The following is a 144179-nucleotide window of genomic DNA, read 5'->3' as shown; positions in this document are numbered from 1 at the left end:
CCTTTCTTTTATTTCCCCTTTTTCCTTTTATCTATTTTCTTTTATTTTTTGAGTTTGAGTTATTACACCTAGGTTTTGAGGATGAGCTCTCTAACTAAATGCACCTTAAATTGAGCTTGGTAATTGATCATTTTAATATAATGAAGAATCTTGGTGAGCTTTTACTGAATCAAGCTTTTGAGCTGCTTGTGAGCGACTTGATTCGTTTGCGGTCCTAATTACATGCTTACTTACTGCTTTCTACTTTGTATTTGATTGATGTTTGTGAATGTTTTCATGTGTTCATGCGATGCATCTAATTTATCGTTAACTTTAGGCTAACTAGTTAATGTTTGTGTGTCATAATTAGTACCTCACAAACTTCACCTGGTGTGAGTCTTCAAGCCATAACACTAAGCGATGAATTTGATGGACACTATATGTTTGAATTTGATGTATGATGAAGCTTGTTGTTCCACTTGAGATAGAGTTGTTAATACATCAATTATGACTTTACTAAGAACTTAGTCAAGAGGTCATCTTTAACAAGCTATGTATTTACTTTCTTTGAGCTACCACTAATTAGTGGGAAAGTTGTCTGTGTAGTCTATTGTTCACAAATGAGGCTATTATAGAGGCGATAAAGGAACATATGCTATTGAAAGGTTTAGTTAGCAATCAAGGTATGAGAAGGGCCATTCATTTGACTCGAATCGTATTTTTAGAGAACAAGCATATTGACGACAAATGTTGTTTTACACGAAATTGTTCCTTATGAGATTATTTTGTTATTGATAATCATGAAAATATAATCAAAATTTAGTTTTCATGATTTTATTTTGTTATTGATAATTATGTAAATATAATGAAAAATTAGTTTCTACTAACAAGTTCAAGCATTTGCTCAGGCCTAGTTACCATTTGTTGTAAATATGTTGTACTCCAAACATGCTTAGTGGATAAGGTGAAGTATACCTTTTTGGATTACGCACCGAGTATCCACGTGTCCGTTTTACGGTTCACGTGACTAATCGTGCGCCTCTTGAAGTTGATCACATGGTGAAGTATACCTTACCATGCTGTTTGGTGGTTTGACACTTTAACAGAATTTAAGATAAAGTATATCTTGAATTCTTATTCCTTACGCTCACTTATATGGTGACCCAACTTTAGGACCGAAATCATTAAAATTCACATATTAAGTTTCCTCTCGGTCCGAAAAGGGGGTGTTAGTGGGTGCACATTCTCCAAAACTAAAATTCCGTAAAATTCTTTTTGTTACGTATATTATTTTTTACCGTACTTCTTAAATTCACTTTACAATCACATTATTTTAAAATAAATCATAAATTTGACCTTCGTATAAAACAAATAAAAAAGATGATTAAATAAGCACACTCTAAATCTCCCAGGGTGCTTGTTGAATACATAATTCGTTCCAATAAACAATTCTATGCACTAGAATTAGTTAATTATGAAATCGATCGACTCACTCAACTGGCATATGCCTATAAAAAAAAGTAATAAGGTTGACAACCCTCTTTCAAGTTTCAGCTCCCTTTGTCCCAATTAAAAGATACGTTCAGTGGTTGGTTATATGCGTTCATTCGTTCTGTATGTCCGAGAAGGTCCAACTCAATGAAATTATGTCAATTTTGACTCTTCTTTTCTTTAAAAATGAAAGGAATTTCTCATTAATTATTGCGAGACATGACACTGAAATATATGATGCGGTCTGACTTGTCTATCCAGACATCTCCACCTCTGAATTTGAAATCAGCAAACTAGCCAGCCACAGTCAATCTAGAAGCCATGATTAAATATATTATCGTTTGCAGCCCTTTGCTTATTATTTAATTTTGACCTCCCTCCCCATTTTGAACAAATGGGTTACAATAACTCACAGGTCAACCATTCTACTCATTCTGCAATCAAAATTTTTATATGAAAGCGTGGGGAAAGAGACTTACCTATTAATAATAATAATCCTTGGGATATTGTCACTTTTTTCCATGTAAATAAGTACAAAAATTAAGTTCATGCCTAATAATAAATATTATTGACAAGTAATGGGGAGCATGAATTTTGAACATTAAATTTGAATTTGGATAAATTTAAATAAATTTTAGTATAATTTTATATTAAATTTTTTCGAAATCCAGGTTTAAGATCTCAAGATTTTAGTTTTTGCCTTTCAAAGCCCTGGCAAAGCCCAGAGCAACAACTGTAACTCATGGGCTGAAGCTCACAGGGTGGGACTGAGAGTGCTGACGCATTGTTGATGTCTCCGGTGACATATCAGTTCAATTTCGTCATGTCCCATTTATCCCTGTGAATTCTAAAACCCTACTGCCAATCATTTTTGGGAGAGAACTCTGTCTGGGAGAAGAGAGACAAACGTGGAACAGAGGAGCTCTGGCTTTGATGCCTGGGGAGGTGATGAAACCTTTTAATGCCGGATGGTTGTTTCACCTTTTCCTTCTTTTACTTTCTCTTTTCCTTTATTAAGATGTCTTTTGTTATTGGTTAGGGGGCAGGCCAAAGAGAGAGTTCGTTTCCTACATGACAACATTGGGAGGCCACACCCCATCTTTCTGTTGCCCTTGCCCACCCTGTTTCTTCCTTGTTATTCCCACTCTTTATGATGGATGGTACCATTGCATCCATTTCAAGACACAAATTTGAACCTCCCAAAGAGATTGGACAATTTGATTACTCTTTGTATGACCAAAAAAAAAAGGTGCACAAAAGTTTATGTTTTGTTTTTTTAATGAGGTTTTTAAAGAAAACAAAAGGGTTTGATTATAGATTTATCAATTACTGTGAAGACACTTATTATGTCAATGATAAAAAATATAAAAAGTCCATCCATAATAAATATAGAATAGAATAATTATAAAATGTTTCGTTAATATTTGAGTTCATATGTTTAAGCAGTGTACTTGGATAAAATTGAAGTCCATACTCAAAAAGTTTAAATGGATTACTTGTTTCTTAACTTGTCTTTGGGTAATGGGTTATTCGAAAAGAAAATTTTAGATGCTACAAAAATATTATGCCTTCTTCTCTAAAACTGTGTCACTTAAAACTTATGCTTAAACTTATGTGAAGATCATATTATTTATGCAAAATAATTTTAGTGTATGGGAGAAAATGTTTCTGCTTTTAGTGTATTGGGAGAAAATGTTTCTGCTTCCTTTCGTGATATGTAAGTCTTTCTTTAGATTATGAGCAAGTGGGGCAGCAGTTTCCCTCTTGCTATTATTGTTTAATTTATCACAATTATTTCAGACAGACCTGTTTCTCCACTCTGCCATTTGCCACTACGGATAATCCAATTAGATTGGGGCAAATTGCATCCCAACCCCATTCCTCAAGCTAGCCACCCACCTACCCACTAGAATAAAAAAAGGTAAAGAAAAGTGACCGAGCCAATCCAAGGTGGATTGCCATGGAATTGGGTACATGCACTATCCCCACAAGTGTTTGAGTGAATGTTTTTTTTTTTGGGTGATGAGAGAATGTTGGAGATGATGAATGGCATAATAAGCAGCCAAACTTTTCTGGGTATGAACTACGGAGTTGAATTATAGATTGTCATCTAATGATGGCAACAATACAATGTATTTAAGGGTTGACTTAAAGGATTCGCCTTTAGGTACTTCTGTGGTGGCATGCAGAATGGGAGAAACCTCTCCCATATAAAGCTTTGGTACTTCCCCTGTGCTTAGTGGCTACCAATCTCCCCCCAACCAACCCACACCCACGTACCTTCTTCTCACTGCACCAGCATTCCACCACTCCACAAAACAATAATAATTATAATTAATATTCTCTCTCTCTCTCTCTCTCTCTCTCTCTCTCTCTCTCTCTCTCTCTCTTATTTGGAAATGCTTTTATTTTGGGTAACAATTTGGGAAAATTAGTAACTCTAGGTCATCTTCAATGCTGTGTAAAAAAAGAAAAAAAAGGAAATAATTCAATTTTTATGACATATCCATTTTCCCCCCATATAGAAATTCCTTGATTTCATTTAATCCTTTTCCTATTCTGAATCTTGTTAATGAGTGTCATTAATCATGATGACCTTGTTAATACTACTATTTTAAAAAGATTATTATTCAATTAAATTGAAATTAAAACATTTAAAGTCAAACAATATAATAATATTTATTAAAATGGTACCTTAACAAGTTCCCTTAAAAGACTTTCTTCACAAAATTCTCCATTCTTTCCCTTTTTTTCTCATGTCCAATTTCTTTTTTATTGCTTTCAAAAATTTCCTCTTCTTTTTCTTAAAGAACTACAGTTCGTAACTCCCAAATACAAACAATAAACTGACGCTTCGCAGAAGCCAGTCCCAATTAAGCACTTAATGCAACACTATTTATGTTCAAAATAAGTCCTTTTGTTTTGGCTTTCTAGAAGTGCTTATGCGCGCAAACGTCAGCGCAACCCCCGCCTCTGTTATCTGTAAAACAGGGGGCATTAACAAAGCGCGTTTTTGAACGAAGAAATCTAGAAAAGGGAAGGTGTACTAAATTAATTAACGAGAGACGCCGAGAAGACGTTAATGCCCCCACTGAGTATTAGCAACGCTACCTTCTTTGCTACTGCTTCACTGTTGTCATCCGCCACGCTTGCCTTTCTTGAACCGGTCTTCAGTCTACGCTTCCCTCTCCTCCGATCTTTTTCTGGTCACAATCTCAGTCTCTTCTCCTTCGATACGCTTTTCTTCGCAGAGAAAAGAAATGTCTTAGACAACCCTTTTCAATTCATCAAAAAACAGAGTCAATAGCATAAACATTGGAGAACGAGGGAGGGAGGGAGAGAGAGTGGCTAATTTGAGGAGAAGGGATGGTTGGATGGATTCATTTTACGGTGGCGGCGGTATGTGTCGGAGTTCTTGTTGCCCTTCTGACTTTGTTTATCCGGCGATGCTGTTGGAAAAAGCACAGAGGAATCGCAGATGCGAACAGGACTGGAGCAGAGAGCTTGGAAGTGGGTATAGCGAAGCTTCAACAACACGCGAGTCTTCGACACCAACTTGATCCAGAGAACAAGAGGAGAGCGAATTATTACGTTTTCCGACGCGGGGTTTCGGGGAAACCTCCTCTGTTCAATTGGGCAGATTACCCCTCTCTGGTCACCGACGCCGTCGAGCATGGATGGTCTCAATTCGCTTTCACTGGCTATTCGTCATCGTCTTCGTCCGCCCGATCGACGCTGTTGGGTTTGTGCGTTGCCGGTGATCCCGGAAGAGATTCGGAGGCGGAGTTAGGGTGGGAAATCTGTCCGGGATCGGCAGATTTCATGCAGAAGGTCGGATTGAAAAGGGTCAACACAATCAATCATTCTACGGCTCCTGTGTCTGTAGTCAGAACGGCTTTGCCTTTGCCGGGTCCTCCCTTGGGGAATTCCGCCTTCCCTCAAGAAGCTTATTTTGAAATTACGGTCTTGTCTCGTGGAGAGAACGATCAGGAGGCAAGAAATAGTTCTGCAGAAGGGGAGAGGACGAAGCTAATCCAGGAGAATTCCAAAGTTAATTCGGAATCTTTAGTTCATTTTTCCGGTAGTCATGGCGAAAAGCAGCTAGAAGAATTGAGGATTAGTAATGTGGAAGACAGCGCGAGTGAGGTTGTGCAGCTTTCGTTGGGGCTAACAGGGGGAGGTTTTCTTCCTTTGAAACTTCCCGGCACCTACCCAGGATCCATTGGATTTAACTCCAATGGTTGTGTCTTCCTTGACGGTAAATTCTCTCTTCTGATTGTCGTCACAATTTTTAACCACTGTGAACAAATTAAGCAAAAACATAGCTCTTGGGACATTTTCAAACAGCAGACAAAATCTGTAGGTGAATTGAAATAGCAGTTTACAGTTAAATATTGTCCACAGTTCATGAGATGGTAAAGTGCGACGTGGGAACCCACCAGTTCCTACACAGATCACAGATGAAAGGTCAATAATTAAGGGTCCACCAATCCTCCTTTTTTCTATTCAAATGGTAGATGCTAGGATTTGAAGCCCGCCATTGATGTATTCCTACACAGCTTCAACCTTAGGCCAATGCACCAGTCAAGTCTAGCGGCACATATACCAGGACGTGACCCTCAAATGATGGGAATCCTTTCCTGTCAGAGGAGATGAGAGCGCACATGTTTTATTGGGCTATTGGTGTTTGGTACCCTTAGGAATAGAATATATATATATATATATTTTCCTTCACTTTTATTAATTTCCTAGTTCTCAGCTTCATTTTCTTTCTGCAACGTTCCCCATGACTCCCCCTCTCTTGCAGGAGTTAAACTTGTGCTAGAATCAGAAAAGGCAGAATGGGGGCAGAGAGACAAGGTGATAGGTTGTGGGTTCAATCCAAGCCAGAAAAAGGTGTTCTTCACTGTGGATTCAGAAGTGGTAAGAGTAATCCATTGCAAGTCTGAGGAATTTGGTGCTCCTCTTTATCCAACTCTTGCATCAAATACCGACATTACGGTTCTGGTTAATTTTGGGCAAAGCAGCTTCAAATACGCTCAAGCAAATGCGCACCGGACACCGAACCCCTGCTTCATTGGCCCTCTTGTGAATTCCCCTGCTGCTGCTGCTGCTCTGGGCTATGAAGACAGCAAAGAGCTTTTCTCCATGGGAAGAATCGACTCGCAGTGGCTCAATCGATCTACAACCAAAACTAGTCTCAGTAATAGCAATAAGAACAACAAAGGAGCGGATTATGACCAGGAGTCTGATACTGAGTTATTTGAAATAGTGTTAGACAGCCGTGGGCAATCCCCCAACACAATATCGTAGAATCGGCGAAAAATTTAATTATCGGCAAGTACAAATCACATAAGCTGTCTTGGTTTATTTTTGGCGTGTTTATGCGAGGACATAGATTTGCCGGAGTTCACAAGTGAAGTTTGGAGATACATCACAAGACCAACTTGATGGAGCTAAGATTGCTCGTCAGTCATCAATGTCATATACAAACCCTCTGCAGTGTGCAGCATTGAGGGGATCACCAAAACTTATGAACGTAAACTTCGATTTTCTAAGGAATACAGGAAAGGCTTTTGAATAGTTACTCTTTCTAACTAAATATTTCATCTAATTTTGCCAGTCTTGAAAAAATTTCTTATCTTTGTATATACAATGATGGGAACATGTTAATTTGTGTTTTCATCTTGATATTTTAATTATTTGATATCTCATTAGAAAATGTCCCATCATGCGATGCTTGAGCCCCGGGACAAGTCCGAAGAGAAACACTTCAATGGGTTTTGATTATTCCGTGTCTTAGTATTACTCGAGGTATTGATCTTATGATAAATTTTGATCAATCGCATCAATTGCTCAAATCGTATACGAAAATTTGCACTAACATTGATGCGCTGCCACTGAATCTCTTCAATTATAATATTTTACCATGTTGAATTGGTTGTGATGCACCTAAGAAGGTGTGTTCAATATGTAGAACATGTCCAATTGCTTTGTGTTGTTGAGTGCCTTTTTGTAGGAGTAATTTGTATTATAATGCTCATCCATTAATAGATATAGTTTAGTAGAGGCTATTAGGCTAACTTAAAATGTTGACCAATTATTCTGATAAAGGAGGGGAAGAGAGGACTAAGACCAGCTACAAAAGCATCCCCATATTAACAGACCTTACAAAGAATACACATACAAGCACAATAGTTAGATGAGGGGAGATGATGAATTTTTAGAAGGAATCTCATGTCTCTAGTTATCTCGAGGTTGCTAAGGGTTGAAAAGTAATATAGGTAGTGTTCATGAATTTTGGACTTTGGATTTGAATTTGGGTGGATTTGAATAAATTTTAATACAATTTTATATTACATTTTATCTAAATTCAATGTCCTTATGGGTAATTAGAAGTTGCTGGGACATTAGATACTCAAGACACATTGGCATTAAATAAGGAGATCTAGTGAGTATGGTTCGAAATCGCGGTAGCGGGTAATGTCGCGGGTGTCATGGGTTGCGGGAGACGCGGGTGTTACGTAACGAGAAGCAGGCGTAACGGTCGTGAATTTTTTTCACGCATGCACAACCATGCCAAAATCGAAAAATAAGCACAAAATCCATTAGTACATGATTTTTAATGAATTTTGAAGGCTTTCATTTAACCTACAAATGCTTTTTAATAGGCATTATGATTTTTATATTAATTTTAGTGCGTTGTTTTAAAAAAAAAAACATATATTTTTTTATAATTTACATTACTTTAATGAGTAAAAAGATGTAGAAATGTAAGAATCAATTAATTAAAGTCAAAAAATTACTAAAAATGAATCAATAGACTCAATACTCAATATACACATTACACATACATGAATTTAAAAAGTGATTAATATCAAATATCAATAAATAGTTGAAAATACATGAATACAATATTACAAATTTATAACATAACACATGTCACCACCAAAAAGAATAATGTGGAGGGTCTTCATAATTTGCATCTGTATCTTGAGATTGGGATAGGAAATTATCTCCCCATCCTTGTGGAAATATATAGTTGAATAAACCCAAGTTTGTGTCATTTCGTTGTTGCTCTTGAAAATGTACTGGTGGTGAAGATTCTCCTGAATAATGTCCATAAGTTGGGGCAGGGGTTGGCTTTGGGTAGTGTGTAGAAGAAGACTCACTAGATCCTGAGATTTCTGATCCACTAGGATAAAAATGTGAGTCACGAGATGCATAATGTGAATATGCTGGATGAGATCCATATGATTGTGATGATGAACCATCTAAACCAAAGTCGCCAAAACTACGAACCACACCATATGAATCTTCAGTAGAATCACTAGGGTCACCACGAGCACTCCTTCTCCTGGGTTGTGAAGATTGGTTCCTTGGAGGAATACTCAAGTCATAATTTTCAGGTATGTCATGTAGTCCATAAGGATCAGAAGTATGTATATCCCTTACAAATGATGTCCCTGTGTCATATCCATAATTATATTCTACACCGCCGCCTCCACCACCACCACCACTGCCACCCCCCCAACCCCAACTCCAGCACCACTATTACCATCATCATCACTTGGTGGGCTTAAACCAAGATTGTCATCACTTTGTGTACGTTCAGGGCTTGAACTTGAATCATCATTCGCGTTCATTGGTGGTTGATCACCTCCTTTTGTAGTACCACCAACTTCTTCATTTAACCAATTTGAATTGTTCTGATCGTCAAGCAGTGGTGTCTCTCTCTCCTCTAACCATTGACTTAAAGGATCATCTTTTTCGAAAATGTAGTCCAAATTGATAGGATTGAAATCCTCTTTAATTTCTCGTTGGCTTCTTCTCATTGTACGTCTTAACTTTAATCTCATGTTGTAATATACGAAAACAAGTTTTTGTAGTCTCATGTACTTTAATCTATTTCTTATTTTCGTATGGATGAGGCTAAATGTGCTCCAATTATGCTCACAGTTTGAAGCTGATGTGGTCTGGCTGAGAACTCTGATTGCTATTCTTTGGAGCTTAGGAGCACACAAGCCATAATGAATCCACCATTCAACTGCATGAATTAAAAAGAGTTTTATGTTAGTATAGCGTATATTTCAAAAGTCAAATTTGAACATAAAGAGAGAAAATAGAGTCATTCATCCATTATTTAGCTATATAGCCATATTTACCAGGATTTGTTTGTTTCACTACCCTTTAAGCCAACAGGGTTCCAAAAGTCTCCTGCCTATCTCGATATAGCAACAACTAAAAAAGGATGATTATGAAATATAATTAATTAATTAGATGTATTAATAATTATTATTGAAAGTATTACAGAATACTAGAACAATTCGTTAAATTAGGTGTTCAGAGGAAAGGAGAAATTCTTCTAGAGACTAGTTTTATTGAGGGTAATTTTCCTTTTACGTATTTGGGTGTGCCAATAGTGAATGGTAAATTGAAAGGCTGTCATTTTGACCCTTTAATCCAAAAAATTAGTAAGAGAGTTGAGAGCTAGAAAAGTAAATTGTTGTCTCAAGGAGGTCGTCTTGTTTTGTTGAGACATGTGCTTTCAAGTACGTCATTGTATTTGTTAGTTGTTCTAAATGTATCGAAACTGGTGGTTAAAAAGATTCAAGATATGTTCGCTTCTTTTTTCTGGAGATTTAAGGATGGAAAAGAAAAAATGAAATAGAGGGCTTGGAAGAAATTGTGTGTTCCTGTGGAGGAGGGGGGCATAGGAGTAAGGGACATTTCGGAAGTGTAACGGTCTTTATTCATGAAGTTTGGTTGGCATTTATTAACGCAAAATTCTTTATGGACTAGATTTTTTAAAACTAAATATGTGAAAGGAGGACATATTGCTCTTTGCAGATCGCATGGATCAGATTCTTCCTTTTGGAGGAAAGTTCTGCAGGGTATGCCTGAACTGTTTAGTAAATATAAGTGGAAGTTTAGAGAAGGAGATGTAAATTTGTGGTATGATAAATTTCTAAATTCGGGATCTTTGTTTGTAGATTGTCCAAATGATGCACAATCTCATATCAAATTAAAAGATTTGGTTATTAATAATGCGTGGGATGTGGAAAATTTGCAGAGGATTCTGGGGTTTAGTAAAGCGGATGAAGTGATGGAAAAGGTGGGAAATTTTAGAAATTCTTCAGACATTCTGTTATGGCTCTCGGAAAAGGATTGTTGTTTTAATACAAAATCCGCATGAGATGTTATTAGAGTCAGAGCTCCAAAATTTGATTGGGTTAAGTGGGTTTGGAACAAATGGTTACCGAAGAAATATCTGTATGTGGAAGGCTGCTTTTGAGTGCCTAAGTGTTGATGAAAAGGTGAGAAAGGTGGGGGTTTCACTTGTTTCGGCGTGTACTTGTTGTGAGATGAGGCAATCAGAAGATTTGAAGCATGTGTTAAATAAGGGAGACCTTGCTTCTGAGGTTTGGAGGAAGGTTTCGGAGGAAGTAGGTGTTCCTTTCCTTAGGCAACAAAGTTGGAAAGAAAGAGTCCAAATGTGGTTTAATAGGGCTTCCAGGTTCTCTCAACTCGGTTCTTTGATGGGTTTGATTCCTTGTTTAGTAGTTTGGAGGCTGTGGAGAAGGAGATGTGTGGCTAGAATGGGAGGAAAATTAGAGAGTAGTAGTGATGTGTGACTCTCCATTAAGTATTGGGTGGGGGTTTTGAGTAGAAACATGATAGAAATGGTTTAGTTAAAGGATGCGGATTTTTGGATATTGCAGAATCTGGAAGTGCAAATTGTGAATGAAAGAATTAAAACTATGCAAAGTGTGAGATGGCTAAAACCGAGGCAATGAAGGTTGAAACTAAATTTGGATGGGAGTAGCCTGGGGAACCCAAGGCCGGCGGGTGGTGGTGACATCCTTAGAGACCATACAGGTTCTTTTTTGATTAGTTTTTCAAAATATTTTGGTACTTGTTCAAATAATAAAGCTGAATTGAGAGCTGTGTTGGAGGGAATAAAGATTTGCAAAAATTTGGGACATACCTGTATCGATATTGAATGTGATTCGAATATTGTAGTTAATTGGATAAGAGCAAGGAAGTGCTCCTTGTGGTATTTGTGGGATTTTCGGGAGCAGTTTATTGGTTTATTGGAGGGAGTAGATTTTTCGATAAATCATTGGTATAAAAAAGGGAACAAAGTGGTAGATGCCTTGGCTAGACAAGGTGTTATGGGAAGGAATAGTTTGTTTACAAATAATAGTCAACTCCCTAGAGTTAGCAATGGTTTGTATAAATTAGAGCAGATGAGTACGACTTATATGAGGTATGTTTAGCTGTTTTCCTTTTGATTTTATCTTATGCTCTATGTTGTTTATCTTTTATTTTGTTTTGTTGCATGAGGTTTGTTTTGTAGGTCCTATTTTGTTTTGTTTTGTTTGGTTTTGTATCCTGATTTTTGGCTGGATGTTGATGTTGTTCTTTGAGAGATTTTTAACGTGTTGTCTTTTGTTATCTCCCATTGATTGTCTTGTAACTACGGTATTCCTCCGCCAAAAGTGAGGGGATATCAATAAATAATGGAGGTGCCGCCCTTCTTAAAAAAAAAAAAAAAAAAAAACTAGAACAATTCATTATTCAATTTAATGGAACCAATACTTACTTGATTAATAGCTCGAATTTGAGTATTTATATCAGGTACCAACTTGGTTATCACTTTTTTAACCCCATCCATGACTTCTCTAGCAACTTCAGGAGAGGGTGGGGCATCATAAAGAAATTGTGGGTTCAAAAAATATTCTACAATTAAATTTAGAAACATATTAATCAATAGTTTTGTAATGCAATTATGCATAATTTAAAAGTTAAAATAATAAGAAATTGTATTTGATTTATACTTACCAGCAGCGTGCAAATCTTGGTGCAACTGAAAACTCCACCGGTTGTCAATAATTTTCCAATAGTCTTTGTAAAACCAGTAATCTTTTTGAATGACCAACTTTGCCCTATCAATTGCCTCATATATGAAGCCTATGGTTGGTTTTTCATCACCATCAACCAATTTAAGAACTTTCACCAAGGGTTTTTACACTTTAATTATATCATAAGCCTTTTGCCAAAACTCTTTGCCTAAGATAATTTTCTTGGAATCATATGTTGGGCTTGATTTTGCCATCCCAAATCTTGAGTTTTTCCAAGCATTAGATGTAAACATTTCCCTTAATGTTTGTTTATGCCTAACAATAGTCTCCAAAGTAATGAAATTTGTAACAAATCGAGTGATGGCAGGGCGAAGTAACTCTCTATTATTTGTGAATTTCTTCATGAAATTCACTGTTCATATGTGGTTGTAAATAAATGAGGTTGTTGTTTTTGCAGCTTCTAAGACCTTCTTCATGTTACTTTTCTTACCAATATCTTCAAGAATAAGGTCTATGCAATGAGCTGCACATGCTATCCAATAAAGATTGGGCCTCTTTTGCATTAATAATTTTTCTCCTGCCTTCATTGTAGCTTCATTATCAGTTACTACTTGGACAACATTCTCCTCTCCAATTTCTTCAACCACCTCGTCCATTAATTTGAAATGAAATTATAGATTCAATAATTATTACTATTTAATTAAAAACATACAAGTCCATAATACTATTTGTATATAAAATTAAAATTAGAAAATTACCTGAAATAATATTCAGCTGTTCTGCTTGGCACATCAGAAGCATAAACTGATTTATGAAACACGGTACCTCTATCGCAATAAACTAAAAAGTTTATAATGTGTTTGCTAGTTGGTCCTGACTAACCATCACACATAAGTGTTACACCTCTCTCCTTCCAAATTCTAGAAAAAAAAGCTATATAATTGTTCATTTCTTGATACTCTTGCTTCAAATAAATTTCAGATATCTTATAGGGCGATGGACCCTTCACCCCCTTTCTAACCTCTGTAGCAATATCAAGCATAGGCTACATAAATGGAAAGTCAGCTACAGGCGCTGGAATCCAATTATAAATTAGGAATTTTCCAACTGCTTTTCCTAATTTACTTCTTAAACCTTTCAGTAACTTAGTGTCGATTTTTGGTTGTTTTGCACTCTTGCTTCTTTCTAAAATAGGATCCATTGCCTTTAGTCTAACTTCAGGGGCATCAGGATTGATCCATTGTCGTCTACTACCTCCAGCTTCTCGACCACTATAAGATCGAGTTCCTGCTCTATTGAAACCACTGGTAGCACCACTGCCAGAGCTACCTCCCTCTTTATAAATATTACCCTTTCCAATTGTTCTTGCTCAAAATCTTTGTCTTTCTTCCCATTGTTGTTGTGATCATATGCTTTCTTGTCAAACAAATCTTATACTTTCTTCTTCCAAGTCTTTTTCATCACTCAAATTCTCAAAATCTCCTCTAATTTGGGTTTCTGCTTCTTCTTGCCTTTTTTGTTTTTCTCTTTTCTTCTCAGCATACTGTTGTAGATGTTTCTTCATTTGTTCTCTTACTTGTGTGGTCACATTTGAGCATCTAGCTACTTGACCCTTTTTATGTGCCAAGTGTTGTTTCAAGCATGTAATGCCCCCCTTTGATTATCTTTCCACATAACTTACACATAATAACATGTCTATTATCGTTCACCGCAGTACCAAAATGCCATCCAATATCCTCACTAGGTAAGTTTTCATTTCCTCTATCACGTGACATATTGATAGACTTAATTTGATGATCTCTACACAAAACATAGAGAAAATACAAAGTTACAACCTTTCTACAATGACAGGAATAATATAATTAGTAATTTAGTAAATATTAAATAATAAGTACTAATTACTAAATAGTCCTAATTTTAAATACTTATTACGTAAAAATAAAATATAATATTTGATTAAAATTAATAAGTAATGTTTATTATTTTTATATTTAAATAAACAAAATTATAAAATATTAGATATTTTATTACAAAAAAAATATATTCCTTTATCTTTAAAAAGATATTTTCATTATTTTTTATAACTTGATTTTATTTTCATTTATAACTATAAGAAATTAATATTGTAATTTTAAAGGTAAAAAAGACTTTTACTCTACTTTCATATACATCACAGCATCACTAATAGAGATACATACATTACAAATTGACTATTTAACTTTTTAAGCATTTTCTCAGTATATAGATCAAAATAAAATTTTTCTACAAATTCCAGTAGTAATTAGTAAAAATTAGAATTATTAATGTATTAACTATTAGGTTAAAATTTTTTTTATTAAGTTATCAATTTTTACTTTATTTGATAACTAAAAACCAAAAATAGATGTAAACATTTATTTTACCTAATTTTAAATTTAAGGTCAAAATGATGTTTTAAAACTTAAAAAATATTAATAAATAGGAAATATGTCATGGAATTAGATTTTCATAATTACCTTTCAAAAAATATAAGACAATTAAAATATTTATAAATTAAGAAAATTTTATTTTACATAATTATTAATGATTTCTAATTTTTTACTCTATTAAATTACTATTTTTTTTTTAATTCAATTTAACAAACATAATTTACAACAAAATATAATTTTTTTAAAAAAAACATAATGATAAGATTTGTGGCTAGTGCTGTGGGTGTTGAGTGTTGAGTGTCTCATACGCTGGGGAGTCGAGTGAGACCAAGAGAGGGGAGGGGACTCGGAGGAGCCTCGAAGGTGTGAAGGTTGCGAAGCACAAACGGTAGCAATGACTCCAAGCTCCGAAGTTGAAATCGAGAGGTTGGCTGGTGGCAATTGCGATGACTCGCGGAGGAAGGTGCTGACGGGCTATCGGCGATTCGCAGAGGCGATGGAGCTATTGCAGACCTGTCGCCGATGAATCGCCAAGCTGCTGCAACTGCAAGTCTGCAATTCCCGAGTCTTGGAAGGCTGCGAAGATGAGTAGATATGCTCGGTGTGCTCACTCTCAGGTTTCGAAGAAGTGAAGCCTTCTTATTGCTTCGGCCAACAAATTTTCAAGGTCAGTTTTTTACTTTCCATTTTACTCTTTGAATGGCAGATGGGTATGGGGACTCGGGAGAGGGGGAAAGCAGTGCTGCAGCCTGCAGCAAAAAGCCTTCAGGGAATCTGCAAGCTGTTGGCCATGTAACGGATCATTACGACATGTAACATTGGGGTATCGACCGTTATGTGCCGTTACGTTTTCGTAACGGCCGTTACAGCTGTGAATTTTTTTTCGAACCGCATTATCGGCCCGTATCGGTTTCGGAGCCTCCGATTTCCGTTACGTATTGGCTGTTATGCTACGTAACGACCGTTATTTAAAACCATGCTAGGGAGTGTCAAAAGAAGCGCAGTGATTGAAATTCACCATCAAAACCAAAAAATTGACAAGCTGTGAAGAAAGAAGGATGGGATTCATGCTTAGCCTCCTTATGCATGAAAAAGGGACTGAGTGTGAAGACCCCACCAGATTCTAACCTCAAACTCATCAATATTCAATTTCCTCTTGGGAGCTAGCCATGGTGAGTAACAATGAAATAGAGGCAAAGAGAGAAGACATAGGAAGGGAGTGAGACATTAAAAAGCTTGAAGAAAGATGGAAGATTGTATACCTAATATGATCAGCTAAACCAATGCAAAAACCAATGAAACTAGAGAAAGTACGATTGATCACAGTGAGAGCCAGAATGCTCTTTAGATTAAAAGAAATAAGACAAGAGGCTGGGGAAAGGTCACCCTAAATAGCATATTTAATTGCAGTTGTAGTTAAAAGAAGAGATTAACCATGTGAATGAACAATTAAAAAAAAAAAAACTTGGCTTATTATTATCTTCCACACATCATGAAATGTGTCAGTCTTTTTTTTTTTTTGTTGATATATCACGAAATTCCTCATCCAAACTCTCACTTATTTCTCTTGCCCACTTTGGCCTCAGTCAAAAAAGTTGTCATAGTAAATGCTTGCCCATTTCTATTGAAGCTTATATATAGTAGCTTCAAGCATTTTATCGTCTAGTAGTTAACACCTAGAAATATTATTTTAACCCAAGTGGTTTTAAATTCCTCAATTAAACCTCTTATAAGAAGATATGTATTAAACAATGATTTGTGCTGACCTAAAGGCAACCCAAGAGGTGGAGGGAGGTGGAGTGAATTGGGTTTAATGAAATTAAAAGTGTTTGATGTAAAAATTAAAGTAATTCAATCAATAAAAAAAAACACACACACAATATAAAAGCAATTAAATCAAAGAGAAGGGAAAAGAAATTTACAAACTTTTTTTTTTAATAGCGACTTAGCAACCAACTTACGTCTATTCTCTTAAGACAAACCACCTTGGGCTCCTCTAACTTTCCTACTTTAGGCAAGGGCACCAATTACACCATTTATTTTTCATGGGGATAAAGAGACCAAAATATCTTTCTTTGATGGAGGCAAAGACACCAATTTACAAGAGAGAATAAAAAATCAAATATTCTCACAAGGAAAGATTTACAATTTAAAGTTAAGGACAAACTTTCAATGAATAATCAAATAAAAGTTCAAGAACTTTCTCTCAAAGATGACCAAATTAAGGCACAAAGAGAATAAAAGAGATTTTCATGGCTAGAGCACTTAGATACTTAGTATGGATAGTTTTCCTCACATTCTCAAGGCTTAGGAAGGCAAATGCATATATAGTTTGGATGAAAAGTAGTCATTTCTACTCGTTGGAGTCTTTTTAGCTTTCATATAAGTTGATTGCTTATAGGGTCCAGTCGACCGCTTACCAGCCATTAGACACAAGAAGAAGATTGTTGTAGGCAAAGCTGCCAGACTAGTTAATTGCTTTCAGGGGCTAGTCAACTACCTATGGTCTCTGCCTAGGCCAATCAACCGCCCCTAGCACAAGGTGAGGGTTCGGTCTCTCATTTATTCCCATTTTTCCAGTTTAAGGTCCATTAGTGTTATGTCTTATGTTTTCTTATGATTTGAAAAATAAAGTACAATAAAAATGAGTGAATAAAAGTGAAAATAAATCAATTAAATACTTCAATTTCTTCTCTCAATTCTTCAATTTTTTTTTTCAAATTTAGTGGCTTTAATCATATTTAACCTAGTTGAAGTACAAAGCCATTAGTTAGCAATAGTTTGTCATTTAAACTAGGTTAATGAAACCTTGAGGCTAATAATATCTCCTTTTTTGATGATGAAAAACTATTCCCAAAAAAATAGGAACAAATAAACAATGAAAGTTCACACATGAGTTCCTATATTTTCTATCCCTTCCTTTTTGATATCATAAAAACCAAAATAAGAGGGGTGAGGTTAAAGAATAAAAAAATGTAAGCACGAAGTTTGAATTTTATCAATAAGTTCATTATAATAATATGTTAATTATGCTCCACATAAAACATTTTAGCATAGTCAAAATTATGACAACTGATGTTACCAAGTTAATGCATGGTCATATATATATATATATATATATATATATATATATATATATATATATATATAAATTGATACTGACTATTACCGATCATAAGTCAATTAAGCGAAAAGTAATACCAATTAATTTTAAAAAACTTTCCATACTTGAAAAAATATTCTCCCCTTTGTCAAAATCAAAAAGAAAAGATGACGGTATGAATTTTTCAAATTATTTCCACAATTTGAAAATCAAGTTTGGATCAAGATGTTCTAATTTCAGCAAGTGCATACATTCATGATTTATGAAATTTCTATCACAATCATTTTTCAAAATGATACAAAATTTTAAACTTCAAGAAAAAATTTCAAAGTCCAATTCTCACAAAGTTCATATCATTTAAGGTTTTCAAAATAATTTATTCACAAACAAGCTCATGTTTTTAAAAAAATTTTTCACGTAAGCTTGCTCCTCCTTGGTAATTATCAAAAGGTTTTTAAGAGGGAAATCTTAAAAATGTAATCCACAAAACCATTTATAATAATGTCAATATACTCAATTTTATCATAATGTTCAGTCAAACTCAATTTCAACAATAAGATGTTTAAGTACCAATAAACTCAATAATCATAAGATATATATTTAAGCTCATCTTTAGCAATTTCAATATGCTCAAAATTCCCAACTCATTATGCTCAAATGTCAAAAATTATCAATCAAGATATTCAATCACACTCAATAATATATTCAATTTTCATAGTAAGATATTCAATGTTTTATAAATTCAATACTCTCAATAATATGCTCATATTCATAACAAGCTCGAAACCTATAACAAAGTATTCAATAATTACAATCATAACAAGATACTCAATGTTATCAATTCATATCAAGATCAATATCCACAACAAAATCAATATGCTTTACTTAATATCCAATATGCTCAAGAAATCATCATTTAAATATTTTCAAAACATTCAGTATGCTTAAACAATATAATACTTATATAAGCATGCCTCCCCTAAATTAATGCATACAACTCAAGATTTAATCATGAATTTCAGAATGAGCATTTCAACAAAAATTTCATTTATCATCAAAACATCAAAATTCACAAATTATTAATCATTATGCTCAAAATTCAACAAAATTTAGATTTATCAAGGCAAATCAATACATAACAAGTTTTTCATCACATCAAAAACTAGCACAAGATTTGCATATAGTCAAACATTTTAAAGGGAAACACAAAATAAAAGTTTAAAAACAATTTTGATCCCTCAATTAAGATGAAATGTTGGGTAAATATAGTTTGTTTTGGAAAACACTAAAAGATTTGAAAAAAGCCAAGTTTCATTTTTAGGAAAAGCATATTCAATTAGGTTCCAAATTTAAGAGTATTATGCAATTCATCTTGAAAATTTTCTTTTAAGGAGAGGGAATATACCTTATCTTCGTCCTCTCAATTGTCATGAGGCAAAGATTTGCCATTTCTTTGTCAAAGTTCGATTCGAAGCCCCTATCTTTCTAAATGACATTGAAAGCTTTCTTTTTGAATCTTATCCTTTCCTTTTTGAGATATGGGCATTCAGTTCAAAGTACCCTGAATTCTTGCATTTATAGCAAGTTATCTTATTTGTTTGCTTGTTTTTTCATTCTTTTCATCCTTCTTCTTCTTGTGGAATCTCTTAAACTTTTCGGTGATGAGCATAATTTCTGCATCACTGTTGACCTGATTGGTCACACCCAATTTTGATCATGACAAATACTCTTAGTACTGATGGTTGCACTAAGGCTTGCATGCAGGTTCATTGTGCACATGTATTCAGACTAAAAGATATACCATGATGGCCTGCGGTGTTCGTGCCAAAGAATAAAGTTTTCTGTGTTATATGTATTTATCTTTCGTTTTCTTCATTCTGGATTTAATATTTATTATGGATTGTACACCCTATGGCTTGTAATATTTTGCATCATGCATGATAGGTAGGTATGCTCAAATCGACCCTAGTTGGACTTTAGGTACCTATACTGACCATAGAAAGACCTTAGGGATCACCCTTCGGTTGACTAACATCGGATTTTTTCGGCGTCCTAAAGAAGGCCTAAAATGACCCAAGGATCCACATGCATGCTTAAATATATATGCTCATATGAACATGGTTAAGGTATAATGGACTTAGAACCGAAATGTATGAAAAATACATGTTCGGTTGACCGAACTTGAAAGCACTATGTCCCCTGGTCGATCGAACTAGGACCAGGTCAACAGGTTGACCACAGCCCGGTCGACCGAACTCACTTAGTTCATTTGACCCCGGTTGACCGAACCCCCTAGGTGTCAACTTTATTGACCTTCTTGTTGACTGAGCATAAATTTCATATCAATGCCTTGGTCGACTGAGTTCCCACGTATGGGAACTCAATGGTCTGGTCGACCGACCGAGATAGTTCAAAATGTCCCCGGTCGACCGAACTACGTAAAAAGGGAAAAATCGCCCTTGGACTTACAAGTACGGTTGACCGAACTTATAGTTCATTTAATGCTTGGTCGACCAAACTTCAAGCACTTCGGTCAACCGAACTCATCTCGGTTGACCGGTGCCCTCGGGTTGCCCAATATTTTTTACCACAGTTAATATTTTTAAATAGGGTTAATTTATTTAAATAATATTAAAACTTTTATAATAATTTCATTTGTGTCCTTAACGGTTATAATCAGGAGGAAGTCTATATATACCCCCTCATTTGGAATAATTAGAACGAGAGATTAGCAAGATCATTAAAGCCAAAATTCCCTCAAATTCAAAAATCATTTTATAGCCTATACTACTCCCATACACTTCTAAACTTCACTTTTCTTGATCATTCAAGTGTTGTGAGTATTTCAAAAGTGCTTGTGTCTAATCTAGCTTGCTCATACTCTCATATGTTATATTGCATGATTGATTTTATTTGAAAGTATAGCCTTAAGTTCTTCCATTGATTTTATTTGATAAATCTTGTGTGGGAAGACTTGGAAGGTTGTGGTTTCTGCATTGTTATTACAAGACACCTAAACCTATATTTTTTGTGTGCAAAATCATTTTCAAAACTTGTATTCAAACACTCCTTGTGTTTAAATCATTGAGAATATCTTGTTGAGTTTGTTTGAATCTTAGTTAGCATATTTGAAACCTTGATTTGATTTTGTGATATTCATATACCGTGTTTCAAATCTTACTTTGATATACACTTTAGATCTGGACTGATAATCTATACTTATTTGAGTGTTTAGCACACATTAGAGCACTGAGCATATTTACATATCATTCGTGCTTGTAATATTGCTTGAGCTATACTGGTGTACATATCTACTTGTGTGGAAGCGTATTTCCATGTACAAATTTTATATACATTGGTTGTATTCCATGTGTGGGCCTAAAAAGGGACACTAGCCCTATTAAATAATCCCAGACTGGCTTAGACCAGATTAGGAAAGCTAGATGCGCCATCCTGGTAATGCGTGTTGGTTAAGGTCAGTCCCTTAATTGACTTGGTTGTAATCGGTGCCACTCCACTCATTTAAGTGAGCCATAGTGGAATCCTTGTGCTAGTGTAGCCAAGGCAGGGAAGTAGGTAATTTGGCCGAACCTCGATAACATATTGCATGTATTATTTACTTTTCGCACTTTATTTTTATTGCACGTGTATGTTTATTTGTTGATTGCATAGACTGACCCTAACCTTGTGTAATACCACTGTTAAACTGATTGATCTAGGCGATAATTTTTAAATACCAATTCACCCCCCTCTTGGGATTGCACCAAAGCTAACAATTGGTATCAGAGCCTCGTAACTTAGACTTAGACGTTATTTAGTTAAAAGATCATGATGGCTCATGTTAGTGCATCCCCTTCATGTTAGGGAAGATTGGTCACACACCCACCAATATTCTGTGGTGAAAACTATGCTATATGGAAATTCAAAATAATTGTGTACGTGAAAGCCTTAAGTTGGAAATTTTGGAAAGTCATTGATCAGGGTAATTGTGTGCTTATGAAATCTATTGGGTGTAGCGATGTTCCTAAATCTGAGTGTGAACTGAATGATCATGATAGGAACTTAGTATAGGTAAATTTTGATGCCATGAATACCTTACTGCATGCTTTAGATTTTAATGTTTTATGTGAGGTTAGGCGTGTAGTAATGCTAAGCAGATCTGGGATGAACTTGAGAGGAGATATGGTGCATCCATGCAAAAGGAAGTCATCTCTCCATGTGACTCAAGCTCCACTGATCTTGAGGGAGGAGGTTATCTCGGTTCCTTCTACTTTAGTAGATAAATATGAAAATGATTCATATGTTGATGTGAATAATGTGTCTGATTGTGAATCATATGATAGTAGTGATAGTGAAAACATGCCAACTTATGATCAATTGCAACGTGAATATGTTAGGACTCATAAGTTACTTGTTAAATCAAATAAGAAATATTCTATGCTGAAAAACAAGTGTGATGCATGCATTAAAGAATGTGAATCAAAAGTTCTTGCGGAAAGAGAAAATAATTTGAAAATTAAAAGATTAGAAAGCAAGAATGAATCATTAGAAAATGAATTAACTGTTTTGAAATCTCAAGTTTCTAATGACAATAAAAAGGACCATTGATTGCAGAACTTGAACAAAAGACAAACAATATGACTAAGGAATTCATGAAGCTTCAAAATGTTTGCAAAGGTCTAGAGAACTTAAAAATTCAAGATCTAGAAAATAAAATTGAAGACCAGTCTAAGATCATCCATACATTCACTAGAAGTAAAGAAAATCTTGACAAACTCTTAGGTTCACAAAAGATGACCTTAGATAAAGAAGGTATAGGTTTTAATGGAATTGAAAATAGGAAAAGGAAGAACCTATACATGAGGTACTTTGTAAAATAATCGAAACATTATTCTAGTACCTCCTCTAGTCCATACAATCACACCACATGTGTCTTATGTAAAAAGAAAGGGCTCATAAAATTTGATTGCCCATTTAAAAGGAAAGGTGTTAAATGCAAACAAGTCTGGAGAGTCAAAGTACCACCTAGTCCTAACCCATCAAAAATCAAAAATAGAAAAATGATATGGATTGTTAAGAAAGAAAACCTCTTGAAATTCAAGGAAGAATTTTTTCAAACAGGAATTACATGATCACATAATTTTTCCTTAACATTTAGGATTAGCCATAGGGGGTAGTGTTGAATAAGGGCTTAGGAAGTGGTTTAGACTGAAAATGTAAAGTCTTACTATATGTCCTCTATTTAAAATTTTACATACTAAGTATTTTGAAAAATCAAGCCAATATGCAAATCCAATTATATAACCAATCTGAACTTAATGCATATTTTCATTGGTTAAATTAAACAATCATTGGCTATTGCTTAATTAAAGTCGGCTTCCAAATGGACAAAAGCATCCGTGTTGGGTATAAAATTCTTAATGCTTAATCCGTGCTTGAACTCTTATGTTAAGCATACTCTTTCCATTGCACAAGTTTTGAGTTGTAGGAAATGAATTCTTCTAGTTTAACATCTTATCCTAAACTCATATTGAAAGCCTAAAATGCCTAATAAATTTATTTTGTCACCACTCTAGGCTTAAGTACTTTTGATCATAACTCCTTATTTATTTGGTACTTATTAATAGACATTCCTCTTGAAATCAAAATTAGAGGCATTCTCTAAAGAATTCAAGTTTAATTGAAAAATCAAGAAATCTTCTTTGAACTTTAATTGTAAAAATCCTCTAATTTTAGTTCATCTCCTCCATTGGAAATCTTTACCTTACCACGATCACATCAGGTAAAGATCCATCCTCTCATTGGTTTGTATCCTTGCTCCAAATCTGTGATCATATCTAAAGGATACGTTCCAACCACCAAAGAGCATCGGTTACTAGTTATTCATATCCTCCACAATGCTCTTTGTCAGAATAAGTTAGGACATATTCTTTAGTATGCTTATCTTGTACAACGTCCTGCTACTACCAAAATACTCTTCCGAACATAATAGATATTAAAACTATAAGAGTATTTATTTTAATTCGCTTTGTAAGCTCTCAAACATTAAATAAAATCCATTAAAGCTTCATCCTCATGAATTAAGTTGAATGGCTAAATTGGTTGCCTAGGTCTCAATTTAGATGAATGTATCCAAATTAAAGTAGACCTATGCACATGTAGTTTAAATCAAAAGTCATTCCAACTTGGGGCCTCTTATGTATTGTAAATCATAAGAAAAGAGACAAATATAGGCTTAAAACTCTTAAAGAAATATACAATTGTGACTTTTTGGTCTGTTAAGCCTAAGAACTCAAAGCCAAGCATATATCATTAAAAATCTAGATCTCTTGGCTAATTGATTTGAAAAATAAGTAAAAGACAGTAAATGAGTCGAGTGCATAATTGAGGGGGAGCATTTATCTTTCATATCTATATTCATTAAAATGCTCTTAATTTTTATTATGCTTATATGTCCATATGCCTTTGTGAGAACAACTCTGCATTAATCTCATAACTATCCATTGTTAGCTATTGCTCATTTCATCTATTGGATAGTTCATTTCTTTTATGAGTTTTTGATTGAACTATTGGAAAGCATACCTGTGTTGAAAGTCTCCTACATTGCGAATGCAGTGATATGATTTGCATGCTAGTTGTTGATATTAGGTTGTTGCTTGCTTTATATGATTTATCTGTTGAAAACAACCCACTATTAGGTACAGGTTTAATGGGAAAATGTCTTATATACAAATAGCATGCTGCCAAAATTTCGCTAGGATTTTCCTATATAAAACCGTGTGATAAAGATGATTATGATAAAATTAACGTTAAAATATTTTTGAAAGGATGAGTGAAAATCAATTAAGCATATTAAACTTCATCCTAGCATAATCCATCAAGTATTTAGAAAGGCTAAGATTCATCCCTAGAAAAGGAGCATAAAAAACTCATTTGCATCATGTTTTGAATTTTAAATATTGAGGCTCTTCTAAGAATCTTGAACATCATATCCAGCTCTTAAAGCTATATATTTAGATATGGATTGTTCTTGGTTATATACCTTATTTCATGCCTTAATATATATTCTCTGATGCGTTTTGAAGATTCTAGGGAGACTATACTGGTTGCTATGTTTGAAATAAATAAGCTAATATCCAGTGTAGTTATGTTAAAAGTTTTAAAATGATGAGTTATACAACTAGGCATAATGAAATAACTCTCTCTTTAGTATAAGCAGCTTATTGCATCTAAGCTATAACTCAAATTGATAGGGGGAGATTTTAAGATTAAAACACCTATCATATTATGCTCACAAAATTTTTAGCTTACATATGGTGTTGAATCAAATGTGGCATGTGCTTAAATGAAATGATCTTTGTGAAAATCTTAAGTTGATTTTTTATTATTTTGCCACAAGTTGTTTGTGTTTGTCATATGATCTCGCATGTGAATTATTAAATCTTTAAGATTATCATGGTTGTGGTTTTCTGGTTATATTCTTCTGTGTGCTTAATTGACAAATCAGAAAATTTGTGCTTGCTTATTTTAAATTAAAGCTTCTGTTTTAGCAAGCAACCCCCCAGTATTTTTTGCAAATATCATAAGGGGGATATATATATATATATACACATATATTGTAATATCTTATGGCAAGAATTATTTTCAAAACTCAAACTTTCTCTCTTGCCTTGTTATTATTATTATATACATATATGGTTTTAAAGTCACATAACTAGTTCGGTAATTTCATACAAAAATGCTTGCAAACTAGGTAGACTGTGTTTATGCTCAAACCTTCTTTTTGGGATCATATGCCTTGTGTTCTTAACTCAAATTTTCCATGGGTCTTATGATATGTTTCAATTGTAATGGTTTGTGTATGTTTATGGTCTAACCTTGTTTTCATGTCATTTAAATCATTTAAATGACCAGTTATATAGTTTGGGTGATCAAATTGTTATACTTCATACTTTGTCATTCATTGTGTATTATATGATTATATTATCTTTTTGGATGCTAAAAGTTATAATTCTTGATCATGCCGTATTGGTTGAGTTGATTGATGAATTTGTGCTATATACTATTGATTGAAACTCAACGCAGGCCACTTAGGTACAAAGTTATGATTATGAATGGTCTATTTTCAAACAGCATGTTGCCAAATTTTTCAAAAATCCTCGCAATATATCTTTTATAACTGAATGACTTCTTTTGCCTTCATGCTATATTTCTTAGCCCTTTTTACTGTTGCCAAAAGGGAGAGAAGAGGGAAAATTGGGTACAACAAAAAATTTAAGTTGAGTACATTGGGCTTTAATTGTCTTTATGCATAAAGTCAGGGGGAGCCTTTCTTGGTTCCCACTTTTGGATAAATGTCATCATCAAAAAGGGGGGAGAATGTTAACCTGATTGGTCACACCCAGTTTTGATAATGACAAATACTCTTGGTACTCATGGTTGCACTAAGGCTTGCATGTAGGTTCACTGTGCACGTGCATTCGGACTAAAAGACATACCATGATGGCGTGATGTTCGTGCCAAAGAATGAAATTTTCTGTGTTATATGTATTTATCTTTCGTTTTCTTCATTCTGGAATGTAATATTTATTATGGACTGTAAACCCTATGGCCTGTAATATTTTACATCATGCATGATAGGTATGTATGCTCAAATCGACCCTAGTTGGAGTTTAGGTACCTACACATACCATAAAAAGACCTTAGGGATCACCCTTCGGTCGACCGACACCGGATTTTTTCGGTGTCCTAAAGAAGACCTAAAATGACCCTAGGATCCATATGCATGGTTAAATATATATGCTCATAAGAATAGGGTTAAGGTATAATGGACTTAGAACCGAAATGTATGAAAACTACATGTTCGGTCGACCAAACTTGAAAGCACTATTTCCCTCAGTTGACCAAACTAGGACTGAGTCAATAGGTTGACCACAGCCCGGTTAACCGAACTTACTTAGTTCGTTTGACCCTGGTCGACCGAACCCCCTATGAGTCAATTGTATTGACCTTCTGGTCGACCGAGCATAAATTGCATATCAACGCCCTAGTTGACCGAGTTCCCACGTGTGGGAACTCAACGGTTTGGTCGACGGACCGAGGTTGTTCAAAATATCTCCTGTCGACTGAATCGTGCAAAAAGGGAAAAATCGCCCTTGGACTTATAAGTCCGATTGACCGAACTTATAGTTCATTTAATGCCCGATCGACCGAACTTCAAGCACTTCGGTCAACCGAACTCATCTCGGTCGACCGGTGCTCTCGGGTTGCTCCATATTTTTTACCGCAGTTAATATTTTTAAATGAGATTAATTTATTTAAACAATATTAAAACTTTTATAATAATTCCATTTGTGTCCTTAACGGTTATAATTAAGAGGAAGTCTATATATACCCCCTCATTTGGAATAATTAGAATGAGAGATTAGCAAGATCATTAAGGCCAAAATTCCCTCAAATTCAAAAATCATTTTATAGCCTATACTACTCCCATACACTTCTAAACTTCACTTTCCTTGACCATTCAAGTGTTGTGAGTATTTCAAAAGTGCTTGTGTCTAATCTAGCTTGCTCATACTCTCATATGCTATATTGAGTGATTGATTTTATTTGAGAGTATAGCCTTAAGTTCTTTCACTGATTTTATTTGATAAATCTTGCGTGGGAAGACTTGGAAGGTTTTGGTTCCTGCATTGTCATTGCAAGACAGCTAAACCTATACTTTTCATGTGCAAAATCATTTTCAAAACTTGTATTCAAACACTCCTTGTGCTAAGATCATTGAGAATATCTTGTTGAGTTTGTTTGAATCAACTAGCTAGCATATTTGAAACCTTGATTTGATTTTGTGATATTCACATACTGTATTTCAAATCTTACTTTGATATACACTTTAGATCTGGACTGATAATCTATACTTATTTGTGTGTTTAGCACACATTAGAGCACTGAGCATATTTACATATCATTCGTGCTTGTAATATTGCTTGAGCTATATTGGTGTACATATTTGCTTATGTAGAAGCATATTTTTGTGTACAAATTTTATACAAATTGGTTGTATTCCAGGCGTGGGCCTGAAGAGGGAGACTAGCCCTATTGAATAGTTTCGGATTGACTTAGACCCGGTTAAGAAAGTTAGGTACGCCATCCTGGTAAGACGTGTTGGTTGAGGTCAGCCCCTTAATTGACCTGGTTGTAATTGGTGCCACTCCACTCATTTAAGTGAGCCGTAGTGGAATCCTTGTTCTGGTGTAGCCAAGGCGGGGACGTAGGTAATTTGGCCGAACCTAAATAACATATTACTTGTATTGTTTACTTCTTGCACTTTACTTTTATTGCACGTGTATGTTTATTTGTTGATTGCATAGACTGAACCTAGGCTTGTGTAATACTATTGTTAAACTAATTGACCTAGATGATAATTTTTAAATACCAATTCACCCCCCCTCTTGGGATTGCACCAAAGCTAAAAATCACAATCTTCTTTTTCTTCCACCATTTTTTTTATTGAGGCAAGTGTAAAAGTTTTCTTCTTGTCTCTTGAGTCCATCATCCACTTCCATTTCATGTGCAAGAAGAGACCTAACCAACTCCCTAAGAAGAAGTTCTTGGATTCAAGGCTCTTGTAGATCCTTTGACTCCATAATTTGCGGTCTTCTTGGCCTCTTATTCTTTTGTTAAACACCTAAGTATTTAAAATTATTATAATTCTTGCCAAAATATTTTAAAGCATTAATGATATTAGTAAACCTTGTAAATAGATAATTAATTTTCTCATTTGGATGCATCTCTTACATTTCATATTTCGTGACAAACATATTTGATGAATGGAAGTGCATCAAATGATGCAATTAAATTATCCATGGTCTAATGCACAATGCAAAATGTTCATGCATTTAGAATTTATTTGATGCATATGTTTTTCGTTTTTATTCCATATGTCTCTAGGTTTAGGTTTGGTCTCACTATTCTTCACAATTATTTAAGGATTGTATCCATTTTGGATAACATCTCAAACTTCAAAATCAAGTGAGTTAAGAAAAATGGTCATCCTATTTTTCCAATAGGTAAAATATTCTCCATTAAAAAATGAAGTTCTAATAGTGGAGAATCCTTTAAAGACAATGTGGCGGTTGCCATGGATCACTCAAAGATTGTTATGTCCAAAAATAAATATTAAAAAAAATGCTAGATCTGATACCAATTGACACCATCATAAGTCATTCCCAATTTATGTCACCCAGCAATGGTACCTATTTGACTAGCAGGAGATCGTCTCCACCAATGCAACCACATCAATGAGTAGAGAGTCTTGCTTCGGTGACACGGTCACAAGCGAGAGTTCCCATTGTTTCTCTACCCTTTTTAGCCCAAAGGCAACCCAAAAGGGGAAGTGGATTGAGTTTAATGAAATTAAAAGTGCTTGATACAAAAATTAAAGCATTTAAAACAATTAAGAAAAGCACACAATATAAAAGCAATTAAATCAAAGAGAAGGGAAGAGAGATTTGTAAACTCTTTTTATAGTAGTTCAACAGTCCACATGCATCCACTCTCTCAAGGAAAACCACCTTGATGTTCTACTAACTTCCCTTACTTTGACTATGGCAAGGATACCAATTACACTCCTTGCTTTTCAAAAAAACAAGAAAATCAAAACACATTACTTTGACAGAGGTAAGGACACCAATTTACAAAAGCGATTACAAATCAAATACTCTCACAAGGAAAGATTTACAACTTAAGACCCAAGAAAAAATCTTAATGAATAATCAAATAAAAGCTCAAGAGTACTCTCTCAAAGATGAGCAAAATAAGGCACACAGAGAATAAAAGAGATATTCAAGGTTAGAGCACTTAGATATTCATTATGGATAGCTTCCCTCACATTCTCAAGGCTTAGGAGGGCATGTATATAAGTTTGGATTAAAACCAGCCATTTTATGCTTGTTGGAGCCTTCTCGACTTTCAAATCGATGAATTGCTTATGGAGTTCGATCGTTCACTTTCTAGCCATTAGAGATAAGAAGAATACTATTGTAGGAAAAAGGTGTCAAACTGGTTTACTGCCAAATCAAGGGCCGATCAACCGCCTTTGGCCTTTGCTTAGGAGGCAGGCTGATCACCCCCTAGGGTTGGTCGACTACCATTAGCATAAGGCTAAGGTTCTGTCTTCCAATTGTTCCCATTTTGCTGGTTAAGGTTCATTAGTGCTATGCCTTATATTTTCTTATTATTTTATAATACAAAGTATGATACAAATGAGAGATTAAAAGTATAAATAAATCAATTAAATTCTTTAATTTCTTCTCTCAATTCTTCAACTTTAATGACTTTAATCCTATAGAACACAACTTAAGCATAAACCCATTAGCCAACAATAGTTTGTTGTCATCGAAACTAGGTTAATGAAACGTTTGGGTTTAGTTTTAGTTTTAGTTTTTAGGTTTTTATTTTTTTATTATTTTTATAATTTTTTTATTTCTCCACTTAGGATTTGAAAAATCCTTGTAACCAACAAAAACATTTATGCAATAGTGACATCCATTTCCATTCTTATTACCTTTTTTGGATTCTTTCAAATACTAGAATCCTATCTCATGTGCATAGTTGTCATAAAACCTATATGCCTCTTCCATGCAATCAACCATCATTCTAGTGGAAGGTTATTGTAACACCCCAACCCTCTAAGTGTGCTTGGAGTGCTACTAATCCATTTATTTACTTGATAATCCACATTCTAATATCATGTACGCAGCGGAAAACATAAATATAATCTCCACAAATATAGTACCAGAGCTTACTATTTCTATCTATAATCCAAAATAACTATTCATCGCCTGTATTCTCATATATACACATATCTCCAAAAACATTCAGTATTCACAAACACCAGTATATTTCATACCCATCCATATCTCAAAAGACCCAAAACATAAAACATAAAGCATAACTTTATATACATTCCAAAAATATCATCAAAATTATACCATTTTCCTTTCTATAACCCAAAAATGCTGTAATAACCTTGACCTCTCTAAGCTCGATCTCGTGGAGGTCTTAAAAAAGCTAGATTTGCATTCGGGTGAGACATATCTTAGTAAGGGAAGAAACAATATATTAAATCCGCATGTGGCCAACATGAGGTTTGTATATAACATATTATTCATCATTTGCAAATCATTAACATAATTTTTGAAATCATTTTATGATCCTATTCAAACACATGCAAGATGTTTTACCCACGAGATTACGTAAGGATAGGGGTGATTACCCGCCCATACAAGTAGCATCCCTTTGCTCTAATACATTAGGCAACCCAAAGGTCACAACTAAAGCATACCAGAACACTTACCTTACTCAGTAAGCCCTCAAGTGATAGATTAATCTCGTACTTACACAGTTCATACAAAAGTTTACCAGCGAAGGTCCCTGAGAATGGGGAAATCTACTTGCCCATATAAATAGTTTCCCTTTGCTCTAGTACGTTACGCAGCCTACTGCCACATATGCTACCTACTAGAGTACTCGCCTTCCTCAGCAAGCCCTCGAGGGAAGAGTTTGCCCCGCCCAAACATAACATGTTTTACTAGTATAAATACTAATAATACCATAGTACATTATTCTTTCTGTCATTATTCTGTAGTTCACATCTGTTTATGTTCTCAACTTTGACATTTCATAGCATTTCACTTTAAATGACTCTTTCCCATTTTGCAACATTCACATATCATATTTCATTTCCATTTCATTCATTTCTATTTCATTCTCATTTTTATTTTAATTCATAAAATACTCGGCATCTTCTCAGCCGTGACTATTTACTCTCGACATCTTTTCAGCTGTGGTTGTTTAGTCTCGACATCTTTTCTGCCATGGTTGTTTAGTCTCGGCATCTTTTTAGTCGTGGTTATTTAGTTTTGGCATCTTTTCAACCATGGTTGTTTCCATAGTTGCATTAACACTCACATGCAACATATTTCATATAACATTTTCATTTCAGTTCATTCCCTGTATATCCTGCATCTCATACATATAACATAATTCCACATAGAATTCTATTTTACTCATGCCACACTATTTAATAGTAAAATTCATATATATATATATATATATATATATATATATATATATATATATTTCCTGTAAAATAAGTCAATCTACATTTAACATTTATATACTAAAAATATACCTTTAATTTCTTACATAATTATCTTGAAAAATATTTCACTTTCATCAGTCCATTTTCGCATATACGTATCGGATAAACAATCCTGAGCTCAAAAAACATAATTTAAATGGTTGACATTTTAAACCCATACTGAAACATGCACACGTATATATAACACAATTCATTTTTCATTAAATTCATAAAAATTCTAGTTTAATATATATTTTTTCCCTTACCTGGTTTCTTGAACTACGCCAACAGGGATCTCGAAAAGATACCTGGTTTCTCTGAAAAATGTTTGTATAAACGAATGCTTTGGAGATCTTAGGTTAGATCTTTGAATATAAAGATAGCTTTGTAGATTGCAAAGATGCCAAACACACTTTGTCAATCAAACAATATTTCTTTAACTATTTCAAACTTAATGTGATCTTGATAATATTGACTTAATGTGTGTGTATATATATATATATATATATATATATATATATGTGTGTGTGTGTGTGTGTGTGTGTGTGTGTGTGTGTGTGTGTGTGTGTGTGTATCTCTAAGATGATAATGCCAAAGATCAACAAACTTTAATGTTTGATTTTCAGAAAATATCCTTCTATATGTATATAGATAGTTATGCACTTCTAAGGATATATGTATATTCAAATAGTTTAGATGTATTAAAAAATATTAGCCTTAAACTAAGAATACACTTGAAGAAAGAAACTTTAATCAATGACCAAATACAAAACTTTCTCAAGTATTGAGTTTGTAAAAAATGATCTTTATATGAATGTGAAAACTCAATATCAAGTTTCTCTAAAATATCAAAACAGATGGTGATATGAGATTCTCTAACAAAATTAAATGTAATAACCAAACCTCAAACTAAGTTGACACAAGATGTATAATAGAAAACCCTTTAGATTTTCTGAGGTGATTTGCCCAAAGATGATGTGTAGAAACTAGAGCATAGGCAAACGTACAACAATCAGCTCAAGTATCTCAGTTTTCTTTTCAACAAGATGTGTTCTTCTCTTTATGTTGATCTTCTTGTGTTTTTCCTACATACTAGGATTTAGATAATCAGTATTTATAGTGTCTTACCCTTAGAATTGATCTCAACCATTGGATCAAAAGATAGCTCGCGTGTTTGCACAATAAAAATTAAATTTTTAATCCTTCTAGCAAGTTCAGACGACCGAGGACAAGGGCCCAGATGATTGAAGTCATTTTTATCCTTCGAAAAAATAGCCTGGACACAGGGTCAGATGACTGAGGTCAAGGGTCCAGACAATCGAAGTGTCGAGTTTAGACGATCGAGGCAAGGTTCAGTCATCTAAGGTGCTTATGCCAGTTTCTATTTTTCCCAAATAATTCTTCAAACAACTGAGCTTATTCTTCAGGCTCCTAAAGAAATTCACCATGCGACTGAGGTTGAGTTCAGTCAACCAAAGTCCCTATTTTCTGAATTTTTCTTTCCTAATTTAAAATTTTGCTTTGCTCTCCTTCTTGGGTCATTTATAAAACATATTTTCCATGATTTTAAAAGTTTTTCCAAGTCCATGAAAGTCCCCTAATAATATACATGAAATGCATGAATCCTAAAGTCATTCTAAGTTATGTTGAGCCTCAAATTAAATCATACGAAAATGTAAATACATGTGGTCTAAGTACCCATTTCCAAGATGTTCTTAAACTTTGCCGCTTACATCTTGATTCTCGTACTCTCTGAGTTCCATGGATCTTGCCAAGATATGTATGCTTTACTTGATGGCTTCCATGACTCATTATTCTTCCATGCATGCTTAATATGGTTCCTGCTCACAAACTCAATGCACAGATCAAATACCAAGTGATTTGTCATTATCAAAATTGGATTGGACTCATAGAGTCAACATCTACAACATAGTCTGAGTAGAATTTCGATTTGAGAAGTTTGGGAACCATTCCAAAATCAAGGTAAGTAGATTATTTAAGGATTATTTGGTTTGTAGGTTTTTTTGAACCCAAATTTAGTAGTAGATGTTGTCATACCGGTGTTTGGGATGATTTATGTGGGTATTGTGAATTCAGGGTGTTAGGGCTAAAAAACTCAGGTGTAGTCCCAAGAGGGGGGTAAATTGGGTTTTTAAAATTTCTTTTAAATTATTTTTTATTTTTAATGAAGTCTTAACCTTTTGTTGATTTGTTTAACACACAACACAATTAAACAATCAATCAACCACACCAAACTTTAAAATCAATTAACCAAATTCAAAATATTCAATCAAGATATTTAGTTTGTTTTCAGCCTTGCGTATATAAATTTGTAAGCCCTGTAGAGAATGTAATTTGTTCCTCAATTTGATATTCAACAAAACATTCACACTCTTCTCAAAATTCAATATTCAAATAAACTCTTAGTTAATTTATCTTTGGGTATTAACTAATCAACGTACTCCCTTTGAGGTTTCTGCAAAGTATTGATCAACTAATGTACTCCCTTTCGGTTTCCGCAACCCAAATCAAAATTAAACTTTAAGTTTACTTGATTTCCAAATTTATGTAGTATATATGATTAAGAAATTAAATCATTTATGCAGTTTATATGTGCTAAAAATAAAGAGTAAGGGAAAGAGAGTGATACCGCGATTTTTACGAGGTGTGGCTTATCTCCAGCCTACGTCCTCGCCTTTGGCAAACCACCAAAGGATTTCACTAAATCAGTTCCTTTCCGAGAGGAACAACACCGTTACAAGAAATACCCCACGCTCAACACTCCTTCAATAGTTTAGAGTAGTCACCTTTCCAAGTGATACCCCACGCTTGGTCCAACAACATTTCAAGAACCTGAACCGTCTACAAAACAAAAACAATATTCAGTGTACAAAGACACTCTCAAACAGAGCAAATCAGTACAACAATTCAGCACTATAATATACTTCAAAGTAAATAACATTATGGAATGAAATTGAAGCTCAATATAAATCTATCATCGGTATAATCTTTGAATGATTGAAAGATTCACATTTGATTGCTCAATTTTGGTGGAAGAAGATAAGCAAAAACTCAGTTGGAAGAGTAGCAAGATGTGAGCAAGATAGCCTTTGAGAATTGAGAGCTTTTGAGAGAATTTAATTGCTGAATAATTTCTTGGTGTATTTGATCCTTGGGTTTAATCATGTATTCTCAAACTATCTTTGAAACTATGTATCAATATATCTCCATCACAAGTAGGGTTTCAAAGTTTTTCTAAGAGCGTAATTAGAATATCTCAAGAATGATTTTCTCAAAATTCTAGCACAAGAAATAATTTTAGTAAAAGCTTGTAAAAAATATTGTGCTTCACAAATCACAATACAAGCTTAGGAATGTTGCAATACGAATGCTAAGATTCTATAGCTACAAAGTTTCCCGACACAATGGATTTAATGATTAAATCGGGGGGGGGGGACTTTAAGCTAAACTCTTAATCAAAAAGCAATCACACAATCACAACAATGAGAGTTTTAGCAAGTTGGAACAATATAGAATCACTCAAGGGCACTCTCACCAAGCTTGATTTAGCAAAGGAATAGCAATGGGTGAGTTTATAGGCTTGGTATTGGAAGAATAAGCTTTCAAAAACTTAGAGAATTTTTCTCTTAATCAGATCACTAATCATAGCTTAATCTTGCAAATGAACTCATATATATAAACATGTCAAATATTTTGACTGTTGGAGACATCAGGGGAATTATTAAAATTGTTTTAAATGAGTTTAATAAAAATAACCCTGATTTACCCTAATTAACTTGTGATAAATTTTGGCCAACCCGAGAGTTTTGGTCAACTAAACCTATGTTTGGTCGCCCGAACAGACACATGAAGAAAAGTGCTTTTTATGTGTTTGGGTGCTCAAAAAATGGTTCGGGTGGCTGAGTCTAAGGTGTTCTCCAACCTGCTCGAGGTTCAGTTTCCTGGGCCTAAGTTCGGTCTGCTGAACTTAAACTTTCGGTTGCCCGAGGTCAAAATGACCGTAAAGTTCGAGCGCCTGAGTTGTTGGAAAAGTTAGGATTAAATGTTTGGTCAACAAAGAACATTCAGTTTATTTCGGTTTGGTCGCTCGAAGTCAGGTCAACATTCTGACTTTTGATACGTTCGATCGACCTCGGCATTTTCAACACCGAGGTTCGGTCGCTTGAAAATTTTACAACTTAAAACCTAAGTCATGTTTTTGAAAATAGATTTACCCTGATAGCATATGTGATAATGGGGACTTATCCTAAGTACTTGTGTAAGAACCTAGGGTTTTCTATGGTCATTTTGAGCTTATGGTTCCTATATGCGTGATATGCATCAATTATTAAAGACCTTGGCTTAAATAGATATTACAGACCCAAATTGAATTGAATATAAATTGCAACAATAAACACTTTGGGTCTTCATTTCCCTTCAAGTCACCATACGCTGCCATATAATTTTGCCAATTAATCCTGCATACAAACTTAGGGCAAACATTAAATATCAAGGTATTTTTCATAATCAAAACGAGATATGACCCATAAGGTCAACAGTACCACCAGTAAGCATTAGTGACAGTTTGAAAATCGTCACTAAAAGTGACACTATTAGTGATGATTTTGCAAACCGTCACTAATTATTGGTCTTTAGTAACAATTTCCAACCGAGAAAATGTAGAATTTAAAGTGATAGTTTTAGGCTTTTAGTGACAAAATAAAACCATCACTAACACTCCATTATTAGTGACAATTTTAAAATTTGTCACTAATACGTAGTAGTCACCGCCATTTCAATGACTACTTTAAAACTGTCACCAATAATGACTAAACTGTCACTAATAAGTATTAGTGATGGTTTTGGATTACTAGTGACGATTTGAAACCGTCACTAATAACCTTATTTTTTTGTAGTGTATAATAGGTGTTTTCGGCTTAAATGAGAAATATTAATAAGGAATTGACTTGATAACTCTAAATGATCGATTTAGTATGTTGTTTTTAATAAAGAAACTAGCTTGGAGTAAGACTTTCAGCTCGGATGACTCAGTTTTGCAAGGAATTGAGTCGGCGGCTCCAAATGATTGGCTTACTAAGCTGTTTTCAACAAAGAAACCATATTGGAGGGCTTTTTTTTTTTTTTTTTTGTTTACTCGGATGAGCTATTTTAGCATAGAACTAGCTCGGATGAGTGTTTCTAGCTTGATGAGTTGTTCATGTAAGGAACCAGCTCGAATTGTTTGAGTCATTAGCTTAAAAAATGCAAAGCGGCTCGGATTGAGTTGTAAATTGAATAATTAGCTCGAGTATAAGCAAGATAGCTTGGATTAAGATGTAAACTGAATAATTGGCTTGGGTAGAAGCAAGGCGGCTTGGATTGAGTCGTAAATTGAATAACCAACTCAGGTAGAAGTAAGATGGCTTAGATTGAGTTATAAGTCGAATATTGACTTAGGTAGAAGCAAAGCGGCTCAGATTGAGTCATAAATTGAGTAACCAACTTGGTGAGATGCAAGGAGACTCGGATTGAGCCGTAAACTGAATAAATCGGCTCAAGTAGAAAGAAGGTGACTCAGATGGATCTTGGAGCTCAAATCAACTTGGATTGAGTCATAGACAAAAAATTGGATTAGTAGAATGAAAATGGCTTGGTTGGAGCCATATATCAAATAACTCGGCTCGGGTGCTCAAACATGACTTGAAATAAGCCATTCTCATGGAAATGGCTCAAATTATGCGAAGGATGGTCCATATTGAGCTATCATTTTAGTACTTCAGCTTGGTTGAGCCGTCTTTACAAAAAATAAGGTTATTAGGGAAGGACAAAACTCACTAATACTATTAGTGACGGTTTTGTGATTATTAATGACGGTTTTGAATTAGTTACTATGACAGTGGTTACTAATACTTATTAGTGACAAATCCTAAAAGCGTCACTAATAACAAAGTATTAGTGACGGATTATAACTGTCACTAAAACTCTAATATCGTCACTATAAATTTTACATTGGCTCGCCCCAAAATCGTTACTAATAGTAGAGTATTAGTGACGAATTTCAAAACCGTCACTAATAGTAGAGTATTAGTGATGAATTTAAAACCATCACTAATAATTTAAAATTAATAATTTTTTAATAATTAATTCCTATAAAAATCTATAATTACATTTTCGCATACATAACATTAAACCATAATTACTAAAAAATTCATAAAGTATTCAAAATTCAAATACAAATACATTATACAAATTCAATTAAAATATAAAAATTCATTTGTTTAGATAATAAAAAAATACAAAAAAAAATTCAAAATTCAAATTCAAATTTAAATACAAATACATTATACAAATTCAAATTAAAATGCAGAAATTCCATCTGTTCAGATAATAGAAAAAAGAAGAAAAAAAAAAAATCATCTGACTATAGTGCATGACATTGTGCTGATGTTGTGACATCTGTGAACCTTACAAATTAAGAATTATAAAAAAAAAGTTAGTATACGATTTTTAAACATATATGTATACGTACCATAAGTGTCAATAATTTGATAGAAAAATAATCAGACATTCAGACACTAATGCGAAAGAAAAAACTAGAAAAAAAAAAATCGAGAGAAGTATAATAATTTAAGTGCGGTTATGGGAAACGTACATTGGAGGAATTATTGATGAGTTCATAAAAAGATTTAGTCATTCAATGCATTATGGATAGTAATCTGCAATGCTGTTCACATAAAGGATGAAGTTAATATTCGTTTAACTTTCATTCATCCTTTCAAAAATATTTTAACATTCATTTTATCATAATTATCTTTGTACATAGTTTTATTTTAGGAAAATTTTAACGAAATTTTAACAGCATGTCGTCTGTAAATTGGATGTTTTCCCATAAAACTTATACCTTAAACTTGGTTTTTTTTTCAGCAAATAAATCATTTCAAGCATGCAACAACCTAAATCCACTACCAGCATGCAATTCACAATATACTGCATTAGTCATGCAGTTGACGTTCAATACAAGCATGTATTCCAAAAAAAACAAAAAAAGTTCTAGGTTTTTTAAATTACTGCCAAGGGTGGTGGGGTTAAGAATTTTTTTAATAAAGCAATAACTGTCAAGGGTTTGAAGGATGAAAACCTGTAGTTCGTAATCTATTAGTTTCAAGAACCAACATCAGCAATGCAAAGAATTCGTCTTCATTGTCCAATACCCTATGCAGGAATGATCCTCTTAATGCCAATACCTAAAAGATCACATTCTTCCTTAATTTCAATAACATAAAGGGAAAGTAGGCAAGATAAAAAATAGGAACAGTCAAACATTAGAATAAGTTAACTGTGTGTGTTTTAGAAGCAATCAGTTCTACATTTTCTTTTTATTTATTATACCCCTAACACACTACATGGAAAAGAACAATAGTGACAATAGAAAAAACAACAAGATTCAGTAACAACATAAGCACTTATCAGAGGCCTAATTAAAATTTAATCAGTTCAGTATATTTCACAATGTATTCGAACAACAAGATGGATCTGTAGTGCAAAGAACTACAGAAAATTATTAAAATTGTAACAATATTAAAATATGATCACGTTCTCAAATCCTCTGCCAATACAGTAATACCAGAAAAACAAATTAACCCAGTTAAAATAAAAAAAAAAAGCACATTTTACTAATGACAAAACAACCAATTTTCGTAGGCTGATAGGCCCTACAAGCACCAAATTATTGTTTTTGCCTTGTTATTATGCTTTCAATGAGAATAAACATTATTCTATAATTATTCAAATGGGTTCACTTCTTCTTGTTACTTCTATACCGTGAAAAACTCACCTTTCTTGGGTCATCAACAATTATCCAACTCAACCAAGATACCATATTCTAGTTAGTGAATAAAGTCCCTTAGCCTAAATTTTGTTTGCCGAAATAAACAGTCTCTTCTACTGTAATAGTGCACATTGGGCAATTAGCATAATGAGGATGCATATTAGTAAGGGTAATACCTTTAGCATGAATCAAGTATTTAAGCACGCACTCAACCTTAGTGAGCGTACAATATACAAAAAATTAAGTAGTAGAGCAAGTAATGTCAGCTAAGTTGGCCAGCAAAAATACATGCCTAAATATTGACCAATGCCATGATATTTTTCCCAATAGGCATCAGAATCACCAGAATTAAGCCATCTCTATAATCCAATATCCAAATCAAGAAGACTATAATATCTACAGAAAATATCTCAAGTTTTAAACAATAATACAAGATGTTGCAATACATTGCCAAATGTCATTGTAGAGACTCGAAAAATTTATTTATGAAAAATAATAAAGGAAAGAGAAAGGAAAAGAATAAGAAAGGGAAAGGAAATTTAAAAAGGGGCATCAACATGGGTTCGTCGACGAACCTAGAGTCTTCATCGACGAATGTCCTCTGGCTCTTATTGATGAAATACACGTGTCTCGTTGATGAGAAGATACTGAGAGTTAGGGAATTTCATAGAATTTAAGGTTCGTCGATGAACTAGCCTCCTCGTTGACGAAGTGTCTTCATCGGCTCATCGACGAATCACTTTAACTCATCGACGAAGCTTGGCCCATAAATAGGCAAATCATCATTTTCAGCAAGATTTTTCTCTTCTCTTTTCTCTCTCTCTCTCTCTCTCTCTCTCTCTCTCTCTCTCTCTCTCTCTCTCTCTCTCTCTCTCTAGGTTCGGCCAACCCACCTTCTCTCTTCATTTCTCATTCCATTTAAGCTCGTTTTGACGATTAGAAGCTACCACGGGGTTTGTGGGAGATTCTCTACAACTTAACCGAAGCGGATTGTTGATTTAGAATCCTTGGACACAACTCCAAAATCATGGTAAGTAAGGTATTTTAGAGTTTAAGTGTTTATTTGGAATACATAGGGCCTAAGAAGTGTTAAATGAGAAATATTCTGGGAAATGAGTGGATTGATTCTGGAAAAGTGTGAATTTTAGAGTTTTGAGTTTTGAACGCCGCGAGTGTAGGATTTGGGTTTTAACGGGCCTTTCAGTAAGTCAGGTAAGGGGAATAAATTATAATAATTATTTTGAGAACTACTGGTTGAATTAATACGTGAAAAATGAGAATATGATATTTTGTCTGAAATTATTATGATACAAATATCAGATAAAATTGTGTGGCATATGATTCATGTTGCATTGTGATGTTTTGGGATTTGAAATATATGAAATGATGAATTATGTTATACCAACGCGTATTTTACTAGGAAGTGATGGAATATGAAATATGAATATAGAAATGTTTTCTTTGATAAATGGGGAAATGTAAAATGTTGATGTGTTTTATTTTGAAATGTTGAAATATGCAAAATGAGATATATACTATTATGAGAATGGAACATGTATTGAAAATATGAGAAAGAAACAGAAAATGATGAGAATATTGAAAAGTGAATTATGAAATGTGAATATTGCAATGTGAATATTGCAGTGTGAATGTTGAAATGTGAATACTGGAATGTGAATATGGAAATGTGAATATTGCAACGTGAATGTTGAAATGTGAATAATGGAATGTGAGTATGGAAATGTGATACTGAAATGTGAATATGAAATGTGAATAATGAAATGTGGAAATGAGAACCCTGATGGACAGTTGTTGATAAAGAGCACGGTATGTTGCTAGCAAGGTGTTAGTGCAACCACACGGTCTCATGGAGAGCGTGGTGTGACAGTCGATCGAGCTAGTGAGAAGGGTAGTTTTGCCCCCTAGAGTCCGGATGAATAGGTGGAGTTCTTATTTTGATCTAACCGGGTAGGCCAACCGTGTCTTAGATCTAGCCTTTGGGCTACACAAACTTGACCATGGGGGGAAGCATGGTGTGGAGAATATCCTCAGGGCAGTCATGAGTTACAGACGACACATGGATTGGCTACTGAGGACACTCTTGAGCTAGATGTGAAATGGAAATGAGAAATGAAAGAGCGTGAGTTTAATAACATAAATAATTAAGGCAAAGTAAAACTCTATGCCTAAGGGCTTACTGAATAAGGTGAGTACCTTGATAAGTATCAATTGTAGTCTCATATGAGTTAATCGAGTAAGGTTACAAATGATGTCAAAGCAGAGGGGAGCTACATGTATGTATGTGTAATCTCCCCTATCCTTGGGAACTTTCGCTGATAAATATCGATTGCATGTGAATGAGTTTAAAAAATGAAATTTAATATTATAAAAAATTATGTTTTGTATCTATATGATTATGAATATAATTGGTATATTTTTCTCAGATGGTTTCATCACTGAAACGAGTATATTATGATATAACAAAACTCATACTGCCACACACTGTAAATAACTTATTCCGTCTTAGTGAGATGTGTCTCACCTAAATATTTAAATATTTCAGGTAACCGTGACAGAGTAGGAGATGGAGCTCCGAGATAGAGGGGAGTTGGTACTCTGATAAACATGGTGAGTGTTTTGAGCTAGGGATGTATGATTCCCCTAGAGTTTTTGGTTGATTATTGGGAATGTGTTAGATATGTATATATATATTGTTAGCTTTGGTGCAATACCAAGAGGGGGGGTGAATTGGTATTTAAAAATTTATTGCCTTAGGTCAATCCACTAACAACAGTATTACAAAAGCCTAAGGTCAATCTAGTGCATGTAAAATAAATCAATGTAAATATACAATAGAATTTAAAGTGCAATAAACGTTTAACCAAGCATGCACAATAAAGCAATAAAGGAGACAACACCTAGAAATGTTATCGATGTTCGGCCAAATTGCCTACGTCCCCGCCCTGGCCAAAAAGCACAAGGATTACCACTATAGGCTCACTTAATGGGTGGAGCAGCACCTAAACAACCAGGTTAATTCAAGGGGCTAACGTCAACCGACACGCCTTAATAGGATGGCACATCTAGCTTTCCTAATCGGGTCTAAGCCAATCCGGGACTATTTCAAAGGGCTAGTCTCCCTCCTCAGACCCGTGCCTGGAAACACAACTGATGTGTATAAAATTTGTACACGAAAATATGCTTCTAAAAAAGCATATGTGCGCACCAATACAGCTCAATCAATAATGCAAGTACGAATGATATGTAGATATGCTCAGTGCTCTAATGTGTGCTAAACACTCAATCAAGTATGATAATCAATCAAGATCTAGAGTGTGTATCTAAGTAAGATTTGAAACACAATATTCGAATATCACAAAATTAGATCAGGGTTTCAAATATGCTAAGCAAGATAAATCAAACAAACTCAATAGGATATTTCAATGTCTAAAGCACAATGGAGTTGTTTGAAAGACTAGCTTTTTGCAAAAGGATTTTTGCCCACAAAATTTAGGTTTAGGTAACTTGCAACTATAATGCGAGAACCACAACCCTCAAAGTCTTCCCACACAAGATTTATCAAATGAAATCCGTGGAAGAACTTTAGGCTATACTCTTAAATAAAATCAATCAAACTTTATACCAAGAGAGAGTATTAGCTAGAAAGATTACGCACTATAGCCTTATAGAAATACTCACAATGCTTAGAGAAATCAAGATTGAAGAGTATGTGAGTGTTTACAAGAAGTATTTGGCAAATATAGGGTTTTAAGAGTTGAGAGAGTTTTTTCCTAATCAAGTTTGCTAATCCTAACTAATCATGAAAAATGAACAAGTATTTATAGGCAAGGAGGATTTTTTTACCATTGGGGACACAATGGGTATAATTAGAAAAGATTAATGACATTTTAATTATTTTAACCCTGTTAAAAATAGTTAACCATGGTAAAAATTATAGGACAACCCAAGAGCACCAGTCGACCAGAATGGGTTTGGTCAACTGAAGTTCATATGGTTCGGTCGACCGGGCCAAAAATGACGTTTAGGGTCAGTCGACCGGACAACTGTGTCCGAGGCGATTTTTCAATTTTGCGCGGTTTGGTCAATCAGGACATTTTGAACTAAGAAGTTCGGTCGACTAGGTAGTTGGGGCATCTCCCGAGGATCCTTAGTTGACCAGAGCGTTGGCGTTCATTTTAGGCTCAGTCGACCAAGAGGTCAACAAGTTGACTCAAAGGGAGTTTGGTCTACCGGGCATAAATGAACTATATCAATTCCATCTACTGAACTGTGGTCAAACTGTTGACCTGGTCCGGGTTCAGTCGACCGACAAGTAATGAACTAAGAAGTTCGGTCGACTGGGCCATGGTCAAACTATTGACCAAACACTGGTTCAGTCGACCGGGCTGAAAATATACTTGATGGGCCGATCGACCGAGTGTGCACATTTTGTGCATTTCGGTCCTATTTCATGCAACAAACACCCTATTCAAAATTCTAACGCATGCATGTGCAATAGTGAGTGTCCTAGGGTCATTTTTGGGTCCTTTTGAAGACACCGAAAAAAATTGGTGTTGGTCGACCGAAGGGTGTTCCCTAAGGTCTTTCTATGGTTCGTGTCGGTACCTAAAGTCCAACTAAGGTCGATTTGAGCATACCTAACTATCATGCATGATGCAAATTATTACAAGTCATATGAGTGTACAGTCCATAATAAAATTACATCCCAGAATGAAGAAACTGAATAATAAATACAAATGCAGCACAAGAGTCACCATTCATCGGCACGAACACCTCACACCATCATGATAATTCTTTTAGTCTGTAAGCGTGCACAAGGTGAACCTCAATGCAATTTTCAGTACAACCATTATTACCAAGAGTATTTGTCATAATCAAAACTGGGTGTGACCAATCAGGTCAACATATATATATATATATATATATATTAATATGAATGGTTAGAACTCTGATTATTTGTATTTTGAATGGTTTATAAATATTGACTTTTGTTGTTAGGGCTAATTGTATGACTGTTTACCCAGCACCCACTTTGGGTTAGGTTATGTTTAAATGGTATCAAAGTTTTTGACATGGCCAATGTTTGATTAATATGTTCTATTTATTGGGAAAAAAATGGTATGAAAATCGGGGCGTCACAGTTTGGTATCAGAACGTAGGTTGTTAGGTTCTGCGGACTTTAGTAAACAGTGGAATACAATACCAGAGTGTAGGAATGGATTTTGATAATAATAGAGGATGGGTAGACTGGGATATGAGTCCATCATTATGGAGGATAAGATTGAAATTTAGGGTTCTATCTTGCGACCTGGAGGTAGGAGTTCCATGGTTGTTTCTGTGATTTTCCTGAGGTGATGACTTCAGGAAAACCATAGCAAACTTGTTTTTGAGTGGTAGGACTGAATCTTAAATTGGGATTGAGGATATTGGAGATGGATGATTGTAGAGGAATATTTTATAAGTTTAGTTTGTTGAATGTATTAGTGATGTTGATATGATAGAGTTCTAAGACTATTTTATACCATTTTAAGGATGGAGGCTGGAAGCAGCAATGCACATGTTGGAGGTGATGATGCAAGGCCTTTCAGTATGGGTGGCGGAGACCTCGATGTAGTGCTACGTAGCGTCACCCAGTAGGTGATGGCAGATGTAGAGACCTGAAAAATTTATTCATGGATAATAATAATAATAATAATAATAATAATAATAATAATAATAATAATAATAATAATAAAGGAAAAAGTAAAGGGAAGGAAATTTAAAAAAGGAGAAAACATGGCTTCGTCGACGAACCCAGGGTATTCATCGACGAATGTCCCGTAGATTTCGGTGACGAGGTACATGTGTCCCGTTGATGAGAGATTACCGAGAGTTTGGGGAATTTCAAGGAATTTCAGGTTCATTAATGAAATAGTCTCCTCGTCGACGAAGTTCCTTCATGGTTTCGTCGACGAACCACTTGAATTCATCGACGAATGCCGAGTTTTAAATATTGAAAAACCTTATTTCAGCGTACATTTTCTCTCCCTCTCATTTTCTCTCTCTAGACCCATGGTTCCCTCTCCTTCTCTCTTCGTTTTTGGCTTCGTTAAAGCCCAGATTGACGATTGGGAACTACCACGAGGTTCCTGAGAAGATTCTCTACAACATAGGCGCAGTAGATTTTCAGTTTGGAGTTTCGGGGCATCATCCCAAAATCAGGGTAAGTTAGAGATTTTAGGGTTTAATAGGTTGTTTGAAGTATTTGAAATCTGAGAAGTATTATACAGAAATTGTTGTGAGAAATAAGTTGACTGATTTGGTAAAAATGTGAATTTTTTAATTTTGAGCTGTGAACGCCGAGGAGCGTCAGATTTAGGGTGTTAGTGGACGTCTCAGTAAGCCACATAAGGGGAATAAACTATTATAGCCAATTTGAGCAATATTGATTGAGTTATCATGTGAAAATGGTATTATGATATTTTACCTAAAATTTATTATGATATAAATATCAGATGAAATTTGTGTGGCATATGATTTATAATGAGATATGTTTAAAACTGGGTTAAATGATTTACCTTGAGAATTATGAGTTTATGAAATGTGTATTTGATATATGGGATTTGAAATGTGGAAAATGACGAAAGTGATATGTACTGAAATATATATCTTCTAAGAAATGATGAAACATGAAATATGTGAATGTTTATTGAGAAATGTGAATATTGTGAAATGAGATACGTATATGCTACTATGAGATGAAATGAGTATTGAAATGATGATATACTATTAAAATGATGAAATGAGTTGAGTGTGAGAAATGTGAATATGAGAAATTATGAATATTGCAATGTTAATTCTGCAATATGAATGTGAAATGAAATTATTGGAAATGTGAAAAATTGCATTATTAAATACTGCAATTGTGAAATATTGAGAATGTGGAAATGTGAACCCTGATGGATGGTTATGGAAACCCTAATGATGGGTTGTGGTTTTGAGCGCGGTACCATTGCTAGTGGAGACAGTGAAACCACACGGACTCATGGAGCTTGTGGCGAGACCGTCGACTGAGCTATTTAGTAAAGTTGTTGTGCCCCCTGAGTTCGGATCAGGGCTATTGGCTGGCCAGTCATACTACAGACATGGGATTTATGTTATGATATTTTGATCTAATTGGGTCGGCCAATCGGGTTAGATCCAGCCTTCGGACCACATAACCTCGACCATGGGGGGAAGCATGGCGTAGAATATGGAGTGAGACCTTGACCATGGAGTGAAGCATGGCGTGTAAAATATCCTCAGGGCAGCCATGAGTTATAGACACCAATGTAATTGAGAACACTCATGAGCTAGACATGAAACGGAAATGAAATGGAAATGAAATAGATATGAAATGGAAATGAAATAGAAATGAAATGGAAATGGAAATGGAAATGAAAATGGGAATGAAAATGGAAATGGGAAATGGAATAGTGTGAGTTATTATATAATTATTTAAATCGAGGTAAGACACCCCGCTTGAGGGTTTATTGAGTAAGGTGAGTTCCCTGATAAGTATCAGTTGTCGCGAACCCGAGTTATTCGGGTAAGAAGACAAATGATATCAAGGTAGAGGGAAGGTGCTTGTATGGGCAGGTAAGCTTCTCTATTCTCAGGAACTTCGATGGTAAACATGGGTTGTATATGATCGGATTTGGAAATGAATTAAAATCTTATGAAAGCTTGTGCTGTATATCTATATGATTGTAAATGTGGAAATGATATATTTTCTCAGAAAATACTATCACTGATGTGTTTTTATATTATGATATAATGAAACTCATTGTGGCACACACTGTAGATAATTTATTCCATCTTATTGAGATGTGTCTCACCCAATCATTTAAATATTTCAGAAAATCAAGATAGACCTGGTGTTAAAGCTCCGAGATAGAGGGGAGTCGATACCCTGAGTAGTTAGGGTGAGTATTTTGAGTTAGGGAGGTTTGATTCCCTAGAGTTTTTGTGGTAGACTTGTATATATGGATGGTAGTACTCTGGTATGCATATTCGCTGTGGTTTGTATATATGAAATGACGTATGCTATTTGGCTTATGTATGTAAGAATGACTATGTACCCTGTATCCGTTTTATGGTCGGGTTATGTATTGTGGTATCAAAGATTGACGTGGCCGATATGTGATTATATGTATTTATTTGTATTGAAAAAAATGGTATGAAAAATCGGGGTGTCACAGTTTGGTATCAGAGCCTAGGTTGCTAGGTTCTGCAAACTTTAGTAAACAGCGGAATATAATACCAAAGTATAGGAATGGTTTTGATGGGATATGAGTAAGTTGTTGTTAGAGGATGAGATTGGAATTTAGGGTTTTGTCTTGCGACCTGGAGGCAGGAGTTCTGTGGTTGTTTTTGTGTTTTTCCTGGGGCGACGACTTCTAGAAAACCATGGATACTATCGCCGGTTCTTGTTTTTAAATGGTAGGGTTGAATCTTAAATGAGGATTGAGTATGTTAAGAGCAATGTCTGTAGTAGAATATTTTGTGAATTTTAGTATGCTGGGTGTGTTAATGAATTATAATGATAGAATCCTAAAACTGTTTTATACCATTTGTAGGATGGATCCGGGGAGTAGTAGTGCATATGCTGGGGGTGATGATGCATGGCTTTTCAGCATGGGTGGCGGAAATCCTGGTGTTGTACTACGTAGTGTCACCTAGCAGGTGATGGTGGAGATGGCTAAAGGTTTAGGGGAGCGAAGCTGCACAATTGAGTAGTTCACGCGTATGAGACCCCCATCATTTTCTGGAGGAGTTGACCCACTTGTGGCTGAATACTGGGTCTAGGACATAGAGGATATGTTGGCAGTTCTCTCGTGCACTGATGAGCAGAAAGTACTGTTTGCGACGTTTAAGCTGACAGGGGAGGCAAAGCGCTGGTGGAGATCAACAAGATTGTTGGAGGAGCAAAGACCAGACCCTGTAGCAGTGACGTGAAGCCACTTCAGGGAGTTCTTTTTTTAGAGATATTTTCCCACTACAGTTAGAAGTATGAAGGCAGTGGAGTTTCTACACTTGACACAAGGATCGATGATAGTGCAGCAGTATGCAGCAAGATTCATTAAGCAGTCTCGGTTTGCTTTGCATTTGGTACTGGATAAGGAAAGGAAAGCGAGGAAGTTCGAGGAGGGCTTGAGGTAGAGTCTGTTTGAGCAAGTTATAGGCTTCCAGGCTTAGACATTTATAGAGGTAGTGGATAGAGCTGCGGTGATTGTGGGTGGCCTTCAGAGAGGCGCTGCAGCACAGGGTTAGGGGAAGAGGTCCGTGCCTTCAAATTTTCAGGTAGGGTCTAGTCGAGGGCCTTGGAGGAGGTAGGATAGTAAAGCAAGATGGACACAGGTAGTGGGAGATCAGACAGTTCAGGGTAGGTAGATGCCCCCTTCTTGTCCCATATACTTTAGGAGACACCCAAGAGGGTGTCGAGTTAGGGGGATTGTTTGTTATCAGTGCCATTAGTCTAGGCATATGGCAAGGGACCGTCGAGCACTGCCAGTTGATGTGCCTGTTCCTAGACCATATCAAGGAGGTCATCAGGAACCCTAAGGCAGAGAGCAAAGAAATATTGCCCTAACACGAGTTTATGCACTAACATCGGGGGATGCTGAGGTGGTAGAAGATGTTGTGACAGGTACAGTTTCAATTCTGTCATTTACAACTAATACTTTATTTGATTCAGGGGTGACCCATTCTTTTATCGCCCAAGAATTTCGTAAATTTTATGTGTTAGAAACATAATAGTTGGTTATCAGTGGCGATGCCAATAGGGGTTGTGGGGATATGTAAGAAGGTACTCCAAAAATGTCCAGTATGTATTCAGGGGAGATCTTTATTAACTGATTTGGTGGTCTTGGATATACATGGGTTTGAGGTGATACTGGTGATGGACTCGCTAGCTGCTCACTATGTCAATATAGATTGTCATTAGAGGGAGGTAGTGTTTAGACCTCCATGGGAATAGGAGCGCAGGTTTGTGGGGTTTTGTGTACGTACCCCACCACAGTTGTTATCTGCCATTCAAGCGAGGAGGTTGCTGCTAGAGGGTTGTTAGAGATTTTTGGCCTATGTGAAGGCGGTATCAGAAGGATAGTTGAGGATGAATGATATCATAGTAGTGAAGGATTTTACTGATGTGTTTTTCGAGGATTTCCTGAGACTACCTCCTTATCGTGAGGTAGAGTTCGTTATTGATCTAGTTCAGGGGACAATGCCAATTTCGAAAGCGCCGTACAGAATGACACTAGCAGAATTAAAAGAATTAAAGGACCAGTTGTAGGAACTTCTAGACAAGGGGTTTATTCGGCCCAGCGTGTCGCCCTGAGGAGCGTCGGTATTGTTTGTGAAAAAGAAATATGGGTCAATGAGAATGTGCATCGACTACAAAGAAATTAATAAAGTGACTATCAAGAATAAATACTCGCTTCCCCGCATTAATGATTTATTTGACAAGTTACAGGGGACATAGGTTTTCCCGAAGATAGATTTACGGTCTGGGTATCACCAGGTAAAGGTTAGAGCAAAGGATGTTTCAAAGATGACATTTAGGACTCAGTATGGGCACTACGAATTTTTGGTTATGCCGTTTGGACTAACAAATGCTTCTGCAGTTTTTATAGATCTAATGAACTGGGTATTCCACCAGTATTTAGATCAATTTGTGGCAATGTTTATCGACGACATACTGGTGTATTCAAAGAGCCCAAAGGAGCATAAGGAACGTTTGAGGATAGTGCTGCAAGTGTTGAGAGAAAGAAGATTGTTTGCAAAACTTAAGAAGTGCGAATTCTAACTAGAGCAGGTTACCTTTTTTGGAGACGTGATATCCAAGGGTGGTATTTCAGTAGATTCGAGTAAGATTGAGGTGGTAGTAGATTGGGTACAACCGAAGAATGTGTAGGAAATTAGAAGTTTCTTGGGATTGGCTGGCTACTACCGCAGGTTTGTTGATGATTTTTCTAAATTATCGGGTCCTTTGACAAGATTGATCAGGAAAGGTGTGAAGTTCGAGTGGACTGATGAATGTGAGTAGAACTTCTAAGGGTTGAAGTAGCTGCTCATTACTGCACCGGTGTTGACGATTCCTTCAGGTGAAGAGGGTTTCGTGATTTATAGTGATGCATCGTATAAAGGCCTTGGTTGTGTTTTGATGTAGCAGGGGGGAGTGATAGTGTATGTCTCTCAATAGTTGAAAGAATATGAGAAGAATTACCCTACCCATGATCTAGAGCTAGTAGTAGTGGTATACACACTAATAATTTGGAGACATTATCTCTATAGGGGTAGGTATGAAATTTTCACTAGTCATAAGAGTTTAAAACACTTTTTCATGCATAAAGAATTGAATATGAGGCAGAGGAGATGGTTGGAGTTGATAAAAGATTACGACTGCATCATCAGTTACCACTCGGGAAAGGCTAATGTGGTAGCTGATGCTTTGAGTCGGAAATCAGTGGGTGCATCGGTATCTACAGTGGTGATTCAGCATCCGATCTAGATGGATTTGGAGAGACTTGGGATAGAACTCGTAGAGGGTGACCATCAAACATTTATTACCAATCTAGTCTTGCAGCTGACTTTACAAGATATAATTAAAGCAACTCAGGGGAGTGATATAGAGTTTGGAACTTATAGAGAAAGAACAGGATGGTCAAGAGGCATGTTTTAGTATCTCAGATGATGGAGCCTAGAGATTTCGTACCAGGTTGTGTATACCTGCTGACCTTGAGATTAAAAAAGTAATTCTGGAGGAAGCACACCAATCCTTGTATACGGTACATCCTAGTAGCAATAAAATGTATAAGGATCTTCGAGAATCTTTTTGGTGGAGCAGAATGAAAATAGAGATTGTTGAGTTTGTAGCATAGTGTTTGACATGCCAGTAGGTGAAAGCTGAGAATCAGAGACCAGCAGGGTCATTGCAGCCGCTGTATATTCCTGAGTGGAAGTGGAAGCATATAGCAATGGATTTTGTCACAGGATTGCAGCCAGCACTACATAGACAGGACGCCATTTGGGTAGTTGTAGATCAACTAACGAAGGCTACCCATTTCCTTCCTATAAGAGTTAATTACTCCCTAAACATATTAGTAGAGTTGTATATACATGAGATAGTTAGAATGCATGGCATGCTGGTGTCCATAGTTTCAGACTGAGACCCATGATTTTCATTTCGTTTATGGAGGAGTTTGCAAGGAGCCATGGGTTCTCAGTTGTCGTTCAGTACAACATTTCATTCTCAGTTAGATGGGAAGACAAAGAGAACAATATAGACATTGGAGGATATGCTACGTGCATGTGTGCTGGACTTTGGAGGTAGTTGGATGCGGTATATACCACTAGTTGAGTTTGCGTATAATAACAGCTACCAAACTAGCATAGGGATGGCACCATTTAAGGCATTATATGGCAGGAGGTGTGGATCCCCATTATATTGGGATAACATTGGGAAGAGACAAATATTGCGGCCAGAGTTGATACAGTAGACTCAGGAAAAAGTCAGACTTATCAAGAACAGGATTAGAATAGCGTAGAGACGGCAGAAGAGTTATGTAGATACTCACTGATGAGAGTTAGAGTTTGACGCTAGGAATTACATATTTTTTAGGGTGGCACCGTTGGAAGGAGTTATGAGATTTGGGAGGAAGGGTAAACTGAGCTCTAGATATATTGAACCATTCGAGATTCTTGAAAATGTGGGCCCATTTACCTACAGGTTGGCGTTACCATTGGGTTATCGAGAATTCACGACGTATTTCACATTTCTATGTTGAGGAAATACGTCCTAGATTCCTCCCATGTGATCGAATATGAGGCATTGGAGCTTAGTAATGCCTTGTCTTATGAAGAAGCGCTAGTGCATATTTTGGATTGAAAAGAACAAGAACTGCGAACGAAAAGCATACCACTGGTAAAAGTTCTGTGGTGCAACCATGCAGTAGAGGAAGCTTCTTGGGAATTAGAGGAGCAGATGCGCCAGAGATACCCACAACTGTTCGGTGGGAACCAGGATTAGGTTATGTAATTAGATTTGTATAGTATAGGTAGTATTTTGGTTTTAATGGTTTTGGGGAGAATTTGCTTTCAATGATTGTAATCTCCTAAAACCCTTATGTAACCATAGTATTCCTCCAGCATAAGTGAGGGTGACTAATAAAATGGTGGTGTTTTTCTTTAGAAGTGGAAATGTGAGAAATGACAAATTTCGAGGACAAAATTTTATGAGGGGAGAATGTAGAGACCTGAAAAATTTATTCATGGATAAGGAAATTTAAAAAGCGAGAAAATAGGGCTTCATCGACGAACCCAGGGTATTCGTCGATGAATGTCTCGTAGATTTCGGCGACGAGGTACACGTGTCCTGTCGACGAGAGAATACCGAGAGTTTTGGGAATTTCAGGTTCGTCGAAGAAATAGCCTCCTCGTCGACGAAGTTCCTTCATGGGTTCGTCGACGAACCACTTGAATTCGTTGACAAATGTCGGGTTATAAATATTGAAAACCATCATTTCAACGTGCATTTCTCTCTCTCTCTCTCTCTCTCTCTCTCTCTCTCTCTCTTTCTCTCTTACTTTCTCTCTCTAGACCCACGGTTGCCTCTCCTTCTCTCTCTTCATTTTCGGCTTCGTTAAAGCCCAGATTGATGATCGAGAACCGCCACGAGGTTCCTGGGAAGATTCTCTGCAACATAGGCGGAGTAGATTTTCAGTTTGGAGTTTTGGGGCATCATCCCAAAATCAGGGTAAGTTAGAGATTTTAGGATTTAATGGGTTGTTTGAAGTATTCAAAATCTGGGAAGTATTATACAAAAATTGTTGTGATAAATGAATTAACTGATTTGTTAAAAATGTGATTTTTAGGCTTTTGGGTTGTGATCACTGAGGAGCATCAGATTTAAGGTGTTAGTGGATCTCTCAGTAAGTTAGGTAAGGGGAATAAATTATTACAGTCGATTTGAGCAATACTGATTGAGTTATTATGTGAAAATGGTATTATGATATTTTACCTAAAATTTATTATGATATAAATATCAGATGAAATTTGTGTGACATATGATTTATAATGAGATATGTTTAAAACTGGGTTAAATGATTTACCTTGAGAAATATGAGTTTATGAAATGTGTATTTGATATATGTGATTTGAAATATGGAATGTGTATTTGATATATGTGATTTGAAATGTGGAAAATGATGAAAGTGATGTGTACTGAAATATATATCTTCTAAGAAACGATGAAACATGAAATATGGAAATGTTTATTGAGAAATGTGAATATTGTGAAATGAGATATGTATATGCTATTATGAGATGAAATAAGTATTGAAATGATGATATACTATTGAAATGATGAATTGAGTTGAGAATGAGAAATGTGAATATGAAAAATTATGAATATTGTAATGTTAATTCTGCAATATGAATGTGAAATGAGATTACTGGAAATGTGAAATACTGCAATTGTTAAATACTGAAATATTGAGAATGTGGAAATGTGAACCCTGATGGATGGTTATGGAAACCCTAATGATGGGTTGTGGTTTTGAGCACGATATCATTGCTAGTGGAGACAGTACAACCACACGGACTTGTGGAGCGTGTGGTGAGATAGTTGACTGGGCTTTTTAGTAGAGTTGTTATGCCCCTTGAGTTTGGATCAAGGCTATTAGCTGGCCAGTCGTACTACATACACAAAATTTATGTTATGATATTTTTATCTAATCGAGTCGGCCAACTGCGGTTAGATCTAGCCTTTGGGCCGCACAACCTCGACCATAGGGGGAAGCATGGCGTAGAATGTGGAGTGAGAAGTCGACCATGGGGTGAATCATGGCGTGTAAAATATCCTCAGGGCAACCATGATTTACAAACACAGATGTAATTGTCACGGGAAATGAGAAATGGAATTGTCACGGCTCGAACCTGGCCATGTGCCCCAAGGGTGATATAGTAACCTAACTTGTCCCTGTATCATTCAAAACAGACATGATACTATACAATGTAAGGATTCGACCCTGTGGGGTTCCCGTATACCCTGATCACATTCACCAACATAGTTTATGCAGCGTAAAATAGTCAAACTATAATAACATTTCATTCCATACTAGAGACTATACAAACCTAACATCAAGGCCCCATAATACAAAACAAAGCCCCGGGTGTCTACAAAACTGAGCCAGACAATCCGACCATAATCCAGTACTTACACTAGTACTAAACGCAGCTAAACCGACAACCACGCTCCTAATGTTAGGACGCTAGTTCTGGCTACTTGAGAGACTTGAAAACATGTACGTACGATAGGGGTGAGACACCTCTCTGTAAGGAAGAATCAGGTTATATCACTGTGCGGCATATGAGTGTTATTTTGACATAAAACATAACACAATTCTAGTATTTTCTCAATGCAGCTACAGTATAATCACAATATAGTTCCACTATATCTCATAAACACATGATCCATATTCAGTGTCGTCATACTCTTTGGCAATGAAGTCGGTCCGCATTACATGGCATCCCCAACATAGGGCGCAGCCCCAGGCTCCCATGGGTTGCCAGTAGTATATCTGGTGAACCACACCCTTCAGTGATCAACTGGTATAGAAAGTGATATTTCACACCTTCCGCCTACGGCATTATACCGACCCGTCTTCACATCTAAGCCTTCGAGATAAGCCGGCATGCTTCAATTATCATCAACGTTTGGCCTTATTCCAACTCAGCATTTTCACAAAACCTGGAACATTTTGGGAACTCACATCCCTATAACTCATTTCAACAAACCATAGCCTACGGTACACAACCAATTCAGCCTTTCACAAACCTGGAACATTTTCAATAAAATAATTCATTCCACACTTATTTGGTAAATACATTATTACGATTTCAAGAATACAGTTTAAAACCAGTCAAGGTGCGGCCATATCCATACAATACACTCAATAATATACATACGGTTTTCCTACGAAACCAGAGATGTAACCCAAACCCTCCTTTTCCCAAAAATTGTAACTCAAAAGACTCGTAATTTTACCCGTCAGATTTTCCCAAATAAGTAGTCTAATCATACATATAATCGTAAACAACAGTGTCACCGATTCCGATTTAAAAAATAATTGATATAAATAAAAACCCCTTACCTTAACTCGAAAACCAAAACACGAACTCTATGGCTCCTAAATAGCGAACCAAGTTTCCAAAACCTATAAATCACAGTACAATAGATACTTACAATTCCATTCTCTACAGATCTACTGAAATAGAAATGAAAACCGAGCCTTACCTCTATTTTGGGTCAAAACGCGAAAGTCCTCGAAACCTAGATCCATTCCACAAATCACAAAGAGAATCCTTTGTTGACCTTATAGGTCACGCCTGGTTTTGATTATGACAAATACTCATAATATCTAATGGGTATTTGAGATTATGTGCAAGAACCTCAATTGTCAAGATCAAGATGCACGTAAAGCAAACAAAGCCTGAAAACCAATCCTTGTTTTCAATTGTAATATATATCAAGTTGTGTAATTGGTTTGTAATAGTAAATTAGGGTCTTTGGTTTGTAATAAGCACACACATCACATGCATGGTTTATTATGTAAGCTCAAACAAACCGTAAACTTGAAAGTGACCTTAGAAAGACCTTAGGTACCCCAGACTTTTTCGGTGTCTTTAATTGGACATAAATGACCCTAGGACACACACCATTGCCCCTATGAATGTTAGGCACTTGAATAGGGTCTGTGTGATTCAAAATAGGACTGAAATGCACACATTATGCACTTTCGGTCGACCGGTTGTGGCAGTTCATTTTTCCTCGATCAACCAAAATCGGCCTGGATCAACAGTTGACAAAGGTCCCGGTCGACCGAACCAGTGTAGTTCAAATCCCCCGGTCGACCGAAACCTCCCGAGGTAAAAAAATTGACCATCTGGTTGACCGAGCCAAATTTGTACACCAACTACCTGGTTGACCAAGGGTCCTTGGGAGAAGTCCCAACTATTTGGTCAACCAAACCATTCAGTTCAAAATGGTCTGGTCGACCGAACCTCAGAGAAATGGAAAATCACCCTTTGGACAGGCACTTTCGGTTGACCGAATCTCCAGTTCAAAAGTGTCTTGATCAACCGAATCATATGAACTTCGGTCGACCGAAATGGTTCTGGTTGACTGGACCTCTCAGGTTGCCCTGATTTTTACTGCAGTTAAACATTTTTAAACAGGGTTAATTAGGGTTAAAATGATCGTAAACAATATAAATAATACCCTACATGTCCTAACGGCTATAATTCTTCCAATGTCTATATATAGCCCATCATTTGCTAAGATTAGCAAGAGATTAGCAGATTTGATTAGGAAGAATTCTTTGAAAATCCAAAAACCTATAATACTTATTTTTGAGCCTCCTACACTCATACTTACCTTCTCATACTGATTAAACCCTCTGCAAGTTGATTGAGTGTTAGTCTAAATAGGTTTGCTCTCCCACTCTTGATTGATTGATTCGATTTTTATGAGAGTTAAACCTAAGTGTTCTTAGGGGGCTTTTTCTAATAAGCCTACCCTAAGAAGACTTGCTTAAGCTTTTGAGTATTGCATTTGTGTTGCAATATCTTAGGAAACTTGTATTTGTCTTTGGGTTGCAAAATCATTTTCAAAACATACTCAAATATCTTGTGTGATTTATATTGATATATTTGTGAAAAGATATTTGTGTTTGTGATAGTGATCTTTGTTGCAATATTCATTCATTCATATATTATTTGCTGAATACAAAGATTACATATCTTTTGCAAACCAAGCATTTATATTATTTGATATTTACATGCTTGAGACTTCCTGTTGATTGAAATATTTGAGACTTGATATCTTTGTGTGAGCTGCTAGATTGAGCACATATTGTGATACAAATATGATACTGGTTGACACTCTCACGTACTCATTACACTGATAGCAAATATTTTGAGAGTTGAAATATTGGACCACATCGAGCTTATACATTAAATCATATTGTGGTGTATGTAATTGCGCGTATTTGGGTACATATATGCTTTGCTTGAAAGCATAATCACTGTACCGTTTTATTTATTGAGCAAAACTGTTGTATTCTAGGCACAGGCCTGAAGAGGGAGACTAGCCTTGGAATAGTTCCGGATTGGCTTAGACCCGATTAGGAAAGCTAGGTGCGCCATCCTGTTAAGGCATGTAGGTTGAGGTCAGCCCTGCGAATTGACCTGGTTAAGGTTGAGGTCAGGCCTGTGCTAATTGACCTGGTTGTAATCGGTGCCGCTCCACCCTTAAGTGAGCAATTAGTGGTATCCTCGGGTTTGCGAGCAAAAGGCGGGGATGTAGGCACAGTTGGCCGAACCCCGATAACATATTATGTGTTTGTTTATATTTTCGCACTTTATATTTACCGCACGTGTATATTATTATGTGAATGATGCACTTGATTTAAATTTCTGTATATTATATTTATCGGAATATTTGGAATTGGATAGAAAGACCCTAGGTTGTAATATTCAACTAACATCTAGTTCAACCTAGGAGAAAAGTTTAAAATTCCAATTCACCCCCCCTCTTGGGAATACACCAATTCTAACATCCTTCCCTGATCCTCGTAGTAACGTTGGATCATCGATTCTAACAATGAACGGCGAGGAAATCTGGAGAGAGAGAGTGTTAACGCTTGTTCTATAGAGAGAGGGAGAGAGTCTTGGCTTTCTTAGCCAAGAAGCAATGGAATAGGATATTTGTAGAGCCTTTGACTCAGCCAACCTCATCGACGAGGTGGCATCTTCGATGATGAGCTAGCAAGGAAGTTCGTTGGCGTAGTGGTGGTCTCGTCGATGAGCCTGAGATTTCAACATTTCCCAAAACCTCTCGGCTTCTCCTTGTCGACGAGCCTCTGTATTTCGTCATCGAACAACAGAAGGGCCTTCGTCGACGAAACTCTAGCTTCATTGATGAAGCCTGCTCAAATTACTATTTTACCCTTTTCTTATTTATTTGTTCCATATCTCACCGGTCGGGTTCTTACAACCTCCTCTGTTTACAAAAATTTTGTCATCGAAATTTGTAATCTCTCATTTACAAACTCATCCACACAACCATGTACACATACTCGACTCCAGGAAGAGCCGACGGCTACTACAACGTAGCCCCGTCACAATTCATACATACCCTCACTTAATGGCGGAGGAATACCGTGGTTACATACATAAGTCATCTCAGGAGTTCACCATAATACACACTTCCAACGACTAACCACCTATCACAATACAATAGTAGGGTAATACACACATACTCACTAATTCTACAATTAAAACCACAACTCAGAACAACTGTGGATACTTCCGGCGTATCTCCGCTTCCAATTCCCAAGAAGCTTCTTCAACCTCGTGATTTCGCCACAATACCTTCACTAACGGTATGTCCTTGGTACGTACCTTCTGAACTTTATGGTCCATAACTTGAACGGGTACTTCCTCGTATGCTAAAGCATCCCCAATTTCCAAGTTCTCATAACTAATAACATGTGTTGGATCCGACATGTACCTCCTCAACATGGATACGTGAAACACATCATGGATCCTCAAGAGCGTTGGGGGTAGTGCAATCCTGCAGGTTACTGGACCCACTTGCTCAAGAACCTCGAATGGTCCGATATACCTTGGGCTCAGTTTGCCCTTCTTTCTGAATCTCATCACCCCTTTCATCAAAGCGATTCTCAGGAATATCTTACCCCCACCTCGAATTCCAACTTATGGCGATGAACATCCGCGTAACTCTTCTTCTAACTCTGAGCCGATTTAATCCTATCCTGGATCAAACCAAGCTTCTCAGATGCCTACTACACAAGTTCAGGTCCTAACACCTGACGTTCACCCACCTCATCCCAATACAAAGGAGACCGACACCTCTGACCATACAGAGCCTCGAACGGTGTCATCCCAATACTAGCCTGGAAGCTAATGTTATAGGCAAACTCTACTAGTGGCATAAACTGCATCCAACCACCACTAAAGTCTAAAACACACGCCCTTATCATATCCTCCAAGATCTGTATTGTTCTCTCTAACTGTCTATCAGTCTGGGGGTGGAACATTGTACTGAAAGTAAACTTTGTCCCTAGTGCTTCCTACAAGCTCTTCCAGAAACGAGAGGTAAACCTTGAGTCTTGATCTGACACAATGGACACTGGTACCTCGTGCATTCTAACTATCTCATGCACGTCAATTCTGCTAGCCTACTCAAAGGGTAGCTAACCTTCATTGGTATAAAGTGAGTAGATTTCGTCAACCTGTCCACGATTACCCAAATGACATTCTGCCCGTGAAGTGTTGGCGGCAATCCGGTAACGAAGTCCATGGAAATATGCTCCCATTTCCACTCCGAAATAGCTAAGGGTTGTAACAGCCCCGCTGGCCTCTGATGTTCAGCTTTCACTTACTAACACGTCAGACACTGCTTCATGAACTGAGCAATCTCCCTTTTTATACCACTCCATGAGAAGGTCTCACCCAAATCCCGATACATCTTCATACTACGAGGATGTATCGTATACAAAGAACGATGTGCTTCTTCCATAATCGTTCTTTTGATCTCATTATCATTTGGAACACATAGCTTGGTTCCAAACCTCAATGTTAAAATCCGCAGCCAACCCTTGCTGCACTTTCACCACAGTTTCAACTAACTCCGCATCACTAGCCTGCGCGACTTTAATACGTTTAAACAAAGTCGGCTAGATCACCAAACTAGCAATGAAAGCCTGATGATCACCGGTCACCAATTCTATACCAAGGCTTTCTAGTTCTCGTCTGATATGATGTTGAGCTACAATTGCAGATACCGTCGCATGCTCTAACTTCTGACTCAACGCATCAGCTATCATGTTAGCTTTCCCTGGGTGATAACTGATGGTGCAATCGTAGTCCTTGATCAGCTCAAGCCACCTTCTCTGCCTTATGTTCAACTCCTTTTGCGTGAAAAAGTACTTGAGGCTCTTGTGATCAGTGAAAATCTCACACTGTACACCATACAGGTGGTGTCACTAGATCTTCAGTGCATAAACTACTGCAGCCAATTCCAAATCACGCGTAGGATAATTCTTCTCGAATTCCTTGAGTTGCTAAGAAGCATAAGCTAACACACATCCCAAACCCTTTAGAGACGCGTCGCTATAGATCAAAAAACTGCCATCCCCAGAAGGAATGGTCAAGACCAGAGCAGTAATCAGTCGGTGCTTTAACTCCTGAAAACACTGCTCACAATCATTGGTCCAATCAAACTTCAACCTCTTCCTGGTCAATCATGTCAGAGGCCTAGACAACTTAGAGAATCTCTCCACGAACCGATGATAATAACCCGCTAGTCCTAGGAAACTCCGAACCTTTTGCACACTCTTTGGTCTCACCTAGTCAACCACAACTTCAATCTTGCTAGGATCAACTGAGATACCGCCCTTAGACACCACATGGCCTAAAAATGAGACCTGATTCAACCAAAACCCATATTTTTTCAACTTGGCATACAACTTCCTCTCCTGTGGAATCTGTAGCACCAACCTCAGATGGTTTTCATGCTCTTCTGGATTCCTCGAGTATACCAAAATGTCATCAATAAACACCACTACAAACTGATCCAGTCACTCATGGAAAACCCTGTTCATCATATCCATGAACACTGCTAGAGCATTCATCAACCCAAAAGGCATGACTAAGAACTTGTAGTGGCCGCATCTGGTTCACAAAGCAATCTTTGCAACATCTTTAGATCTAACCCTCACTTGATGATACCCTGACCGTAGGTCAATCTTCGAAAAGACCCATGTCCCCTGTAGCTGGTCAAAGAGATCATCGATATGAGGCAACAAATAATGATTCTTCATAGTCACCTTGTTGATCTCATAGTAATCAATGCACATGCGCATCAACCCATCCTTCTTTTTCACGAACAAAACTAGAGCTCCCTAGAGTGAAACACTAGGTTGGATAAAGCCCTTGTCCAGTAATTCCTGCAATTGTTCCTTCAACTCTTGGAGTTCTGTTGGAGCTATCTAGTATAAAGCTTTAGAGATTGGTGCCTTGCCAAGTAGCAACTCTATCGCAAACTCCACCTCACAATCCAGAGGCAAACTGGGTAAGTCTTCTAGAAACATATTCGGGAACTCATTAACCACTCAAATATCCTCGAACTTTAACTCATCCCGTGGTGGTTCCTTCATGCAAGCTAGGTACCCCTGACATCCATCCAAAAGTAACCTTCTCGCCTGTAATGCCAATAGAATCTGTGGCGTTGAACACTACTGCCTTTCCACGACAGTCAATCACAGCATAACTAGAGGATAACCAATCCATTCGCAGTATGACATCGAACCTAGACATGTTGTATACCACAAGATTCGCCGGTAGCAACCTTCCCTAAATTACCACTAGGCAGTTTTATAACATCCTTCTACAAGACAATACACTCCTAGATGGTGTAACTACAGACAACTCTTTATTCATGACTTGGGTCTCAACCCCACACAGTTTTACAAAATTAGTAGATATAAAGGAGTGGATCACACCCGAATCAAATAAAACCACAGCTCGATTTGAAAGCAATATCATAGTACCTGTCACCACATTCCCAACATGCTCAGCATCTGCTGGAGTAAGTGAGTATACCCTTTCCAAAACTGTGTTCGCCTGATAAGTTCCCCAAAATACCTGATTACTACCACGATTTTGACTTTAAGAGGGCGAACCCCTCTTTGGCCACAGTTGCAGCAGTTACCCCAAACAGCTGGCATTCACTATCATGCTGTCTGTGGCACCTGACACAACGCTCCCGATATTAGTCCCCCTGTAAACCTGCCACTTTGAACTCTAGCGACTTCCCACACCATAGTTTCTCTTCTTCCATTTACCCTAGCAAGAACCAGAATGAGAACCAGAAGGCGCTGGCCTCTTCTTTGGTTCCTAATCCACCTTAACCTCCCGGATGCCGGTCTCGATCACAGTGGCCTTATCCACCAAAAACAAAAACTCACGGATCTGAAGCATACCCACTAATCTATGGATGTCCTTCCTGAGGCCCTTCTTGAACCTCTGAGTCTTCTCGTACTCATTCGAGATCAAGCACGATGAGAAATGAGATAACTCTATATACCGAACAGCATACCCCTACACCGTCATATCTCCCTATGTCAGAGCAGAGAACTCATCCGCCTTAGCATTGTGTGTGGAGGCTGGGAAGTATCTCTCAAAGAACACTTCCTTGAAGTGGCTCCATGTCATCTCCATTATACCAGCTCTCTGCCTCTCCAGCAGACTCACCGTAGTCCACCATTGCCAAGCCTCTCCAGATAGCTGGAAGGTAGTGTATAAGACTCTCTACTTATCTGTGCAGTGTAGGACCTCTAGAATCCTTTTGGCCTTCTCAACCCAGTCCTCCACTATCATCGGATTGGGTCCTCCTAAAAATGTCAGAGGGTGCATACGTGTGAACCTCTTGATGGTACACCCTGCATCAGTATGAGAATGTTCACGTCTCTTAACACTTCATTCGATCTCCCACATAACCTGCCTCGTCAGCCCTCTCGGCACTAGAGAAGACTCATCGCTCGCAGTCCCCTCGGAGCCACTATCCAAGTTGTTATCCTTGGGCTCCATTCTGAAAAATAGAATAGGAATCGGTTAGAATTCCTACGTCATATACAATTTACACAATCAGTGACATCTAATCATGTTAACTACCAACTCACAATCCAGGTATGTCCTATCACACCACACGAAACCATCAATGGTTTGCTGTGGTTTTACAGGAATCGTCATTCTAGGAAAAACACAAAACATCGCCAATGAGTCCCTGTCTAGCAACAAAACAACCCTCGACCTATTCTTCCCATTTCCTACGTCCTATACTTTGGTATGTACACATTGCTACGCCTAACCAAGTCTACAAAATCCAGCAACCTGGTTAGCTTTTATACCAAGCTGTCACGCCCCAAACCCAAAAATGGGCCCCAGGGGTGATTTAGTACCCTAACCTGTCCTTGTATCATTCAAAACACACATGATACTATACAATGTAAGGGTGCGACCCCGTTGGGTTCCCGTGTACCCTAATCACATTCACAAACACAGTTTACGTGATGTAAAATAGTCAAAATATAATAACATGCCATTCCATACCAGATTCTATACAAACCTAACATCCAGGTCCCATAATACAAAATAATGCTCCGAGTGTCTACAAAACCCAGCACGACAACCCAACCATAATCCAGAACTTACGCTAGTACTAAACATAGCTAAACCGAAAACTACACTCCTAACACTAGGATGCTAGTTCCGGCTACTCGAGGGACCTGAAAACATGTACGTACGATAGGGGGTGAGACACCTCTCAATATGGAAGAATCATGTTATATGAGTGTGTGGCATATGAGTCTTATTTTGACATAAAACATAACACAATTCCAGTATTTTCTCAATGCAGTTATAGTATAATCACAATATAGTTCTAGTATATCTCACAAACACATGATCCATATCAAGTGTCGTCACACTTTCTCGCAATGAAGCTGGTTCGCATTACACGGTGTCCCCGACATATGGTGTAGCCCCAGGCTCCCATAGGTTGCTGGTACGATATTTGGTGAACCCACACCCTTCGGTGATCAACCTGTATAGAAAGTCCTATTTCACACCTTCCGCCTACGGTATTATACCGACTCATCTCCACATCTAAGCCTTCGGGGGGTAAGTCGGCGTGATTCTATTATGATCAATGTTCGACCTTGTTTCGACTCGGCATTTTCACAAAACTTGGAACATTTTGGGAACTCACATCCCTATAACTCATTTCAACAAACCATAGCCTACGGTACACAACCGGTTTGGCCTTTCGCAAACTTGAAACATTTTCAATAAAATAATTCATTCCACACTTATTTGGTAAATACATAATTACGATTTCAAGAATACAGTTTAAAACAAGTCAACATGCGGCCATCTCCATACAATACACTCAACAATATATATACGGTTTTCCTACGAAACTAGAGATGCAACGCAAACCCCCCTTTTCCCAAAACCGTAACTTGAAAAACCTATAATTTTACCCATCATATTTTCCCAAATAAGTAGCCAAATCATATATATAATTGTAAATAACAGTTTCACTGATTCCAATTTCAAAAATAACTGATATAAACAGAAACCCCTTACCTTAACCCGAAAACCAAAACACGAACTCTATGGCTCCTAAATAGTGAACTGAGTTCCCAAAACCTATAAATCACAGTACAATATACACTTACAATTCCATTCTCTATAGATCTACCGAAACATAAATGAAAATCGAGCCTTACCATGATTTTGGGTCAAAACCCAGAAATCCTCGAAACAAAGATCTGTTCCACAAATCATGAAGAGAATTCTTCTCTGATCCTCGTGGTAATTTCAGATTTTTGATTCTAATAACAAACGATGAAGAAATCTAGAGAGAGAGAGTGTTCACGCTAGTTCTAGAGAGAGAGGGAGAGAGTTTTGGATTTCTTAGCAAAGAAGCAATGGAATAGGATATTTATAGAGCCTTTGACTTGGCTAACCTCGTCGACAAGGCGGCGTCTTCATCGACGAGCCAACAAAGAAGTTCGTCAACGTAGTGGTGGTCTCGTCGACGAGTCTGAGATTTCTTGATTTCCCAAAACCTCTCAGCTTCTCCTCTTTGATGAGTGTCTGCATTTCGTCGCTGAACAACAGAAGGGCCTTCGTTGACGAAACTCTGGCTTTGTCGATGAAGCCTGCTCAAATTACTGTTTTACCCTTTTCTTATTTATTTATTCCATATCTCACGGGTTGGGTTCTTATAGGAATAGTGTGAGTTATTATATAATTAATTAAAGTGAGGTAAGACACTCCACTTGAGGGCTTACTTAGTAAGGTGAGTGCCTTGATAAGTATTAGTTGTTGTCTAACCCGAATTATTCGGGTAAGAATACAAAAGATATCAAGGTAGAGGGAAGCAGCTTGTATGGGCGGGTAAGCTTCCCTATTTTCAGGAACTTCACTGGTAAACATGGGTTGTGTATGATCAGATTTGGAAATGAATTAAAAACTTATGAAAGCTTGTGTTGTATATTTATATGATTGTAAATGTGGAAATGGTATATTTTCTTAGAAGATACTATCACTGATATGTTTATATATTATGATGTAATGAAACTCATACTGCCACACACTGTAGATAATTTATTCTGTATTACTGATATGTGTCTCACCCAATCATTTAAATATTACCGAAAACCGAGATAGACCTGGTGTTAGAGCTCCGAGATAGAGGGGAGTTGATACCCTGAGTGGTCAAGGTGAGTATTTTGAGTTAGGGAGGTTTAATTCCCTTAGAGTTGTATATACGGATGGTAGTACTCTGGTATGCGTATTCACTGTGGTATATATATATGAAATGACTTACGCTGTTAGGTTTATGTATATAAGAATGACTATGTATCCGGTACCTATTTTTAGGTTGGGTTATGTATTGTGGTATCAAAGATTGCAGTGGCCGATATGTGATTATATGTATTTATTTTTACGAAAAAAATGGTATGAAAAACCAGGGCGTCATAGCAAAGATGGCTAGGAGTTTAGGGGAGTGGAACTGCACTATTGAGCAGTTCACACGTATAAAGCCCCCATCGTTCACTGGAGGGGCCGACCCATTAGTGGCTGAGAATTGGGTCCAGGATATGGAGGATATGTTGGCAGTGCTTTCTTGTACCGAGGAGAAGAAAGTGTCCTTTGCTGCATTTAAGTTGACAGGAGAGGCAAAACGCTGGTGGAGATCAGCGAGACTGTTAGAGGAGCAGACATCTGAGCCTATAGTGATGACGTGGAGCCACTTTAGGGAGATATTTTTTGAGTGGTACTTCCCCGCTACTGTTAGAAGTGCGAAGGCAGTGGATTTTTTTGCACTTGACACAGGGGCAAATGACTGTATAGCCGTATGCAGCTAGATTTATCGAGCTTTCCCGGTTTGCCCCGTACTTGGTGCCTGATGAAGAAAATAAGGCAAGGAAATTCGAGGAGGGTTTGAGACAAAGTTTGTTTGAGTAGGGTGTAGGCTTCTGGGCCCAGAATTTTTCAGAGATAGTGGATAAAGTTGCAGTGATTAAGAGTGGCCTATAGAGAGGCGTTGTGGCATAGATTTGGAGAAAGAGGCCCACACCTCCAGATCTTCAGGTAGGGTTCAGCCGGGGGCCGTAGAGGAGGCAGGATAATAGAGGAGGTCAGAGATAGGGGATGGAAGATTGAGTGGTATAGGACAGACCGATGCCCCCTCTCTGTTCTATATGCTACAAAATACACCAGGGTGAGTATCGGGTCAATGAGATGGTATGTTACCGATGCCATTAGCCTGGTCATATGACAAGGGATTACCGAGCACTGCCAATGAATATACCTGCTCCTATACCATACTGAGGAAGTCACCAGGCACCTTGAGGCGAACATCAAAGGAATACCGCCCCAGCACGAGTCTATGTGTTAACACCAAGAGATGCTGAGACGGTAGGAGAGGTCATGACAGGTACTGTTTCAATATTGTCGTATAAAGCTACTACCTTGTTTGATTCAGGGGCAACTCATTTTTTAATCACCCAGGAATTTATTAAATTTTGTGGGATAGAAACTCAGCAATTAGACATTAGTCTGTCTGTTTCTACACCGACTGGGGTAGTAGTGTTGTGTAGGAAGGTACTCAGGAAATGTCCAGTCTATATTTAGGGGAGGTCTTTACCAGTTAATTTGGTGGTTTTAGAGATGCATGGGTTTGAGGTAATTTTGAGGATGGACTGGCTAGCTGCCCACTATGCCAGTATTGACTGCCATCAGAGAGAGGTAGTGTTCAGACTTCCAAAAGGGTAGGAGTACATATTTGTGGGGTCATGTGTATGTACCTCACCACAGTTGTTATCCGTCATTCAGGCGAGGAGGTTGTTATTAGAAGATTGCCAAGGATATTTGGCTTCTGTGAAGGAAGTATTAGAAGGGGATTTGAGGTTTTCTTGATATTTTCCTTGAGGATTTTCTAGGACTACCTCTTGATCATGAGGTAGAGTTTGTTATTGAACTAGTTTTGGGGACAGTGCAGATTTCTAAAGCACTGTACAGAATTGCACCGGCAGAGCTAAAATTATGTAAGGAACACTTGCAGGAACTGTTAGATAAGGGGTTTATTTGGCCAAGCGTGTTGCCCTGGTGAGCACTGGTATTGTTTGTGAGGAAGAAGGATGGGTGGGTGAGAATGTGCATCTACTATAGAGAAATAAATAAAGAGACTATCAAGAATAAATACCCGCTTCCCTACATCGATGATTTATTTAACTAGCTACAGGGGATACAAACTTTCTCGAAGATAGACTTACGGTTTGGGTACCATCAGGTAAAGGTCAGAGTAGAGGATATTCTAAAGACAGCATTCAAGAGTTGGTATGGCCACTATGAATTCTTAGTTATGCCGTTTGGACTAACAAATGCCCCTGCAGTATTTATGGATTTGATGAACTAGGTCTTCCACCAGTATTTAGATCAGTTCATGGTAGTGTTCATTGACGACATACTGGTGTATTCAAAGAGCCCAGAGGAGCACGAGGAACATCTGTGGATAGTGCTTCAGGTGCTAAGAGAAAGAAGATTGCATGCAAAAATTCAAGAAGTGTGAGTTCTGGCTGAAGAAAGTCACCATCCTTGGACATATGATATCCAGGGGTGGTATTTTGGTGGATTTGAGCAAGATTGAGGCGGTGGTGGACTAGGTACGATCAAAGAATGTGCAGGAAATCAGAATTTTCTTAGGTTTGGCTGGGTACTACCGTAGATTTGTTATGGGATTCTCTAAATTGTCAAGTCCTTTGACGAGATTGAATAGGAAAGGTGTGAAACTCGAGAAGATCGATGAATGTGAACGGAGCTTTTAGGAGTTAAAGCAACAGCTCATCACTGCACTAGTGTTGATGATTCCTTCAAGAGAAGAGGGTTTCGTAATTTACAGTGATGCATCAATTAAAGGGCTCGGATGTGTTCTGATGCAGCAGGGGATAGTTGTAGCGTATGCCTCTCGACAGGTGAAAGAATATGAGAAGAATTACCCTACCCATGATCTAGAGTTAGCAGCGGTGGTTTATAAGCTGAAAATTTAGAGACATTATGTAACGACCTGCCTAATTTACCATATATGTTTTTATTATAATAACATAAGTAATAATCCTACTAAGTTGTTATAGTCATAATCAACCTGGACCCATGGGTACCAAGGATATACCTGTCATACAACTTTGATACCTAAGTAGTGGGAAACATAAAATCATATACATGCCATAAACACTAGAAACCATACCAGAGTTCTACTGAATCTGTCATTTACATATACATACAATCATCCACAAAAAGACCAAAAGTACTTCTAGGGTCTCAACTTAAAAATCCATCTAACCCTAGCTTATCCACATACCCTACTAATAGGGTAGCTCAGTCCACTTCTACTACTGCGGGGCTTTATCCGCCGTGCTACCTAGATTTCTTGAAATATTTGTAATGTTGAGGTGAGACACCTCTCAGTAAGGGAGATAAACTAACATCAGTGTGTGACAACATGAGTATTTTTCATGATATACTAATAAATAGTACATAATTCATAACTGGCATAACATTTGTATCATATCTGAATAAAACATGATTTATCATAACATAGCATATCATATTAAATTTTTGTACTGAGAAATCATCTTTTATAATCATATCATACTTGAATTATCACCCAGGATAGATAGTTGGTTAACTACTGTCATGTCTTACCCCCCCTCCCACATGACAGGGTTGTAAGCCTCGAAGATGGGACCTAACAATGACTGGTCGACCATGCTAAGTCAAACATAGGTATGTGTAAGTACGATTGTGGTGATCCAAAAAAATAAATAATAAATAAATAAATAAATCAATAAATCAATCAATAAAAAATAAAATAAAATCTAAAATTAAGTTAAATTGAATTAAATAATTAATTAAATTAAGTAATTAATTAAGTAATGTTAATCATTAATTAAATTACATAACATAACATATTAATATATATTAATATAATATAATATAATATATTATAATATTATATATGTATAAATAACCCTCTTGAAGCTTCTAAGCTTCAAGAGATGACTTGATCCTAAAAAAAAAAAAAAAAAACAGAGAGTTCACGCTTTCCCCCCTAAAATTCACTTGCATTCCTCACTCTCTCCGTCTCCTTCTCACTTTCTCTCAATTTCTCGACAGATTTGTGGTAGATCGGGAAACGGAAGGTGCCATTAGATTCCTGATTCCATTGCCGACATTTCTACTGGAGTAGATTTGTCATGGGAGGCACTACTCCTAGGAAAAGGTAATTTTTTCCCATTTTTCCAATTTCTCTTTAAATATGATGTTAAATCGATGATCAGGTACCACCATGTGGTCCTAGTCGCGATTGTCATAATTTTGACATAAGTAAAGTTCCAATTGGGATTTTCTAGACCCCACTTCAAAGTGAGAGTGAGATTTGGAAAATTTGGCAAATTGGTTATATTTGCAGGTATTATTACTTATTTAGAAATTATGACCCAAGGAAATATTTAAATAGTATTTTATTTAGGAATAATTTAATGGAACTAGGGTTTTTGAATCAGGGTCCGGGTGAGCACCGCGGGTGTCTGTGTGGGATTCCTGTCAATGTAGTTTGAGAATTCAGGTAAGGGGAAATTACATATTAAATTAGATTTTATGAAATTAAAGGTAATTGTTGGATCAGGTGTAATCCCAAGAGGGGGGGTGAATTGGGTATTTAAAAATTCTTTGACACTTATTCACCACTTAAACTCTTCTTATATATTTACCAATGAATTCTTGTTACTCAATCACTTATGTGTAAGGCTATCCAACCTATACATACAATATACACAATTTAAATGCAGTGCTAAAAATAAAGAGTAAAGGGAAGAGAGAAGACAAACACGGTTTTATGAAGTTCAGCCGACTTGGCCTACGTCCTCGCCTTAAGCAACCACTCAAGGATTTCACTAAATCCCTGCTCCTTAAATTGGGACGTAGCTTCCCTTACAATCCGCTGCTTATAAGAGGCACAACTCCCTCCTACTCCGCTGCTTACAAGAGATACATCTCTCTCCTCACACACCAGTTCACACACCGAACCGTGTATACAATAGAATCTGAAAAATAACACTTAAAAATGCTTCTAACAAAAGCGTGTGAGTACAAATCAAATTCCTAACACATTAACATATGATTAAACTTGAAGCTCATGAATGTATGAAAATGATACAATCGTTTTATGTATGATATGCTTCAACACACAAACCCTCTTTAACCAAAACTCCCACGTAATGATATATTTAAAATGCTTTGGAGTATACTAGGGTTTTAGTTCACTTTGTAAAGATGCACACATATATCTAATGTGAATTTGATAAAAGCCTTATCTTGAATATTTTATGAATCTATATCAAAAAGCTTTCTATCAAATATTTAATCACAACTCAATCTTTGTAATATGTAAATGTATATGATATGTAATTCAAAGAACAAAATCCTTAGTATAAGATTTTCCAAACAAGATATCCCTTAATAAAATAGGTATTTATGAATACCAAGGATATATTCTCAAGTGTTTTAATATATATAAAATATGAATCCTATAACTGAATGCACACTTGAATCAAACCATTAAATCAATAACACAACCTTAATCAAGTAACGATCTTGTTTAAAATAAATATGTATATGTATAACCAATTTCAAGATCAACCCTTTAATACCTAATCAAAAATAGATTTTTCAATAATATGCTCTATGAAAACTATATATATATATACTCTTGAATTAAAAACAATCAATTAAGAGCTAAACAACTTTCTTAAGTAATGATCTTTTCAAAAACAATTTTTTATATGTATGAACACACACAAGATCAAACTTTTTTAAAGATAATCAAGAACGAGTAATGAGATGAGAATTTCTTAAAGATAATGACTTGAATGATCAAACCTCAATACTAGAATGAGAATTCAGATGAGTAAACAAGTTCCCTTTGAGATTCTGAGTTGATTTGCCCAAGCTTGATGGTTAGAGATTGAAGTGTAGGCAATCGTATAGCAATAGGAGCAAGTTTTCAATGTTCTTTCAACAAGATGTGTTCTTCTCTTTCTTAAGTGTCTTTTCTTCGTTCTCGGGTTTAGATATTCAGTGTATATAGTGTCTTACCCTTAGGATTGATCTCAACCATTGGATCAAAAAAATTGCTGGCAAGTTTGTTTAATAAAAATCACAATTTTAAGTTTCTCGCATGTTCAAGTGCCTAAGGGTGAAAGCCTAGGCGACCGAAGTTCCTTAACCCTTTGAAAATTTAACTTGGAATGCAGGGTCAGGCGCCTAAAGATAGGGTCAGGCTCCTGAAGTGGTTCGGGCGTCTGAGGTTCCAGAGTCAGGCGACCGAGGTGCCTCAGCCAACTTGCTGTGTTTTCCCATTAATTCTTCAGGCTCCTGAAGAACATCTTCCGGCTACCGAGGGTGAGTTCAGGCTACTGAAGTCCCCTTTTTCTCAATTTTCTTTTTCTAATTTAAAAAATCTTCTTTGCTCTTTTTCTTGGGTCTTTTATAAAACATATTTTCCATGATTTTAAAAGTATTTCTAAGTCCATGAAAGTACCCTAATGATGTACATGAAATGCATGAATCCTAAAATCATTCTAAGTTACGTTGTTCTTCAAATTAAATCAAATGAAAATGTAAGTACATAAGTTCTAAATAACCATTCCCAAGATGTTCTTGAACATTGTGCTTGCATCTTGATTCTCATACTCTTTGAGTTCCATGGATCTTGCCAAGATGTGTTAGCTTTACTTTATGACTTCCATGACTCGTTATCTTTCCATGCATGCTTAATATGGTTCCTGTTCACAAACTTAATGCACATATCAAATACCAAGTGATTTGTCATTATCAAAACTGGATTGGACTCATAGAGTCAACAGTAATAATTTATGTTATATTATATGTAGGTATTGGTATGAATTATTAAAAAGCCAACCATGTAAAACTATGATTTCTAAGCCTATGACCACTTATTTAGTTATGTATTTGTGGAAATGAACTGAAGAAAGTGGAAGGAATTTTCTGGATAATTATGTAAGAAATGGAAATGCATTTTCAGCATATAAATGTTAAATGTGGGTTGACCTATTTTACAGGAATATGTATGAATTTTTACAGTTAAACTGTGTGGCACGAGATTTTGTGGAAATATATGTTAAATGTATGAGATGTAGGCTAAGTAAGTATGACATTATGAATAAAATGTGATTTGGACAATGTTACCCGTGTATGCTAAATGCAACCATGTAAATGTAAGACAACTAAAAGGCAGCCATGTTAGTAGATCTAGCTCATTTCTATGTGGACTAACCGATGACAGCTAAAAGGAGTTGTGTTAGCAGATTCTAGCGCATTTCTATGTGGACTAACTGATGATGGCTAAAGATCAGTTATAGTACGAAGGAATGAAATGAAAATGTTATGCATTGAAATGTCAATGGAATGACCAAGGAATGAAATGACAAATGTGAACGATGTAAATGGGAAAGAGTCACTTAAAGTTAAATAGAATACAATGCTTAAGCTATGAACATGAACAGATGTGTATGATTGAATAATGATAGAAAGGAATGATGTATTATGATATTAGAAGTATGTATACACGTAGAACATATTACCATTGGGCGAGGCGTACCTTTCGCCTAAGGGCTTGCTGAGCAAGGTGAGTACACTAGTAGCTAGAGATGTGGTAGTAGCCACATAACGTATTAAAGCAAAGGGAACCTACTTGTATGGGTGGATAGATTTCCCTATCCTTAGGGCCTTTGCCAGTAAACTATTGTTGAACTGTGTGAGTACAAGATTAATCTTACACTTGAGGGCTTACTGAGTAAGGTGAGTGCTCTGGTATGTTTTAATTGTGACCTTAGAGTTACCTAAGTATCAGAGGATAGGGGTACTACTTGTATGGGTTGATAATCACCCCTATTCTTGGGTAATCTCGTGGGTTAAATCTTTTACATGTGATTGATTAGGTTCAAAGAATAGTTTCTGTATTATGTTGATGATTTGTAAATATTATTAAAATGATATGTATAACCTTATGGTAGCCACACGCTGTGTTTAATATATTGTTTATTCCCTTACTGAGATGTGTCTCACCTGAATATGAATGTTTGTTTTTCAGGATTTCCTCGAGATCGAGCTTTGAGAGCTCGAGGTTTTTATAGTGTTATTGGGAAATAGAAAAAGAAAAGGGTATATTACTATGTTAATTTTGGGGAATGTAAATATTTATGTTTTATGTCTTTATGTTTTAAGGCTGTTGAGTAAGGAATGATTGTCAAAATACTGAAATGTTTTGGGAGTTATGTAGATTTATGGAAACGCAAGTGATGGATGATTTATTATGGATTATAGTTAGAATTAGTAAACTCTGGTATTATGTTATATGGAGATTATGTTTATGTTTTCCGCTGCGTATATTATGAATTATGGATTATCGAGATTTTATGAGGTATAACGCGCTAGACTCGGGTTTAAGGGTTCAGGGCATTACATTATGGCATCAGAGCCATGTACAGCCGAAAGTGTGATTAATCACATCGCCTGGATATGGAAATGTTAGAGTATTAGGTTAGAGATGATTCATACCAGAGTATAGGAAACAATTAGGATAAGGATGCTAAATGGATAGGTCAGTTTAGGTGTTGAGAAGTAGGTTTGGTGTAGGGAAGTATAGGATTTTGTTTTGTAGTTTAGAGGTGGAAATACATCGACGATTTCCTATGATTTTTCTGAAGCAGTCAACGGCCTCAGAAAAGCTACGGTAAACCTTAGACGATTTTGTTTTTGAGCTGTGAGACTGGTCCTTATATGGAGAACTTGGGTGTGTATTCGATTTAAAGTATATAAAGATCGGGTAACAAATTTTGAGGACGAAATTTTTTAAGGAGGGAAGAATTTGGTGATCCAAAAAAAATAAAAATAAATAATAAATAAATAAATAAATAAATAAATAAATAAAATTTAAAATTAATTTAAATTGAATTAAATAATTAATTAAATTTAGTAATTAATTAAGTAATGTTAATCATTAATTAAATTACATAACATAACATATTAATATATATTAATATAATATAATATATTATTATAATGTATATATATATATATAATAACCCTCCTGAAGCTTCTAAGCTTCAAGAGATGACTTGATCCTAAAAAAAAAACAGAGAGTTCATGCCCCCCCCCCCCGTCTAAAATTCTCCTGCGTTCCTCACTCTCTCCGTCTCCTTCTCTCTTTCTCTTAATTTCTGGACAGATTCGTGGCGGATTGGGAAACGGAAGGCTCCGTTGGATTTCTGGTTCCACTGCCGACATTTCTACTGGAGCAGATTTGTCGTGGGAATGGTTTAGGCACTACTCCTAGGGAAAGGTAACTTTTCCCCATTTTTTCAATTTCTCTTTAAATATGCTGTTAAATCGACAATCGGGTACTACCATGTGGTCGTAGTCGTGATTGTCATCATTTTGACATAAGTAAAGTTCTAATTAGGATTTTCTAGGTCCCACTCCAAAGCGAGAGTAGGATTTGAAAATTTTGGCAAATTGGTTATATTTCCGGGTATTATTACTTATTTGGAAATTATAGCCCTAGGAAATATTTAAATATTATTTTATTTAGGAATAATTTAATGGAACTAGGGTTTTTGAATCAGGGTCCGGGTGAGTGTCACAGGCGTCTGTGTGGGATTCCTGTCGGTGTAGTTTGAGAATTCAGGTAAGGGAAAATTATACATTAAATTAGATTTTATGAAATTAAAGGTAAAAATTTATGTTATATTATATGTAGGCATTGCTGTGAATTATTAAAATGCCAACCATGTAAAACTATGATTTCTGAGCCTAGGACCACTTATTCAGTTATGTATTTGTGGAAATGAACTGAAGAAAGTGGAAGTAATTTGCTGGATAATTATGTAAGAAATGGAAATGTACTTTTAGCATATAAATATTAAATGTGGGTTGACCTATTTTATAGGATTATGTATGAATTTTTACTATTAAATTGTGTGACATGAGATTTTGTACAAATATATGTTAAATGTATGAGATGCAGGCTAAGCAAGTAAGACATTATGAATAAAATGTGATATGGACAATGTTGCCTATGTATGTTAAATGCAACCATGTAAATGTAAGACAGCTGAAAGATAGCCATGTTAGTAGATCTAGCTCATTTCTATGTGGACTAACTGATGACAGCTAAAAGGAACTGTGTTAACAGATTCTAGCGCATTTTTATGTGGACTAGCTAATGATGGCTAAAGACCAACTGCAGTATGAAGGAATGAAATGAAAACGTTATGCAATAAAATGACAATGGAATGACCATGGAATGAAATGACAAATGTGAATGATGTAAATGGGAAAGAGTTACTTAAAGTGAAATGTAATACAATGCTTAAGCAATGAACATAAACTGATGTGTATGATAGAATAATAACAGAAAGGAATGATGTATTATGATATTAGAAGTATGCATGTACGTAGAACATGTTACGATTGGGCAAGGTGTACCTTTCGCCTGAGGGCTTCCCGAGCAAGGTAAGTACACTAGTAGCTACAGATGTGGCAGTAGCCGCATAACGTACTAGGGCAGAGGGAACCTACTTGTATAGGCAGGTAGATTTCCCTATCCTTAGGGCCTTTGCTGATAAACTATTATTGAACTGTGTGAGTACGAGATTAATCTTACACTTGAGGGCTTACTGAGTAAGGTGAGTGCTCTGGTATGTTTTAATTGTGACCTTAGGGTTACCTAAGTATCAGAGGATAGGGGTGCTACTCGTATGGGCTGGTAATCACCCCTATCCTTGGGCAATCTCGTGGGTTAAATCTTTTACATGTGATTGATTAGGTTCAGAGAATGGTTTCAGTATTATGTTAATGATTTGCATATATTATTAAAATGATATGTATAACTTCATGGTAGCCACACTCTGTGTTTAATATATAGTTTCTTCCCTTACTGAGATGTGTCTCACCCGAATATGAATGTTTCTTGTTTAGGATTTCCTCGAGATCGAGCTTTGAGAGCTCGAGGTTTTTATAGCGTTATTGGGAAATAGAAAAAGAAAAGGGTATATTACTATGTTAATTTTGGGGAATGTAAATATTTATGTTTTATGAGGATTTCCTCGAGATCGAGCTTTGAGAGCTCGAGGTTTTTATAGCGTTATTGGGAAATAGAAAAAGAAAAGGGTATATTACTATGTTAATTTTGGGGAATGTAAATATTTATGTTTTATGTCTTTATGTTTTAAGGTTGTTGAGTAAGGAATGATTGTGAAAATATTAAAATGTTTTGAGAGTTATGTAGATTTATGGAAACACAGGTGATGGATGATTTATTATGGATTTTAGTTAGAATTAGTAAACTCTGGTATTATGTTATATAGAGATTATGTTTATATTTTCTACTGCGTATTTTTTGAATTATGGATTATCGGGATTTTATCTGGTATAACACGCCAAACTCGAGTTTAAGGGTTTGAGGCGTTACAACGATGGGCCTGTTCCACCTGTGTCGGACTACCAGGGGAACTATGACACTTCCATAACGCCACATCGACTGCCATCTCCCACACTCTACATAAGATGTGTGGTAGCACTAACATATTCACCAAAATATAGGTACAGTACCATGCTTCAAAAAACTGAACTACACTATCTAGATTTTGATAACATATAATACATTCCATATTTAAACATAACTGTTTCATAATTTAGAGTAATAACTAACATAAACATATTTCATGATTTCTTACATATCATACATAATCATGGCATCAACGCCGGCATAATTCATAACGTAAAATCATGGCATTCATGTCGGCATAATTCATAATATAATAATCATGACATTTAGGCCGGTATAATTCATAACATAATAAATGTACATTCTAGCATTATTTAACATAATCTTTAAAGCATATTTCCTGTACTGTTTCTTAAGGTTTTCCTAAAAACTGTTATAACATACTTATCTTGGGAAAATCATAATATTTCAATATAACATAAATTTCATGGGAATATTATAGTCATGTCACACGAATGTTCATAACCTTAGAAATTCATAATTTATCCTGAAATCTTATTTCCATATAAAATGTGTTAAAATCATTTCCCTGTTCAACAATAGTATTCCCAAACATAATTCTATATCACATATTTTTTCCTGAAAATAAATGATGTTTAATTTATAATAATTTTGTGAAAAATACTGACTTAATTTATCTCCTTACCTGACTTACTGAGAAGCCCACAAAATACTCCAAACTTACACCCGTGTGTTCCCCAGCTCAACACCATGAAATTGCATTTTTCCCAACCAAACTTTAGTATAATACTATCTAATATATTTTCCTTAGTCCAAAAACACTAAATATAAAGCCTAAAATAATTAACTTACTTAGATTTTGGGATGGTGCCCAAGTTGGCCTAACCAACGAACTACTCCAGCGGATTTGAAGAGAATCTTCCTAGGAGTAGTGTGGCGGCTTCCGATCGTCAAATCGACAAAGGATAAAGTCAGAGATGAAGAAAGAAGGAGGGAGAGACGTTTTAGAGAGAGAGAGAGAGAGAGAGAGAGAGAGAGAGAGAGAGAGAGAGAGGGAGGGAGGGAGGGAGGGAGAGAGAGAGAGAGAGAAAGAGAGAGAGAATTGCATGCCACTGAAACCCAAACTTAGGATATTTATAAAACACAAATTGGTTGATGAGACACATCACCTCGTCAACGAGTCTATGAAGGGAGTTCGTCAATGAACACCTTCTCCTCATCGACGAGTTTCAGGCCTTGAAAATAGCCCTCTCGGTAATTTCTCATCGACGAGACATGCGTCTCGGTCGATGAGCCCAAGAGGCCTGCTCGTCGACTAGCACTCTGCACTTGTCGACGACACCCTGCTGAAACCCGCTTTTTAAAATCCCTTTTCTCTTTTCAATTTATTATTTAATTGTTATAATTCTTCGGGTCTCTACATTCTCCCCTTCTTAAAAAATTTCGTCCTTAAAATTTACTATCTGTATTGACACCATCCTTCAAGGAAAATTGGCTACTTATTTTATTACTCACCCTTGCTTATGGCAGAGAAACACCATGGTTACATTTAGGGTTCTGGGAGATTACATATACATAAAATAAAAATTCTCCCAAAACCAAAAAACTACCTATCCTATAACGTACAATATCACTTATACATACATTATCCTACTTAGCATAAAATAAATCAAACTTTATCTGCTTAGCATAAAATTTTCCTCTGTCTACTGTTAGTCCCCACTGAAAAAATGTGGGTACTTATGATGTATTTCTTCCTCAAGATCCCATGAAGCTTCTTCTACTGCATGATTCCTCCATAGGACTTTTACTACTGGAATTTTCTTATTACGCAATTCCTGTTCTTTCCTGTCTAAGATCTGCACTGGTATTTCCTCATAAGCTAGTGATTCTCTAAGTTCTGCTCCCCGCATAACTGACCATGTGGGAGGGATCTGGGACGTATTTCTTCAGCATAGAAACATGAAACATGTCATGTATTCTGGATAAAACTGGTGGTAAGGCTAGCCAGTAGGCCACTAACCCCACTCTCTCAAGTATCTTGAAAAAGCCAATAAACCTAGGGCTCAACTTACCCTTCTTCCCAAACCTCATAGTACCTTTCAGTGACGCTATTTTTAGAAATACATGGTCTCCTACTTCGAATTCCAATTTTCGACGGCGATTATCTGCATAGCTTTTTTACCAACTTTGAGTTGCACTGATTCTTTCCCTGATAAGCCATAGTTTATCGTATGCTTGTTGCACCATTTCTAGTCCCACAACTTGCCTCTCACCAACCTCATCCTAGTATAGAGGAGAATGACATCTCCTACCATATAACGCCTCATAAGGTGTCATGCCAATGCTAGTCTTGTAGCTGCTATTGTATGCAAACTCTACCAGAGGTAGATACTGGGTCCAACTACCCCCAAAATCCCGCACACATGCCCATGGCATATCCTCTAATATCTGAATCATCCTCTCTTACTACCCATTCGTCTGAGGATAAAATGCCGTGCTGAATGATAATTGAGACCCTAGAGCCTCCTGCAGACTCCTCCAAAATCGTGATGTGAAACTTGGGTCTCCGTCTGATACTATAGACAATGGCATGCCATGTGATCACATTATCTCTTGAATATATATTTCTGCCAGTTTGTCCATGGAGTAGTTGACTTTAATAGGAATAAAATGAGTGGTCTTTGTCAATCGATCTACGACCACCCAAATAGCATTCTGCTCCTGTCACACTGGCGGTAAACCCGTCACAAAGTTCATAGAAATGTGATCCCATTTCCACTCTGGGATGTAAAGTGGTTGTAACTGGCCCGCCGGCCTCTGGTACTCATCCTTAACCTGCTGGCATGTCAAACACTGCTACACAAACTCAGCAATCTTTCTCTTCATATCGCTCCACTAGAAATACTCTTGCAGATCCCTATACATTTTAGTGCTACCTGGATGAACCGTGTATAAGGATCGATGAGCCTCGTCAAGGATCGTCCTTTTGATATCTACAAATGCAGGCACACACAGCCTGGTACGGACCTCAGAGCACCATCATCATAAATACTAAACTCCTCTACCTATCTGTCTTGCACCTTTTCTATCAACTTCATCAACTCTTTGTCATTCTTCTGGGCTGCTTTAATCTTTTCATATAGTGTAGGTTGCACCACTAGGTTGGCAATAAATGTCTGGTGATCACTCTCTACTAACTCCATGCCAAACCTCTACAAGTCCATCTAGATTGGGCGCTGACTTACTATTGCTAACTGTGTTGTTTCTCCTGATTTTCAACTCAAAGCATCAACCACCACATTAGCTTTACCTGGATGGTAACTAATAGTAGAGTCATAATCCTTGATGAGTTCCAACCATATTCTTTGCCACATGTTCAACTCATTCTGTGTGAAGAAGTACTTTAAACTCTTATGATTTGAAAATATTTCACATCTTTCTCTATATAGATAATGCCTCCAAATTTTCAGTGCATGAACCACTGCAGCCAATTCTAGATCAAGAGTGGGATAATTCTTTTCATATTGTTTCAATTGTCTACAGGAATAGGCTATTACTCTACCCTACTGTATCAATACATATTCGAGCCCCCTCAAAGACGCATCATAGTAGATCACATAACCATCACCTCCTGCTGGAATAGTCAATACTGGTGCTGTGACGAGTCTCTACTTCAATTCCTAGAAGCTCTGCTCATAACTATCGTCCCATTCAAACATGACATTCTTTCGGGTTAGTCACGTCAAAGGCCTTGATAATGCTGAGAATCCCTCTACAAACTGACGGTAATAACTTGCTAGTCTTAAGAAACTTCTAACTTCCTGTATGTTTCTCGACTTGACCCATTCCACTACTGCCTCTATCTTGTTGGGATCTAGAGACATTCCTGTATGTTTCTCGGCTTGACCCATTCCACTACTGCCTCTATCTTGCTAGGATCTAGAGACATTCCATCTCTTGATATAACGTGTCCCAAAAATGCAACTTTCTCTAACCAGAATTAACATTTGCTAAACTTGGCATACAATTTCTTTTCCCGAAGCATCTGAAGTTCTAGCCTTAAGTGCATTTCATGCTCTTCAAAACTCCTTAAGTAGACCAGTATGTCATCAATGAAAACCATAATGAACTGGTCTAAATACTGGTGAAAGATTCTATTCATCAAATCCATGAATACAACAAGAGCATTCGTCAGACCAAGTGACATAACTAGAAATTCATAATGCCCATACCTGATCCTGAAAGCTATCTTTGGAATATCTTCAGTTTTAGCTTTCACTTGGTGATAACCTAACCTGAGGTCGATCTTGGAATAGACCCGTGTATCCTGAAACTGATCAAATAAGGCATCTATAAGGGGTAGAGGATACCTATTCTTAATTGTTACTTTGTTTATTTCTCTATAATCTATGCACATCCTCATAGACCCGTCCTTTTCTTCACAAATAAAACTAGAGCTCCCCAAGGCGATAAAGGGCTTAGATGTGTTCAAATGCAGTAGGGGATAGTTGTAGCGTATGCCTCTCAACAGGTGAAAAACTATGAGAATTACCCTACCCATGATCTAGAGTTAGCAACGGTGGTTCACGTGCTGAAAATTTGAAGACATTATGTAACGAACTACCTAATTTACCATATATTATTCTTTTTTAATAATAACATATATAATAATCCTGCTAAGTTATGATAGTCGTAATTAACCTAGACCCATGGGTACCAAGGATATACCTGTCATACAACTCTGATACCTAAGCAGCGGGAAACATAAAACCATATACATGTCATAAACACTAGAAACCATACCAGAGTTCTACTAAATCTATCATTTACATATACATACAATCATCCACAAAAATACCAAAAGTACTTCTAGGGTCTTAACTCAAAAATCCATCTAACCCTAGGTCATCCACTTACCCTACTAATAGTGTAGCTCAGTCCACCTCTACTGCTGCGGAAACATGAGTATTTTTTGTGATATACTAATAAACAGTACATAATTCATAACTGGTATAATAGTTGTATCATATTTAAATAAAACATGATTTATCATAACATAGCATATCATACTAAATTTCTATACTGAAATATCATCTTATATAATCATATCATACTTGAATTATCACCCAAGATAGATAGTTAGTAAGATATTGTCATGTCTTACACCCCCCACATGATAGGATTGTATAACCTGAAGGTGGGACCTAGCGATGGCTAGCCGACCATGCTAAGTCAAACATAGGTATGTGTAAGTACGATGGGCCTGTTCCACCTGTGCCAGATAAACAGGGGAACTACGACAATCCCATAAAGCCACATCGACTGCCATCTCCCACACTCTACATAAGATGTGTGGTAACACTAACATATTCATAAACATATAGCTACGATACCATGCTTCACAAAACTGAGCTAAACTATTCAGGTTCTGATTACATATAATACATTCCATATTTAAACATAACTATTTCGTAATTCAGAGTAATAACTAACATAAACATATTTCATGATTTCTTACATATCATACATAATCACGAAAATAGCGTTGGCATAATTTATAACGTAAAATCACGACATTAACTCCAACATAATTCATAATGTAATAATCACGAAATTTAGGCCAGCATAATTCATAACATAATAAACATACATTCTTGCATTATTTAACATAATCTTTAAAACATATTTCCTGTACTGTTTCTTAGGGTTTTCCTGAAAACTACAATAACATACTTATCTTGGGAAAATCATAATATTTCCATATAACATAAATTTCATGGGAATATTATACTCATGCCAAATGAATGTTCATAGCCTTATAAATTCATAATTTATCCTGAAATCATATTTCCATTTAAAATGTGTTAAAATCATTTCTCTATTCAATAGTAGTATTCCCAAACATAATTCTATATCATACATATTTTCTTGAAAATAAATGTTGTTTAATTTATAATAATTTCATGAAAAATACTGAATTAATTTATCCCCTTACCTGACATACTGAGAAGCCCACAAAATACTCCAAACTTACACCCGTGTGCTCCCAAGTTCAACACCCTGAAATTGCATTTTTCCCAACGAAACTTTAGTATAATACTATCTAAAACATTTTCCTTAGAACAAAAACACCAAATAACTTATAAAACCTAAAATAATTAACTTACCCAAATTTTGGGATGGTGCCCGAGTTGGCCTAACCAATTAACTACACTAGCAGATTTGAAGAGAATCTTCTCAGAAGTAGTGCAGCGGCTTCCGATTGTCGAACCAATGAAGGACAAAGCTAGAAATGAAGAGAGAATGAGGAAGACACAACACCTCGTCAACCAGTTTATGAAGGGAGTTCATCAACAAACACCTTCTCCTCGTCGACGAGTTTCAGGCCCTAAAAATAGCCCTCTTGGTAATTTCTCGTCAATGAGACACGCATCCCCATGGATGAGCCTAAGAGGCCTACTCATCGACAAGCACTTTGCACTCATCGATAAGACCTTGTTGAAACCCCCTTTTTTAAAATCCCTTTTATCTCTTCCCTTTATTATTTAATTACTATAATTCTTCGCTTCTATACACATTATCTCTATGGGGGTAGGTGTGAACTTATCATTGAACAAAAGAGTTTGAAATATTTCTTCACACAAAAAGAATCAAATATGAGGCAGAGGAGATGGCTGGAGCTGATTAAAGATTATGACTACACCATCAGTTACCACCCGGGAAAGGCTAATGTGGTAGCTGATGTTCTAAACCGAAAATCAGTGGGAGCAGCAGTGTCAGCAGGGATGATTCAGCATCCGATTCAAATGGATTTGGAAAGACTTGGGGTGGAACCTATAGAGAGCGATCACCGGGTATTTATTGCCAATCTAGTACTACAACTGACCCTACAAGAAATAATTAAAGTTGCTCAGCTGAAAGACGCGAAATTAATGAAAATTGTGGATAAAGTACAGGATGGTCACTAGGCTGTGTGTACCTGCCGACCCTAAGATTAAGAAAGTTATTTTGGAGGAAGCGCATCGATCACTATATATTGTACACCCTGGTAGAACTAAAATGTATAGGGATTTTTAGGAGTTTTTTTTTGGTGGAGCAATATGAAAAGAGAGATCACTGAGTTTGTATAGCAGTGTTTGACATGCCAGCAGGTGAAAGCTGAGCATCAGAGACCGGCGGGATCATTGCAGCCACTCCACATCCCTGAGTGGAAGTAGGAACATATAGCGATGAATTTTGTCATAGGATTACTCTTGGCACTATATGGACAGGATGCCATTTGAGTAGTCGTAGATCGACTGACGAAGACTGCCCATTTCCTACCTATCAGAATTAACTACTCCATGAGCAGACTAATGGATTTGAATATTCAAGAGATAGTTAGGCTGCATGGCGTACCAATATCCATAGTATCAGACTGAGACCCACGGTTTACATCTCAGTTTTGGAGGAGTTTGTAGAAGGCCATGGGTTCTCAGTTGATGTTCAGTATAAAATTTCATCCTCAGACAGATGGCTAGACGGAGAGGATGATACAGATAGTGGAGGACATGCTACAAGCTTATGTGCTAGATTTCAGGGGCAGTTGGATACAATTCATACCACTGGTTAAGTTTTCTTATAACAATAGCTAAAAAAGACAGCATTGGGATGACACCATATGAGGCGTTATATGGTAGGAGGTGCCAATCTCCGTTATACTGGGATGAGATTGGGGGAAAACAGATTTTGGGGCCAGAGCTGATACAACAAACTCATGATAAAGTCAAACTCATCAAAGACAGAATCAAAAGAGCATAGAGTCAGTAGAAGAGTTATACAGATACTCACCGGTGAGAGTTAGAGTTTGACGCAGGAGAACATATATTTTTGAAAGTGGCACCAATGAAAGGAGTTACGAGATTTGAGAGGAAGGGTTAACTGAACCCTAGGTATATTGGACCATTCGAGATTTTTGGAAGAGTGGGTCCAGTTGCCTACAGTTTGGCATTACCACCAGTCTTGTCCAGAATCCACATCATATTTCACGTTTCCATGTTGAGGAAATACATCTTAGATCCCTCCAATGTGATCAGTTATGAGGCGTTGGAGGTTGGTGATGCCTTGTCTTATGAAGAAGTATCAGTGCGGATTCGAGACTGAAAGGAACAAGAGTTACGTACAAAGAAGATCCCATTGGTAAAAGTGTTATGGCGCAATCATGCAGTAGAGGAAGCTTCCTGGGAATTGGAGGAACAGATGCACCAGAGATACCCACACCTTTTCAGTGGAACCCAGGGTTGAACAATAACAAGGTATGTATTTTGATTTGTATAGTATAGGATAGGTAGTGTTTTGGTTTTGATTATGAATGGTTTTCGGAGATTTTCTTTTGTTGTACATGATTGTAATCTCCCAAAACCCTTTTTCAGTAACCACGATATTCCTCCGCCATAAGCGAGGGTAATTAATAAAATTAGGGTGTTTTCTTTAAAGATGAAAAGGTGATAAATAGCAATTTCGAGGATGAAATTTTATAAGGAGGGGAGATTGTAGAGACCCAAAATATTTATTTATGAAAAATAATAAAGGAAAGAGAAAGGAAAAGAATAAGAAAGGGGGAGGAAATTTAAAAAGAGGCCTCAGCATGGGTTCATCGACGAACCTAGAGTCTTTGTCGACGAATGTCCTTCTAGGTCTCGTCGACGAAGTACACGTGTCTCGTCAACGAGAAGATACCAAGAGTTAGGGAATTTCAGAGAACTTAAGGTTTGTCGACGAACCAGCCTCCTCGTTGATGAAGTGTCTTCATCGGCTCGTCAACGAATCACTTTAACTCGTCGACGAAGCCTGGCCTATAAATAGGCAAACCGTCATTTTCAGCGAGATTTCTCTCTCTCTCTCTCTCTCTCTCTCTCTCTCTCTCTCTCTCTCTCTCTCTCTCTCTTTTCTCTCTCTAGGTTCGGCTAGCCCACCTTCTCTCTACATTTCTCGCTCGGTTTAAGCCCGTTTGATGATAAGAAGCTACCACAGGGTTCGTAGGGAGATTCTCTACAACTTAAGCAGAGCGGATTGTTGATTTAGAATCCTTGGGCACCACTCCAAAATTAGGGTAAGTAAGGTATTTTAGGGTTCAAGTGTTTATTTGGAGTATATAGGGCCTAAGAAGTGCCAAATGAGAAATATTCTGGAAAATGGGTGGATTGATTTGGGAAAAATGGGAATTTTCGGGTTTTGAGTTTCGAATGCCGCGGGCGTAGGATTTGGGTTTTAACGTACCTCTCAGTAAGTCAGGTAAGGGGAATAAATTATAACAGTTATTTTGAGAACTACTGGTTGAATTAATACGTGAAAATGAAGATATGATATGTGGTTTGAAATTATTATGATACGAATATCAGATAAAATTGTGTGGCATATGAGTCATGCTGAATTATGATGTTTTGGGATTTGAAATATATGAAATGATGAATTATGTTATACCAACGCGTATTTTACTGAGAAGTGATGGAATATGAAATATGAATATAGAAATGTTTTCTATGATAAATGGGAAAATATGAAATGTTGATATGTTTTATTGGGAAATGTTGAAATATGTGAAATGAGATATATACTTTTATGAGAATGGAATAGTTATTAAAAAGATGAGAAAGAAACAAAAAATTATGAGAATATTGGCAGGCGAATTATGAATGTGAATATTGCAATGTGAATACAGTAGTGTGAATGTTGAAATGTGAATATGAAAATGTGAATACTGCAATGTGAATGTTGAAATGTGAATACTGGAATGTGAAAATGGAAATGTGAATATTGCAATGTGAATACTGAAATGTGAATACGAAATGTGAATAATGAAATGTGGAAATGAGAACCTTGATGGATGGTTGTTGATAAAGAGCACGATATCATTGCTGGCGAGGTGTTAGTGCAACTACACGGTCTTGTGGAGAGTGTGGAGTCACAGTTGATTGAGCTAGTGAGAAGGGTGGTTTTGCCCCCTAGAGCCCGGACCAGGGTAGGCAGGCCAATTGTACTACAGACGAACAGGTAGAGTTCATATTTTGATCTAACCGGGTAGGCCAACCGCGGTTTAGATCCAGCCTTCGAATCGCACAACCTTGACCATGGGGGGAAGCATGACTTGGAGAATATCCTCAGGGCAGCCATGAGTAATAGACGACACATGGATTGGTTACCAAGGACACTCATGAGTTAGATGTGAAATGGAAATGAGAAATGAAAGAGCGTGACTTTAATAACATAAATAATTAGGACGAAGTAAAAATCTCCACCCGAGGGTTTTTTGAATAAGGTGAGTACCCTGATAAGTATCAGTTGCAGCCTCACCCGAGTTAATCTAGTAAGGTAACAAACGATATCAGAGCTACATGTATGAGCGTGTAATCTCCTTTATCCTTCGGAACTTTCGCTAATAAATATGAGTTGGATGTGAATGAGTTTGAAAAATAGAATTAAAGCTTATAAAAGCTTATGTTTTATATTAATATGATTATGAGTATAATTGGTATAATTTTCTCAGATGATTTCATCACTGAAACGAGTATATTATGATATAACGAAACTCATACTGCCACACACTATAAATAATTTATTCCGTCTTATTGAGATGTGTCTCATCCAAATATCTAAATATTTCAGGGAACCGTGACAGAGTAGGAGATAGAACTCCGAGATAGTGGGGAGTTGGTACCCTGATAGACAGGGTGAGTGTTTTGAGCTAGGGATGTATGATTCCCCTAGAGGTTTTGGTTGATTTTTGGAAATGTGTTAGATATGTATTTATATATATATTTGGATGGTAAGAACTCTGGTTATTTGTATTATGAATGGTTTATAAATATTGACTTCCGCTGCTAGGGCTGTTTGGATAACTATTTACCCGGCACCCACTTCGAGTCGAGTTATGTTTAAATGGTATCAAAGTTTTTGATGTGACCAATGTTTGATTAATATGTTCTATTTATTGGAAAAAAAAATGGTATAAAATCTGGGCATCACAGTCATCTTTCAAGCATTCTTTAAATTATGATTTTTTCAAAAAGGCTCATTTTGAAAGGCTCAAACAAGAATAAAAATATAGAAATTAATTTGCATTTCACTGAATTTTAGAAGTTTATAGTTTTCTTAACTTCATCTGTTTTTATTCTTTTTATCTTTTATTCTCTAGTCATTTTTGAATTTTTATTGCACAAAATATCTCTCTACGATGCAAAAGTGGGAGGGGCTCATTCACGTGGGAAAGTTGCTATCATCAAAATAATAAAAGGATGCTAGCACAACAGCATCACCATTTTCCACATTGCTCCATGTTCATACTTATATGTATTCATGTTCAAATTAAAATTACTCAATTGCATTAGTTTGAGTATGCAAATGCAAGTTAGACTCAAACTCTAGTTCAATTAAAAATCTAACAAGTTTAGACATGATAAAGCTCCAATTGTCTCAACTTATTTGTCCCCTAATTCCATTATCTATGATTAAATTCCCATAGCCCTTATTTCAACTCCATTAAACTCAACTCCATAATTTTAATTTCTCTTTTAAATTTGAACTTTCAAAATTATCTTTAAAAAAAAAAATACTAAATTTCAAACCTACTAAATTTCAATACCATCACTTGGGAAGGGTGTGTGTATAATGCTATTTTTTTTTTCTCCATTTTCATTATTGAACACATAATATGGTTTTACCTTGCTTCCTAGACAAAGGAGAGAACCCAATGTAGTTGGAAAGCTTATTGCTACCAGAAATTTAATGATGAGAGGTATAAACAAACAAGAAGCTAGTGTTTCTACTGTTCTAGAAATTCATGGAGGTATACCTACAAAAACAATCATTTTCTGGGGTTTCATGTGATCATCATAGCAACATTTTGTTTTCTATAGTATCCATCTTATCAACAATATCATCTTCCTAAAAAAATATTCAAAATAGGGCATCTGAATTTTCTTATGATCATCCTAATATTATGAATAATACTATTCTTAAGCAAACAATATTTTGTTTTCTACAATAACAAATACCAAGAGTAAATGAATCACTAAAAATAACAAACGATGTATTAAAACTGTTATTAATGCTTACACTATTAGTGATGGTTCTTAAAAACCGTCACTAATACCAACTTTTAGTGACGAAATTGAATTCTTCACTAAAAATTAACTTTTTTGTAGTGTTCAAAGAAGATGAAAAAGATTTGCCTAAAATTCATTAATTGCCTCAAGTGAAAGGAAACGACTTAAATCAAATTTCACAGTAATGTAAGGGCTTATGGTCAACCAGAGACACTCTCGAGTGTAGGAAATGTTATTCAAAGACTCGAGAGTAGGGGGATTGATATAGCATAAAAAATAATAATAAGCTTCACATTAACCCCGTCAATGACAAGATCGATGGGGATACACTAAGTAGAGGCAAAAATTATGACACCACAATTATTTTCCCCAATAAATGTCTTTAGTCAAAGTATAAGCTCCATTATCTTAATAATTAACCATTAATGTATAATTCAATAAGGGCACACCTCTAACAACTATAAAATAAGTACTCTAATAAGAGGTAAGACCTCTCATTCTCATCCATACTTTTACTTTTGTAAACATAGAATCCTTCTTGATTCCCTAACTTAGGCATCAAAGTGATCCCACAGTATACCCCAAGTCCTCCAAACCTTTTTTTTCTTGATTCTTAGTAGGTGATTGAGGTCGTGATCAATTTGGTTAACCCAATCAATTTTTGGTAGCAACAAGTGTAAAAATTAAAGTTTAATTCAATATTTAAGGTGAATTCAAGAGTCTCAATTCAACATTTTGGACTATAGTTAGAAGCCCAATAGGAGGTTTGGGGCGCCGATTGATTTCAGGATGAAGTAGTAGTTTTGCTTTTAGACAAATTTTGGATGGCTGATAATGACTAGAATACTTAGTGTAGTGGTGCTAAAGACATTCCACCTCTAATTTGCCCTTGTTTACATCCTTCTGTCTTCATTAACTTATTTCTATGCTAATCATAAATGAAACTTTAGAATTTTTCTATTTTTATATAGCAAGCTATTCACATAGGTGATTAATTAATACTATAATTTTGAAATATTTGGTTGATAACATATGTCATTTTCAAAGTCAATATTTTGTTTGCCATGGAGAAAATGTGTATCTCAAATTTTGCATATTGTGCACATGTATATGCCAATTTTCCTACTTTTGCCAAGAATAAACAAAATCTTGTTTAAAATGACCCACTTGCTTCACTTTTTTTTATATCCCAGAAAGAATCATGATAAAAATCACCAACTCTCTTCACAAGGCAATTGAGAGAACTTATTGTTCATTACTGGTAGTAGCAGATCTAAATTTTGAAATAAAATATAATAAACAAAAACCTTAATTCGTTGTCACTTCCTAAGAGCAAATATGAAGTAGACCGAGTGTTAAGAGACCAAATTTAAAGCAAGTGCTTCATATATGTGCTTAAAGAAAAATCATAATTTTTCCCTTCACATGTGCACATATACCGGGAAAAAATTTCATTTTATAGTATATTATCTCTCTGCTTTATTATTATTATTGATATTATTATTTTCAATTTAGGAATCAAACTAAATGGGCACATTTATCACACGTTCTACGTTAAGGCAAATTCGTACATGGAATCATGGGGCTAGGGCATTCTTAGCGGCAATACAATTTTGCAGTACTCGTGAAAGGGCAAGGACATATGGTGACATCATCTATTAGTCTCATATGCATATAAATATTACTACGCCATACTTGAAAAGAGATTATAGATAGGATAGGCCTCTCTGTTTGTTGCTATACTTGAGAAGATATTATAATTATAGATAGGATAGTTCCATCGCATAGCACGAGCAGCGCGTGTGTCGAGACTTTATATTCCATCATTTTACAATGGGAAGTCTGGTATCATGGCACGAGCGCACGAGCCGTCACGCATAGGCTCTTTCACAACTCTTCCTCATGAATACACACTCCTATAAATACCAAAGGCACCGGAGGAGCACAGCATGCACCCCTACCCAATTCAGCTTTCTTCAATTCTTTGCCTTCTGTTTGCGACGTTATTGCTTAATTAATCGCCACATATGGACATGGGTTTGGAAACTCAGAGTCTGAAGGCCTACTTCCTCCCCTACCTCACTCCCAGCCACATGATCCCACTCGCAGACATAGCCATGCTGTTCGCGGCACGTGGGGCGGACGCGACCATATTCGCCACCCCCCACAACGCCCTCTTCTTCCAGAAATCCGTCGATTCCGCCGTCGCCTCCGGCCACCGCGTCGCCGTCCACATCCTCGACTTCCCCAGCAAGGAGGTCGGCTTGCCCGAGGGCGTTGAGAACTTCAGCTCCGCTGGTTCCATTGAAATGGCGGGCAAGGTGTTCCGAGGTTTCATGATGCTCCGACAATCCATGGAGCGGATGATCCGAGAATTCCCGCCCGACTGCCTCGTTGCCGACGCGTACTGCTTCTGGGCCTCCGACTTGGCTGCGGAGCTCCAAATTCCGAGGATATCCTTCCGCGGGAACGCCTTCTTTGCCCTGTGTGCTGCCGACAGCATTTCCCGTCACGCACCCCATGAGAGGGTGCAATCCGACGATGAACCGTTTGTGGTGCCCAACGTGCCGGGCGAGGTCCGAATGACGAGGTCGGAGCTCCCAGATTGGGTCCGGATTCCCAATGGGTATGCCGATTTCATGAACAAAGCTGCAGAGTCCGATCTAAAATGTGATGGGGTTGTCGTGAGCAGCTTCTACGAGTTGGAAAGTGAGTTTGCGGATCACTATAGAAGTGTTCTTGGGAGGAAAGCTTGGGCCTTGGGACCCCTTTTCCTCAAAAGCAAGAAAAATACTTCAACTGATCCTCGTCACATCTGTTTGAGTTGGCTTGATTCTCAAAAACCCAATTCAGTTCTTCATGTTAGCTTCGGAAGCTTGTCCTGTTTTAGCTCCACTCAGTTACAGGAGATGGCAATGGCTCTCGAGTCATCGGGGAAACCATTCATATGGGTTGTTAGGAAGGACGATGTGTTGAGGGAATCGGAATGGTTGCCGGAAGGATACGAAGAAAGGGTTAAAGAGAACAATAGAGGTATGATAATAAGGGATTGGGCTCCTCAGACATTGATCCTGGAACATCAAGCCATAGGAGGGTTCATGACTCATTGTGGGTGGAATTCGGTGGTGGAAAGCGTCATCGCTGGGGTGCCTATGATTGCATGGCCACTCTCGGCAGACCATTTCTATAATGCAAAATTGGTGATTCAAGTGTTGAGAATCGGAGTGGAGGTGGGGGTTGAACAATGGAGCCAGTTGATTCAAGAAAGTAAAGAATTTGTGAGTAAGGAGAAGATAGAAAAGGCTGTGGGTGGGCTAATGGGAGGCGGAGAAGAGGCAGAGGAGATGCGGAGGAGGGCGAAGGAGTTGGGAGAGTTGGGGAAGAAGGCGGTGGATGTTGGCGGTTCGTCCTATAATGATTTGACTGATTTGCTTGCCCACATTAAATCATGCAAACAGAAAAGAGAAAAGTAATCCAAGTATGTTACTTCATCGCATATTTTGTGTTCCAAGGTTTCGGTTTGGTAGAATAAGAGTTTATCACTTATTTCTTCTTCTTCTTAAATTATGGATGAATTCTTGTCTTTTGACCAAGCTCTACTTGGAGGCTAGCTTCATTGTCACTATGTTCCAGAGTTTTTTGTTATAAAATAGCGAATATTAATGAGCAAGTTTGTATGATAAACACTCTCCTACATCTGTGTATGATATAAAGGTCTTAAAATAATTACTGTACTCATATAACTATATTATCCCCTTTAAAATTTTCTTTTCCTTTGGTATCAGCTAAAAATAAAATTTGGACAACAGATTATCAAGTTTGGTGCTGCCTTCATTTTGTCATATATGTAAACATGATATAGAGTCAGTTGATCATATTTTATTGCAATGTGTTGTGTGGAGCTTTGTGTTTAGTTTAATAAACATCCATTGGGTTATGCCTCAAAAGTTATTTGGTTTTCTTATCAGTTAGTCATCTTCAAGGTTAAAAAGGAATGTTAGGAAGTTTAGATTGTCCATTCTTGCATCTATTTGTTGGAAGATTTGGAAGAAAAGAAATGCAAGAGTATTTGTAAACAAGTCCAACCTACCTTATGTTGTTTTTTGTAGGGTCTTAAGCAATTTATTATTTTTGAGTCATTTGTGTTCCAACTCTTATTCATGGACGTGGAATGAGTTTCATTGTTCAAATCTTGGCTTGTAATCTTTATCGTTGTTACTATTTTGGAGTTATCAATTGTATTGGCCTATCTTCTCTCAAGCTTCTTGCTTGAGAGTTCTTTTAATAAATTTTGATCTTAACCTCTTTTAAAAAAATAATTACTGATCTCATAACTAATATCTCATACACACACCTTTTTTAACATCAAAATTCCAGGTGTATAAGAATATCACATACCTCAAGGATCCTAAAGTATGTAGTTTTGGCTAAAAATGTAAAAGTACTAATAAAAAGAACATGGGTAATTTAGCCTTCCTAGGATGGTATCACAAAAGATATCTTGATAGGATCACATTGCTGATTATTGAGTATGGACCTCTTACCTGACATCCAACATGTGTCTTGCTAAAGTGCCTCTAGATTACATCCCCAAGAAGGTTGTACAAAAATGAAGGTGTGGAACATGCGAGGTATAGACACGTAAAAGAAAAGATTGAGGAATTTGGTTAGGAAATATTCGATTTCTATGTTGGCTATTCTGGAACCCAACATGTGTCTTGCTAAAGTGCCTTTAGATCTCAAAGCTTCTTGATTCGTTAGTCTCAAAAATTTGAAATGAGGTGGCGAGTTGGAAGATGAGGATGCTATCTCAGGGAGGTCGTCTCATCCTTATTCGACATGTTTTATCATGCATGATGACTGATACATTAGTGATTCTCTTAATTCCTTTGGTGGTGATCAGAAATATTAATTCTATTCTCTCTTCTTTTCTCTAGGGGAAGAGTAATGGTAGGACGAAAATGAAGTGGTGTGTTTGGTCAAAGGTTTGTAAACCTCTAAAGGAAGGGGGTGTTGGCATAAGGGACCTCAATGATGTTCAAAGATTTATTCACATGAAGTTTGCTTGGAGCCTAATGACATTAAATAATCTTTGGATTCGTTTCTTTAAGGCTAAATACGTTAAATTAAGTCACAATGCTTCAATCAATTATACTCCTACAGGCTCTAAGCTTTGGAAGACAATCTTAAAGGTCTTTCTAGAGGTTTATGAGAATGTTTATGTGAAGGTTAAAAAAGGACAAGCTTCTTTTTGGTTTGATAAGTGGTTGAGCAGTGGTCCCCTTGTAGAGTGTTCTTATACGGTCTAGCATCCTGAGCTTAAGATTCAAGATTGTTAGGAGTTTGAGAATTGGGATGCTGATATGTAAAAAGATTTGGTAGGGGTCCCTAATACGGATGAGATTTTGTTGTCGTCTATAAAGCACAAATCGGGGCCTATTGTGTTTATCTGGAAGCCTTTCATAAATGGAAAATTTTCAACTGCCTTAACTTGTGAGGTGATAAGAATTAAAGGGGAGCAGTACCCGCGGATGGGGTGGGTCTGACATAATCTACTACCTAAGAAAGTATTTGTAACGACCTGAAAATTCATACTAAATTTTATTTTACAGCTCTAAACTATATTACTCTGATACCTCTTATAACATCTACTATAATATCTCAGTCCCAAAGTGGGCACCGAGGAATACCTATTCATAAAATCACGCACCTATGCAGCGAAAAACATAAAATTATATAACCACAATTACAATACCAGAATTCAATATCTTCCCAAAACACACACACACACACACACATGTATATATACATCACTCCAGTCTTCACGACTATATCATCTAGTAGGGGTGTACAAAATGTACTGAAAAACCAAGAATCAGACCGAAACCGAACCATTTGAAGCTTCAGTTCGGTTTTTTGGTTTCGGTCATCGGTTTCGGTTTTGAATTTTTTAAAAAATAGATTTTCGATTTCGGTTTCACTCAAAAATCGAACCGTAAAAACCGAAAACCGATTATAATTTTAAAATAATTATTTTTAATTTGAATTGTTGTCTTGTACTTTCTCAGGGAGTGGGAAAGGATTTTATATAGGAGGCATGAGATTCATGCCTCCCATTTTAACCATATGGGATGAGTGCTATACAACTATTGGGAAGAAGAGTGAAGCCTAAAGAGACGGTTCCACCTGTTCCTTTGTTAATTGCAAACTTATAATTTCTAAAGTAAAGATTTGAAGATTATATGACGGGAAGGTAATGATAATTACGATCAAAGGAGGAGACATTATGAGGAACTGACAGAAAGGGTGGAATAGGGGGAGGTGTCGGCATGCATGAGTAATCCATACTACCTGCAAAGGAAATGAGATTCAGTCCTGGCACCTGGTCTTGGAATCCTGGAAAGTGGTAACCTCCGACTGCCATGCCCTCTGACGCTCACGCCCACACCAACGCCGAGTTGCCCAAACCTTTCGTCCTCAACTCCTCATAGTACCTCGCCACCTTCTGCTTCCTCCCAAGTCCCACCCCATGCCGATGCAGCAACGCTCGCCCATACCAGTCGGCAACGCCCATGTCTCCACGCTGACGCAGTCACACACAGCAACGCAGCTCACGCCCACTGGTGCGAAATGTGTTTCTAGTCGTCCCACATCGGTTGGAAATGGGAAGAAAAAAGTTTCCCCACCCTATTTATTGAAGTTGGATCTGCTCATCTTTTTTCGTGCTGGGCTTTGCAGTCAAACCCTTGGCCCAGTTAAAATAATATAGGAGACTGGGCTGTGGGCTGTGACCTGACTTGGCTTTAAATAATGATTTTTTTGTTTTGTTAGTTTAAAATTTGGTAAAACCGAATTAACCGAACTGAATCGTAAAATAAACGGTTTGGTTTAGTTTTAAACTGACGGTATATGGTTCGGTTGCAGTTCAGTAGTTTTAGAAACCGAGAGGTTCGATTCAGTTAACGATTTTGGCAATAACCAAACCAAACCGAACCATGTACACCCCTATCATCTAGTATCTACAAAAAAAAGAAAAAAATCTCTTAGCATACACATACCCTTCTAACAGGGTAGTATAAATATCTTCTCTATCTCCGAGTCTGATTTGCTTGTCTTGTTGGATCACCTAAAATGTATTAAATTATTGGGATAAGGCAACTCTCAGTAAGATGAAATATGCTATTATTAGTGTGTGACAATTGAGTTTATATGAACAATACACTTTTAAACTACTGAAGCTGAAATAGCATGCAAAATATAATATAGTATAACTCACACTTATGTGGCTTAAAATACAACTGTTTGTGAACTTTTTATTTAATCATACTTTTAGTATCTATAGATATATCTGCCGTTTTTTGTAAATCTGTATATATATATATAATTGTAGAAACTTCCCGGGATGGCTGTATGTCATGATTTAACCCCTCATGACAGAGTTGTGTGGTCCGTAGGCAGGGCCTAACACTAGTTGGCCTACCAGAATAAGTCAACTGAAACCTCTATTGTCAGACCGGCCGCCTCAACCCAGATTATTAGGGAGCCTGCAATCTCTCCCAAGGCACGGTCTACTACTCATAAAATCCACATATTATCTAAGATATGTGGTTGCACTCTATACTGAAATAGCTATGATACCATGCTATGTAATTTAATCTGTTCCATTAGGGTCTGATACTATATAATATTGTTATATATATCTTACTAATTTACCATGATTCTGTAAAGTTGTATTAACCATAACGCTGTAAATCTGATCTGTATAAACTGTAATATCTGTATGTTGGTTCTGTAATATCTGTATATCATGGTTCTGTATTCTGTATATCATGGTACTGTGAAAACTGTATATCTGAATAAAACTGTATATCTTAGTAAGACTGTAAATCTGCATATAACTGTATATCTAAATAAACTATAATATTTGTATAAACAGTAATAAACCATAATTCTATAAACACTGAATAGTCGTAACTCTGTAAATAAAACTTTATATTCTGTGTAACATAATTCTATAAACTATATAAACGTAATTCTGTAAAAGCTATGTAGAATAATGTACTATACCAATTTTTCTTATGCCACACAAGTAAATATTACTTATTAACTATAATATATAAAACTGTATAATTTCTTACTCTCAAAACCCATAAACAAATACTATATTTTTCTGGTAAAAATATTTGATTTACTGGTATAACATATTTCCCTTACATGATTCCCGTGAAGCCTGCTAAACTCTAAATCTACACCCCTATGGCGTTTGAAGCTCAAATTCCTAAAATTATATTTTTCTCCAAATCAATCAACCCAACTGAGAATGGTAATTATACTCACCTTCCCCAAGCTCACATATTTCTTTATCCATAAAATTCTAAACTACTAATTAATTATCAATATTACCTGAGTTTCTGAGTAAACACTTGCTGGGCTCCTCAACTCATGCTTGCGGTGTTTGAAAATCCAAGCCCCGAAATCACAACACTCTAATTTAATTAACTCAGATTCTAGTATATTTCCATCTAACACAAAATCTAGGTTCAGAAAACTCTACTAACCATATAAACCCTAAAATAACCTACTTACTTTTATTTTGGGATGGTGCCTGATTGAAGAGAATCTCCCCAGGATCATCATGGTAACTTCTGATCATCGAATTGGGGAAAAAAAGGGCTGAAATCTGAGAGAGAAGTGAGGAAAACCAAATTTCTAGAGAGAGAAATAGGAAAATGAGGTTTTTCTCGCTAAAATTTGATTTTTTGCTTATTTATAGATGGCTAGCCATGTGGCTTTGTCGGCGAGACACGTGGACTCGTCGACGAACCGAAGAAGAGAGTTTGTCGACGAGGATAATGTGTTCATTGATGAACCAAAGGGTCTGAATATCCCCCTCTCGGTATCTCTTCATCGACGAGGCACTGAAGCTCGTCCACGAACCGCATATGAGCGTTTGTTAACGAAACCAAGGGGTTTGTCAACGAACCCTACTTTTATTACTTTTGAATTTTCCTTTTATTTTTCTAGTCTCTACATTCTTCCCTCATTATAAAATTTCATACTTGAAATTTGCTATCTGTGTTATACACCATCATTTGAGAAAAATTTGCCACTTGTTTTATTAATTACTCTCACTTATGGTGGAGGAATACCATGATTACAATTATAATTCTGGGAAATTACAAGTATATAGATAAAAGAAAAGTCTCCCAAAACCAAAATTACTATTCTATAATTTAAAGTACCACTTATACATACATTATCCTATTCTGCATATAATAAAACCAAACTATATTTACTCTACCTAAATTGTCACTGTTCCTTTTCCTGTTTAATGCTAGTCCCCACTAAAAAAATGTGGGTGTTTTTGTCGTATCTCCTCCTCTAGCTCCCACGAGGCCTCCTCCACTGTATGATTCCTCCATAAGACTTTTACTAGTTGAATTTTCTTGGTGCGCAACTCCTGTTCTTTTCTATCTAGAATCTGCACTAGTGTTTCCTCATAAACTAAAGTATCTCTAAGCTCTATCTCCTCATAGCTGATCACGTGCGAAGAATTTAGGACGTATTTTCTCAACATGGAAACATGAAATACGTCATGAATTCTAGATAGAGCTGGTGGTAAAGCTAGCTTGTAGACGATTGGACCCACTTTCTTAAGTATCTCCAATGGGCCAATAAATTTAGGGCTTAGCTTACATTTCTTCCCAAATTTTATAGCTCCTCTAAGTGGTGCTACTTTAAAAAATACCCGATCTCCCACATCAAACTCGAACTTCCAGCGGCGAGTATCTGTATAGTTTTTCTACTGACCCAGAGTTGCGCTGATTCTATCCTTAATTAGTTGGACTTTGTCGTATGCCAGCTGCACTAACTCTGGTTCTAAAACTCGATTTTCACCCATTTCATCCCAATATAGTGGAGAATGACACCTTCTACCATATAATGCCTCATATGGTGTCATCCAAATGCTGGCCTGGTAGCTGTTATTATACGCAAACTCAAACAACGGCATATACTAGGTCCAACTACCCTCGAAATCCAGCACGCATGCTCGTGGCATATCCTCAAGTATCTAGATCGTCCTCTTTGTCTACCCATTAGTTTAAGGATGAAAGGCTGTGCTAAATGATAACTGAGACCCCAAACCTTCTTACAAATTCTTCCAAAATCGTGATGTAAATCGTGAGTTTCGGTTTGAAACTATGGATACTGAGTGAAGAAATACTTTAAACTTTTATGGTCATTGAAGATGTTGCATCTCCCACCATAAAGATAATACCTCCATATCTTTAGGGCATATACCACTGCAGCTAATTCTAAATAATGTACTGGGTAGTTCTTCTCATACCCTTTAAGTTATCGAGAAGCGTAAGGAATAACCCTCCCATGCTGCATTAACACGCGCCCGAGTCCCTTCTGAGATGCGTCATTGTATATAATAAATTCATCTTCTTCTGATGGAATAGATAATACCGGTGCAGTGACCAGTTGCTGCTTCAATTTTGAAAAGCTCTGCTCACACTCATTGGTCTATTAAAATCTCACATTTTTCCTCGTGAGTCGTATCAATGGACCTGATAATCTGGAAAAACCATCCACAAAATGCCGGTAGTACCTTGTCAGACCTAAGAAGCTTCTGATCTCCTAAATATTCACTAATCTCACCCAATTCACCACTGCTTCTAATTTACTCGAATCTACTGATATGACGTCCCCATAAATCACATGCCCAAGAAAAGTGACCTGCCTCAGCCAAAATTCACATTTCTTAAATTTAGCATATAACTTTCTTTCTCTTAATACTTGCAATACCAGCCTCAAATGCTCCTCATGTTCCTTAAAACTCTTCGAGTAGACCAGTATATCATTAATAAATACCACAACAAACTGGTCCAAGTGTTGATAGAACACTCGATTCGTTAGGTCCATTAACACTGTAGGTGCATTAATCAGGCCGAATGACATTATCAAGAACTCATAGTGCCCATACCTGGTTTGAAAAGCTATTTTCAAAATGTCATCTGCTTTAACTCTCACCTAGTGGTATCTCGACCGAAGGTCAATCTTGGAGTAGACCTAGGTCCCCTGGAGTTGATCAAATAAATCATCAATTCTAGGAAGAGGATATTTATTCTTAACTCTTACTTTATTTATCTCTCTATAATCAATGCACATTCTCATAGTCTCATCTTTCTTCTTCACGAACAAAATTAGTGCTCCCCAAGGTGACACGCTAGGCTTGATAAATCCTTTATCCAACAACTCCTGCAACTAGTCTTTCAGTTCTTTCAATTCAACTAGAGCCATCTTGTAGGGTGCTTTAGATATCAATGCTGACCCTAGTAATAAATCCATGACAAAATCTACCTCTCGATCTGGTGATAAACCAGGTAAGTCTTCCGGAAAAACATCTAAAAATTCTCTAACTACTGGAATATCAACTTGTTTAAATTCTTCTTTTGGCATATCCTTTATATAAGCAACATACCCCTGAAACCACCTTGAAGCAACCTTCTCACTTGAATGGCCAACACTAACTGTGGCGAGGCACATACACGTGATCCTACAAATTTGAATTTCTGCTCACCTGGGGGGTCTGAAGATCACTTCTTTTATATGGCAATCAATGCTGGCGTAATTAGCCGCCAACTAGTCCATACCTAATATCACATCAAACCCCGGCATGTCTAACACCACGAGATCAGCTGGTAATACTTTCTCCTGAATGCCCACTGGATAACTTTTAAGTACCCTTCTACACCTCACTACTGATCCATTTAGCATGACTACTAACAATTCAACATCTAACAGCTATGCTTTAACTCCTGATAATTTAACATATTCCGACGACACAAAGAAATGGGTGGCACCTGAATCAAATAAAATAATAGCTTTATAAGGTTAAGTAATAACATTACCTATAATAACGTCTCCGATAGCCTCAGCATCTCCTGGCGTTAACGCATAAACCCTCGTTAGAGTTATATTCCCGTGTTGGCCTCCATGGGGCGCCTAATAACCTCCCTGAAAAGGTTTGGGAGCTAGTGCGTGGGTTGGCGGTCCTTGACAAGCTCGAGCCATATGGTCGAATCTCCCACACCGATAGCAAACATTCTCTCCCAATCGACATTCTCCCAAATGTCTCCAACCACACCTAGGATAGGTGGGATAAATCTGCTCGCCCTGGAAACCACGGTGTCCCGACATCTGCCTCTGGCCTCTACTGTACCGGTCTCTTCTCCATAAGCCCCAGTTGGAACCAGCCTGAAAACTTGAAGGCGTGGGCCTCTTCCTTTGGCTCTGCATTTCAGCATCCCTCGCTAAACTCTCCTATGCTACTGTGGCCCTGTCTACCAGTTCAGAGAAATACTGCATCTTTAGTACTACAACCTGTCTAAAAATTTCCTGCTTCTAGCTCCTCTCAAACATTCGTGTTTTCTTAACCTCATCCGGTACTATGTAAGGGGCAAAACGTGACAGCTCAATGAACTTTATTGCATACTGTTGAACCATGAGATTTCCCTAAGTCAAATTCGCGAATTCTACTACTTTAGCCTCTCTAATAGTAGCGGGAAAATATCTATCAAAAAGTACCTCCCTGAACCGGCTCCAGGTCATAGCCACTAGTATGGGTCTCTGCTCCTCCAATAACTTAGTAGTCGTCCACCATCTCTCGGCCTAGCCTGTTAACATATATGTGGCATAAAGGACCTTCTGCTTGTCTATGCAGTGGAGCACCGTTAGTACGCTCTCAATCTCCTACATCCATTTCTCAGCAATTGTAGGATCTGCTTCTTTTGAAAACACTGGAGGATTCATCTTGGTAAACTTCTCTATCATACACCTATGGGCTGGTGACAGGCCTCCCTGCTCCCTGGAGTTTCGCACAATCTCAGTAATAACCTGCTGAGCTACATTGCACAAAATAGCATCTGAATCCCTGCCGCCCATGCTAGAAGGCCCGACACCATCATCGCCACTAGCGTGAGCACTACTACCACCAGGATCCATCCTGCAATAATACCAAAATTATTTTGAGAATCTACACCTCATAATGCTATTCTTACATTAATCTAACTAAAATATCCCCACACCACTTATTACTAATTTAAGGTCTAGTCCTACCATATAGAAATAGAAATCGACAATAGTTTACTATAGTTTTCCTAAAATCGTTACCCAGGAAAATCACAGAAACCACCCCCAAAGTTCCTAATTCCAGACCGTAGAACAAAATCCTAAATTCTCATCTTAATTTCCTAACATTAACTCACTGAAATTCTATTTCTATATTCTAGTATTGTTTTTCGCTGTATACTAAAGTCTGCAGAACCTAGCAACCTAGGCTCTGATACCAAAATGAAACGACCCAAAAACTTATACTAATTTTTTTTTTACTGCTATAAACTATATTACTCTGATACCCTTGATAACATCTACTATAACATCTCAGTCCCAAAGTGGGCACTGAGGAGTACACGTTCATAAAATCACACACCTATGCAGCGGAAAACATAAAATCATATAACCATAATTACAATACCAGAATTAAGTATCTTCCCAAAACACACACACATATATATATATATATACATCACTCCAGTCTTCACCACTAGATCATTTAGTATCTACAAAAAAAATACATCTCTTAGCATACACATAGTCTTCTAACAGGATAGTATAAATATCCCCTCTATGTCCGAGCCTGATCTACTCGTCTACTTGGATCACCTGAAATGTATTAAATTAATAGGATCAGACAACTCTCGGTAAGACGAAATATGTTATTACTAGTGTGTGGCAATTGAGTTTACATGAAAAATATACTTTTAAATTACTGAAGCTGAAATAGCATGCAAAATATAACACAATATAACTCACACCTATCTGGCTTAAAATACAACTGTTTTTGAACTTTTTATTTAATTATACTTTTAGTATCTATAGATATATCTGCTATTTTCTGTAAATCTCTGTGAGTGTATGTCATGATTTAACCCCTTATGACATGATTGTGTGGCCCGTAGGCGGGGCTTAACACTGGTTGACCTACCAGGATAAGTCAACTGAAACCTCTATTGTCAGATCGGCCGCCTCAACCCAGATTACTAGGGAGCCTGCAATCTCTCCCAAGGCACGGTCAGCTACTCATAAAATCCACACACTATCTAAGATATGTGGTTGCATATGCTATAATATTTATGGTACCGTGCTCTGTAATCTGATCTGTTCCATCAAGGTATGATACTATATAATACTGTTATATATATCTTACTAATTTACCATGATTCTATATAATTATAATAACCATGATTCTATAAAGTTGTATTAACCATAACGCTATAAAACAAATCTGTATAAACTATAACATTTGTATGTTATGGTTCTATAATATTTGTATATCATGGTTCTGTATTCTATATATCATGGTACTGTGAAAACTATATATTTGAATAAAACTGTATATCTGGCTTAATAGTGATGGTTATTAAACTTTCACTAATAAGTACCTTTTAGTGATGCTTTAATCTCGTGACTTATTCTCCAAAAAAAATTGCTAATATTTTTCCAAGTTAGTTTCCGCGTGAAAAATGGTTTCCCACGATGGTTTGGCAAGAAAATTTGGATTTTAGTGACGAACGTATTAGTGATGGTTACTATTTAGTCACTAATACTACCTTATTAGTGATGATTTTACAAACCGTGACTAATACTTACACTAGTAGTGATGATTTTTAAAAATTGTTACTAAAAGACCACTTTTAGTGACGAAATTGAAACCGTTATTAATAATTTCATCACTAAAAACTAGTTTTTTTTTTTATAGTGATATGATCATCTCCATAATTTTCTTTAACTCATAATGTAGGTTATATAGTAAAAATGAGATGATTACCCTACTCACTTAGTTTTCCCCAAATACACACACACACACACACACACACACTTATAAAATAAACCAAAATCATCATTTTCTTATGCTTAATTATTCTAAAAATCATATATAACATTCATATAAACACATGCTTCATTTTAATCGGTTAAATTTCTAAAAATAACTAACATAATCTATTCCCCTGACCTATTCCCTAGAATGGTGCCTACGATGCCCAAATAAAAAATCCACTCCGAATATAACAATGAGGATCTTAGCTAGGACCCAAAAATAGTGTTTGTTCTTCAATTTGGCCGAGGATTGGAGAGAAATTGAGGGGAGAGAGAGAGAGAGAGAGAGAGAGAGAGAGAGAGAGAGAGAGAGGTGAGAGAGACTGAGAGAAGGATTTTTTTCTAAAAAAAATGATCTAACCCTTATTTATGCTGGCCTAGACGAAACTGTTGATGATTTGCTCTTTTACCACCCCATTTTACTGTGTATTTGCACTTAACAACCCTCGGTAACTTGAAATCGTCGACGGTTTTCCTGAGATTGCTTAAACTGTCGACGGTTTGGTCTCACCAAACCATGTACACACAAAACCGTCGATGGTTTTTTTTTTTTTTTTTTTTTATCCGAGACTCTTCAAACCATCGACGGTTTGGTTCTGCACCAAACTAAATTTTCCTTATTATTATTATTATTATTATTATTATTATTATTATTATTATTATTATTATTATCTGGGTCTCTACACCTCTTGCTACACATTTCAAGTTACGTAGTAAACAGTCTCCTTCTAATGATGAAGAAAAAGAGACATGGAAAGTGTTCAATACATATCTACAGTTGGTAGTTTAATATATGCCATGGTTTGCACAAGACTTGTCATGCCCTGAACCCGGCAATGGGACCCAGGGTGTGATATAGTAACCTAACTTGTCTATGTATCATACAAAATACCAATGATATAATAATGAATGAGGGCCCGACCTCGTGGGGTACTCGTACATCCTAAACACATTCACATACATGACAAATAAGCAGGGAAAAATATTTTTTCTATACATACATTGTACCATACTAGAGTCTATACAAAAAGAGTCTAAACTCCATAATACAAAACATAAACCCGGGTGCCAGCCAAAACCCCACAATGACAACCCGATATAGTCCTAGTACTTACACAAGTACTTCACACAGTACACCGACCACTACGCTCCCAACACAAGGACACTAGTTCTGGTTACTCGAAGGACTTGAAAACATGTACGTACAATAGGGGTGAGACACCTCTCAGTAGGGCAGATCTAGGTTATATCGGTGTGTGACATATGAGTGTTATCATGACATAAAACATACATAGTTCAATACAATTCCAATATTTTCACAAAAAAGTTCCAGTATAGTGCTCATCACACACACACACACACACACACACACACACACATGATCAAGTAACCCGATATCGTCACACCCTTCGGCCCGAAGTCGGCCCGCATTACACGGCGTCCCCAGCACATGGCGTAGCCCTAGGCTCCCATGACATTGTACCGGTGCAACTGGTGGATCTACACCCTTCGGCGATCAATCGGTAAGACTCATGCCCTCGGATATAGAGCCGAATACTCTTGCCACTGATAGGTAATATTTCACACCCTCGGATATAGAGCCGGACACTTTTTCACAACCTGGAACAATTCGGAACCCCGTTTCTATGTCTCATTTTAGAAAATCACAACTCATGCATGTTCATATAAAAAAACATTTCACACCCATTTGGTAATCTAAAAATCATGATTTTCCAAAAATACAGTTTAAAAAAGTCAAGACACAACCATCTCCATAATACAATATATATATATATATATATATATATATCACAATATATCCACGATTTTCCAACGAAACCAAAGATCCAACCTAATGCCCCCTTTTCCTAAAACTATAACATGAAATTCTCGTAATTTTCACCCGTTCGATTTCCCCAAATGAGTAACCAAAACACACATAGGACTGTGAACCACAGTTCTACCGAATCTGATTTCGAAAATAATCGATATAAACAGAATCCCTTTACCTTTCCCCAAAAATCCAAAACCCAAACTCTACGGCTCCTAAACAGCGAACCAAGTTCCCAAAACCTATAAATCACAGTACAAAACATACTTACAATTTCATTCCCTACAGAACTACCAAAATGGAAATGAAAACCGAGCTTTACCTTGATTTTGGGTCAAAATCCAAAAACACTAGAAATGAAGATCTGTTCCATAAATCTCGAAGAGAATCCTTCCCTGATCCTCGTAGTAACGTCGGATCATTGATTCTAACAACGTACAACGAAGAAATTTCGAGAGAGAGTGGAGTTCGAGTTCTTAGAGAGAGAGAGAGAGAAACTTGCTTACTTAGCTAAGAAGCAACCCAAATGGATATTTATAGCACCATTGACTCGCCCAACCTTGTCGACGAGGCGGCGTCTTCGTCAATGAGTCAATGAAGGGAGTTCGCTGATGAAGCGGTGGCCTCGTCGACGAGCCTGAGATTTCCGAACTTTTCGAAACCTCTTGGCTTCTCCTCGTCGACGAGTCTTTGCATTTCATCATCGAGCAATAGAAGGGCCGTCGTCGACGAACTATGGCTTCGTTGATGAAGTCTGCTCAATTTATTGTTGTGCCCTTTCCTTATTTATTCCTAGATCCCACAGATCGGATTCTTACAAGGCCAGATTTAGCTCATGAAATTGGTGTAGTTAGTAGATTTCTCTCTAATCTAGGTAGAGAGCATTGGAATGCTGTGACATAGATTATGAGGTATCTCCGTGGTACAACTGATTTGAAACTCTATTTTGGTTTTGAAAAACTTGTTCTAGTTAGCTATACAGATTCACACATGACTGAAGATTCAGACTCGAGGAAATCTACTTTAGGTTATTTGATTACCTTTGCAGGGGGAGCTGTGTCTTGGCAATCCAGGTTGCAAAAATGTGTTGCTTTGTCCACTACAGAAGCTGAATTCATTGCAGCTACTAAGACATGTAAAAAGTTATTGTGGAAGAAGAAATTGGTTCGTGAACTTCGATTCACTCAGAAGAGGTATGTGTTATTTAGTGATAACCAAAGTGTTATTCATCTTAGTAAGAATCCAACATTTCATGGTAAATCAAAGCATATTGATGTGAGATATCATTGAATTCGACATATTTTGGATTCTAAGTTGCTTGAACTTGATAAGATCCACACTGATAAGAATGCTGCTAATATGATGACAAAGGTGGTGCCTTGTGCGAATCTTGAGTTGTGTGTCAAGGCAGCCGGTATCAAAATTGTTTGATAGTTTTAATGAATGTCTCCTTCCTTTTATGGGTTGGAGGGGGAGATTTTTTGGGTCCAGCCCACATAAGTAAATAAAAAAAGGAAAAAGAAAAAGGAAGCCCCTGTACTTGAAGCCCATAAGGGCAACTACAGGAGGCGACAATGTGGAGTGCTGCTATAGGAAGAAAAAAAATTAGAGCGCCGCAACAGTGAAAAAGAAGTGTCTATGGTAGTGCATGAGGCAGTAGTAGTGTGCTAAGCAATCTTTATCAACTTGATGATCGGAAGGTATTTTATGATCCAATTTCGCTAAAATTTGAAGAGCACGTTTGAGATTTGTCGACCTTCGATTTGGGTAGTGGAGATCTATTTCAGAGATTTAGAGGACCTGATTTTGTAGTACTGACAATAACTATATTTGGATGACTTCTTTCTACTCATTTTTATTTTATCACGATTCTTTTGGGAATCTTTTTTTTTTTTTGCTTTAAGTTTGTGAGCATTTTTGGTGATTGTACTACTATAATTTTTTCCTATATTATATTGGATATTTTATTGGGTCTCATAGGCCATGTGATTTTTACTTTTCACATTGGAGGAGTTTCCTACATTAAAAATTGTGGTATTCCTAGTGTGGTGTGTGATTTATTATTATTGTTGGTTGGTTATTTTTGCTCATTACAGATTTAATTTTTGGAAAAGATTTATCCGTTATACTAGTTGTCTTGTTACTTTCCCAACAACGGCTTCATTTATGCCTAAAAGAGATAATACAAGAAGGTAATTTTTGGAAAGGTTCCCCTAAAAAAATAGGGGGAGGAAGGAGTTATGCATGCAACTACATCGAAAAGAAAGGACACTCATACATCCATTTAACGGAGAACGTCAATGATAAAAGGTTCTACTACCTGGACTTCTTGGTAGGAAGGAATTTGGAAGCATGTAATGTAATAGATTAATGAAAGTTGTTGGTGTTAAATAAATAAAATTGTATTATTCTGGAATTGATTAATAAATGAATATACAGAGTATCAATATCTATACTAGTACATGAACTAACTTAACTAAGAACTAAATTAAGAACTGAATTAACAACTAATTAACAACTAATCTAACAATTAGCTAAACTAACTAAAACAGTATCTCTTAATATGCCCCCTCAAGATGGAGAGGGTGAATAATGATTTAACATCTCCATCTTGGAGTTCAAAAAAAAAAAAAAAAAACTTCCATTGATGAGAAGCATGAGAGCAGCAAAGAAGGCAACAGCGACGAAGATGATTCGGAGAAGATGCCGATGCATAGAGTAGGCGAGACGTGCCGGCGAAGACAAAAGTTGCTGCGAAGTGAAGACAAAAAATATGGCCCAAAAAATGAAGGGAAATTTTGTAAAAAATATCTTTAAAAAAAAATCAAGAAACTCCAAAAGATTAACTGTCTTTGAGAAGGAGTGACAAAATACGAGTGAGCTGGAGACGAGATGGAGACGATGACATGGACTAGCAGATCAAACCAGAGATGAGAGTGGAGAGCTGTGAAGTCACTCTAAAGTGCGAAACTCTTGACCGGCAATAACTGCAACTAAAAACAAATAAAAAAAAATAGAGATATACCGAGCCACATTCAAACACAAGCGCTAGAATAAGGACACCGGAGCCGGAGAAGCAGTTGGAAAGCCTAAGGTCACAAGAGAATCTTGACATTGATGTCCTTCTTATGAGAAATCGAGTAAAATTACCAGGAATCAACTTCAACTGAAATAATGGAACAACAGATATGGAAGGGATTTCCGGACGACCTATTCCAAAATTCCAATTGCCACTATTTTTTATTTTTTTTAAACTAATAACAACAAACAACATCTCTCCTCAACAATTAGCAAGAGATAAAACAAAATTCCATCCAAACTATAAAGAAAAAACTAAACAAGACCAAGAAGTCGATGATTGGATTCACCCATGTACTTGGGTTCACGAAAGTATATCCACAAACTGTTGAAGGCTTGCAACACCTAGACTTATGATGGCAAATAATCATCACAAGCCCCAGTCTCTCCAAGAGATCTTAAAGCGGCGGGAGCAGGAAGGCCAAGAGAAACACCTCCACCTGCATCTGTACTTTGGCAACGAGCATTTGATGTAAGAAGGGCAATTGCAAGAATTGTAGTCGCAAAAGTTTAATGGATTGCAGCGACGGAGTTTGTAGTCACAACAATTTGGTCTTTCCAGATGAAGAGAACAATCGACACAGCAGCAAATCCATGAGGATTTGAAACAGGATATCCCACAGAGCCACTTCCAGAAGCGACAAGCTTTACGACTCTCATGATTTTTGGGCATTAAAGGATCTGGGTTTGGGACCACAAAATTAGCAACCTCTTTGTCGAGTATTGAAGCAGGTGGAAGGCCTTCAATGGATTTAAATTCCTCCTCAAGAAACCCAATCTCTTTTTCCAGGATCTGAATCTTGGCGAGCTCTCGGCGCTTGCCGTACAAGTCGAGGAACTCTGGCGGCGACATGGGGAGGGGTGGCTGCAACGATGGCACCGTAGACGAGCAGCAGCCGGAAGCATACATCAAGATCCGCCGGTGATTGCCCGAAGCAGAGATTGATGACGATACTCAATAAAAATGAAAGTAAGAAACAAATAAGACTGGCAATTGCAACCCAATAGAGAACGTACTCCCAAAAGAAGTAAACAAAACAGAACAATAATGGAGGTGCTCTCGTCGGAGGATTTGGACGCAGCGTAGGAATTCCAATCCGCCAGAAGAGACGACGAAGATCTCATCATCTGCTGATCGTCGCCATCAGAACCCTTGATGACCGGTGGGTAATTGCTGTCGATGTCCAAATCGGTGTTGAGCATCGGCAGCGGCGCGACGTCCGTGTACTCGATCTCAAATTCTGGAGTTCGATTCTTTGCACAGCTTCATCACAACACAAATGCGACCTTGATTGAAGGAAGCTCTGCGAAGAGAATCACAAGAGCCGCAGTGGAAAATGCTCTAATGCCATACTAAATAAATAAAACTGTATGATTTCGGAATTGATTACCAAATGAATATATAGAGTATCAATATTTATACTACTACATGAACTAACTCAACTAAAAACTGAATTAACAACTAATCTAATAATTAGTTAAACTAACTAAAACTTAATCTGTTAATAGTAAGATTATCAGAAGAGCCAAAAATGTAGGGCAAATTCCTATAATTCCAAAACACAAGACAACTTGGAACACGGTCAAAATAGGAAAATCTTACACTCAAGTGGTGGAGAACAAAGAATTCTTTGTGGGCGAGAATGCAAAGTTCCCGTTTTGCAATCAGGAATCTTTATTGAACCAGAAAACTAAGGCACGGAGAGAAGAAGAGAATTTCTTCTTATTAGAGCTTATCTAACCTTGGAAGCTTGGTGCAAAGAGAATTGGAGATTGAGGATCAAGTTTAAAGCTTCGTGCTACTCCTTCAACTTATCTTTGATTCAATTTTAATAATGAGGAAGAAGCAATGGGGGTTTTAATTTCTAGCTCGAGAAGCTAACATGGCAGGTGTTTGAGGATATCTAAATGGAATCCACAAACACAAGGATAATTTCAAAGATGAATGGATTACTATTAGAGGTGTTCCGTTACACCTGCGGAGCAGGGCGACTCAGGAAGCTTTCGCCCTAATGTGTGGAGGGAATAAGGAAAATTTACAAGATGCAGACTGGTTGACAGATAGCATTGGATCGAAGATTCGAAATAGCAAAAAGCTTCCAGACCATGTTCTATTGTTTAATGGAGATTTGGCATTTAGGGTGAAGTTTTCACTGGAGGAAAACATCTTAATCCACAAAAATCTAGCTGAATCCAATCCTCGAGATGTTGACAATAGGACTAGTTTCCCTGAAATGTAAGAAAGGAGTTAACCGAAAAGGGAATCAATTTCAGCCTAAAATCTAGTGACCACAAATATTGGAAGCTTACAGACCGTAAGGAGGGAAGAAGATACATAGGAGTTGACGGTTGGCAAAAGGCATGCTTTTATGGACCTCGGGAGTAGGCAACTGCAAATGGTCAGAACGTGTATCTCAGCAGAGGTCATTTAATTTTCCATTCGAAGTTCAAACGGGCAGAGAAGGAAATACAAAGAATAAAATAAAGGCCATTGGGAAGCCCAAGCTCCCTAAGGCCCAACATGTAGCCTAGGAAGTCGTGCAAGGTATCAGGCCAATTCCAGGCGCAGCGAAGCCCATTGAGACAATAAGCCCAAGACGAATGGAATCCTACGAGGCTGAAAGTTCAAGCTGATTTCAGCAATTAAAAAGAGTTCCCTTGCTCGCCGGGCATGAGCAGAACACTTTTGAGGATTACATAGAAGCTAGTTCAAAATGGAGAGTTAGTGAAGTACAAAAGAAGGTGTTTTTTTTTTGGAAAAGCTACTTCTTTTCTTCTAATCCATGGCATAAATAGCCACTGTACAAGGTAAGATCCTAAAGTTGAGGATTGTGATAGACTAATCTAGGAAATCAATATTTACCTAGATACAAACTAATAATCACAGAGATCCTAATCTATTATGTATAGCTGACAATAAAAAGAAGCAAAGGAAAGAAGTAAACAATCATAGAGTATGGATAGAAGTGCAACATCTTGGAGATAACTCAAAACGTCAACACTCCCCCTTAAGTTGGTGCATTGATATCACTCATGCGTAACTTGTCGAGACAACTATTAAATTCTTGGATGGACATTGCCTTGGTAAGCACATCAGCAAGCTGGTCTTGAGATCGAGCATAAGGAACTTCAATAAGCTTTGATTTCAGTTTCTCCTTGATAAAGTGCCTATCAACCTCAACATATTTAGTTCGATCATGTTGAACTAGGTTGTGGGCAATATCACATGCTCCTTTGTTATCATAGTATAGCTTCATATGACTTATCTGCTCAATATATAACTCTTACATTAGATTCTTGATCCATAACAATTCGCATACTTCCTTGCCCATTCCCCTGTACTCGGCTTCAACGCTGGATCTAGCTGCCACCTCTTGTTTCTTACTTTGCCAACTAAATTTCCACATACAAATGTGAAGTATCTAGATTTAGATCGTCTATCCTTGATTGACCTAGCCCAATTAGCATTGACATAGCTTTCAATATTCAGGTTGTCCCCCTTTTTAAATAGAATTTCCTTTCTTGGAGATGATTTCAGGTAGCGCAAGATACATATGACAAGATTCATATGTTCTTCTCCTCGAGAGTGCATGAACCTACTAACCAAACTTAGTACATAAGCTAAATCAGGTCTGGTATGTGCAAGGTACATTAACCTCCAACTAGTCTCTAATAACATTCCTTGTTAGCATGAATCTGATTTGGATGGGTACCTAGTTTCAGATTTTATTCCATAGGGGTGCTGGCTAGACTACATGTTGTCATACCAGTTTCTTTCAACAGATCTAAGGAATATTTTCGTTGAGACAGAAAATTCCTTTCTTTAATCTAGAAACTTCAATTACAAGGAAGTGTTTTAATTGACTGAGATTTTTTCATTTCAAACTCTCGGTCAAGATGACTCTACAATGCCTTCTTTTCTTTAGGATCATTTCTAGGCACTATCATATCATCAACATACACAATAAGAGTTGTGATGACTTCTTCATTATTCTTCAAGAAGAGAGTATCATCTGAGTTGCTTTTTTTTAGGTACCCAATAGACTTCATAAAGTTTGTGAACCTTCCAAACCACGCCCTAGGGAACTGCTTCAAACCATATAGGGACTTCCTCAATTTACAGACATGTTTGCTTCCTTTGGTCTGTGTAATACATCTAGGGGCAACTCTATATATACTTCTTGGAGATCTCCATGCAAAAAAGCATTCTTTAAATTAAACTAGGGTAAGGTCCAGTCAAGATTCACAAACCTTGCTTTGAACCATTCAATGGCACCATCAACTTTGTATTTAATAGTGAATACTCACTTACATTCAAGTGGTGTCTTTCCTACAGGTAAGTCAACCACTTCCCATGTTGAATTCTTGTAGAAGGACCTCATTTCTTCATTCATCGCTTCCCTACATCTAGGATCTTTCAAAGCCTCTTGCGTACTACTAGGAATAGATACAGTGGATAGTTGATTAAAAAATGCTTCACTTTCCTTTGACAATCTATAGTAAGACAAAGCATTACTTATGGGATACTGAGACTTAGAGATAAGAAGTGGTTCATAGTTTACTCTAGGTTTTCCTCTTGTGGTTCGAACATGTAGTATTTTTCATCATCAAAAAGGGGGAGAATGTTGACCCTATTGGTCATACCTAGTTTTAATTATGACAAATACTCATGTATTTAATGTCTATCAAGTTTGTGTGCAGGTTCATATTTGCAAGATCATTTGATGACATAAGAAGACTTAAAGACTAAAAGAACCAGAAAATTTATTCTTGTTGTAAATTACTTTATGCTCGTTCGGATCTGTAATAGTAAGTTAGGAAAAGGTCTGTAATAATCACTGCATATCATGCATGTAGATGCAATAAGCTCAAAAGACCTTACAAAGACCTTAGTTCCTTACACATACACATAAGATAGTCCCCAAAATCACATATGTTATCAGGGGAATTTATTGAAGTAAAACTGGACTTATAAGGTAAAATCAGTGGGGATTCAGGTGACCAAAGTATGGTGTTCAAAACACCTCGAGCGATCGAACCATTGTCCAGTAAGCAAATTGACTTGGTTTCGGGCGACTGAACCAAAATGAACGTATCGACCTTGGTCAATTGAACCATGATTCTGACTTTTACCACCAACTTGACAGCATGAACTTCACGTTCAAAAATGCCTCGGGCTACCGAACATATGAGTTCAGTAAATTGAACTCTTGGCCAAGAGACCGAACCTCAGACAAAATAGAAATCGCTTTCGGTTAGCAAATCGAACCCACACTTAGGTGACCTGTAACAACCTACTTAATTTACTACATAATTAATCACATTAAATACCCTAATACAATTAACTAATGATATAGCGAAGTCGACTCGAACCCGTGGGTAACATGGAAACAACTGTCATACACAGCAGACACCTAAGCAGCAGTAAAAATAAAATTCATCCGTAATAATAGTACCAGAGCCACTCACAATCCACAATAATTCTGTAAATATATATATATACAATCCTCAAAAACACTAAAAGATAAAAACTAGGATCATACATCAAAAACCAGCTAATCCTAGTTCAAAAACTCACCTTCCTAATAGGGTAGTAAAATTGTCTATAATGGAGTAGAGTTCAGTTTGCCTGTCTGATTGGGTTTCTTGAAATATTTTTAAGCTTGGGTGAGACACCTCTCAGTAAGGAAAATAAATTAAATACAGTTGTGTGACAACATGAATATTTTTATATTATAATAGATAAACAATACGTGATACATGCATGGTAAAATTTGGTAATATAATAATTGAGTAATGGACACATGATCCTAAGCATATTAAATCATACTGATTTTCTGTTATTATAAAATTATCTGCTATAACTGATAATACTGAAATAAACCCAAGATGGATAGCTAACTAATGTCATGTATTACACTCCATGACAGGTTGTGCAGCTCGAAGGCGGGACCTGACAATGGCTAACTGACTACTGCCAAGTCAAAAGTGTCTGTAAGTACGATGGGCCCATCCCACCCTGGTCCGGACTGCCAGGGGGACGTCTACAACACTACACTGAAGTCACATCGACTATCCATCTCCCACCTCCTCTATTGGTAAGGGTGGTAGCACAAGTCTGAACTGAACTGAATAGTTAAGGTACCGTGCCTTGAATACTGATCTAAACTACCATCTAGGTTCTGATAACATATAGTACATATACATATACTAATTTAACATGAAATTAGATTGATAGCATTTATCTAAACTCTATCATATCATGGTTAACATGGCCTTGCGCCGGATAAAGTTCGTAGATGGCCTTGCGCTGGCTATCGATCTCGACCTTACACCAAGCATTTCATACATATTGATCTAAATAAATGTACTATTTATCATAAGTGCTAAAATCATAATTTCCTGTAATATCTCCGATTATTTTTAAAAATAATTGTAAACATGCCTCTACTATAAATCTGACTTAACATAATACAATATACGTGAAATAATATTCATGCCACACAAACTAAATAAAATCATGAAATCTGTTTTGAAATTACATTTTCTGACATTTTATACTAAAAACATATTCCTGTATAACGGCAGTATTTTCCCAAATATATTTTTCCAAATATACTCATACATAATACATGCTTTCTAAAAAATTAATATGCTATTAAATAATAATAATTTTTATGAAAAATTACTGCTTTAGTTTATTCCCTTACCTGACTACGAGAAAGCCCCAAAAATAACTAGCTCTACACCCATAGGGTTCTCAGCTCAACACCCTTAAAATAACATTTTTCCAAACAAAACTTTAGTATTTCTCCAAATACTACTTTTTTTTTTTAACTCCAGAAATACCAAATATTCATTAAAAAGCCTAAGATAACTAACTTACCTTAAATCTAAGATGGTATCCAAGTTGGCCCTACCAACAATCTAGTCTAGAAGAAATGAAGAGAAACTTCTCAGGAGTAGGGTGGCAGCTTCGGATTGTAGAATCGGTGAAGAATGGGCCCAAATTTCTAGAGAGAAGGGGAGGGGAGCCATACAGGAGAGAGAGAGAGAGAGAGAGAGAGAGCTGAGAGAAAGAATTTCTCTCGCAGAAAGGATCATTTTGACCTTAAATAGAATGCTTAGCTATGTGTCTTCATCGATGAGACACATCACTTCGTCGACGAGGCCATGAAGGAATTTCGTCGATGAATACTTACCCTTCGTCGATGAATTTTAGGTTTGAAAACAGCGTTCTCAGTATCTTCTCGTTGATGAGACACGTGTCCCCGTCGACGAGCCCAAGAACCCCGTTTATCGACGAGACCCTACTGAATTTCCTATTTCAATTTCTTCTTTTCTCTCCTCTTCCTATTATTTAATTAATATAATTCACTGGGTTTCTACATTCTCGCCTCATTATAAAAATTTCGTCCCCGAAATTTATTATCTATACGATTCACCATCCCTTAAAGAAAAGTGGTATACTTATTTTATTACTTACCCTCACTTAGGGCGGAGGAATACTATGGTTACATTTAAAGTTCTAGGAGATTACACACACATAAAATAAAATTCTCCCACAACCAAAATATTACCAAAACTGCTACATGTATTGACTAATCTGCAAAAGAAACATTACATAACCACTCACACTTTACTCGATTATAACTGAGCCCCACTGAACAAATGCAGGTATTTCTGCCTTGTTTGTTCCTTGAGTTCCCAAGAAGTTTCTTCTATCACATGGTTTCTCCACAAGACTTTTACTAAAGTTTCTTCCTATCCAGAATCTGAACTAATACCTCCTCATAAGCTAGTAAATCACTGAACTCTAATCGACAATAACTGATTATATGGGAGGGGTCTGGGACGTGTTTCCTCAACATGGAGACATGGAATACGTCATGTATCCTAAATAAAACAGGTGATAAAGCTAACCTGTAGGCAACTGGCCCTAATTTCTCAATAATCTCAAACGGACTAATAAACCTAGGACTAAGTTTACCCTTCATTCCAAATCTCATAACTCCCTTCAACAGAGCTATCTTAAAAAACACATGGTATCTAATATTGAACTCCAGTTTCTTGCGGTGAGTGTCAGTGTAACTCATTTGTCGGCGCTGAGCTGTACTGATTCAATCTCTAATGAGCCAAACCTGATCATACGCCTGCTGCACTAACTCTGCCCCCACAACTCGCCCCTCATCCATCTTCTCCCAGTATAAAGGAGAACGAAATCTTCTTCCATAGAGTGCCTTAAATGGTGCCATGCCAATACTAGCTTGATAGCTATTATTGTACCTAAATTCTACCAGCGACATAAACTGGGTCCAACTACCCCCAAAATCTAGCACGCATGCTCGAAGCATATCTTCTAATATCTGGATCGTCCTCTCAGTCTATCCATTTGTTTAAGGATGGAACGCCGTGCTGAAAAATAATTGAGACCCTAGAGCCTCTTGCATACTCCTCCAAAATCGTGACGTGAAACGTGGGTCTCGATCTGACACTATAGACACTGGAACACCGTGAGAATGGACTAAATTATGAATATAAATCTCTGCCAGTCTATCCATGGAGTAGTTGATCTTAATGGGAAGGAAATGGGTGGTCTTTGTCAAACGATCCACAATCACCCATATTGCATTCTGACAATGAATACCGACGGCAGACCTAAAAAAAAAATCCATAGATATGTGATCCCACTTCCACTCTGGGATGAAAAGTGGCTGGAACGGCCCTATCGGCCTCTGGTGCTCAACCTTAATTTGTTGGCACATCAAACACTGAGCTATATATTTGGCAATCTCCTTCTTCATCCCACTCCACCAATAAGACTCCCGCAGATCTTTATACATTTTCATGCTACTAGGATGAACTATGTATAAAGATCTATGAGCCTCTTCTAGGATGGTCCTCCTAATATTAGCATCAGCAGAAACGCATAATTTAGAACAGAACCACAAAGCTCCACCATCTGAAATACTAAACTCCTCTCCTTGACCATCCCATACTCTGATTATTACGTCTACTAATTCTGGGTCCACTTCCTGAGCAACTTTAATCCTTTCCTGTAATGTTGGTTGCACTACTAGGTTAGCAATAAATGCCTAAGGATCACTAACTATTAATTCTATACCAAGTCTTTCTAAATCCATCAGGATTAGGTGCTGAACCTCCATAGCTGCCATTGCTGGTCTCGTAGATTTCCTGCTCAATGCATCAGCTACCACGTTTGCTTTCCTTGGGTGGTAATTGATAGTACAATCAAAATCCTTAATGAGCTCCAACCACATTTTCTGCCTCATATTTAGTTCCTTTTCAGTAAACAACTACTTTAAACTTTTGTGGTTGGAGAATATCTCGTATCGCTTGCCATACAGGTAATGCCTCCAAATCTTTAACGCATGTACTACTGCAGCTAATTCTAGATCATGGGTAGGGTAGTTCTTTTTATATTCTTTCAACTACCTGGAAGCATAAGCTACAACCCTACCATGTTGCATCAATACACAGTCGAGCCTTTTCAAGGACGCATCACTGTAAATAACATAACCCTCACCCCCTGACGGGATGATCAACACCTATGCCGTGACAAGCATTTGCTTCAATTCCTAGAACCTCTGCTCACAACTGTCGTCCTATTCAAACCTGGCATTCTTCCTAGTCAACCATGTCAGAGGCCTTGATAATGATGAGAATCCCCCAACAAAACGACAGTAATAACCAGCTAGCCCCTAGAAACTCTTGATTTCCTGGACATTTCTCGGTCTAGCCCAATTCACCAATACATCAATCTTCCTAGGATCCACAGAAATTCCATCTCCTAAGATAATGTGCCCCAAAAATGCAACCTTCTCGATCCAGAATTCACACTTGCTAAACTTGGCGCACAACTTCTTCTTCTTGAGCATCTGAAGACCTATCTCAAATGTGCCTTATGCGCCTCATAACTCCTTAAATAGATTAGTATATCATCAATGAAAACCATGAAAAACTGGTCTAAATATTGGTAGAAAATTCTATTCATCAAATCCATAAATATTGTAGGAGCATTCATCAGACCAAAAGGCATAACAAGAAACTCATAATGCCCATACTTGGTCTGAAAGACTGTCTTCAATACATCTTCTGCCCTTACCTTTACTTGATGATAACCTGATTTGAGATCAATCTTAGAGTAAACCCGTGTACCCTGGAGTTGGTCGAATAAATTATCTATATGGGGTAGAGGATACTTGTTCTTGATTTTTACCTTATTAATTTCCCTGTAATCTATACACATCCTCATGGTCCCGTCTTTTTTTCTTTACAAATAATATTGGAGTTCCCCAAAGAGATACACTAGGTTGTATAAATCCCTTATCCAACAAATCTTGCATCTGATCTTTAAGCTCTCCCAATTTTTCTGGCGCCATTCTGTAAGGAACTTTAGAGATCGGCGCTATCCTTGGAAGCAGATTGATAGGGAAATCCACCTCACGATGAAGAGGTAAACCGAGTAGCTCGTCTAGAAAGACATATGAAAACTCCTTCGCCACTAGCGTATTAGCAAGCTTTAATTCATTCCCTGACATTTCTTTAATAAAAGCCATGAATCCCTGACAACCGCTTAGAAGCTAAAAGATAAAAACTAGTAGGGTAGTAAAATTGTCTCTAATGGTGCGAAGCTTGGTCCGCCTGTCTGACTGGGTTTCTTAAAATATTTTTAAGCATAGGACAAACACCTTTCAGTAAGGGAAATAAACTAAATACAGTTGTATGGCAACATGAATATTTTTAAATTATAATAGATAAACAGTATGTGATACATGCCTAGTAAAATTTGGTAATATAATAATTGAGTAATGGACACATGATCATAAGCATATTAAATCATACTGATTTTCAGTTATTATAAAATCATCTGCTATAACTGATAATACTGAAATATACCCAAGATAGATAGCTAGCTAATGCCATGTATTACCCCTGATGATGGGTTATGCAGCTCGAAGGCGGGACCTAACAATGGCTGGCCGACCACTGCCAAGTCAAAAGTGTCTGTAAGTACGATGGGCCAACCTCACCCTGGTTCGGACTGTTAGGGGGATGTCTACAACACTACACTATAACCATATCAACTATTCATCTCCCACCCCCTCTACTGGCAAGGGTGGTAGCACAAGTCTGAACAAAACTGAATAGTTATAGTACCGTGCCCTGAATACTGATCTAAATTACCTTTTGGGTTTTGATAACATATAATACATATACATATACTGGTTTAACTGAAACTAGATTGATAGCATTTCTTTGAACTCTATCATATCATGGTAAACATGGCCTTGTGCCAGATAAAGTACGTAGTTACGGCCTTGCACCGACTATCAATCATGACCTTGCACCAAACATTTCATACATACTGATATGAATAAATGTACTGTTTATCATAAGTGCTAAAATCATGATTTCTTGTTATATCTCTGATTTTTATAAAAATAACTATAAACATGCCTCTATTGTAAATCTGACTTAACATAATATAATATACGTGAAATAATATTCATACCACACAAACTAAATAAAATCATGAAATCTGTTTTGAAATTACATTTTCTGACATTTTACACTAAAAACATATTCCTGTGTAACGGTAGTATTTTCCCAAATATAGTTTCCCAAATATACTCATACATAATACATGCTTTTTAAAAAATTAATCTGCTATTAAATAATAATAATTTTCATGAAAAATTACTACTTTAGTTTATTCTCTTACCTGACTACTGGAAAGCCCAAAAAATAACTAGCTCTGCACCCGTAGGGTTCTCAGTTCAACACCCAAAAAATAACATTTTTCCAAACAGAACTTTAGTATTTCTCCTAATACTACTTTTCTTTAACTCCAGAAATACCAAATATTCATTTAAAAAGCCTAAGATAACCAACTTACCCTGAATCTGGGATGGTGTCCAAGTTGGCCCTACCAACGATCTACTCTAACAGAAATGAAGAGAAGCTTCTCAAGACTAGTGTGGCGGCTTTGGATTGTCAAACTGGAGAAGAGTCGGCTCGATTTTCTAGAGAGAAGGGGAGGGGAGCCGTATAGGAGAGAGAGAGATAGAGAGAGAGAGCTGAGAGAAAGAATTTCTCTCGTAGAAAGGGTCATTTTGACCTTGAATAGAATGCTTAGCTACGTGTCTTCATCGACGAGACATGTCACTTCGTCGACGAGGCCATGAAGGAATTTCGTCGATGAATACTTACCCTTCGTCAACGAATTTCAGGTCCCAAAACAACCTTCTCGGTATCTTCTTGTCGACGAGTCACGTGTCTCCGTCGACGAGCCCAAGAAGCCCGTTCGTCGACGAGAGCTTGCTGAATTTCCTATTTCAATATCTTCTTTTCTCTCCTTTTCCTATTATTTAATTAATATAATTTATCGGGTCTCTACACGACCGAACTTCAAAAATCAACTTTTTCCATTGTGTCTGTTTGGGTGACTAAACCGGGGATTAGGCATTCGAAACTCTCGATTTGTTTTAATTTTTTCCGCGATTAAGAAAGGTTAAATGGGGTTAATTTTCTTCAACAGTTTAAAAATAATTTTAATAATTACCCCTGTCCCCAACGGTCAAAATTTAGCCATTATCTATATATAGGGGCTCATTTGCTTTGATTAAAAAAGAATTAGCAAACTGATTAGCAAAATACTCTTTGAAAAATTTCCAAATCCTATTTTCTCATACTAAGCCCATACACTCAAATACTTCCATTCCTTTGAGATATCTAGCATTGTGAGTGTTTTATTCATTAAGTATTATTGTTAGAAACTCTCATATGTTCTTGTGTATTTGATTTTTATTGGAGGGTTAAGCAAAGATTTTTTCCCCTTGATTTTATATAGTAAATCTTTGGTTGGGAAAAAAAAATCTCATGGCCTTATGGGTCTTTGCACTATTATTGCAAGACTCATTAGGGCTTGTATTTTTGTGTGCAAAAATATTTTTACAAGTTCAGATTTGAATATCTCCTTGTGTTTGATATTGAGAAAACTATTTTTGAGATATTCTAAATTTCCATTGGCTTGAATCTTTGAATCCTTAAAATGAGATTCAGATTTTATCATTACTTAGTTTCAAAGACTTGCTTGTAGATACACTCTTGTGCTTGATTTGAGATAATCACTTTTCTAAGTGTTGATTGCACATATACACCATTGAGCTCATTGTTTTTGCATGATTGGTGTGTTCTGATTATTACTGGTTCAAATCTGTTTGATTGAGAAACATTTTATTTGTACGCATCTTGTATTGAAATACTATTATATTCTAGGCGTGGCCTGAGGGGGCGGTAATCTAGTATGGAAAGATTGGTTATAAAGGTTGAGGTCAGCCCTATGCTAATTGACTTGGTTGTATTTAGGTGCCGCTTCGCCTGTTAAGTGAGCCTATAGTGTACCTTGTGCTTGTGAGTCAAGGCGGCGATGTAAGCAGTTTTCCGAACCTCGATAACATTTCTAATGTCGTCTCTATTTATTACTTTATCGTGCATGCTTAATTAAATCACTTATGCAGTTTAATTTTTGCTAAATATATATACTGATTTATCTTATCCGCACTAGATTCACTTTAGGTTCGTGTAATGTTGCTGTTGGTTGATTAACTTGGGGGATTAATTTTTAAAAAAAATACCAATTCACCCCCCCTCTTGGGATTACAACAAAGCTAACAGTTTGTCATCATAAAAAAAGGGAGATTGTTGATTTTTTGAATGCGATCCCTATTTTGATGTTGACAAAGCACGAGTTTCTTATGTGTGTTTTTAAGTGCTTTAATAGGTTTACTATTCAACACACACATAAGGAAAAAGGGAAATGGAAGCCAAAAGACTTAAAGCTTACTTCAATTGGCGCATTCCATGGAGTGAATAGCAAAAGAAGAAGACATTTTGTTTTTAGTCGTATTGCATTTAATTTTTATATTTTGGTCTATAATAAATGTGTACATCCTACATGATATGACGTAATGCTCAGATAAGCCTTAGACTAACCTTAGGTCCCTAAGCACTTCATGGAAAATCCCCTATAACTTAAAAGTATACCATTATCAATAGGAGTGAATTCTAATAAAAATAAATCAGGACCTAAATTGAACTTTGAAAGGGCTTCGGCCGACCGAACATAGGGTGTTAAAAATGTCTCGATCGACCGAACTAGTAAAAAGTCAATACTTTGACTTGGCTTAGGTGACCGACCTAGATTTGAACTAATCTTCCACGATCGAGTGAACCTTTATGCTGACACTTTTTACCAGCCTCGACCGCCCGAACTTATAGTTCAAAATCACCCTGGGCGACCAAATGGTGAGGACTGGCAAACCGAACAAAGAACTAGGTGCGCAAACCTATGATGGTTGGGAAATCTCCTTGGCTTTAGCCAACCAGACTCATCCATAGGCACTCGAACCCAATATAGGCTTTGTGTCTGTTCGGGCGATCGGCCCTAAGGACTGGACGACCGAATCTCTCAGGTTGCCAAGAATTAACTGCGGTAATTAGGGTGAAAATTTAATTAAACTTTTTCAAAATCCCCAATATTTTCCCAACGGTCATATTTTTTAGAAAAATTATAAGCACCCCTTCCATTTTTTTAATTAGTAACTTTGGTTAACAAATATATTCTCTCAAAATTTTCACTTAGTCAAAGTTCCCCCATATACTCTTTTATTTCAAAAATCATTTAGGGGTTAAATTTTTCATACTCTCCAACTCTCTTTGTTACATTCTATGAAATATTTTTTAAATAAAGTATTTTGTTTGGGCATTTGTTTTTAATTGTATTTATTGCATATATATATATTCTTGAGCTTAAAATCCTAGATTCTCCAAACATTTTATTTGTGCAAAAAATATTTGAAGAGCAAACCCTAAGTTCTCCTATACTTGTATTGAAATATATTTTTGAGAGAAAATTTTAGTAGGATCACATCTTTGAGTATTTTATCATACACATCATTTCTCAAAGATTGAAAATATTGTTTTGAGAAAACATCCTTTCGCTACTGAGTATTATTGCATATCATATTAGACTGCTTGTATTGGGCTTTTAATGTACATCTCTTCTTGTGTTTAAAAACATTTTTATATGTAAAAAATGTTTTTATTGTAATGGTTGGGTTCAACTCATTAATTGAACTGGGGAGTCTTAGCCCTATAAGTGAGACCGGTTCGGTTCCGCCTGGAAATTGAACTTGGGAGTCTCCGCCCCGTAAGGGAGACAAGTTGGGCTCAACCTTCTAATTAAGCTGGGGTTTAACTTGTCCCATAAGGAGAGGTTGTAACGGCTTCTGCTCCACCCGTTTAAGTGAGTAGGGATAGTGGAATCCTTAGGGGATATGGCCGAGGCGCGAACGTAAGCTAGTTTGGCCGAACCTCGATAACAAATCTGTGTGTTACTCTCTCTCTATCTCATTTATATTTTCGCACTTAAATTTCTGTATGTGTATATTTGTTTATTCACAATTATAATTATTTGCATGCACACATTTAAATTAAATGAGATATACTATACACGTGTATGCCTAAACTTATAGTTTAATTATTTTACATACACGCGTGTATATTGAATGAGTTATGATTTGTGGTGAATTGGTGAAATGTTTAAATTAGCCAAAAAGTTTTTAAAACTCAATTCACCCCCCCTCTTAGGATCACACAAATTCCAACACAATTTTTTGTATTTTCTCAAGTCTATTCTATCCTTTTAACTTCCTTCTTAGGGGGATTGCCATGCCAAACACTCTTTCATCTATTAGCATGCCCCCAACCAAAATCTTGTGTCGACAAATAGCCAATCTAGAAAAGAAACACACATAGTAAAATGCAAAGCAATAACATACTTGCACTATAAGACAGACAGAACCACAAATCAATCAAAGGTACCATAAATATTTAAGCTTTATTAAAGCTATCTACACAATTGGCTACACAGTTATCCACAACAAACGCAAAAACAAAAAAAAAGAAAAAAAAAGAAAAAGAAAAGAGAGGAAGGTAATACATACAAGCAGCTCGACTCTTTAAGTGTCCCCAACAAAGTCACCAAACTATAAATGTTGGATTCTATTCGGGGTGCGGACAAAGGGAATGGGGGTCCCTAAACAAGAAGATCTTGAAAAAATGAGATAAAACAAGTAAAAGCATATAACATGGAGTCGCCATTTTTTTTTTTTTTTTTTTTTGAAACAATGGGAAAATAAATAAAAACCTTGAAAAAATTTACAAAACTAGAGATTTAAATTTGGGAGTACATTTGTGCATAGTGAAGGTGATTAGCTAACCATCTCATTGATGGTTAGCCAACTAGCATCCCTATCGACACTCGTTCGCAAAAGGGTTACCACAATTAATCACATATATATGCCTTCAAGAAAGAAAGAAAGAAACAAAAGATATCAAAGAAAAAACCCATTTTGATCTTCCAATATTGTATCACTGTCCAAGCACCCTAATATGACTTCAAGAAACTTAGAGTGTTGCTCTAAACTAGGTTGGGTTCAGAACCCTAATTTTGAAGAAAAAATTATAATGATGATGATAAAAAACATTTAGTTTAAAGACGTCGGACTTGTTTTATCAAGTCGACAACTAAAGTTTAAGAAAAGGGGTACCAGACCTGTATTACCGGTCCTTGAAAATGGTGAGTGAAAATCGTGAGTTTAAAAATGAGAGTTAGAGTTGAAAAGTATGATGAAATGCATAATTTTTAGAAAAGCTAGGACTTCATCATTAACCATTTAAAACCAAGAAAAAAACATTGGAAAGACACAATATATTTAGATTTTTGAAAGTATTTAAAAAAAAAAAATCTAACACTAGAAAAACAAACATGGTTTGTTCAATCTAACTCTGTTGGTTGGGATCATAATCCTTCTCGAATTATACAATTTTTAAAGATTAAAAACCCCTAACATGCCTTAAGACAAGGGGAAGAAGACACTACATAATGAAATCCTCTCCTTTATCATATCATTAGTTAGAACTAGACTTTGGGAACCAAGAGACAAAAGCTCATATTTTTGAAATTTTAAACACACATTTTTTGAGATTTTTGATAATGACAAGATTAAATACACAGGTGGCAAATGCACACACCAAGTCACATACATTAATTAATATACCATAAATATACACACTCACATGCATACATACATAAACACACACACACACACACATACCCACACATGTATGTATATGTGTGTATAAACACACAAAATACATTCTTATATATATATATATATATATATATATATACATACATACATACGTGCACACACACATATGTACATTATTTAGATATATACATATACATGCATATATCATATATACATATACAAGCATTCATATATACATCTACACATGCATGCATCGTTCTAATTAAATACATACTAAGCCACAAAATAATAATAATAATAATAATAATAATAATAATAATAATACCTACAAAATGTCACGTGATAATATTAATGATAATTATAGTATACGGGGTAATAGTAACAAATATATTAATAGCGGTGATGATGGATGATGGCAAAAAGAAATAACAAAAGGAGGTTTTGTTTACACGGGTGAATCAAAAAACGATTAAATAACAATCCCATTTCTATAATAACATGCTTGAGCACTCGCCACCCACACACTGACTGGGTTAACATAAGAGCAGTGCCAACACATGCACGCAGGCCTGCGTAAGAAAAAAACACAATTACAAGAGGGCAAAACAAAATCTTAATGAAGTAAAATGAAGTTACAAAAATATTCAGTAATAATAATAAAACACATTAATGGATTATAATAAACTTGAATTAATGAAATCAAAGAAAATCTTGCCATTTGTACAGGTGTAATTAAAAAAGAATCAATTCTTAGCGGGCCTACTCATATTTTGTGCAAGTTGACAATGAATATAATATTCCTATACACACATAATTAACTATAGGAAGTAATGGCAACCCATGCATGCTTTTGTAAGAAAGGATACACTATTGTCCATCTGAAAAAAATGCATGATGGAGTTCCTACCTACTGCCCGAGGCTCGCCCATGCGGGAATGAATTAATGGAGGGAGTTCAAAAGATTTTCAATGGAGGCCACATGCTCCGAATCTCCTTGGCTGCCAATTAAACCCATTTTTAAGAGTCTGGTAGATTCCCTTTCCAAATATCAAGGTCTTTCTCCATGTATGAACTGGCAGAGCACGTCTCTTCCCCAGGCATTTTACCAAGTTGCAAATATACATACACGCAGCAAGTGAGTGGGAGGTAAAGTAAAAAATGAAAGAACGGGTTTGGGAGAAATAATAATTTTATTTCAATGAATGGCAAGGTGAACATTGAGGCTATATAATAATAGTATTTAAAGGGGATACATAATACAGTTGTGAATTTTGAATTCCATAAAATTGGATCTTGTAGCGATTGGTATCAGATCTTCAATAAATATACAGCAATGGTCAAGTCTTTCGATGAAACCATCGATGGTTTGGTGAAACCGTCGACAATTTGCTACTAAGTTCAGTTTTATCTTAAACTATTGTTGTAACCGTTGACGATTTGATTCGGAATTGCTTACTGTCTGAAACTATCGACGGAATGATCCTTGCTAAGTCCAAACCGTCAATGGTTTGATGAAACCGTCGACAGTTTCCATTGGGTGTCAAGATTGCATGTTGATTAGAATCTTTCTTCTTTGGTTTGATTTTATTGCCATTGAAGCGATCTTCATGCTGATTGGATTCTTCCTTCTTTGATGAGGGCGTAAATCTATTGTCTTGTTGGTGCGAAGTATCCTTATTTGTAGGAGTTGTTGAATTATCTTCATGGATTAAATTGATGGATGTGAGAGCTCCAGTGTCCCTTAATGGCTCTCCACTGATTGGGGCTAGATTGGTGGTGTTAGTGAATGACGCACGTGCATTGAGAGGGCCAAGCTGTGGTGACTTGCTAATACCCTCCCGCAAACCTTGATGAGGTTGGAGGCAAAGTTTGGTGCAAAAATAATTAAGAGCTGACTTAGACATTGGCTTTGTAAAGATATCAGCGACCTAGTGAGTAGTAGAGATGTGATGAGTGATAATTAAGCAGGTCATGAGCAACTCGTTCGTGCATGAAATGAGAATCGAACTCAATATGTATGCTGGGCGCATGGAAGACTGGATTAACGGTCATGTGATCCACACTAGGTTGTCACAGTAGAGTGTAGGAGGAGACGTCAATGTAATTCGAAGGTTTTGGAGGATAAAGGTGATCCAAGTGAGTTCAGCAGCTGTGTTGGCCATTGCATGGTACTCGACCTCCATGCTGGATCATGACATAGTATGTTGTTTCTCTGCACACCACAAGATGAGGTTCCCACCAAGAAAGGTACAGTAGCATGTTGTTGAGCATCTCGTTGTAGGACACCCTGCCTAATCAGTATATGAAAAAGCAACTAAATCAAGTGGAGTGTGTGAAGAAAAATGTAGCCCTATATCAATTGATTGTTTGACACATCATAGAATATGGCGAACCATTTTTAAGTGCATCAATGTGGGAGCATGGATGAATTGGGAGGCATAATTAACACTAGATGAAAGATTAGGACACGTGAGTGTGAGGTATTGTAAAGCACCAACAAGTCCCCAATAGAAAGTAAGGTCTTCCATGAGAACTTCATTGGAAGGAAGTTTCATTTTAGATTCAAGAGGGGTACTCATGGGCTTACAATCAACCATAGTGGAGCCTTCAAGGATAGTAAGAGCGTAGTGTGATTGAGACAGATGAAGTCCATTGGTTCTTGGCGTGATTTTTATTCCAAGGAAGTGATGAATTGGCTCTAAGTGAAAAATAAATAATGAAGGGTTGGGTAGACTAAATCGATCAAGCCAAGCATAAGGTGCTTGTTTTAAGCTATATAGTGCTCGTTGTAGTTTACAAACCAAGGTTGGATGTTGTTGATTTACAATTCTTGATGGTTGTTGCATATAGAGATCCTTAGAAATTAAACCATGCAAAAAGGCATTTTTGACATCTAGTTGACGAGTAGACCACTGTTGGACGAGTGCTATAATTATGATTATGCGAATGGTTCCACATTTGATGACGAGGGAAAAGGTTTTAGTGTAGTCCATGCCATCAATTTGATGATGCCATTTGGCAACCAAACGTGCTTTTAGGCGATCTAGGGTGCCATCGGGTTTGAGTTTTGATTTAAATACCCATTTGGAACCAATGATATGCATGTTAGGTGTGCGAGGAAAAAGTGCCCAGGTCTTATTTTGATGCAGGGTAGGAAGTTCCTCATTCATAGATGTTGTCCAACCAAGGTGGGGTAGTGCAGCTTTTCTATTGTGAGGCTCATGGGGTATGATGGTCAAGTTGAGTGTGGTCAAGGCATATTTTGGATTAGGTTTGACCACACCCAGTTTAGACCTAGTGACCATAGCTTGTGTTTGTGCTGAAGATGTAGGGTGTGGGTGAGGGGATTCTGGTGGTGCAGGCACCGGCTGTGGGTTGGTATATGGACGAGCTATCAGGTGCGTGTGATTCGTGTGGTGGCGATATGCTTAGTGAAGTCGTGTTGTGAGGTAAGTTGGGATATGCATTTGCTGTATTATTAGTGGTGGGATGAGCTACTATACTAGGGGAAGCAGAGGTAAAGGTTTGGGTGATGCAGATTGTAGTGAGTAAGATGTTGTTATATCTTGGGTTGGCAATAAGGGACTTAACCACGAAGGTGTGGAAGAATCTGAGGATGTGTTTTTAGAAGAGTGAGTGGTAGTGTTTGGTAGCCAGGTTTTGAAAATACTAATTGTGTGTGGTGTTGTTGTTGTCATGCAAGGTGTGTGTGTAGACTTAAAGTAAAAAAAAAAAAAAAAAAAAACTCATCAAATACAACATGCTGGGAGATAAAATTTTTTTTGCTTGATGGATGGAAACATTTGTAAGCCTTGTGTTGGTCACTGTAACCAAAAAAAAAAAAAAATGCAAAGAAGTGTTTTAGGATTAAACTTGTGGTGTTGCATGTCCCAAGTGTAAACACTTAGACCCAAAGGTTTGAAGTGAGGAGTAAATTGGATGGGTTCCATGTAATGCAAAATATGGAGTTTCAATGTTGAGAGCTGATGAGGGTAGCCGATTCATAAGATAAACATTGGTAGTGAAGGCTTCTACCCATAAATATAAAGGTGCACCACAGTGAAATAACATTGTCATACCGAGTTTTCTTATAGTCCTATGGCGTCTTACCTTTTTGCTTGGGCGTATATGATGCTGATACTTGATGCACAATGTCTGTGGAAAGAAAGTGGGTAGACAATTTGGAATTTATGAACTCACTTCCTCCATCTAAATGAAATATTTTTATTTGCTTGAATTGTCTAGCTACATAATTTCCAAAGGCTATATATGAACTGAAAAAATCAAATTTTTGACATAAAGGAATATTTCATGTGTACTTAGAGAAATCATCAACACAACAAGCATAATATCTGAATTTTTCAATAGAAAGAGTAGGAGCGGGTCTCCAAAAATCAAAATGATTTTTTTTTTCAAATATACTAGTAGTTGAGTGCTCTAAACGAGAGAAAGGTAAAAATTTTCCTAGTTGACAACTATCACAAAGATGTTGTGGTTTGTTGTCGCTACAACATCAATTAATTCTTTATTTTTTAGCCTTTGTAAAACTAAAAACTGGGGATGGCCAAGGCGTTGATGCCAACCTTCTGCAATTCTGGATTTGAATCGATAAGAGAAATATAATTCTAGTGAAGTTGGCAGGACATAGAGGTCACTTTCGCGTGTCCCTGTCATCATTGCTTGTCCTATTTCTCATTCGTTAACACAAAAATCAAGATTATAAAACTCACAATTAACAAGAATTTGAGTGGTTAATTGACTTATGGAGATTAAGTTCTTTGTTAGATTGGGAACTAATAACACATCATTTAGAGGTAAGGCTGAATTTTTTTGTTTTATATAAGAGTCTCCAATGGAAAGAATTAGCATGGAAGACCCATCTCCAATTTGTACTGAGTCGGAACCAGAATATTTTGAAGGTCAGTTAACATACCTAACTTACCAGTCATGTGGTTGGAAGCCCCGGTGTCAGTAGTCCATTCTATGTTTGCAATGGTGTTGTCCAACGTTAATGCTGCAAGTGCTTGGGGAATGTCATCTTAGGAAACTGATTTCTTTCGTACCCACCGACATATCTTTGCAATGTGGCTCATTATGCCATAATATTGACACTGTTTGTCACGATACTTGTCCCTCTCAGTAGGTGTCATGCGGCATTCACCTAGTGGTGAAGGACGCCTCCATGTATTTGAATGAGGGGTATATTTTGTATAAGCTTGCCTTGAGTCCATGTTTTTTTGTGCCTGGAATCCACATCCGATTGAGGTGAATTTTTGTGTTGGTTCATGATAGCATGAAGAGTTTGATTGGGGACATCGTTGTTCTTGTCCATAAAATGCACTTGATGAGTGAGGGGTGTAGTTTGAACATCAGTGTGGCTAGAAAACCAATTGTGTCTTTGATCAAAGTTTTGGAGTTGAGAGACCAACTCAGAATATGATGGTCTTGGGGGCTTTAACAAGGCTGTTTGTGGACCAAGACTAGCGAGGAGACAAAATACTTTTTCTTGGTCTGGAACGGGCTTCCTAATTGCTGCTAAATTGTCACGGAGACCTTTGAAAGCACAAATGTGGTCTGTGATTGTTGTGTGATCTTCTTTCTGAAGATAGGTAACTTGTTGACGTAAAGTAAGTTCACGTTCTTGTGAGTATTGGGCATATGCATTTTTGAGAGCCTCCCACACTGCATAAGTTGTGTCGAGGCCAACAACGAGTCAGAGAGCCTCCTCAGAGAGTGTCCCAATGATCCACCCTCGAAGGAGATGATCATACTTTCGCCATGATATAAAAAGCATATGCTAATTGAGGAGTGGCGTCATCTGCATGCATGGGAATTCTTGGAGTTGGTGTGATGTATTTTTTGGGTGCATGCTCTTCATTTGTGAGATGCCACACTAATTCTTGGCTCTTAGCAATAGTCAATGCTTGCTCACGCCATAAGGGATAATTGTGTGGGGCGAGTCTAAGGGTGATGAAGTTACCAACATTGAGGGGTAATGTAGTCATGGAAAGGGGCAAGAGAGAAAAAAAAACAAGGAGCGGAAGGTAAGCAAGGGGATTCAATGATGCAACAACTGCGATTTTTTTTTTCCCTAGTGTTCACAACGGCTCTGATGCCACAAAGAAAAAAAAATTGAAATAAAGGATTTGGAAGAAATAATAATTTTATTTCAATGAATGGCAACGTGAACACTTATGCTATACAAAGGATAGTATTTAAAGGAGATACATAACAAAGTTGTGTTTTTTGAATTTCATAAAATCGAGTCTTGTAGCGATTGGTATCAGATCTTTAATAAATGTACAAAAATGGTCAAGCTAGTCTTTTGATGAAACCATCGACGGTTTGCTATTGAGTTCAGTTATGTGTTAAACCGTTGATGTAACCATCAAAGGTACTATCGATGAATTACTTCGGAATTGCTTACTGTTTGAAACCATAGATGTAACCATCGATGGAATGATCCTTTCTGAGTCCAAACCATCAATGGATTGAAGAAATCATGGATGGTTTCTGTTAGGTGTTAAGATTGTGTGTTGATTACAATCTTCCTTCTTTGGTTTGATTTTATTGTCATTAGAGCGATTTTCACGCTAATTGGATTCTTCCTTCTTTGGTGAGAGCGTAAGTCTATTGCCTTGTTGGTGTGAAGTATCCTAATTTGTAGGAGTTGCTAAATTATCTTCATAGATTGAATTTATGAACGTGAGAGCTCTAGTGTCCCTTAGCGGCTCTCCACTGATTAGGGCTAGATTGGTGGTCTTAGTGAATGATGCACATGCATTGAGAGGGTCAAGCTATGGTGAATTGCTAATAGGAGGGACCTCTTGGGCAAACTCACCTCCTATATAGACAATTCCCAATAAGATATTAGAGGAGAAAGTGGTGAAATTAGCTGTGATTGATAGCTGCACCATCACCTCCTTCTAGATTCAACACCAATTTCTTGGAATTTTTTCCCATTTTAAATATTATTTTATAGTAAAATATTAAATAATACTTCGTTTAAGAAAAATTTTCCCGTTTTGAGGCTTACGTAATCTCACAATTTGATCCAGCAAAATTTCTATTGTGAGATTTAAATGGGCAAAACTTCTCATGGTGATATGTGGCAACCTAGGAAGCAAATCTCACAGGACCAAGCTGTGAGATTTGCAGGGAAAATGAACCATGCAAGTTGGGAAGCAAATCTCGCGGGATGAAGCTACGAGATTTGTAAGGGAAAAGAACTCCCTTGGTCGCCATTCTACCAATTGAAGGAGAACAGAGAGCCAGAGGTAAAGAGAGAGAGAGAGAGAGAGAGAGAGAGAGAGAGAGAGAGAGAGAGAGAGAGAGAGAGAGAGAGAGAGAGAGAGAGAGAGAGAGAGACGGAGTAGACCTAGATCTGGGGCATGTTTATACCATGAGAGAGCCACCAACCCCCATTGATTGACACACTCATAGTTGAAAATCATGTGGGGTTTGGACTTCTGGTCCACTATGAAGATGACGACGAGGAGGGGTCAGTGGGGTGGGTGGTGGAGTAGGACAACACCAACATTTTCTGCCTACTTACCAGATTCTGTCTCTAGTCTTCTTCTTTTTCTTTTTTCTTTTTTTTCCTTTTGGGTGAGAATATGAAAATTTGTTACTAATGCATTAAAAATATAATCCCTTAGACATAGGTCATATACCTCTAGCAAGCACCCTATCCATGTTTATAGGTACGATGCAAAAAAAAGTATTTATTCATGCAATAATTATACTCCCCAATGTCGTCCACGATGCCGCCACCCCATACTCCTTCCACACCCACATCTCCAACCTTATCTCCGGCACCTTCTGGAACAACATGCAGAGGGATCCCCTTATTACACCCAACACCGATGAGTAGAAGTCGCAATCGAACTCCGCCACCACTTGGAACTCATCACTGGCCAAATCGAAAAAAACAATCCCCCATTTTGGACTACCCCCGCCACCATTGGAAATCTCCACGCTCCAGTTTAGTGATCCTGCCGCAAATTTTCCCTTCTCGGGAAAAGCTATTCTGTAATTCGTGTTGGAAATCCATTTCCAGGAATTTGAATTTTGGGAAAAAACTGAATTGGTCGGTGACAAAGCTGGAATGTGAAGGGCTGAAGCAAATCTTGTAAGACCAAGCTGCGAGATTTGCCATGCGTTAGCTCACGGTTCATTTTCCCTGCAAATCTCGCAGTTTAGTCCCACGAGATTTGCTTCCTAACTTGCCACCCGTCAACTCACGACTCATTTCCCCTACAAATCTCGCTGTTTGGTCCTGCAAGATTTGTTTCCCAGCTTGCCACGCATCACCACGAGAAGCCCTGCCTATTTAAATCTCGTTAGACCAAGTCGGGAGATTACGTAAGCCTCAAAACGGGAAAATTTTTCCCAAACAAAATATTATTTAATATTTTATTATAAAATAATATTAAAATGGGAAAAAAAAAAAAAAAACTCCAATTTCTAGCCTATGAAAGATGGGCTATGGGCTATGTACGTTATTGGACTTTGTAAATGGTTCTTTCAGTCCCCTCACCTACTTCAAATGCATATAGATATATACGTATGTAACCCTTTAACCACAAATTATCATTCTTTCCTTAGTAACCTTTACAATGGAGCCACTAGTAACTAATCATTTAATTATCAACGATTACATTCTTATAATATGTATCTCTAATATTGTTTGTGTTTTTTATCATTACTTACAAACATGATTTTTGTAATTTATTGTTAAGCCAAAAAAAGAAAGAAAGAATAATAATGGGTTGCTATGCAAATCAAATATTTACACCCCCTTGCAAGCATGCATTTGAAAAGAAGACAAGAAAAAAAAAAATGAACTGAAATGAAATGGGAAAGACACATAGAAAATTTGGATGGATTTGCATCCGAATCCAAATTAGGTGTCGACTCGTCCCAAGCCAAGTTTGAGTTTGGGTTTGGACTTGAATCTAAGTTAAATTGAAAACTTAAATGAGCTGAATTGGAATAAAGAGGTCAAAATAACATTGACCCATAATTTCAAAACCTAATTAATTAGCTAAATAATTTTAAATCTATTTTGAAATCAAACCATTGCTTAAAAATAAGTGCTTGGATCACCCAATCTTCAATGAAACACCTCTAACAATGAAATTTTATTAAATATTAATAATATTTAATAATCCTACATAGATTAAGAATAAGGTGAATTGAGTAATGTAAACTAGAACTTGTCCAATAATATATGAACTATGTAACTTGAGTGCTTGGATCACCCAATCTTCAATGAAACACCTCTAACAATGAAATTTTATTAAATATTAATAATATTTAATAATCCTACATAGATTAAGAATAAGGTGAATTGTGTAACGTAAACTAGAACATGTCCAATAATATATGAACTATGTAACTTGAGTCTATCAATTTTTAAAATAATTAAAGAACAACTCAAATGTGTGTGATTAACCCAATACCTCTAGAGAATCAAATGACCCAACTTTAATAAATTTATGCTAAAAAAATAATAAAAATCTCAGCTCTACATCTAACAAAAGCAAATTTCATTTACATTACATATCATTTACAAGATCTTAAGCTGAGGCTTGAATTTTTTAAGTTTATTGGTGATTTCCTTAGTCTTCAAAGTGAGTGGTAATGGTTTAATTTTCCTCAATTGTGTGAAGATGTGTATAGGAGTTTGAGATTTGGTTATTTTATATGGTCCAATTTTCTGGAAGCTATAATATAGACTTATCCCAAATATTAAAAGACTTGAAGAAAAAAGCGAAAGTTTGAGAAATTATTATGATAAATTGTTTGATAGCATCCTATTTTAAAATAACCAACAACCGATCAAATCTTTGAATCTTAATTTATTAATGGATGCTAACAAAAATGTCTTGGGTTTATAAATATACAATAATGGAATGAATGTGATATGCATATTGCAACCAATTAGAGAAACTCAACTCCAAATATTCAACTATGTTGGGATTGGTGTATTCCCAAGAGTGGGGTGAATTGGGTATTTTAAAATTTTCTTCTTAGATCAACAAACTAGCAACAGTATTACTCAACCTAGAGTCCTCTAAGCATTCCACAATAACACGGATAAACTATTGAGCAAATATTTAACCTAATAAACCAATCTTAGTATTATCATTCATTCAATGCATATATGTAAAACGATCAAAGCAATCAATAATAACATGCAGGTGTAGAAAAAAAATTGCGGAAAAGTAAGTGCTACACCATATTTGTTATCGGGGCTCGACCAATACTGCTTATGTCCTCGCCTTAAGCCATAGCTCAAGGATTCTACTAGTTACTCACTTCATGTGTGGAGCAACACCATTTACAACATCTTACCAAGATGATACACCTAGTTCTCCTAACCGAGTCTGAACCAGTCTAGTGCTCTCCTAACCGGGTCTAAGCAAATCCGAGACTATTCACAGGGCTAGTCTCCCTCTTCTGACTACTCGTCGGGAATACAATAGATATTCAAATAATTTTTGTGTACAAGGAAATATGCTTCTAAACTAAGTAGATGATGTACAACAGTATGCTCAATATACTCACGTATGATAAGGATTTATGCTCAAAGTGAGAATGTAATTTTCACTAAAATAATATTTGAATAAAAATGTATATGATGAGTGCTCAAAGATTTTTTTACAACCCTAAGCAAATATCCCAATGAGATTTTTCAAATATCAAGCACAATAGATATTAAGGTTTATGGCTTGTCAAAACTATTTTACTAAAATCACAAGACAAGCTCTTGAATCTTGCAACAAGTATGCAAAGATTCACTAACTCAAGAAGGTCTTTCCCAAAATAATATTTATGAATTAAATCATAAGGAAAATAACTTGCTTACTCTCAATAAAATAATATCAAGCAAGTATATGCAATGAGAGTAAATACTATATGACTCAAAAATAAATGCCCCAATATATGTAAAGCACTCTCTTTAGAAAATGATTTTTTCAAAGTAATAATAAAGAGAAGATGAAAAAATAGGCTTAGGAAGATGAAAATAGGATATCAAAATTTGAGAGGTTTTTCTAACTAATCATCTTGCTAATTATGAATTATGAAGGGGTATATATAGAGTTGGGTGAAAAAATGACTGTAGGGGACACTGGGTATTATTAGAAAAGTTAAATTAGTTTTTAAGCTTGTTTAAGCATTTAAAAATGGCCTGACCCAAGAGGTTCGGTCAACCGAGGGCAAGGGTCGATTAACCGAACATGAAAGTTTGGTTGGCCGAGGAGAACCGGTGGCCGACTGAGCACTAACAGGGAATTCAAATTTTAAATTGCTTAGTTGATAGAAGAATGGGCTGTAGAGACTTAGGAAAATATAATAATAAAAATAATAATTGAAAAAGGAGGCAATTCGGTTTTGTGAAGACCAAACCGTCGACGGTTTGGTGAGGGGTGCAGAAAACTATCGATGATTTTCTTTTTCCCGCGGGCCGATTACAGGTAAAGCAGTAAAAAATGGCGGGTTAAAGCCCAAACCGTCAACTGTTTTGTGAGAGATACAAAAAACCGTTGATGGTTTTCTCTGCAGTGACGGTATTAAGGAAGTTCCGTGAGCATTTGTTAATTAAAGCATAAAAATTTCTCTCTCTCTCTCTCAGAAACCTTACAACTCTCTCTCCATTCTCTCTTTGATTCCGGCTTCATTTGAGCCCAAATCAAATATCACAAACCACCATAAGGATCTAGGAAGGATTCTCTACAACTTAGGTGAAGCAAATTTTCAATTAGGGGTTCCAGGGCATCACTCCAAAATTGAGGTAAGGGTGTTAAATATTAGTTTTGATTGTTAAATTAGAGTATTTGGGGCCTAGGGAATACCAAATGTTAATATTTTGAAAGTTGCATGGAATAATTTGAGGAAAAATGAATTTCAGGCTTTTGAGCTGTGAATGCCAAGGAGTGTAAGAATTTGGGTATTTTAGCGAGATCTTAGTAAGCCAGGTAAGAGGAATAAATTATAACAGTATTTTCTGAAATTACTGGTTGAATGAATATGTGAAAAGAAAAATATGATATTTTTACCTTCGAATATTATGATATGAATATTAGACGAAATTGTGTGGCATATGAGTAATACTGAAATGTGATGTTTTGTGATATGAAATATGATTATAGAAATTTTTTCTATAATGAATGGAGAAATATGAGAATATGTTATGTATTATTGAGAAATATGGAAATTTCTAGAATGGGATGTATATATATACTATTGTGAGAATGGAATGGGTATTGAAAAGATGAGAAAGAAACAGTAAATGATGTGAATAGTGAAATGTGATATATAAACTATTGTGATGAGATATGAATACTGAAATGTGAGTATGAAAATGTGAATATTGCAATGTAAATGCTGCAATGTGAATGTTGAAATATGATTACTGGAAACGTGAATATGAAAATGTAAATATTGCAATGTGAATATTGTAATGAAAATGTTGAAATGTGAATGCTGAAATGCGAATATGAGAATGTGAGTATTGCAACGTGAATACTACAATATGAATGTGAAATATGAATACTGGAATGGTAAATATGGAAATGAAGAAAACTACAATGTGAATACTACAATTATGAATACTGAAATGTGAATGAGAAATGTGAATGATGAAATTTGGAAATAAGAACCCTGATGGACGATTGTTGATAACGAGCACGGTACCATTGCTAGTGGTGATTATGTGCAACCACACGGACTTATGGAGTGTGTGGTGTGATAGTTGAATGAGCCAGTGAGAAGGGTAGTTTTGCCCCCTAGGTCCGAACTAGGGTTTATGGAAGACCATTCGTACTACAGACGAGTATATGGATTGTTTATGTTGATCTAATCGGGTAAGCCAACCGCGGTTAGATCCAAATTTTAGACTACACAACCTTGACCATGGGGGGAAGCATGACATGGAGAATATCCTCAGGGAAACCATGAATTATAGACGCAAATGTACTAGTTATAGAGGACACTCATGTGCTAGATGATGAAATAAAATTGAAAGTGAAAAGAAAGAGTGTGAGTTTAATAACATAAATAATTAGGGCAAAGTAAAACTCTTTGACTGAGGGCTTACTGAGTAAGGTGAGTGCCTTGATAAGTATCAGTTGTAGCTGAACCCGAGTTGATCGAGTAAGGTTACAAACGATCTTGGAGCAGAGGAGAGCTACATGTATGGGCTTGTAATCTCCTCTATCCTCGAGAACTTTCACTAATAAACATAGGTTGTATGTGAATGAGATTGAAAAAGGGAATTAAAGCTTTTAAAAGCTTGTGTTGTATATCTATATGATTATAAATGCGTAATTGGTATATTTTTCTCAGAAGGTATTATCACTGAAATGAATATATGTTATGATATAATGAAACTCATACTGCCAAACGCTGTAAATAATTTATTCTATCTTACTGAGATGTGTCTCACCCAATCATTTAAATATTTCAGGGAACCGTGATAGGCCTGGAGATAGAGCTTCGATATAGAGGGGAGCTGATACCCTGATTAGACAGGGTGAGTGTTTTTTAGCTAGGGATGTATGTTTCCCCTAGAGTTTGATTGATTTTTGGGGATGAGTTAGATATGTATATATACGTTTATGGATGTTTAGTACTTTGGTTATTTGTATCCTGGATGGTGTGTGTGTATATGGTCTTTCACTGGTGGGTATATATTTATATGATGGACTAATTACCCAGTACCCTCTTTGAGTCGGGTTATGTTGATACGGTATCAAAGATTCTAATGTCGTCGATGTGATGGTTAAGTATATGTGAATATGTTTTATTTATATTATATTTTAAAAAAATGGTATGAAAGTCAGGGCGTCACATGGGCAGTCGACCAACGCAAGGCAAACCAGAACCCTTCATAGGTTCGGTCGACTAAGGCACTTGGCCAGTTGGCTGTTCTTGTGGTTCGATCAACCAGCAGGATTTTGAACTACATATTTGGTTGACCAAGTAGTTGGGGAGACAAACACTTTATGGTTCGATTGACTGGGGGAGGTGAGTTCAAAATAGAACAGTCGACCGAGGGAAGCCAACATGTTGACTTTTGATCGGTTCAGTGATTATGCGCCGAAACTGTGTAATTGGACGTTTCAACCCGGTCTTTACGATTTATATTTTTAATTAAATGTCTAAAATTGTCCAATATTTTAATAAAGTGCCAAAATCATCATTCTTGAACTTTATTGCACTATTTATGAAGTTTTGGTAATTTTTTGTTGCAAGAAAAATCTCGGAAACCAAAACCAACACCTGTTCGTATTTTGCGTATAAATTTTCTGTACGAGCTCCGATCGAGACAATTCAAATTTTTTGAGAAAGAGGAAAGGATTATCTACAACTTTTGTGTTTTTAGTTTTGTGAGAAACGGGCTCCAAAAGAGTCAGATTTGCGATGAACAGAGAATGAAAAAAATGAAAAAAAATATAATAATTCGGGTTGGGTCAAGTTGCCGGGTCAAACCCAATTGGGTCAGGTTAGCTCCAGCGGGTCATAGGGTTCCTTCCCCCCTATCCTATTTAACCCTTCTTTTCCCCTGTTCTGAGGTGTGCCCTGCGCACCATCTTTCCCACTCTCTTCTCCTCCTTTTTCTTTTCTTCTTCTTGTCTTTGCATTCTCTGTTATCTTTTTTTATTTTCTCCTCCTTAATCTTCCTCTCATTCTCTTTCTTTTCCCAGCTAATCTCTTTTCTCCCTCTCTAATTTTTCTTTTCTTTTCTCTCCCTGTCCTCTCCCGAATCTCCTCTACACAACTCCCATCCCACTCTATACCAGCAGCAGACCCGAGGCCAGCTGCTGCAACCAGCTTCTCCACGCCTCAAAGCACAGCCGGCTGTTCCTTTCCTCTGCAGAAGCCTCCAAACAGCAGCCCCCCTGCTGCTATACCAGCTACCACGCGAAGCCACACACCAGTCTTGCCACTCCAGCAACAACAGCCCGTGAGCCACCAAGCCACGCAACCACAGCAGCAACTCCAGTCCCTGTTTAGCCTGCAGCAGATCACCACGAGCTGCAACAGCAGCAGCAGAGACTTGAAGACCCGAGGAGATTCTTCATGGCACAGTAGAGCCCTCGACCACTCCAGCAACAGCAGCCCCTCGGCCACCCTTCCTCAGATTCCAAGACCAGTACAACCCGAGCCAGAATAGAGCAGCCCTCTCTCTCTCTCTTTCTTCTTTCCTTTTCTCTTTAATTACTCTCACCTTTAATTAGTCATTGTTAATTTTTAGTAGAACTTCTATTTATGTTTTGAGGTTTCAAACTTTGTTGGATGATTCATAGTTAATTCTCTTTATTTCCTTCTCTTCTCAAAGTGATATTAGTAATAGATTTATTTTTATTTTTATTTTCTTGTTTGTCTTGTTTGCTTGAAGTTTTTTTTATCATTAATTAACGTATAATTCAATTTCTTGAAAAATAAAAAAATAAAAAAAGAAAAAAAAGAAAAAAAAAATATCTTTCTTGGAAATTAAATTAGTTGTTTTCCTTAAGATTCAAAAATTCGTTGAGTTTTATTTAGTTTAAGATTACTTTTTTTTAAGTCTGTTTTTTTCTGTCTTTCCGTTATTGTTTAGCTGTTAGAGTTTTAACTTTTGTTATAATTATTGTTTGCGTAAAAAGGGGTTGGTTCTTGAGTAAAAAGTTCATCTTTAGGTTTTCCTTGTCTGCATCTTTATGTAGATATAGAGTTTAAGAATTCATTGGCATATGAAGAAGTATCAGTACAAATTTTGGATAGAAAGATTCAGACTTTACGCACTAAAGAAATACAGTTAGTTAAAGTTTTGTGGAGGAATCATGCTATAGAGGAAGCTTCTTGGGAGCTTGAGGAGCAGATTAGACAGAGATACCCGTAGTTGTTCCAAAAGGTATAGAAATACTTAGGTAAAGTATAATAGTTAAAAAAGTTTTTCTTGCAGGTACATGTATTGATTTTAGTTAGTAGATGGTTTTTAGTTTTATATTTGTAATTTCCCAGAATATAAATGTAACCAAGTATTCCTCCGCCACAAGTGAGGGTAGGAAATAAAATAAGTAGACCTTTTTCCTTTACGGAATGATGAAGTGTAAAGATGAAGATGCAGATAGTAAATTTCGAGGACGAAATTTTATAAGGAGGGGAGAATGTAACGATCCGGGATTTTTGCACAAGATTTCATCAACGAATGCAGAGGATTTGTCGATGAGTGCATAAGGGACTTCGTCGACGAAGCCACGTCTCGTCGACGAGAAAATGCCGAGAGGGGTTTTAGGATATCTGAAATTCGTCGATAAGGAAGTAAGGTTCGTCGACGAAATTACTGAAAGATTCATAGACGAGATGACGTATCTCGTCGACAAAGGCCGCAGTATAAATAGTGTTTAACTCAGATTTTTGATGAAAAATGACGCAAGACACCTCTCTCTCTCTCTCTCTCTCTCTCTCTCTCTCTCTCTACGTCCCTCTCTCACTTATCTCTTCATTTTCGGGTTTGTTTCTCGCCGGATCGAAGATCTGAGGCTACCACGACGCTCCTGGCAAAGTTCTTTTCAAGTTTGCCAGAGCTGATCATTGGAAAAGTTGGGTTGGATTTCGTCCCAATCTTAGGGTAAGGCATTTTATTCAGTATTTGCCTTTCCCTCAGTTATAAGAAATGTTGTAGGTAAGAAAATACTGATATTTTGTTCTAGGGGATTTTGTTTTCAGGATTTGAGTTAGGAACCCTGCGGGTATAGAGCTAGAATTTTATAGGGGGTTTTTCAAAGTTAAGGTAAGGGAAATATGCTATGCTAGGAGTTTTCATAATGCTATCAGAGATTTCATAGAAACATATTTGTACTAGTTTATTATACAGTATTTACATAATATGAGTTTAAATGCTTGTTGTGGCCTGAGTAGATTTTTTATGTGATGAAGAAATTTATATAGCTTTTATAATATATCATACTATACTAAACACATAGATATAGATATTATATACAAATTATATAGTTTTTCCCAGTATATGGAGTTATACAGAATATACAGATATAAATATATATTCACAGAGATTATACAGAGAAATTTACATGCATATACAACTTTTATACGAATAGTTTCATGAAACAGATATATATATATATATATATATATATATATATATATATATATATATATACACACACACACACATATACATGTATACAGTTTTATTCAGATCAGTATATATATTATAGCTTTATATAGAATAATATATACAGAGTTATAGTATGCCATGTTTCCTATTACCATAACATATAGAGTATACAAACAGAGTATATAGACAGAGTATACGGACATAAATACAGAGGTAGCATCAAGATGCTACAGATATAGTATACAGAGATTACAGTATTTACAGTACAAAAAGATAGCGTTATGGTAATTTTGGAAACATGATGAAAACAGTAAAAGAGTATATATGTATATATGTATA

General features: G+C 36.7%; 3 protein-coding genes across 3 annotated transcripts; 2 read left to right on the top strand and 1 right to left on the bottom strand.

The window, feature by feature from the left end:
- The first annotated feature begins 4188 nt into the window (after positions 1–4188).
- Positions 4189–7184, top strand: LOC131162026 (uncharacterized). The gene is made up of 2 exons (XM_058118123.1): positions 4189–5728; positions 6278–7184. Exons 1-2 carry the CDS (start codon positions 4837–4839, stop codon positions 6781–6783), a joined length of 1398 nt encoding a protein of 465 aa, XP_057974106.1. The 5' UTR covers positions 4189–4836; the 3' UTR covers positions 6784–7184.
- Positions 7185–91668: 84484 nt separating this feature from the next.
- Positions 91669–93391, top strand: LOC131161914 (soyasapogenol B glucuronide galactosyltransferase-like). The gene has a single exon (XM_058117935.1). The coding sequence runs from the start codon at positions 91741–91743 to the stop codon at positions 93184–93186; it is 1446 nt and encodes a 481-aa protein (XP_057973918.1). The 5' UTR covers positions 91669–91740; the 3' UTR covers positions 93187–93391.
- A 16547-nt stretch (positions 93392–109938) lies between these two features.
- On the bottom strand, positions 109939–110478 carry LOC131162780 (guanine nucleotide-binding protein subunit gamma 3-like). The gene has a single exon (XM_058119381.1). It carries the CDS (start codon positions 110476–110478, stop codon positions 109939–109941), a length of 540 nt encoding a protein of 179 aa, XP_057975364.1.
- Between the last annotated feature and the right edge of the window lie 33701 nt (positions 110479–144179).

This window comes from Malania oleifera, chromosome 8, assembly GCF_029873635.1.
Source record: "Malania oleifera isolate guangnan ecotype guangnan chromosome 8, ASM2987363v1, whole genome shotgun sequence".
NCBI classification, from domain to species: domain Eukaryota; kingdom Viridiplantae; phylum Streptophyta; class Magnoliopsida; order Santalales; family Ximeniaceae; genus Malania; species Malania oleifera.
Note: the sequence above shows the minus strand (reverse complement) of the source record. Positions and strands in the feature narration are given on the sequence as shown.

What these genes read in the sequence shown, in the direction of transcription:
- LOC131162026 (XM_058118123.1), top strand. Translation starts at nt 4,837, where the DNA reads ATGGTTGGATGGATTCATTTTACGGTGGCGGCGGTATGTGTCGGAGTT. An exon ending in TGGTTGTGTCTTCCTTGACG is followed by an intron (nt 5,729 to 6,277) that starts GTAAATTCTCTC and finishes CCTCTCTTGCAG; the next exon opens with GAGTTAAACTTGTGCTAGAA.
- LOC131161914 (XM_058117935.1), top strand. Translation starts at nt 91,741, where the DNA reads ATGGACATGGGTTTGGAAACTCAGAGTCTGAAGGCCTACTTCCTCCCC.
- LOC131162780 (XM_058119381.1), bottom strand. Translation starts at nt 110,478, where the DNA reads ATGTATGCTTCCGGCTGCTGCTCGTCTACGGTGCCATCGTTGCAGCCA.